The sequence below is a fragment of the Lepidochelys kempii genome, chromosome 5, assembly GCF_965140285.1.
Source record: "Lepidochelys kempii isolate rLepKem1 chromosome 5, rLepKem1.hap1, whole genome shotgun sequence".
Taxonomy (NCBI): Eukaryota; Metazoa; Chordata; order Testudines; family Cheloniidae; genus Lepidochelys; species Lepidochelys kempii.
In genome coordinates, this window is record NC_136384.1 from 44,384,684 (window position 1) to 44,498,246 (window position 113,563).

Consider the following 113,563-nt stretch of genomic DNA (forward strand, 5'->3'; position numbering starts at 1 on the left):
ATTGCAAGTGAAATATTATTGTTTGAAGTTTCATCCCTGAACATCTTAACCAGCTCTCTTCTCTAGCCATTCTCTTCCTGTTAAAACGGTATAATCCAGTCATTTTTAGATGCCTAGATTCCTTTCTCCTTAGCAGGGTAACTAATTATGGAATTTCATGCAATTGATATATGTAAGTTCTGTGGCATTGAATAGAAAATTGTGGAATATCTCAGCATTGTGCAAAGAGCCATTTCATAGTCAATTGAAAAGGCGGGAGGAGGAGCAGCTGAATGAGCTGGTAATGAACTCTTCAGTGCCTTGTTTATCATGAAGACTCTTTGGATTAGGTGTGAAGAAGCTCACAATGTTGTTCAGGAGCAGCTGAACAGTATCTTTCCATCAACTTAAAACGTAACATGTCTAGACAAAAAAGCATGGCTTTCTATTGTGGCTAGGTAATGGAGCCTACCCTAAATCTGTCATCTAGTTCAAAAAACTTACCCATAGACTAGATGTAGTATATTATGTCTCTTGTCATAACGGATTTACCATTGTGCAGCACAGTACTAAGGAAAATGTCCCTGTAATCCATATTAACAGTCTGGGGCTTTGCAAGATAAGGCAAAATGTGTACATTTAAGTGAAAAATATTTACTTTAGCCAATATATACATAACAGAAGAAAAGCCTTACTCACTGTTCTCTTAGCAGAAGCCTGGTAATAAAATAATCCACAGTAGTTAAGAGGGCATCTGTTTCTTACTGTGTGTGTTGGAGACAGACTTCCTTAAAGTTATTAATTTATTTCCCTGTGCCATGCTTTTCCTTTTCCTTTATTAAAAACACTTACATGTGTCCTTCAAAATCAGCAATCACATAATGCAATGGTTAACTTAATGTAACTGAGTAGTTCTTTCATCATTTAGTCCACATATTTGCTCAATATTTTTATTGTGACACAAAGCTTGTTCTGTATCAGGGGGTAGCCATGTTAGTCTATATCCACAGAAACATTCCTGATGTCCAATGTGTGTCCATTTATTCTTTTCTGTAGGGACTGTCTGGTTTGGCCAATGTACACGGCAGAGGGGCATTGCTGGCACATGATGGCATATATAACATTGGTAGACATGCAGGTGAATGAGCCTCTGATGGCGTGGCTGATGTGGTTGGGTCCTCTGATAGTATCACTAGAGTAGATATGGGGACAGAGTAGGCAACGAGGTTTGCTACAGGGATTGGTTCCTGGGTTAGTGTGTCTGTGGTGTGGTGTGTAGTTGCTGGTGAGTATTTGCTTCAGCTTGGGGGGCTGTCTGTTAGTGAGGACACAAATCGGACATCAGGAATGGTAACATACAAAAGCCAGTAGGAGAACACTTCAATCTTCCTGGTCATTCTATAGAAGATTTAAAAGTAGCTATACTTGGACAAAAAAAGATTTCAAAGAAACAACAGAACTAAAATTCATTTGCAAATTTAACACCATTAATTTGGGCTTGAATAGGGACTGGGAGTGGCTGGCTCATTACAAAAGCAGCTTTGCCTCTCCTGGAATTGACACCGCCTCATCTATTATTGGAGTGGACTACATCCACCCTGATGGAATTGGCCCTGCCAACACTGGTTTTCCACTTGTGAGGTAACTCCCTTCCCTTCATGTGTCATCATATAATGCCTGCATCTGTAATTTTCACTCCATGCATCTGAAGAAGTGACGTTTTACTCACGAAATCTTATGCCCAATTAAATCTGTTAGCCCTGGTCTACACTAGGACTTTAGGTCGAATTTAGCAGCGTTAAATCGATGTAAACCTGCACCGGTCCACGCAATGAAGCCCTTTATTTCGACTTAAAGGGCTCTTAAAATCGATTTCCTTACTCCACCCCTGACAAGTGGATTAGCGCTTAAATCGACGTTGCCGGCTCGAATTTGGGGTACTGTGGACACAATTCGATGGTATTGGCCTCCGGGAGCTATCCCAGAATGCTCCATTATGACCACTCTGGACAGCACTCTCAACTCAGATGCACTGGCCAGGTAGACAGGAAAAGAACCGCGAACTTTTGAATCTCATTTCCTGTTTGGCCAGCGTGGCAAGCTGCAGGTGACCATGCAGAGCTCATCAGCACAGGTGACCATGATGGAGTCCCAGAATCGCAAAAGAGCTCCAGCATGGACTGAACGGGAGGTACGGGATCTGATCGCTGTTTGGGGAGAGGAATCCATGCTATCAGAACTCCGTTCCAGTTTTCGAAATGCCAAAACCTTTGTCAAAATCTCCCAGGGCATGAAGGACAGAGGCCATAACAGGGACCCGAAGCAGTGCCGCGTGAAACTGAAGGAGCTGAGGCAAGCCTACCAGAAAACCAGAGAGGCGAACAGCCGCTCTGGGTCAGAGCCCCAAACATGCCGCTTCTATGATGAGCTGCATGCCATTTTAGGGGGTTCAGCCACCACTACCCCAGCCGTGTTGTTTGACTCCTTCAATGGAGATGGAGGCAATACGGAAGCAGGTTTTGGGGACGAAGAAGATGAGGAGGAGGAGGAGGTTGTAGATAGCTCACAGCAAGCAAGCGGAGAAACCAGTTTTCCCGACAGCCAGGAACTGTTTCTCACCCTAGACCTGGAGCGAGTATCCCCCGAACACACCCAAGGCTGCCTCCTGGACCCAGCAGGCGGAGAAGGGACCTCTGGTGAGTGTACCTTTTAAAATACTATACATGGTTTAAAAGCAAGCATGTGAAAGGATTACTTTGCCCTGGCATTTGCGGTTCTCCTAGATGTAGTCCTAAAGCCTTTGCAAAAGGTTTCTGGGGAGGGCAGCCTTATTGCGTCTTTCATGGTAGGACACTTTACCACTCCAGGCCAGTAACACATACTCGGGAATCATTGTAGAACAAAGCATTGCAGTGTATGTTTGCTGGCATTCAATCAACATCCGTTCTTTATCTCTCTGTGTTATCCTCAGGAGAGTGAGATATAATTCATGGTCACCTGGTTGAAATAGAGTGCTTTTCTTCAGGGACACTCACTATAGCCCATTCCTGCTGGGCTGTTTGCCTGTGGCTAAACAGAAATGTTCCCCGCTGTTAGCCACAGGGAGGGGGGAAGGTTGAGGGGGTAGTCACGCGGTGGGAGGAGGCAAAATGCGACCTTGTAACGAAAGCACATGTGCTATGTATGTAATGTTAACAGCAAGGTTTACCCTGAAAGAGTGTAGCGACTGTTTTATAAAATGTGTCTTTTTAAATACCGCTGTCCCTTTTTTTTTCTCCACCAGCTGCATGTGTTTCAATGATCACAGGATCTTCTCCTTCCCAGAGGCTAGTGAAGCTTAGAAAGAAAAAAAAAAAAAACGCACTCGCGATGAAATGTTCTCCGAGCTCATGCTGTCCTCCCACACTGACAGAGCACAGACGAATGCGTGGAGGCAAATAATGTCAGAGTGCAGGAAAGCACAAAATGACCGGGAGGAGAGGTGGCGGGCTGAAGAGAGTAAGTGGCGGGCTGAAGCTCAAATGTGGCGGCAGCGTGATGAGAGGAGGCAGGATTCAATGCTGAGGCTGCTGCAGGACCAAACCAGTATGCTCTAGTGTATGGTTGAGCTGCAGCAAAGGCAGCTGGAGCACAGACTGCCACTGCTGCCCCTCTGTAACCAACCGCCCTCCTCCCCAAGTTCCATAGCCTCCACACCCAGACGCCCAAGAACGCGGTGGGGGGGCCTCCGGCCAACCAGCCACTCCACCACAGAGGATTGCCCAAAAAAAAGAAGGCTGTCATTCAATAAATTTTAAAGTTGTAAACTTTTAAAGTGCTATGCTTAAAGTGCTGTGTGGCATTTTCCTTCCCTCCTCCACCACCCCTCCTAGGCTACCTTGGTAGTCATCCCCCTATTTGTGTGATGAATGAATAAAGAATGCATGAATGTGAAGCAACAATGACTTTATTGCCTCTGCAAGCGGTGATTGAAGGGAGGAGGAGCGGGTGGTTAGCTTACAGGGAAGTAGAGTGAACCAAGGGGCGGGGGGTTTCATCAAGGAGAAACAAACAACTTTCACACCGTAGCCTGGCCAGTCATGAAACTGGTTTTCAAAGCTTCTCTGATGCGTACCGCGCCCTCCTGTGCTCTTCTAACCGCCCTGGTGTCTGGCTGCGCGTAACCAGCAGCCAGGCGATTTGCCTCAACCTCCCACCCCGCCATAAACGTCTCCCCCTTACTCTCACAGATATTGTGGAGCACACAGCAAGCAGTAATAACAGTGGGAATATTGGTTTCGCTGAGGTCTAAGCGAGTCAGTAAACTGCGCCAGCGCGGCTTTAAACGTCCAAATGCACATTCTACCACCATTCTGCACTTGCTCAGCCTGTAGTTGAACAGCTCCTGACTACTGTCCAGGCTGCCTGTGTACGGCTTCATGAGCCATGGCATTAAGGGGTAGGCTACGTCCCCAAGGATACATATAGGCATTTCAACATCCCCAACAGTTATTTTCTGGTCTGGGAATAAAGTCCCTTCCTGCAGCTTTTGAAACAGACCAGAGTTCCTGAAGATGCGAGCATCATGCACCTTTCCCGGCCATCCCACGTTGATGTTGGTGAAACGTCCCTTGTGATCCACCAGAGCTTGCAGCACTATCGAAAAGTACCCCTTGTGGTTTATGTACTCGGCGGCTTGGTGCTCCGGTGCCAAGATAGGGATATGGGTTCCGTCTATGGCCCCACCACAGTTAGGGAATCTCATTGCAGCAAAGCCATCCACTATGACCTGCACATTTCCCAGGGTCACTACCCTTGATATCAGCAGATCTTTGATTGCGTGGGCTACTTGCATCACAGCAGCCCCCACAGTAGATTTGCCCACTCCAAATTGATTCCCAACTGACCGGTAGCTGTCTGGCTTTGCAAGCTTCCACAGGGCTATCGCCACTCGCTTCTCAACTGTGAGGGCTGCTCTCATCTTGGTATTCATGCGCCTCAGGGCAGGGGAAAGCAAGTCACAAAGTTCCATGAAAGTGCCCTTACGCATGCGAAAGTTTCGCAGCCACTGGGAATCGTCCCAGACCTGCAACACTATGCGGTCCCACCAGTCTGTGCTTGTTTCCCGAGCCCAGAATCGGCGTTCCACAGCATGAACCTGCCCCATTAGCACCATGATGCATGCATTGGCAGGGCCCATGCTTTCAGAGAAATCTGTGTCCATGTCCTGATCACTCACGGGACCGCGCTGACGTCGCCTCCTCGCCCGGTATCGCTTTGCCAGGTTCTGGTGCTGCATATACTGCTGGATAATGCGTGTGGTGGTTAATGTGCTCCTAATTGCCAAAGTGAGCTGAGCGGCCTCCATGCTTGCCTTGGTATGGCGTCCGCACAGAAAAAAGGCGCGGAACGATTGTCTGCCGTTGCTCTGACGGAGGGAGGGGCGACTGACGACACGGCTTACAGGGTTGGCTTCAGGGAGCTAAAATCAACAAAGGGGGTGTCTTTACATCAAGGAGTATTTCAGGCAGGACTTCACGGAGGGTTCCAATAAGAAATGGTGCACCTAAGTTATCGTTCTTATTGGAACAAGGAGGTTAGCCTGGCCTCTGATTGATACATGGCTAGATTTACCTCGCTGCACCTTCTCTGTGAGTGACTGCAGTGTGACCTAGAGGAATGAGTCCCCTAGACAGGGGAGGAGGCAAATGAGTACAAAACAAATCTGGTCTATTTCTTGTTTTGACCCACTCCATCTATCTTTTACATCTTTGGCTGGCAGCAGACGGTGCAGAAGGACTGCATGCCATCCACATCTCATGGCTGCTCAGCAGAAGATGGTACAGGACGACTGCTAGCCATCCTCATCTCTTGCCTGCCTGGCAGAAGATGGTACAATACGACTACTAGCAATCCTCATCTCTTGCCTGCCTGGCAGAAGATGGTACAGTATGACTGCTAGCAGTCCGTATCGCCTGCCCGCTCACCATAAGACGGTTCAATAGGGCTGACTGCAGGACTAAAGAGAATGACCTGGTCAAGTCACTCCAAATTTAGTCCCTGCGCCCATGTCTGCCCAGGCGCTCCCAGCCGACGTGGCCAGGAGCACCTCGGACACGACGAGGACGACTACCAGTCGTATTGCACCGTCTGCTGCCAGAAGGCAATGGGTTGCTGCTTCTGTGTAGCAAAGCCGTACCGCGTCTGCCAGCACCCAGGAGACATAGGGTGACGGTTACCTGAGCGGGCTCCATGCTTGCCGTGGTATGGCGTCTGCACAGGTAACTCACGAAAAAAGGCACGAAATGATTGTCTGCCCTTGCTTTCACGGAGGGAGGGAGGGAACGGGGGCCTGACGATACGTACCCAGAACCAACCGCGACAATGTTTTAGCCCCATCAGAGTGCTCCATTGTGACTGCTCTGGACAGCACTCTCAGATGCCCGATTGTTTGCCGTTGCTCTGACGGAGGGAGGGGTGACTGAGGACACGGCTTACAGGGTTGGCTTCAGGGAGCTAAAATCAACAAAGGGGGTGTCTCTACATCAAGGAGTATTTCAGGCAGGACTTCACGGAGGGTTCCAATAAGAAATGGTGCACCTAAGTTATCGTTCTTATTGGAACAAGAAGGTTAGCCTGGCCTCTGATTGATACATGGCTAGATTTACCTCGCTGCACCTTCTCTGTGAGTGACTGCAGTGTGACCTAGAAGAATGAGTCCCCTAGACGGGGAGGGGGGTAAGCAAATGAGTACAAAACAAATCTGGTCTATTTCTTGTTTTGATCCACTCCATCTATCTTTTACATCTTTGGCTGGCAGCAGACGGTGCAGAAGGACTGCATGCCATCCACATCTCATGGCTGCTCGGCAGAAGATGGTACAGTATGACTGCTAGCAGTCCGTATCGCCTGCCCGCTCACCATAAGACGGTTCAATAGGACTGACTGCAGGACTAAAGAGAATGACCTGGTCAAGTCACTCCAAATTTAGTCCCTGCACCCATGTCTGCCCAGGCGCTCCCAGCTGACGTGGCCAGGAGCACCTCGGACATGACGATGACGGCTACCAGTCGTACTGTACCGTCTGCTACCACAAGGCAAGGGGTTGCTGCTACTGTGTAGCAATGCCGTACTGCGTCTGCCAGCACCCAGGAGACATAGGGTGACGGTTACCTGAGCGGGCTCCATGCTTGCCGTGGTATGGCGTCTGCACAGGTAACTCAGGAAAAAAGGCGCAAAACGATTGTCTGCCCTTGCTTTCACGGAGGGAGGGAGGGAACGGGGGCCTGACGATATGTACCCAGAACCACCCGCGACAATGTTTTAGCCCCATCAGGCATTGGGATCTCAACCCAGAATTCCAATGGGCAGCGGAGACTGCGGGAACTGTGGGATAGCTACCCACAGTGCAACGCTCCGGAAGTCGACTCTAGCCTCGGTACTGTGGAAGCGCTCCGCCGAGTTAATGCACTTAATGCACTTAGAGCATTTTCTGTGGGGACACACACACTCGAATATATAAAACCGATTTCTAAAAAACCGACATCTATAAATTCGACCTTATTCCGTAGTGTAGACATACCCTTAGTCTTTAAGGTGCCACCAGAAAGCTTGTCCTGTTTATACAGTTTGGAGAAGGTACCTGAATTCTTATATTTTGATCTTAATTATGAAAGACGTGAACTAGTGTTTGTGGAATTTAGCATACAATGACATAGTAACTACTGTATCATATCAAACTGAACAATAATATTTAAAATATCATTTAGCAAACCAACTTATTTTGTGATAAGAATTTTTCTTGCCTTCTGTATTAATTTCCAGTATGTCTGTGTTAAACAAGGAAGTTCCATGCCATTCTCTTCTCTTCCAATAGTGCTGAATTAGAATAATTTCTACAGCAACTGGCCTGATTTTTTTTTTTTTTTAAATGTAGCTGTGGCCAGAAAAACCGTCTGTAAAAATGGCATCTTCCTTACTCAACAAATCTTACATGTGTGGATTCAGTTGTTTGCAACTTAAATAAGTTTTTACTTCTGTAAGCGCTACAGAACCAATACAGCCCTGGAAGTGTGATCAGGATGATCATCTGACTACATCAACAGAATTGCTAATGTTCTGATTGCGTTTATTTTATTGATGGTTGTGTGAGCTAGAAAGAAAACCACTAACTTGCAGATGCTACTGCAAATTCAACATGCAAAGGGGATTTTTTTTCTGCTTTGAGTTTTTTATTGTCCATTTTTTTTCTGGGCGGGCTCTGGCCAACTACGGAACTAGTAGACTTATGTGATCACAGCTATCAGGCAACTTAAACCTGATTATCAGAGGAGGAGAATAATGTGTTGACAAACTGTTGAACAAGTCTTTCAAACAATGTTTGGGACCACCTTCACACATCATGGTCAAGTTTGAGTTGCAGTATTGGTAGTTGAGGTGGCTGTAAACTGACCAACCTGAGTAGGAAGCCAATGGCATGTCCTGATAGGCAAAAAGGTGTGATACTTCAAGTTCTCAGCAATTGAAAAGACCTCTTAATGCATATTAAGGTCTTGTCTAGACATGCTAACATCACACCTTAAATTGTAGCCTAGATAAGGCCTAAGACCCAGGCTAGCACATTTAAAAGCATGTTCTGTGGTGGTGGTGTAGCCTAGGCTTACTCTAGCCTACAACCTTTCATACTTTCAAACATATTACCCTGCATCTTAATAAGCATTAAGAGGGCTCCTCAATTGTTTTAGGCCAACAATTGGAAACCACACTTTGTTTGTCCATGTGGATAGAGTCAGAGAGAGACATTCTGCCACTTCCATAGAAACCCTTTTCAGGCTATAACCATATTTTTAAGCAAAGGGTTCAGGTTTCACTGCACAATCGAGCAGAATTGGACTGTGAGACAGTTTTTCAGCTCTCACACAAGTTCCTGTTCTAGTAATTTGATTTGTGTACAGGTAGAGAGTGTTTTATTGTATGTTCTAAATCAGTTTAATCTCTGAAACTGCAGCTATCTCGTTTGTATTTTTTGAATGTTTATCATGCACTGCATCTTGCCTTCTGGAATTTTATTTTCATCTCATGGGATGTATAAATGGGCAGATTAAAAATTTTATAGAAGGTTCAGTTTTACCTTTTGCGACCTCGTGGTAGCCAGGCTCTCAGCCCCCACTGTCCTGCTGGTAATAGCTTATCTAAAGTGATCATCAGGTGGGCCATTTCCAGCACAAATCCAGGTTTTCTCACCCTCCACCCCCCCACACAAATTCACTCTCCTGCTGGTGATAGCCCATCCAAAGTGACTTTAGATAAGCTATTACCAGCAGGACAGTGGGGTGGGAGGAGGTATTGTTTCATATTCTCTGTGTATATATAAAGCCTGCTGCAGTTTCCACGATATGCATCTGAGGAAGTGAGCTGTAGCTCACGAAAGCTTATGCTCTAATAAATTGGTTAGTCTCTAAGGTGCCACAAGTACTCCTTTTCTTTTTGCGAATACAGTCTAACACGGCTGTTACTCTGAAGGGTGAAACAGCAACAGATGTACATAATATAACAGTGGCAAACAGTCCAACTGCTAAAGAGCAAGATAAACTGAAAACAGTGATGCATTACAGTATTACATGTATTGGGGTAGCATATCATCAAGCTATCGGTTTGCTTTCCCCTGCACTGGAATAGGGGGAAAGTGCAAGGGATGCTGCTGATGGTAGGCAGTTCCACAGCTCATTGACAGGCTCCCTCAGAGGTAGAGTTGTCCATAGGTTAAAGGCCATAGTAGTGTGGAAGCAAAACAAGCAGACTCCATAGCCCATCCAGCCCTCTGCCCCTTCTTAGACTACTTCTGGGGGCTGCTGCTCAGTCAGCCTTCCAGCACCTTTACCAATCCTGACTCAGCTATCTGCAGCCCATGGCATCTTCTCTCTCTCTCTCATCGGGCTCATCTCTCCTTCATCGCTGTTGCTTCACTCTTACTCCAAAGCTCCTGATCCAACTGACTCCCTCTATTTACATCAAAGCTCCGGAGCTGCTCTAGTTTTCCCACACTTCCTTCTCCACCCAACCCACCCTCCATTTCCCAACTGCAGTTTCCTTTAGGCCACCCACCATGTTCCCACTCCACAGCCAGACTCCCCCAGCACTGCAGTGATCTGTGACGTTACTCCTTGGCACACTGCAAGGACTGCTGCCCCTGGCTCCTCACTGGGCTGCTGCCCAGGCTCCCAGCTCCCTGCTCTGAGCCGGGTTGCTGCCCAGGCTCCTGGTGGGGAACAGTGAGCCAAGAGCCCAGGGAGGCATCCCAGCTCCCGGCAGGGAGCTGAAAGCCTCGTGGTAGCCAGGCTCTCAGCCCCCTCCCACCACTGCCCCCCTTAAGCTGGTGGAAGCACTTGTTAGGGGCTTTTCCCTTCACCCACTTACTTCCCTGGTCCTTCTCACATGAACAGAGAGCAGCAATACCCAAAGTCCAAAGCAATTCAATGTTTATTGGGGTGAACTTCCAGCAAGCATGATTCCAATTTCCTTCCTTAGTGTCCCCTTCCCAGCTCTGATACCACAGAGCCTTACCTGTGTCCCTGTTCCCATTTTCCCCTTAGCAAAACATGATTCCAATTTCCCTGTTCCCATTCCCCTCTTACTTCCTGATTGACTGCAGACTATATAGTAAAACTTGAGTTCTGCTTAGCTATACCTTAACCAATCATTTTACTGAAATTTAACTAACCCATCCTAACATATTGTAACATGATTAGCCAACCAATTATATCCCACCACCTTAATTAGTTTACACCCAGCAAAATTAATTATACAGCAGACAGAAATGATCACAGAACCAGACAGATTATACAGACAAACAATAGGGAAAAGGGGACTACAGTGATAGAACAACACAGAAATGAGGATTTCACATACCAGCTATTGATAAGTGAGTTCTTGCCAGACAGGATGCTATCAAACTAAGTTTCCTTTTACATCTTCTAGGTACTTCCTTTCTCTGGAGGCGATAGGCATTATCAGGACAGGATTGTATTTCTAACAGCCCAATAGCACCTTATTTCAATGTGACTAGTTTGGAATGTGAGGATGTGACCATTTGCTTCCCAGCTTATGGCTGCCTCTGCTTCTTAGCCAGAGGCCTTAGCCTAAGAACAGGGCCTCAGACTGTCACAGTGAGAAAAGGCCTTATACAGTCAGACAGTGATTTTGATTCTCTCTTGTATACCTCTATTATAATTAGCTAAATGATAAACATATACCTAAATTCTTAAAGTATAGGCCTTTGCAGACAGGCCTGAATATCTATACCCTTACAGCACTCCTGATGAGGATGTGCACCACCAGCAAAAGATGGCAATGTGGGCATGAAAAAACACAGTAATTACTGCGGTGGTTGTAAATCGACCTAACATAGGTCAACTTAAGTTTGAGTATAGACATGTCCTGAGAGTTACCACTCCCATTCTCAGACTTTCTCCCAGAAAGGTATGCCTTGTATTGCCAAGCCCTCTCCTGGAGAAGACAAGCTCATATAAAATCTACCGTTTTATTAATAGAACATGATATGCACAAATCCTATTACCGCAAATGGATTTTCCTAAACAATTCAGTCCAAACACACTGATTTAGATAAAATAGTAAAACAAGTTTATTAACTACAGAAAGATAGATTTTAAGTGACTCAAGTAATGAGGCAAAAAAGTCATAAGAAAATAAAAATAAAATGAAACTAATGTCTAACTCAGTGGTTCTCAAATTTTTGTACTGGTGACCCCTTTCACACAGCAAGCCTCTGAGTGCAATCCCCTTTATAAATTAAAAACACTTTTAAAATATTTAACATTATTATAAATGCTGGAGGCGAAGCAGGATTTGGGGGTAGAGGCTGACAGCTCGTGACCCCCCCCATGTAATAACCTTGTGACCCCCTGGGGGGTCATGACCCCCAGTTTGAGAACCCCTGGTCTAACTGAACAAGATAGAGTGAATTCAAAGCAAAGGTCTCTCTCACCAGTCTTACTGGTTTCAGTCCAGCAGGGTGCACCAGGGCTCAGGACATCTGCCCCGCGAGAAGCACTGTGGCTCCTGTGGGTTTGAAAATAATTACCAGAGCTTTGCTCTGGATGGCTCTGGCTACATTTAAGCCCTGCTTTTGTCTATGGAGAACCAGTGTGTGACTGCTCCCCAAATTTGAAATATGTCTCAATAACATCATACACTAGAATCTTATAACTTTACATACAATGTTGCCACGCATATTTTACCAGGATAATAATGATCATAATAATGATCAGTAACTTACAAATATTCAAATGATACCTCACAAGGCATACTACCTACATGATTTATTGTAGTCCTATAAAAAGGAGTACAGACTGGCACACTCCCCATCCCACTTTCACTCCACATAACCCTATCCCCCTACAATCCTGGATTTCTGCTCCAGGAGACATGCCCATGTCCTTCATACATCTGTTCCCAGCTTACCTGCTTCACCCAACATCTCAATGAGATGTCATCTTTCAAAAAATTAATTCAGACACAAAGAGGTCAATATTTATTTTACTTTATAATTCCTTATTTAGACTGACAGTGAATTCTGAATCCTGAAGTACAGACTGTGTTGGAATTTCCAATAATAGTGACTGACCCTCAGAACCAGCACGATCAGGAAACAAAGGTCGATAGGCACCATGCAGAATATTACATTAATGCTTCCCCAAGGCGAAGCTTGCTTTTAAGAATTCCGGGGTTAATGAATGTACACAGCCACTGAAACACTGTCAACCACGGATCTAGCCAAACTCCACGTCCCACCCCCCAGGCTCCAATCTACGCAGCCCCAAGTTCCTGAGATGAAATCATAAACGCAACAAGGCGTCACGTGGTACAACCAGCCCCCCTCCCCAGTTGCCCCGCCCCCTTTTCGAACGTCCAAAGGAATCAGCGCCTGGTCTCCACGGCGACGCATTCGGGGTGGAACGAGGAGCGGCCAATGGCAATCGAGAGAAGACGAAGGGGCAGCCAATGAACGGAGCCCGGTGCGTGGTTTAAACCTGCGGCGGTAGGTACTGCGGGATCGTGCATTTGAGAGCTGAGCTGCTGTCAGGACAACAAGCGGCAGCGGAGGAGCCAGGGTTCGGGGCTCTGTGGTGTAGAAGGCGCGGGGGGCCATGGCGCTGCGGATTAGCAGGGTAAGTGGTGGGAAGAAGGGGTCATGGGCCCCGCCTGGCTTCCCCGTGGAGGGGAATGGGTGGCTGCGGCCCTTCCTTCTCCGGGGTGGGGGGCAGATAGCGATCGTATAAGCGGGGACCTATCCGCCTCCACGCGGGGTGTTGCTACAGCTTCTTCCCCTGGCCCGCTGCAGGGAACAACTCCAACCCCCCGCAGTTTGCTCGCCTGGAGCAGGCTCGGGTAAGCCTGGCTAATGGCTTGGCTCAGCGGCGAGCCCATCGCCTGGGAGGACCTGGGGGCAGTGCTGCGCCCGAGGAAGCTGCCGCCCAGAAGGTTGCGTAGAGGTCCCCATAGTGTCCCCTCCCCGCCCAGGCCTGCCGCGCTGACCGGTGCTTTTCTCCGCAGAATACCAGAGTCAACGCCGAGAACCAAGTGAAGAGCAATGTGGCCGCCACCAAGCGGGGAGCGGCTGCTGCCAAGCCCGGCCTCAGGCCGAGAACTGCCCTGGGCGACATCGGCAACAAAGTGGGCGAGCAGCCGCCCAAAGCGCTTGCCAAAAAGGTAAGGCCCGGAGCCTGTCCCCAACGCAGCCCTGAGCAGCCCGAGCCTGGCCCGCTCACGGCCCCCTTCTCTCTCCTCAGGAAGCGAAGCCCCCCAGCGCTGCGGTGAAGCCCCTTGCCAGGAAAGCGATCAGAGCCGCGGAGACGGTGATCCAGCCGGCTAAGGAGCAGAAGCCAATCACCGAGCCTGCTAAGGTATCCGTGCGGTGCCAGTCCCCTGGGCATGCAGCCCCTGCTCTGAGCTAGCCACAACCAGCAGGGCTCGTGGTGAGCCTGGAGGAGGAACACGCTTCTTCACACTCCACACGTACCATGACCTCACTGACTCCTGCGTGGCTTGGAGCCTCTGCCTGTGGAGCCTGCTTCTCCCATCACCTACAAGCTCCGTTCCCTCCCCCGGGGGAAGGATAAAAGCAGTGGTGAAGTCAAGTAGCAGTCTGTGAGTGGATTATTTAGCTAACCCATCAGTAGCAGATAAATAAGGTCTCTATATGGCCCCACTAGTGCAGTACCTGAGAACCTGCCTACGCTTGAAAGGCTACAGGTGCACCTGTAGCCCTTCAGTGTAGACTCCACCATGAGAGGGGTTCTCCCATTGGTGCAGGCAAGCCACCTCCCTGTGCACCCATAGCTTCTACTGAAGACTCGATCTTAAACTTTCTCCCCAGTTGGAGTCACCATCCCCAAGCCCAATGGAGACCTCTGGATGTGTGCCAGCAGAGGAGGTGCTGTGCCAGGCTTTTTCTGACGTCTTGCTTGAAGTGAAAGATGTAGATGCAGACGATGGGGCTGACCCAAATCTCTGCAGTGAATATGTAAAGGACATCTATGGCTATCTAAGAGACCTTGAGGTTGGTACAAAGAACCATATCTGCTGCCATTCTACTTTACCCTGACTCTAGTATGTCTCCATATCTTTGGTGCAATTACGATTTGGGAAACGGGACATCTATTCCTTAACTTGTCTTATGGTACTCCTAAAGTGCGGGAATCTCGGCAAGCATTTCTCTTAATCTAACAACCTAGAGAGACAAGGTGGGTGAGGTAATATCTTTTATTGGACCAATTTCTGTTGGTGAGAAGCTTTTGAGCCACACAGAGCTCTGCTCTCTCACCAACAGAATTTGGTCCAATAAAAGATTCCTTCACCCACTAGGTCTCTCTCATATCCTGTGACCAACATGGCTACAAATACACTGCATATAAGAGCACTAACAGACTCTGAAAACATTAGTGATCAGCAGAACTAGCCTGCTAAAACTATCAGCACTGACATTTACTCTACTAAGGCAAAGTAGCAACAATTGCCATGTACTGTGGCCTTCTTTGGCCAAGAGATATTTGAAGTGAGACTCTGCACTTTTTTGGCCAAGACTAGCAACCCCTACAGTTTTCTAAAGGGTCTACAGTAGTGCCAATGCTCCTCACATGCAGGAATTGCTATTGTAACAAACATTCCTTTTTCCATGCAGAAGCAACAAGCTGTCAGACCAAAATACCTGGCAGGCCAGGAAGTTACTGGAAACATGCGGGCTATCCTAATTGACTGGCTTGTGCAGGTTCAGATGAAATTCAGACTACTTTCAGAGACTATGTACATGACTGCTGCCATCATTGATCGCTTTCTGCAGGTAAGGGCATGACGTGGAACCCTGTTCCTTTGACATGATTCTGTTGATCTCTAGCATATAGTGGATAAGAGTGACATTTGAACACAGCCCAAGCTGAAAGTTACTTAATGTTGCTATGCAGTCACTATGAAAAGCAATCAGCCTTTCCTATAATCCTTTTGAAATTAAAATTCAGACTTCAGGATCGTTAAACATGACTAATTGGATTACTTAATATAACTAGTTTTAAGCACTACATTTGTGGACCTAACTTTGTACTTGATGTGAATCATTGTGGCTTTAGTGTGCTAATGACAATCCTCCTTGCAGCTAATCTAGAAGCTTCTTAATTGTTTTCCTGTAACTCCTTCATAAATTGCTGTAGCACACTAAAACTCACACTACCTCCTAACAGGCCAGGAACTTCAGTGTGGTCATGACAGTGATGGGCAGTAAACTAAATGTAGTATAAAGACTCTTGTGTTAAACCTGACTTCATCAGCATGTAGCCAGCTGTCCTGTGACAAATATGCTTATTGGCTTTTGAAATTCCTGTCTTAAACACTTCCTTACTATAGGACAACAGTGTGCCCAAGAAGATGTTGCAGCTGGTTGGTGTCACGGCCATGTTTATTGCCAGCAAGTATGAGGAAATGTATCCTCCTGAAATTGGGGACTTTGCCTTTGTAACAGACCACACTTACACCAAGTACCAGATCAAACAAATGGAAAGGAAGATTCTACAAGCTCTAGACTTTGCCTTGGGCCGCCCTCTGCCACTGCACTTTCTAAGGAGGGCATCAAAGATTGGAGAGGTAAAATTCATGAGGCTCTAGAAGCCTCTCTTAAAGGAACTTATCACTTCTGCAAGTTGATCTGAAGGTATTCATAAATGGACAAAATTCCATCCATGCAGCTTCTCCAAAATGAAAGTTTCTGGTCCTGGCTGGTAGCTAGCTGCCACTTTAGAGCTATGCACAAAGACAGCTGATATTCAGGGGAATGGAGTTGCTTGCAGACCTGACTAAGCTGCTCCTAGTACAGGCAAAAAGGAGAAGCCACAATTGGCAGAAACAGGTGCACTAATAATGGGACAAGACTTGCATAAGCTATGCAACAAGAGCTGTGGGGCTAGGGACAGTCTGTTTTCTACACCCCCTAGAATAGAAGTAGAATGGGTTTGGTTCTCTTCCCCCACCCCCCCCAGGGGGGGGGCTTCCTGCAGGACAACTAATGCTTGATTCTTGTTCTAGGTGGACCTAGAACAGCACACTCTAGCCAAATATCTGATGGAATTATCCCTGGTGGATTATGAAATGGTACACTACCCTCCATCCCAGATTGCTGCAGCTGCTTTTTGCTTGGCTCTAAAGGTTCTTAATGGTGGCGAGTGGGTAAGTCCAGCTTGGTGCTTGCCAGTTTGAGACTAAACTGATCAAGTGGGTACAACTAACGTACAAGGGGTACCCCACTGAATTCTGCAGCAAACTACACTAAACTCCAGCCTATATTAGTGGCTAGGGTGCATGGTTCCATTTCCCAAAATGGGAACTCTGGACTTAGTACCAAGCAAGTTCCACCTAAAATAAGATGTGCTTGTGGAAAGCATGACATCCTTCCAACTCTGGAAAGGGAACATGGGATGTAGGTCGTGCTGCTTGAAGTAAGGAGCATATCTTTGCCTCTAGGTGGTGGTTAACAGAATTGGTGTAAACTACTGAATAACTCTAGTTTCCTTGTCTTAGACACTAACTTTAGAACACTACATGTCGTACACTGAGAGTACTCTTCACCCCGTCATGCAACATATGGCAAAGAATGTGATCCTAGTGAATCAGGGCCTTACAAAGCACATGGTAAGGAACTTATTTTCCTCTACGGGATGGGTATGGTAAAGGTGGGAACCAAGTAATACAGAACACTTGGTGCAGCACAACTCTTAACTCAACAAACTGCTCACTGTTAGACTTGACTGCTAATGAAGTTTAACCAATAAATAGACACTCTGGTCTACCTGTGTAGTATAGACAGTCTCTGGTGTGAGCTCATGGAAAAGGTTGCTTAAATGTGGGTTTTGGATATTCATAGACCTGCCATTGGACGAGCTGACTAATTTTCAGCTCTTGTCCAATGTCTAGTTGGAAACTGACCCCTCCCCCTCCCCCCCAAACATCTGGGATTATAATATGCAAGACTTAACCTCCTTTTCATCTCATTTCAGACAGTCAAGAATAAATATGCCAGCAGCAAAAATGCTAAGATTAGCACTCTTCCACTGCTGAACTCTGCAGTCATACAGGATCTGGCTAAGCCTGTGTCAAAAGTGGTATAACTTTTTTTATATAAAACTAGCAAAATTTAGTCTAAAGTTGGCACCATGTGCCATTGTATGTTTGTGTGTGTGTGTGTATATATATATATATATATATAATCTTGTCCTTGACCTAAAGCTTTTAATAAAGCATTTTATGCTTCTTACTTGGTTTCCTATCGTTAAGTCTAAGTTATAATCACTTTCCAGTGAGAAACCTTAAAACCTGGGAAGCTGCTTGCTTATTCTCACCCACCTTGTCACTCTAAGTTTACCTGGAGTGCTCACAGGGGTAGGGGTTGTCTCAGCTTAAAAAAAAAAAAACAACTCTTTTTTGCACTAAGAGCAGGATCAGTGGGCCCTATAATGCCAGAGAAAATCTCAGTAGCAAGAGACCATCCTGACATCTACCAACTGTATTTGCCAGAGCAAGGGCAGTTTTCCCATCATAGCTGCAGAAATGTGTTTATTGCACTGTAAAAATGTAGTGCAGCTTTGCTAACATCAAGCTATAGGTTCATCCTTAAGAACACAGAGCATATAACTTACCACTACCTCTTGCTACAGGTGTCCAGCTTTTCTAGTCATCTCCCCTCTAACCTAAAATGCCATGGGTGTCTTAGCCTGGAGAACGGATGGCCTGGCTAGGCGACCCATACACTGCATCAATGTAAAAGTTTAATCTCTCCAGAGGAGATGCAGTATTGGCAGGTGCCTGTCTCAGTCTCTCTCTCAAAGAGATGACATAGGAGTAGCAGGCATAATCTTAGAATATTAAAAGTGCTCTCATGATTACCATAAATCCATTCAGTGTTGTAATGGATGTATGATGACTAGTAAACTACCTTTTGTGGCGAACTTGTACTGTCAATTAGTTCACTACTATACTTGCACTTGGCTCACCAATCCCAAAGGATTAGACACATCCTGAGGTCAATATGAATCTCTGATATTACCTACATATCCTCCTGTCTGCCAATCCTTGATAACTAAATCTTAGATTTAGCATTAAAAGGAAAGAGCTACACATGGTTAAAAGATCAATATACATACAAGTGATTCTGTGTTCATAGTTCAGGATCAGAGCCGTGCTAGATTCAACTGCTGGCTTGTAAAAGGTATCTCTCAAATGATGTCATCAGATCAGAATGAAAAGGCAGCTTAGATGTAAAGTTAAAGTCCGTCCTTGCATTTTTTTCCAGGGTATTCCAAATACATGTTGGATGGAACTCTTCCAAATAGTTTTTACCTGTTCAAAGTTTAAGCAGACTAGAGATGAAAGGATCAGGCCCCAGGTTTCATTTTTATACCTGAAGCAGCTGTTATGCATTTTTGAGCACATCATATGACTGAGGATTCTTTAAGCACACACCGTCCCATCACTTTAAAGCTAACATTCTGTTTACTAGGCATACATAGGTAAGCTGTTACCCTGATTAACATATGGCAATTAACCATAAGATCAAAGGTGTAAAATATTGTAGGAAACTAATACCTACATTGTCTTCCGTTTATCTCTGTTATAATGGAGGACTGGTTAACTGGACAGTCACATACATAATTAAGACATGAAAGGAAATTAGCATCCACAACAGTGGTTCTCAAACTTTTGTTGTGGTGACCCCTTTTACAGAGCAAGCCTCTCACTGTGACCCTCATGCTTAAATATATTTTTTTTTAAAGTGGTTTCTACTTTAGAACACCATTATAAATGCTGGAGGCAAAGCAGGGTTTGAAGTGGAGGCCGACAGCTTGTGACCCTGAGGGGTCCCAACCTCTCAGTTTGAGAACTCCTGATCTATAAGCTATTTGGTTATTCTTTTAAACTTCTCACAGAATATAGGTAAACACAAACATACTTAGCATCTACCCTTCATTTCTATTAATTAATTTGTAGTAACTGAGTGAGTGCTAGTCTAGTACATCTCTGAAATTCACAAATTGTCTTGATATAAGTGCAATACCTCTTGTTTACGGTTCATACACTAGTTGGCTGGTCTGTCAGTGTCACAGAATTGGACTTTATGAAGTGGTAATGTTCCAATTCTTTTTATATATAAATTAAATATGAAACAAATTTAGTAACCTGTTCAATGAGATCTTATAAAACAGGGTGGGGGGAGAATTACTTACATGTACTGTTTCCTTAAAAGGGGTGTGTGTGTGTGTAAGCACATCACTCTCAGACCTCAGGCTGGTCTTGCACAAACTTCCAAGAAAACCAGGCCTGCTGACAGGAGAGAAAGGGGGCAATGGCCTAGGGGCCCCCAACCATCACTGCTGGCAGCAGAGCTAAGGCAGGCTTCCTTCCCACCCTTGCTCCACACTGCTCCCAGAAGCAACTGGCATAGACCTGGAGAGGGGGTCTCCGTGTGCTGTGTCCCCACCCACCCCAAGCACCAACTCTGCAGCTCCCATTGGCAGGGAGCTGCAAGGCAAGTGCCTGTAAGCAGCAGCACACAGAGACCTCCTAGGCCCCCTGCCAAGGAGCTGCTGTCAGAGAGGTGTGCCGGGAGTCATCTGAGGTAAGCGCTGACCCCCTCCTGTACCTCTGCCCCAGCCTAGAGCCCAAACTCCTTCCCTGAGCCCTCCCACATCCAAACCCCTCGGAGAGCCCAACCCTGCACCCTCTTCTGTACCCAAACTCCCTCCCAGAGCCCACACCCCCTCCCGCACTGCTGCCCCACCCTGGTGAGAGTGGGGGGTGGGGGGGAGAGCAAGCAACGGAGGGTGGGGGGATGGAGTGAGCAGGGGCAGGGCCTCGGGGGAGGGGCCTAGTCTCAGAAGGAGCTGCGCTAGGGCAAGGGTCTTTGGGTTTGCATCATGATTAGGCAGTTGGCAACCCTACGGGGCGGGCATGTGGAAGCCCTGGCTGTGCTGGAAGAGCGCACCCAGCAGCTCAGCCCGCTGGGCACCAGCCAGCGCAGGGGCAGCACCCCCCAAATGTCAGGTGGACTGTGTCCACACGGCTTGTGCATGCGTGGGGGCCCACTGACTGTTCTGCCCTCAGGCCTGGAATTTCTGTCGGTGGGCCTGTTCAAAATCACTACACTTAGATGTAATGTTGCAAGTGCACTTAAAAACCAGGAACAAGCATGAAACAGTGCTACACCTCCGTGCTTGAAAAGTGAAGGCAAAGGAGTATTTCTGTTAAAATCCTCTTGGCTAGAGCAGCAGAATGTCAGGACGGGGCTGAACTGTGAAATGAGCTGGGTATGAAAGTTGATAAAGGAAAGGACATGGGCGGGCCAGGTCACACAGCAGCTCCGTGCCTGGCTGGAGTCTAGTGTGAGGGGCAAAAACACTTGCGGGTGAAGTATGCAACGCATTGCTCAGATTAGCCATGGTGTGGTGCGGGGTCAGAGCACAATAGTGCCCCACCCTGCCCCGGGCACCATCTACCCCTAGACAGCTGCCTTGTCCACCAACTCCAGCTCATGCTGCGTCTGCTTGAGCCATCCTCCCTTTCGGCTGGGCATGCTGCTGGAGCCATGAACCCTCTCCCGCCTCCCTCCCGGTTGTGTCAGCTGGAGCCGTTCCCCTCCCCCGCCCCGGCTATGCTGGAGCTATGAACTCTCCCCCCTCCCCGGGGCTGTGTCTGCTGGAGCCATCCTCCCGCCCCCCGCTGGGTATGGGGGAGCTATGAACCCTCTCCCCCCTCCCGGCTGGCTCAGCTGGAGCCACGCTCCCCGCAACCACCCTGCGGGCTCCCTCGCTCCTTCCCGCGGGCACTGTCCTCTCATCAGGCCTGAGAGGAGAATGCCGAATTACGAGCCCGGGAAGCGACCGGAAGGATTGCTGGTACCCAGCCAGGAGTAGCCGCTGGCCGCGCTCATCGATGGCGCTAGTGACGTGCGGCGGCGGGCGGTTTGAAGGCGCAACCCGGCGGCGGTTGAGCCGCTGTCGGGCGTTGTTGCCGCCGCCTGGATGGAGCCGCTACAGCGAGTGGAGGCCGCGTCCAAAGCCCTGGGGAAGCTGGCGGCCCACAGCGCTGCCGCCGGTGGATCCGTGGAGACCGGGGCGGCCTCGAGGCTGGGGGCTGAGGCTGGCGAGAAGCTGGACCTGGTGACCCTGTTCCGGTCAGTACTGCGGCTCGGGGCCGGAGCTGGCCGCGCCTGCGCTGCGGGAGTCTCCAGCGGCCCCAAAGCGTCGGTCGAACCCGCGGATCTCCGCGCCGGGCGGGGCCTGCGGCCCCCTCCGCCGAGCCTCTCGCTCAGAGCCGGACGCGGGGACCTGGACTGAAATGACCCCCGGGCCAGGCTCAGCCCAGCCCTTTCTCTGTGACGCCCGGCTCCTGCCCTGGCACTCTCCGTCCCGGGCCCTGGCGTGTACGGGAGGGGAGCCGAGGGCGGGCCGAGCCCCCATCCCATGGGCCTACGTGACCTAGGGATGCAGCCCGCCCAGATCTGAACCTCTCCGGGTTGCTGAAGCGTCCAGTAGTAACCATGTCTGGTGACTGATATTGCACTAGCAAAGCCTTGGGGCCCCCTCCCGAAAGAGCCAGGGCTAAGCCTGGAGCCCTTCAATTCTATGCTCAGTAAAACTTCGCCATGACATTGTAATATGGAGGTCTGTGTAGCTGAGGTTATGTCTGAGTAAAGGGACTGTTGTCCCCTTAAATAATTTGGGCGGGGTTTGTTGGCTAGTTCCCACTATCAAAAGGAAGGGGAAGGGTCATTGGGAAATCAGAAGCCTGAGACTAATGGTCCCCAGGGGCAATGGGGAGAGGCCAGTGCTCCAGGTCAGGGCAGGCAGGCTAATGAGGAAGTCAGGAGGTTGGGAGGGAGGCATGCTCCATGTGAGCTGGAATTGCCTGGGTCATACAGAGTGGGCCTGAGCTGAGCTGGGGAGCAGAGCTGTGCTAGTCAGAGAAGCAGCCCTGGGATCAGGCCAGTGCTGGGAGCAGAACCACAGAAGCAGCCCAGAGAGTAGTCCTGTGCTGGGAGCAGAGCTGCAGCAACCAGAGCTAGAGGGGCCAGAAAAAGCAGCTCAGGGAGCTGGAGCCAGAGCACCAGCAGTGCTGAGGTAGAGTGGAGCTGGGGCTGGAGCAGTCCGGAGCCAGGTGTAGTGAGTAGCTGGGGAGATGGTTCCTATCTTGGTTAATTCTCCACTAGGATTTTTACATGGATATCTATCCTGATGAAAACACACACTCTTTCTTCCTTCCCTCCCTCCCCCTTCAGTGAAGATGTCACCTTAGTCCATTGAGGTCATTGTTATCACAGTGACTGTGCTATTATAATTCATTGTTGGTTTGAGGATGCCTTTAGAATAACAGATACTGTTAAAAAACAAAAAAAAAACCCAGAACTTGCAAATATTTTGCTGGGTATGCTGCAAAATACTCTTTTGATAGTGTTGTTGGAGAGGGCTGAGGGTATACTTCTCACAATAACAAATGGATGGAAAGGAGTTTTTTTAGATGTCTGACTTTCTTTTGAAGTGTCTGGGATTTTATTTGTTGTATTTATGATGATTGGGGGTGTCTAGAGCTTTAGATTAGATGTCTTTATTGTTTTAAATCTAAAAAAATAAAATGATAAAATACTTTATTTTACTTTTCTTGTTTCCTCTTATAGACTAAGAGAACAAATAAAACAGCAACTTATGGAATATAATACAACAGTTCATTCAGGTAAGTCTTTGTCTTTCTTTGATTCCTGTCCATTAGCTCCACAGCAACAATGGAGCCAAAGTCTTCCACAGCTTTCTGTTTTGTATCACTTTCCTGGCTTCATTCATCTTTAAACCTTTTTCTCTCTGTCATTCTTCACCGTGTCTATCCAATGCAAGTAAGTGTACATGCTGTCATAACAGAAAATAATGTACCTGCACGCTCTATCTTAATTTGACTGATATTGCAGTAAAGTAATAAAAGATGAGAAACCAATAATAAATGTAAACATTTTAAAGTGTTTCTTATTTTACAAACAAGATGCTTGTTCAGATTTTTGTTAAATACCTTATTCTTGCACTGAACATCCAACCTCTTTGTTTGCAAAGTTATAATCGTGTGACAATGGTGTGGTTTTGGAATTTCAAATTAGACCCTTTTCAATATCATCACAAAGTTAAAACTATAATAAAGACTTCCAAAAATCTGTTCAACTGACATCTCACATGTTCTGTGTAAACAGATTTTTTTTTTTTCAGTCTCGCTAACTTAAAAATATTATTTATTTCCAGGTGAAGAAAGCATTCCAGACCAAGCCATAGAAGAAAAGCTATTTGAGGCGTATGTCTTCTGATAACTATTTTTAACTTTTAAAATAGGAGTAAGGGGAAAGCTGTCATAGGTTCTATTCTTACTGTTCTCCTTTTAATAAGAATGTTGGATTAATTATCAGAGCTTTAATTTCCCTTGTGGAGTGCAGAGGGGGAAGCAGAGAAATTTTATTCCGCCCCTCAAATATTTTTTCATATGATGTGGACTCTGCTCTCTCAGACCCTTAGTCTTCAGAGTGTTGGCTGGGATTTAGGTACAAATATCCAAGTGCTAAACTAAATTCCACTTTTAAATGAGAATAGAATCTTATGTAGAATCATAGTATTTTGCCTATGTTAGGCATTCAGATAGCAAGTTGCATTTAGGGTCCAAAACTACATTGGACTTTCAAGTTACTGGTTCCTCTTATTAATTATGCTTTTATAATAAAGATGCTTTAAAAAAGGGAATGTACTCTTGTAACTGGTTGTAGTGATCAGAATATTTCTAATATTCTCTTTAAGAGTTCAGATAGATAAGCATCAGAAGCAGAAACTAAAATACAGATGCTATTTTCAAACAAATATTTCTAATGATTCAAACGGTGGGAGATACAGAATTCTCTAAATAATGTGTTCTTACTTTTCTTTCTGGTCTTTAAAATGCTGATTATGAATAGAAAAGTGAAGGCATTCCCCTTCCTGATTTTTCTCCATCCCCAAATCTGTTCATAGTAGGATTTTTGTTCTGTTAGATATTTTTAAGCAACCATAATCAGAGGAGAATCATGATCGCAGTTTTTGGCACTAGTTCTGAGTGCTGTTTTGAATTACTGAGGGACAGCAGGAGCTTCTAGTATTATGGCCTACAGGAAAAAAACTAACACATTCTTGTGGTGATGCTAGTTAGTTCTGCAATGTAAATATCCTTACATAGGAAAAAGTCAATAATATTATTTAGGTTGCAAAACTGGACACAAAGTTAGGAATTGCCAGATTCATGATTGCTCATGCAATCTTAATTCAGCCCTTTTGTGCATCCAGTTTGTGTGTGGAATGAGACAGAGGTCCTATGCAAAAAATAGATTGTGATTGTGTAATTAAGATCATAATGCGTATACTCAATGTGGTTGAATTAAGGCTGCATGGACAATTATACATCTGGCACTTCCTTTAAATTTCAAGTGCTTGATTTTTGTAGGCTAAATAACGTTCTTTTAACTTGGGGATTTGGGTTTGTTTCATGTGTAATTTCCTCAACAAAACTGTTAGTTTCACAGTTAGGATTTAGTACATGTGTCTCATCAGGAGGATTTAAACCCTCAGCTTTCAATACTGTAGCACCAACTTCTACAATTTGGGCTACAAGACTAACTCTGATAGTGGAGGGCTGGCACCATGTGCTGAATCCAGGGAGTGACTGAGGGGAACTAGGTCTGACTCACTCCCTCTGCCACTTGGGAGCTGAGGGAGCTTCTGTTCCGTCTGGTGCCTCCAGAGTAGGGATGAGGATCTTTGACAGGATGCTGGGGTCAGGAGAGTAGTGGGGAGATTCTTTCCCTCTCCCTGCTCTGGTATAGCTTCTCCGAAGTATTCCTAGTGGACAGGCTGCTGTTGCTGCTTTGGTGGCAGCGGGACTAGGCTCTTTAGAATGTTCATTGGGTTTGCAGGCTACATCTTCCTGAGTAGCCTAATTACACTTTAAAAAGCAGTTAAATCTGAATGGAATTTCATGGGACAAATAAAAGGTACTTCTATAGACTAGAGGATTTTTCCCTGCCGAGTATTAAAGATCTGCTGCAGAAATGGAGGTGATGATCGTTCTTAAAGAAAAGGTCACAAGAATACTTCATCATAGAGAGTTTAGACAAGCAGGGGTTGCTATCAGCTTCCTCTATGTTTAGTTGTGGGGGGGGGGTTCAATCTGTGAGTTGGTGGGTCTTAGTGGTTCTCTTTAACTTTTGTTCCTCCAAATTATTATACAAATATTCTTTCTGCCATAGCACTGGAAACCAAGTTGATATAAAAGCACAGCAAAACGCATGTACTGTGATACCAGTGGCACAATGATACCATAATCAGGAATCCTCTGCGTTTTAAAGGGGAAGTTCATCAATAATATATTGGAAAAGTGTCTTACTCCAAAAGAAGACAGTGTAACCATGTTTTATTTAAAATGTGTAGTTTTTGTTTGTCTATAGAATTCTAAAGTCGTCTTCTATTGCATTTGTTTTTAGTGCCACAGAAGATCTGGAAAGAGAAATGGAACAAGCGAAAGTCTCCTTTCAAAACAAAACACTGGTGTTACAAAGGTAAAGCTCTCCTTAAAGTTTTATTCTGAAATTTTGTTTAAATAGTAACAGAACTACATAAGACTTTATTAATGTTGAAGCAAGAAGTTAGAGTTGCAAATAACATCAAAATGTTAGAATGGTGGTGTCACGTTTTGCGGTGCAATCCACACTAGTGAGGTTGTGTCAGTACCTGCCCTGTAACTCTGGGGTGCCTTAAATGCTCTGCTGCTGTGGCTCACAGCCCAAACACCAACAGTCAGCAAACAAGTATACAATGTCGGTTCAGCATTCTGACTCCACCAGCTGACCTAGAACACAACAGCCCCACCCTGGTCTCCACCAGCCTTGGTTCAAGGTAAATTTCTTACCAATCTTTTTCTTTCTAGCCATGACAGACTTTCAGTCAGGACATTCCACAGAAGTACAAGATGCTGGTTTCCCTTGTCTTCCTAGGTGAAAGATCTTTGCCTAAGCAGGTTTTTCCACTTATATTCCGTTCCCAGAGACTTCAATTACCTTGGCTGCAGGAACTCTGACCCCTTGTGTGTCCTGTCTTCTCTCTACTTATATCTGCCCAAACTCAGTTTTTTCCCCAGACTCGGATGACTACATGGTATTATTCCTTTCCTGTGGACTTCCCATTCCCTTGCTGATTTGTATGTAAATAGGGTTTCCATTGTTTTTGGCCATACCTTGCTTAATTGCACTGGAGACAGGTAGATAGTTCCTTTTCTTCCTGTCTGGGGGAAAACCTGTTTCTCCCTGTGGTTGGTCACAGACTTTAAAGTATAATATCATTAAGTATCCATAATTCCTCATATAGTGTTAATATCTTTGTGAAATGTATGTATTAATCACAAGTGTTAGCTTTCATAAAAGACTTTACTTGATATACTTTTATAATACAGTAATGTGTATAGTCAGTCGATTCAATTGCTTATCATTTGAGGTTCATGCTCCTGCAAGAGGCTGTCTCCACTCACACTAGCTGATGGCTTTGTTTACCTTTTATGAAAATATAACTTCATTGTCTCTGCCTGATGACCAGGCTGGTCAGACAAACACATATTCCTTTGTCTAAGGCAGACTGGGCTTAGGCATTGCTTGCCAAACACCTTTTAAGAACATAATTCTAGCACATATCCATAACTTTGTACACACCCTCATACATACATCATGCAAGAATATTAATGATCAGTGAGTTACTAGTTTTCCAATGATATGTTAGATGCCACCTTGTATATAAATCATGGGTATATATCATGACAACAGTGTGTTAGGTGTAGTGAGTATGCCAGGCTTGACAAGAGCTGCTGACACAGCATAATGAACCACCAGTGGGCCTCTGTCACGGGTGACCAAAAAGAATGTAGACAAATATACCTTGTAAAGGGACATGAAAAGGATAAAAACAAATAATACTCCAAACGTAAGTCATGGAAGTGCCCCAATGCTGAAAAGATGCATTTTCTCATCTATATTCAAATAAAGTCTTACTAAAGCTAATAGGACTGTTAATGTGAGAAGTTACTTATGTGCATAAGTCTTTGCAGGCATAGGCTCATAAACTGTACATTTCTAACACTTCAGTTGAAGAAGTAATCTCTGAATTTCCTGCACCGTAAATACAATGAGAGAAACAGGAAGCAGGAATTAAGAAAATAAAGCTTGCTTTTTCCAGCTTGGGTACCTAGGCATTGATCTTCTTTAAGCTATTTATTAGGAAGCTCATAATACAATAGATCAATGAAATTAACATCAATAAAATATGGTACCAGTTCTGGAGTACAGGTTCACAAAATAAAATAATAAATCCAAATTCCTTCCTCTCTCTCTCATTATCAGCTTTTTAGGTATATAATTGAAAGGTCAGAACTGAATAAAAAGGCATTTGTTATTTAATTATCTGTTTTTAAAATCTTTGGTTTTCTATTATAGATTTTAAATGACAGTCATTATTAATCTTTGAGAAAGAAACTAGATTTGACTAAAATTTATGAGAGAGAGAGAGAAGAGTCTTTTGGGGGAGGGAGGGGCGATGAAAGTGGCAACACTGGCAAAAATGTTGCCTTAGTCTAAGGGCTTGTCTACACACAGAATGCTACAGTGGCACAGCTGTTCTGCTGTAGCAGTTCAGCAATTCTTCCATTGACCTAGCACTGTCTACATGAGGATTTATGTCATCTTAACTACACCACTCAGGGGTGTGGATTTTTCAAACTCCTGACTAGCGTAGTTCAAACTGACCTAATTTTCTATTGCAAACCAGGCCTAATTTCCACTAGATATGTCTTCCCTCCTCTCCCCTGTCTAATATTCTACCAAATCTCCAGTGAGATCTCAGTGGCTTCTGTGCTCAGGGAGTTTCTGAATGACAGCTTTCTTCAGATCCTAAATACTGCAATGCTTCGCAATGTCCCACAACTGGCTAATCCACAATTCAACTCCAGAGAGGAGAGCTGCTATTGTCAGATTGTCTAGTTCTTCCTAACAGAACCCAGCTCCAGGGAGGAGAGCTGCGGGAGACCTGGCTAAGGAGAAAGTGTGGAACTAACTAATACAGCCCAGTTCCAAAGAGGAGAGCTGGGGATTCCTGCTTAAGGAAGTACTGAAAAGAGGTAACCCTCAAAGGAACCGGGAAGCATTCCTGGCCCACACGTGGTTTTCAGGCACAGGAAAGAAGAGTCTCCAGAAGGAAGGAGACAGAGACTGTTAGTTGGGCTTAACCTAAGGCAATGAATGTCCCTAGGTATATGTGAGTGAGCTTCTACCTGTGCTTTTGGCTGTCAGTAAATGAGACTCTTAAAAGGAGATGGAGGGGCACTGTTGTTTATGGCCCAGGGAAGGGAAGTGAGGAAGGGTTGACCTGTGGTACCATGCCTGACTGAAAGGGGGTGACCTCCATGCCATCTCACAGACCATCAAATTGTTCACTCTGCTTGTATGTTAGATCCTTCCCCCAAAGTCTTTGTCTGTCTGGTCTATTTAGACTGTAAACTCTTCTGGGTTAGAGTCCATTATTCTACATACAAGGGCTAGCACGATGGGACCCTGATCTGTTAAGCTCCCTAGGTGCTATCCTAATACAAATAATTAACAACTGTTAATAATTAACAACAAATTCATTGGAACATAGGGACAGATTATTTTTATATAAAAATGCAGCATGCGTGGAAAGCAGTAGCTCTCCTGCATTGGTGTTTGATTCCCTCATAGAGATCCACGTCCCTGCACACCACCTTCTCTCTCTCCCCCCCTACCCCCTCATTCATAGTCTTGGATTAAGGAGGATTACTGAAGTAATTGAAAGAATTAAAGAGTGGTTGGGGGACATTCTCACTTTAACACACACAGAACCTGGAGGGAGCATATTATGTTTTTTTTAATGCCATTTATAAGAGAATCCTCAGATACAATACATTTTGGGTATCATCATGTATTTTACATATACACCAAATACATGAGAGGAGAACAGATGCTCAGAACTCAGCTTTTCTTTCAGATTTATCTAAGGTTTTGTTTTTTCTTTGGCTTTCGCATCAACCAGAATTTTTCCTCTTTTCCCACCATGTGTAGGATCCAGCTTATGGATGCCCTCAGAACCAAACTGAGACACAATGATAGCGACTCAAAGTAAGGTGCTTTTTTGTGTGCAGTGGGTGGGTGGGGAGGTGGACCTGACACTCCAGGATAGAGAGCCTGCCAAACTACCTATGTTACTTTTAATATGCTTTCCCCTTTCTGTTTGTAGCACAGTTCTGCTGGGTAGCTAGAAAGTGGTACTAAGGGATGCTGTCTGAACAATTGGCTTGGGCACCCTTCCTTCCCATTCTAGGAAATAATAATGCTCCACCTCCCATGATGCCTTCACCGCTAGCCTGAAGGCAAAAGTTCTAGGTTACTTCTTAACCTAGATTTTCTTTTGCATGATGCTACCGCCACTATCACCTTGATGCCTAGCAAGTTGTGTACCTTTTGCACAGCGCTAGAAGTGTTGAAAATTAAAGCCTGTCAGCCTGATGATCTGATGAGGGTGCAAAGAGAATATTTAATTGATTTATTGAACTGTATTTAGCATAATATACCTAGGGAATAAATGTTTACATTTTCAAGTGTTAAGCACATTATGCTTTTAATGATGCTAAAGGAACAGTCTTTCCCTAATTCAAATCATTATGGTTAAAATGTTCATAGTGTTAACTTATGGTTTGGTAATTAATTATTTGTTCCCTCATTAGGTTGATCTTGGAAACTATAAAACACATAATAATGCTTAGTACTGCAATACTTGAATCTCAGCAGGCAAGTATCTTTGGTATTACTAATTATTGAATCATTTTCAGACTTTAGTGGGTTGCCAAAAAAATTTTTTTTTTTTTAATTTAGTTCTGAAATGTGGTCTGATTCTTTTAGGAGAAAACTCTAACTTGGTCTAGACTGTTGACATCTTAGGTTTGAGATTTATGTTGCTATTGAACCTATTATGATGGGGATAATAGATGCTGTAGATTTGTGTTTGGGACTGCCTTATCTGCTGGAAATTAGTCTACAGCAATTGAATCAACAGCTATAGAGAGGAAGGGACATTAGCCAGAACTGCTGTGAGGAGCCTGAAACACGACGCATTAAAATCAACTCTAGAAAAGGAAGTTTTTTATGTTTTCAAGGCATTGTGTGTTCCATATTTACAGTTTTGATGTAGTCTCTATCAAATTTAGTCTATAATTAAAAAGACTGCTAGTCTGTGGATTCACAGACTTTACGGCCAGAATGGATGACTGATTTATCTAGTCTAACCTGCATAACGATCACAGAATTTCACCCAATAATTCCTGCTATAGTCCCAATAACTTGTGGTTGAACTGGAGCGTCATTTAGAAAGACATTCAGTCATTGTTTAAAGACTGCAAGTTTTCCAGACAGGTCATTCATGGAGCTCTTTTCTCTATCCTCAAATTTTAAAACTTCTTTCTCAGTATGTGGACACCAAAGCTGGATGTAGTATTCCAGTAGTGGCTTCATCAATGCCTTTTATAGAGCTAATGCATGCTTACTTTTACTTGAGATTTCCATGTTTATATATCCAAGAATCAGGCTAGCCCTTCTAGCTACAGCTTTACATTGGGAGTTCAGTTGGCTTTCTACCATGTCCCCTTATTCTTTTTCATAGTTGCTGCTTTCCAGGATAATTCCTTGTCCTGCAACTGTGACCAGCATTCCTAGATATATAACTTTTGCAATTGGTTGTATTAAAGTGCATATTGTTTGACTGCACTCAATTTACCAAGTGATCCAGATTGCTCTGAGTAAATCTGTGTTTTACCCTGTTCATGACTCCACCAATCTTTGTGTCATCTGCAAAGCAGTGATGTGATATATATTCTTACAGATCATTAATCAAATACTGAAGAGCATTGGGACAAGAATCCTCCAGAACTTCACTAGAAACCTCTCATTAATGGAGAATCCTCAAGAATTACATTTTTGAGATCTGTCCAAATATGTGCCTTACTGACTTTGTGTAGTGCTATTTATTTTAATCAGAGTATTGTGTAGTAGTAAGTCAAATGCAGAACTGATCTTGAGATCTGAAAGTCAAGCTGGATTTTTCCTGGTTCATGCATCATCACCTTTAACAAATATTCTGCAAGCCAAATTGTGCCCTCAGTTACAACTGTACAGGTCTGTTGTCCTCAGTGATCTTGTACAGATGTGATGTAAGGCAGAATTTGAAAACTGGAAATTCACAAGCAGTCCTGCATTTGGAACTTAATGATACACAAACCAAAAAAACATAGTTCTCATTGACAGTAATAAAATTATTTAAAAAATGATTTTTTCACTAAAATAAACAGGTGACTGAATATACAAAGAGAGAGTCTGCTCAGTAAAGTCCCTTTTTACATAGAACTGCACTTTACCTCATTTTATTCTATTTAATTTATTTTGTGTATAAGATTAGTACCTATTAAACATAGTACTACAGATGGACAATATATTAATATCAATTTGTCGAATCCTTTTTCTTTAACACAGCAAGCACGTGAGTTGGAAGAAAAACTGAATGAGATTAAAAAAAGGAGATTTGGTAAGTGTATATAACTTGTTAGCAAGCATATATTGTCTTGCTACCTTCTGTATCTTTCAGATTGTAATCTCAAACTTTTGTGACAGGCTTTAAAAAGTGTCTGCTGACAACTGCATTATCTTATATAACTAAAATTCTAGATGTAAAACTTTCTAAAAATTAAGTATGATGGGTACATGAAAGTGAGCTGGTATGTTGAATGTCTGCAGGCAAACAGGACAAGTACTATGTTTTAGAACAAGGAGACTGAAGAACTTCAAAAGAATGCAGTCTAATTCCACTGTTTCCTACTAAACCTCATTTAGAGTGCTTTAGTACAACAAAACCCTATCTTACAATACCTCTTCACATACCATTTTATCATATTGTACCTTTGTGTAATGTTTTGGCAGAAAAAGAAAAGTGTGATTCATAAAGATCTCTTCGTAAAGAATAATAATTTTTGGGGGGCCAGGGGAGGAGGGAATGGTTGTAACATGCCTACATGACTTGGCCAGGGGTTGGATTTGGACTTCTTTAAAACCATTCTTCAAACCTAAATTAATATATTATATGCAGATCTTTACAGATATCTGTACCAGCCTTTTGAATGGCATAGTTAGTTAAAACTACTGACAAAACAATCAGCTTTGTTCTTTTACTGTCAATTTAACATAGGGAAAGCGTGAGTCTATGTTTAGAAATCCAGGGCACCCAAAATTTTCTTCTAACAATCTCTTTACCGGATCATAAAAATTAGAAAGAGCAAAATATATTAGGTAAGATGGAACATCATTCTGTCAGTCCAGGAATTGTTCTCTACAGTATGTTTGCTAGGATTTTATCCTGTCTAGTCTAATCTTTCTTTTTCTGTGAATTGAATTAGCACTAAAGCAAGCTGGAGAACACAAACTGCTACAGATACACACTCTGAAGAAAAAACAAAAAGAGGAACTAGAGGGTATGGAAGTGGGTGAAATGTTAAAGAGAATATGTAGAAACTTGCAAAAAGAAACACAGATGACTACGTTAATTCAAAATATCTTCCAGGTAACTTAATCTGTTGCTTTGAAAACAGGACAAATTTGTAAGTCTCATTTCTATCGTATCTCAACCAAACACAATTTATGAACTTTTAGTAGACATTCAACTATTTTTTGGTGATGGCTATTTACTTGAGAGAAATACATTATAGAATCTTTAAAAATGTCTCTGATTAACTTACTCTTTTAAAATTGTAATTTTTATAAATGCAAACTAGCCTGTATGTAAATACCATGATTATGGTACTTCAAAAACTGAGAATCTGAAACTGTCTTAAACTCTTTTTGAAATGATGTTTACTAGATTTTTATCCATTTGTTATACCTTTTTAAGGTACTTAAATGATATGATAGATCTTCTAGTTGAATGTCCATTAAATCCCAATTAGGAATGAACACGGGATTAAAAGTCTAGAGTGGAAGAAGGGGGAGAAGCATGTTTTGAAGGTTTTGGATATTAAGAGGAGAAGGGCTGCTGGCTGTATCATCTTCTGTAAAGATGAGTGGCACTGGGGAAAATTTCAAAGGGAGCCCCATACATTACTGTGTTGAGTGATCCTATGTTTACCAGAGGTTGGTGTGGATATTAGCATTGCATTAGTAACTCCATAGTTAAGTATGAGAAGGTACTTCCATTCTAAGGGACTGATCTAGAACCCACTGAAGTCAAGATGGAGATTGCCATTGTCTTCAGTAGGCTTTGGATCAGGCCATAAGTAAGGCTAAGATTATGTCACAGAGGTCGCAGAAGTCATGGAATCTGTGACTTCCAGCAACCTCCGTGATAGTGAGGGCCCCACAGCTGACCAGTGACTGCCGGCTGCATGAGAGGCCGCCCCCTACCCCGCAGCTCCCAGCTGGTGGCGGCAAAGGGACCCTGGAGCTGCTCAAGGCTGGCAGCCCCCCTTCCCCCCCCGCAGCTTCCCAGCCCTGCAGGGCAGTGGGGGACCCCCAGCTCCAGCCCTGCAGGACAGCGGGGGGACCCCTCTCAGCTGCTGCCAGTAAGGGGGGTGAGGGTGCTGGATCCACCTCCCTCCTCGTTTTGTCATGGCTATTTTTAGTAAAAGTTAGGGACAGGTCACGGGCAATAAACAAAAAATCACGGAAGCTGTGACCTGTCCCTGACTTTTACTAAAAATATCCATGACAAAATCGTAGCTTTAGCCATAAGTACCTATTTTCTCTTGTTCTTTGAGTGGCTTTGCGTATTCCCACTTGGGGTACTGTGCCACCTTGTGGTGCCTTGCAGTAGCACCTACTAGCAGTGTCAGCTGGAGCCGTGGTTCTTAACCTGGGGTCTGCAGACTGTGTCTAATGGGTCCACTTAGACTGAAAACTGACTGAACAGAATTCAATTATATTTACAGACAATAGAATTCCAAAGGGGTCTACACTTCCACTTGAAATGTTTTAGGGGTCTGCAAATGAAAAAAGGTTGAAAACCACTGAGCTAGAGCACTCTTTTTTTGTGTCCTGATCCTCCCCTCAGCATCACTGATGTACTGAGGTCAAGGCTTTACAGGGGCAGAGCATTCTCCCCACATCAGTTCCTTCCAACTGCATGCCACAGACTGATGTGAACCTCTTCATTCTCACCGGAGCATCTTTTCTCAATAGTTAGTGTGAGCTGTTAATTTAGTCAGTTAGTGATTCTTTTTCAGTTCCATGTCATGGTGGAACTAAAGAAACAGAAGAAGCTGGGATTTAAGGCGTGCTCTTTTGCCGAGCCATCTTTCCAGCATCCAGCCATGTGCGGTGTCTGAAGTGCCTGGGTAATTCATCATCTTCTGGGTGTTTAATCTGCCAGACCTTTACTCTGAGAGCCCATAAGGATAGGGAGACCCACCTTTTAGCTCCTTCTGAAGGAATGCCTTGAGGCCAGGCCCTCTGGATCCAAACAGTCCTTTGAGCCAACAGTCATCCAAAAAAGGCAAATTTTGGCCCCTGTGGCCCCTCAGCAGCAAAGGATTAAAGGTTTTCAAGGGGCTGCATCCCCAGTCGGGATTGAATCTCTTCCCTGTGGCTCCCTCATTTAAACCTCTGAGGCTACATGTGGCCAAACACAGGGCCATGTGGCCAAACACTACTGCCCTTGTTCCAGAGGAGAGGTCAAGAGACAGTTCGGCCACCTTCATCAATGCCATACCTCACGCCTTACAGCTTTCCAATCCTGGCAGAACTCCTGTGACTGCAGGACCATGATCAACTTTGATGTCCACTTCCAGATCTAAGAAGACAGACTTCGTTGCGGCCTCAGAATTAGGAGTCATCAGTGCCTTTGGTGTCGACTGTTCTGGTACCAAAGAAAAGGAAGTATGAGGACAAAGTGACCACTGTTAGCAGTGCTGGTTCCTGTGCATGGGAGCTACTGGATCTGTCCAATTCATACAAGAGTGCTACAGCCCCAAAACACAAACCAGTTCCCCTTCACTGTCAGTATCATGGGAGATGGACTTGAGTCCAGCACCAGATCTGATATTGTCTCAATCTTCAGATCTGCTGTCTGTTCCCATGTCGTCAGTTCCAGAGAATTCTATCATTATGGGAGACCAGGTTCACTTCTTGACATCACTACACATGTCAGATCCAAGTGTGAACGTAACTGGGCTTGTGTTCTAAGAGAAGGCCCATTTCCCGAACTCGGATCCTCTTCCACATTCCACATCAGGAAGAAGATACTAGAAGGTGTGTGGGGACCATTTCACAGATCCTCCTGTTCTCCCTCTTCCAAGGACCACTGCAGGTTCTCCACAAAAAGCCAATTCCCCATATTGGTCCTGCTGGATCTGCTGTTGTCCCTGGTTCACTCTCTCTGATCCAGACCCAGGTTTTTACTGAGGGAGATACAGGAAGAATGCAGAGACTGACAGTGTGATTGGGACCTGCCTTTGGTCCTCCCCGGCTAGCATATTCCCACATCCTAGTTGCTAGGGAGGCTGGCAGCCCTGGGGACTATGATTGTACTGGGGGCCACCTCAGGAATGTCTGAGCTATTCTCCATATGGATGGAGAGGTAATGTCTCATCTGCGAAGGATCCAGAAGCCCAGAGGTACTTTTATCCGACTCTTCTGGATCCACTGATGATACAGGCAGTGATTCCTGAAGTTTTGTCCAAGGGAGAAGAGTAGGAGGAGGTAGCTCCCCTCTTTTAACAGAAGCAGATGGACACGGATTATGAACCAAATCTATCACCTGACAAACATGTGGGGGTGGCTTCAGCCTCCTCTCCAGTTGAGGATACTATGCAGTTCCACAATCTGGTGGACAGCATGGTTTCCATCTTGAATCTACCTGTGGTATCTTTGGAAGAGACTTTCTGCCTGGTATTCAGTGTCTATGGTGCTACAGCTAAGAGTAGGATATCCCTACCCATCCTGGATGGACTGCTACAGCCAGCCAGATCCATTTGGTCCACTGCTGCATCATCAGCCCATCTCCAAAAAGCCAGATAAACTGTACCAGGTACCTTCTGAAGGTTTTTCTTATTTTCATGCCCATCCTATATTCTGTTCCCTGGTGATGGCTGCTGCCAGCAATAGATCAAGAACTGAGCAGAAGCATTCCATACCAGCTGATAAAGAGGGCAAAAAGATCAAGTCGTTGGGGAGAAAAGTGTTCTTCCTCGTCCCTCAGTATTACGGTGATGAATTATCAAGCAACCATGGCCCATTACCAATTCCATTTATTGGGTGGGAAATGACTATTTTTATTTGACCTGCCGAATGACAGAAAAAGGTTGGCTAGTGCCCTCCTAGTAGAGGGTCAGAGTGTAGCTAAACTTTCCATTTGAGCTGCCTTTGATGTTTCAGACTCTGTTGCAAGCGCATTGGTGTCTGCTGTGACCATTAGGAGGCATGCATGGCACCATTCCTCATCCTTAACTATGGACACTAGACTTAAGCTGGAGGGGAAGGTCTGTTTAGTGAAAAGACAGATGAGTTACTGAAAAACTGAAGGATATGAGATCGATGGCTCGTTATCTGGGTCTGATTCCCTCTCCTAGAAGGAAGCCCTCCTCTCCCCCTTTCAGGTACGAGAGGTAATCCTGTCCACAGTCTTCATTGTCCTATTTTTTTAACAGATTGGACATCCGCAATACCAGCAGCAGGCAGTTTCTCAGTCAATATGAAAAAAGGCCTTTCAAACCAAGGTCTAAACCTAAACAAGCCACTGCATCAGCATCCTCATCACAAAGCCTCAAGCCCCAGTTCTGACAAGATATGCAAGAGTCAAAAAACCAGTCAACTAAGACCAATCTATTCCTTAATTTGGGAACAGACTAACCTACTTCATCAATGTATGGAGGCAAATTGCCTTGGACCAGTGGGTCCTAGAGATTATTGAAACAGGCTATGCCAAACAGTCCAAAGGTTGCCTCCCTGCAATTTTCCCTGTCCTTCCCTCTTCAGGAATCCCCACTCTCAAGGTGATTCTTATTGCAGAAGTAGAAACATTTCTTCTGATAGAAGCAGTCAAGGATGCTTTCAAATACCTGAGAGGCCAGGATTTGCAGAAGAAGGCTGAGGGATTTTGACTGTTATTCGATTGATGGGCCTTGAACATGTACATATGGAAGTTTTGGTTCCATATGTTGACTCTGGCCACCATAGTCCCATCACTGTTGGTCATGGATTGGTTCACAATTCTCTATCTAAAAGATGCATATTTTCATACTTCATTTTGTCAGAATCATTGCAAGTACCTTTGATTTATGGTGGCTAGTTGCCACTTCCAGTATAAGGTGCTCCCAGATGTCCTTTTTACAGCACCCAGACTTTTTACAAAGTGTCTCTCTGTGTTGGCAGCTCATCTGAGGAGTCAAGGTACTTTTGTTTACCCTATTTAGACGAATGGCTACTGAAGTTCTCTTTGCACAAGGATCTGTTAAGCCTTATTGTCTTCATGACCAATCTGTTTTCAGACCTTGGGCAACTGAGAGAGAGCCCAAAGTCAGTCCTCTGCCTTTCACAAAGGATTCTCTTTATAGGTGCCATGCTGCAGAAGGGAGACCTTTTTCTGCCAGAGGACAGATTTATTGACAAAATCAGAGGTTGTCTAACTCATCATTAAAAGTTAATTTGCCAGCCATCTCCATGTATTACACTCTAGTTGATCGTAGATTGTTGTTTGTTCATTTGTTGGGTTAAAACATTTATGAAATGTGTATCCCTCTGTTAGAGACCTTGCCCCTTCTTGAGACCTCAAGTTGAGGTTGGCCATACTGGTAAAATTGCCCTTTGAACCTTTACCACAGGGGTCGGCAACCTATGACACGCGTGCCAAAGACAGCACGCGAGTCGATTTTTAATGGCATGCTGCTGCCTGCCGGGTCCCAGCCGCCGGCCCCGCTCAGCCTGCTGCCGAACCCAGGCTGGGACCCCAGCAGGCAGCAGCGTGCTATTAAAAATCCTGCCCTCCCCGGCCTGCTCTTCTCCGTGCCCCCACCCCCAGCGGGGGCAGGGTGAAGAAGCTTGGTTCTGCCGGCTGCTGCTGCAGGGTAGGCAAGTTCCCCCTCCCCCACCTCTTCCCCCAGTGTATTGCGTTCCTGCCCCTCCTCTCCGTCCCTGCTGCCGATCAGCTGATGGCCCTTGCGAGGGAAGGGGAGAAGCGGAATTGGGGAGGAGGCGGAGAAGAGGTGGGGACGGGGCCTTGGGGAAGGGGGTTGAAATCAGGGCATATCCCCTCCAGCCCCCTGCCCTGAGCTGCCCTGCGCAGGGGGATGGGAGCACCCCCAGCCCCCTCCCCTGACCCCTACACCCTACCACACACACCCCAGCCCCCTGCTCTGACCCCTGCACCCCCCTCACACACACCCAGCCCTCTGCCCTGCACGACCCCGGCCCTGATTCCAGCACCCTCACACATACCCAGCCCCCCCACACCCCCTGCCCTGACTCCTGCACCCCCCCCCACCCCCCCGCATTCCCACCTGCACCCCTCGCACCAAATGGAAGCTGCCAGGTAAGCACTCCACACCAAAACCTCCTGCCCCAACCCTGAGCCCCCTCCCTCATTCTAGCTCCTGATCAGATCCTACACCCCAACTCCCAGCCTGCTCCTTCACCCCCAGCCCTGTGCTCAGTGCACTCCCACCCTCAGCTCAGTGCAGAGAGAGAGGAAGAGAATGGGCTAGAACGAGGGAAAAGGTAGGTTCCCACTCTATGTAGGCAGGGCCGGGATCCCAGACTGGCAGTGGGCTGAGTGGGGCTGGCAGCCAGGAGCCGGCAGCTGGAACCCCAGACCAGCAGCGGGCTGAGCAACTCAGCCCACTGCCGGCCCCACTCAGCCCACTGCCGGTCTGGGGTCCTGGCTGCTGGCCCCTTGCCAGCCGGGGTCCCGGCCGCAGGCCTCACTCAGCCTGCTGCTGGCCTAGGTGAACAGAACCCCAGGCTGGCAGCGGGCTGAGTAGGCCAGCGGCCTAAGACCAGCATTTTAATTTAATGTTAAATTAAGCTTCTTAAACGTTATGAAAACCTTGTTTACTTTACATACAATAGTTTAGTTATATAATATATAGACTTATAGAAAGACTTCTAAAAAATGTTAAAATGTATTGCTGGCACGTGAAATCTTAAATTAAAGTGAATAAATGAAGACTCGGCACACCACTTCTGAAAGGTTGCCGACCCCTGCTCTACCATTTATCTATCAAAAGGGCTTTCGTTATTGCCATCTCATCAGCCAGGAGAGTGAATTGAATGCAGTTCTGGCTAATCTGCCTTTCACTTCTTTTTATACGGACAAGGTAATTCTCGGACCTGATCCCAGATTTTTACCTGAGGTAGTGTCTGATTTCCATATCAATTAGACCATTCATTTGTTGTTTTCCCCCCTAAGCCACACTAATAAGGGGGAATCTGTCCTACACGCTTTGGATGCCTGATGAGCCCTCACCTATTATCTGGACAGGACTAAATTTTGTAAATCTTCTAGATTCTTATGCCAAGAACCACATGAGAGATGCGGTTTCTTCCCAGACTTTCTCGATGGATTAAACAATTTATTGCTGAATACTACATGTTGGCAAAAGCTCTGGTACCTGCTGCTATTTGATTGCATTCCACTAGAGTCATGACTACTTCCTTGGCTTGTCTTATGCAGGTGCCAGTTGCTGAAATTTGCAAAGCTGCAACCTCGACTTCAGTTCACACATTCACTAAGCACTGTGCCTTGAATTCGGCTTCTAGGGCGGATACCAGATTTGGCAAAGTGGTGCTTCGGTCTCTATTCAGCTAGGACTCTCTGTGCCTAGTCTTATGAGTCTGTCCCATAAATGGAAATGTGCAGAGCTAGGCAAAGAAGTAATGAAGGTTCTTCAAGTGATTGCACATGTCCATTCCACTGTAGGTGTTTGTGCCCTCCAGTGCATGGCTGTTGGAGAGATTTTACCCTTAGCAGTACCTGTCAGGGTGGCTCCAGCACATGCTGCTGTCTCAGGCACGCTGAGCAGGCATAAAGGACCAAGCTGCCACTGACCCTCCTCAATTCCTTCCTACTACTCATGACAGTTGTTGGAGCTCCCTATCCTTGCCTACACAAGTCTTTAATCTACACTAATTATACACAGGTTTCAGAGTAACAGCCGTGTTAGTCTGTATTCGCAAAAAGAAAAGGAGTACTTGTGGCACCTTAGAGACTAACCAATTTATTTGAGCATGAGCTTTCGTGAGCGGTGGGGGGGTGGAGGGTGAGAGAACCTGGATTTGTGCTGGAAATGGCCCAACCTGATGATCACTTTAGATAAGCTATTACCAGCAGGACAGTGGGGTGGGAGGAGGTATTGTTTCATATTCTCTGTGTGTATATAAAGTCTGCTGCAGTTTCCACGGTATGCATCTGATGAAGTGAGCTGTAGCTCACGAAAGCTCATGCTCAAATAAATTGGTTAGTCTCTAAGGTGCCACAAGTACTCCTTTTCTTTTTAATTATACACAGGTACTATTTACAGATTTTGACTAGAGTGGAGGGTGGGTGGGTTGGTTGTTTTGTTTTCTGTAGTTCCAGCACCCAGTTTAGATACTGGAGATATGCTGTACTCTCTGGGTTTCAAGCCTTGCCACTCTTGTGATAAGGCAATGCCTAATAGTGACCCTCACCCCAGCTCTCTTAAGTGTTTGAGGGAGGCTCATGTGAATGACATGTGTGACATCTGTAAGGGCTTTAAGCCCTATTCCATCTGCTGATGGAGTTGGCGCCATGTCCTCCATCTGAGCCATCTACCTCAGTTCGGGTACCAAGCACCTCCGTGTCAGTGCGCATCACATGTTTGCCTCTTACTATGTAATCTCTCAGCAACCTAGAGACTATGCTAAATTTGGATGAGTGGTCCTTCCGCCCCTCTTCAAATAGACTCTAAACTCATCTCCAGATGGGACTGCTTTTGAGTCACCTACAGTGAAAGGGACATAGGCAATCACTCGAAGAAAAACTGTTACTAACCTTTCTGTAATTTGTTCTTTGAGCTGTGTTGCACGTGTCCATTCCACAATCCACCCTCTGTCACCTCTCTAATGGAGCTGGTCTGGTAGGAAGGAACTGAGGGGGTTGGGGTAGCTCAGCCTTTTATGCCTGGGCAGTGTGTAAGAGACAGCAGAGGGTGCTCAGGCCTCCCCATCAGGTACCACTAAGGGTAAAAACTCTCCAGCTGTGCACTCGAGCACACAAACACCTACAGTGGAACACCTCTCAAAGAACAACAGTTACAGAAAGATTAGTAACCATTTTTTACTTGTAACCAGAGTTTGAGATGGCTCTGCATGTTCACACTTCCCACCCAGCTTACATCGCTGTTGGAGTCCTTGTTTTGTTCTGTCTCTGGCTTTGTGGTGGAAGGAACTGAGGTGGGAAGGGAGCTCAGACCCCTATCTAGCCTTGCCCTCAGTACATCAGTGACACCAGGGGGCGGGGGGGAATGAGAGTTCTCGAGCTGACACTGCTAGAAGGTTCTACCACAAAATGGTGCAGTACTCCTAAGTGTGAATATACTGAGCTAGGTACAAGTTACAAGTAAGTAGCCTTCATTTTTGTAAGCACTTGAATATTTCTTGAGGGGAGCTATCCTTTGAGTTGAAATTAATACTTCCTGTTAGCAGCGCCAAAATCATATGCATGGTGTTAAAACAACACATTTTCTGTGTTTTGAGTTACTAAAATTACATGAACTGATAAATCTTTATGTACTGATTCAAACTTTAAAAAAAAGCAATAACTTAGGTAACTTCTTAATAAGTGACCATTAAAATAGTGCTTTAACATTTTAGGGTGTTGTTTTTTTTTTAACTGGTTTTCCTATGGCATTTAAACTAATGATAACTGTCTTATTACAGAGCATCATTATTGGAAGTAAAGTCAACTGGGCAGAGGATCCAGTTTTAAAGGCAATTGTTCTACAGCTTGAGAAAAATGTGAACTGTATCTGAATAAGCCACAAGAATTTTTTTAAAGCTATAGTTTTTATATAATATGCATCAATAAACCGGAGTTCAACTAGACTGACGCAAGTAATGGTAACAATAGCAAGACAACGTAAGAGACATTGAAAACAGGACCTTTCTACAAGTGCATTTCCTCTGCTATGGTGGTTCATATGTGCAATTACATAGTTGTTGGTGCAAAACTGAATCATTATTTTAAGGGCTTAGATTGTAACATTACAGTCTGATCTGAGGTAAGTACATAGCTGCTCAACCCCAGGAGCTGTCCAGGGAAAGGACTGCAGCTGTCTAAGTCCTGTCTGTCCCTCCACACCAAGGAGCACAATGATCTGCTACTGGCTGGCACATTGAAGGGTGGAACCAAGGTTCTGCTCTCTTCCCCCCCATCTTCCTGCCTGGGAGTGGGAGTAGCAGTCCCCCCTGGTGCTGTTCCTCCTTGAAGTGTGACTCTCACTGTGGGATAGCCTGTACAGGAGAGTAAAGGGGCACCTCACTCCCCTTATTCCCCTGCATCCTTTCCTAAGGACATGTCCCAGTACTGCACATTGTGAAAATTGTATTCATACAAAGGTTGTGTAGTAGTTATTTACAAAGGCTACCATTGATAACCAAGGTAGCACTATGGCCAAAAGTGTTGTGTATGATTTAAAACTTTAAAAAGTTGTGCTCATTTTATTTTTTATGACTTCAAAATTACTCTAAATGATGATCAAAACCAATTTAGTCTGTGCTATATCTGCTACTATAGCTCTCTAACACCAGCTTCAATAAAAATTGTCTGTCCTGAATCACAATAGCCAACAGAGAAAATGGCGGTTGTGCAGAAGGCATGTGGAATTTTTATATAGGCCAGTGCCTGAGTTTCTGAGTTGAGGACAAAACTCTTAAGATGAGAATGTGACTTCTGTTTTTGTTAAGCTTCAAAATGCAAAAATAGATTAAACTATATACTGTAGTTTTTAAGTCTATTTCTTAGTAATAACCTCAATAAAATGACTTGTGCTGACTGCTTCCCTTTGTCTTTTCATGAATCTTTCAGTTCTTCTGAATTGGTGATAATATAGTAAATGGTCTGTATATTTGAATGTTCCCATGTGAAGTAATATGTATGGATGACTTGGTGCTATTTTAGAGCTTACTGACTTCCTTCTGTTGACTCAGACAGGCATGTTAGTTTGTATTTAAGTGACTGCAGACAGAAAATTCAGTATCTTCCATTGTTACAGTTGTGTTGGTCCTAAAATATGAGAGAAAAGGTAATTAAGGAAATGTCTGTTCTTAGACCACTGTCTTCTGGTGAAAGATACCAGACCTGAAAAAGAGCTCAGTGTAGCTTGAAAGCCTGTACCTTCCACCAACAGAAGCTGGTCCAGTAAAAAAATATTACCTCAGTCACCAACCTTGTTTTTGTTGAGAGAAAAGGCTCTGGCTTATGGTTCTTTATTCTCCTATCACCTCCAGTCTTTCTCCTCTCTGTCCCCACACCTGTGCACTCCAAATTGGTATCTGCCTCCTCTGATTCAGCCCCTTCAAAGAGCACTATTGTAGAGTAGGGACAGCAGTAATATTCTCACCCTGCAAGAGCAAGGACCCCTCAGTGAAAACACTGTTGTCAGTGGTAATAGCCTCCTTAAATCAGAGAGAAAATGCAGCTGTCACCATTTTTGGCAACAGAACACCCTTCTTTGAAAGAAAGTTTAGTACCCCTGCTGTGGGCTGGGGCCTGTGAAAGGAAACTGGCCCAATGCTCGTGGTAATAAAGCTTCACTTCTCTCAGCCCTCTGGAAACACCTGCTTCACAGAAGAAGCCAACAACCCTCTGGCCATAGGCTCCTCTGGGGAAAAAAAATGCACAGGCCTTGTCATAAGAGGGAAGTGTTAGCTAAATTAAATCTGTCAAGCTTAAGATAAATTTATGTTCATGTTACTAAGGTACATGGCTAAAATTAAAATTTAAATAAGCGTTTTTTTACCCTAATGAGAATTGCACTGATTATCACCTCCCTTTAATAGTAGCAGGTGTGAAAAGTGGTAAAGCTCCAGGACCTCCATTTCCAGCTGAATTTTAGGAGGTATTAGTGGGTCCCTTGAGAGGAAAACTTCAATACCATTCTATTAGGGGAGGAACTTCCACAGCCTATGAAAGAAGCTACTGTGAGGGTCTTTGCCAGCTTTAGGGAGAACTACATCTTTATGCAGCTCCTGTTGACCCCATATCACTGTTGCATCATGACAAAGATTTTAGGAAAATTACTAGTTAGCCAATTGCAGTCAGTGTTCTCACCTTATATAAATCTAGATCAGACTGGATTTATTAAGGATAAACAAATGTAAGACAACATTTAGAAAGTACTTGCAATCATCCATAATGCCAGAACAAAAATAAATCTTTTGTTATGACTTGATGCAGAGAAAGCCTTTGATTGACTGGAGTGGAACTTTGTTTCAAGTCCTGTCCTATATGGATATTGGTCTCAGTTCCTTAAATGGATAACTGCTCTTTACACCACTCCAAAAGCAGCTGAGAGTTAATGGGGTTAAGTCTCCCCTGTTTGAATTACACAGAAGGACTAGGCGCGCTGTCTCCTTTACTTTTTGCACTGGTGCGAAGGAACAGTTAATGTGTCATAAGAATAAAACTTGCAGGAACACATCAGAAAATAGGTTTATATGCAGATGATGTAATATTGTTTATCTAATTTTCCCAAAAATTAGTTTTTAAAGAAATCCAGGATCTTGGGGAAATGTCTGGATTTAAAATGAATTATACCAAATCTGAAATGCTAGCTATAAGTTTTCCAGACTTTGAAAAGTCACTCTTCCAGAAAATATCTGGGTACAAAGAGGTAACCAACTTTATAAGATACCTGGGAATTCAAATCTCAAACAAACTCTAAGAGCTCTATGATTTAAATATCAAACCATGACTTCAGCAAATGAAAAAAGATCTGTAGGGTTGGGGGAAGTCTGCCAATTTCTCGGTCGGAAAGAATTGCTGCAGTCAAAATGAACATTTTGCTAGTATCTTTCTTGTTTCAAAATATTCCTGTAATCATTCCAGGTAAAACCCTAGCAGCAATACAGAGCATGTTGTTAGAATGTATATGGAATAAGAGAAGACCAAGAGTAAGTGCAGACATTTTGTACTATCCTATTAAACAGGATGGACTTGCTGTTCAAAATATTCTATGGTACTGTGAAAATCAGCCAGCCCAAAGCAGTAGTGGAGTGGTAGCACCCTGACACCGCCAAACACTGGGTCTTTATTGAACAAAAAAGTTGTTGCCAGCATAAACCTCACTAAACTACCCTGGATTAATTAAAACAAAAAACAAAAAAAAACCACCCTCCATAAATGTATACATATCTTTTAGCAAAGACTCTATGGTTTTGATATACAACATCTTGTCTCTTTTTTTTTTTCTTTCCCAATGACACTTATTACAAATAATCCAGATCTTAACCACGTGACAAACGAGAGCATTTTAAAGATTCAAAGAGCCATAGAATATATATGGTTGTCCAGCTCTTCAGTGAAGAAACTTTTCTAACTTAGTTAGAGATCAAAATTAACTGGCCCACTCTTGTGTAGCACCAGTACTTTTGAATCAGGCAGTATGTCTCTCATCTTTCTAGCAAAAAATTGTTTTATACAGAGAGAGAACTTTAACAGAAGTGATGGCATTATAACTTATTTGGTGTATAGTCTGCTCAAGCCAAGCTACAGCATTCTTATCAATTATTTATGTACTGAATTGATAATATTTACAACTTTTCTAACAAAAGTCCATGTACGACATACGGGGAAAAGGACCTGTAGAGATAAATTACTCCGGAGGCATGGAAAAGAGGGCCAGCAACCTTTGTTTGTAGCACAATAAAATACACTTTATTTAAGATACTTGTTCAATGGTACCTCTCACCAGTCAGGTTAAAATGTAGAGAAAGATTGAATAGGGATAAATGTTGGAGAAATTGTGGTGAAAGAGGAGATTTTATGCATGTATGGTGGACTTGTCCAGTCATTAAAGAACAATAGGATGCAATCTGTAACCAGCTATCACAATTTGGTGGATATATTACCCAATGATCCTTTGGTAAACTTCCTAGGGCTTCCTACTGCACATGATCACACAAAAGGAAATGAAGAATTGATCTTTTGTCTGCTAATAGCTGCTCAGCTATTGATAGCATCTCATTTGAAAAATAAAAATAGTCCAACTAAAGAGGAATGGTTCAAAAATATGGGAGATTGTGGTTATGGAAATATTAACATGCCAATTATGTACCCAGGAAAATAGAGGACAAATAGATACTTAGGTATTTGATTACTTTGTATTCAATATTCCAAATACATTCACCTGCAAAAACACCAGCACACCAGTCCAATTTTTGTATATTAACATTTTTGATAGACATGCCTAGTCTGTTAAATGTGTAATCATAGATTTCATTCAGTTTAATAAAATAACTAGAAATGACATGCCATGCCTGTTGTAATTATGCCCACTCTAATACGGTAACATCCTTTTGAATAGAGAGATTAGTACATTCCTGTATAATGTCTCCTTAAAAGCTCACTGTTACAATGATTTTTTTGTTTCTGATATTTATATGGCAAGGATTTGTGAACCTGTTAATATTTCCCAAATAAATAAATAGTAATAAAAATATGTAATAGTCTTTGGAGCTGAACAACATTGGTGCATATGTTACCTTAAAACTCCACAGAACTTCCCCTTTTCTTCAACTCCCAGTCATTGGAGCTCTTTCCTATCATCCTCACCTAGTAGATTTAAAACCAGAAGAGACCATTATGATCATCTAATCTGCCCACCTGTATTAAGACAGGCTGTAGAACTTCATCTAGTGATTCCTATATCAAGCCAAAAATTTATGATTGTACTAGTACACATCTTTTAGAAAGGCATCCACTCTTGATTTCAAAATCTCAAGTGATGGAGAATCCACCACATTCCTTAGTTGGTTAAATCATTTTTTAAAAAGTGCCTTATTTCTAGTCTGAATTTTCAACTTCCACATAATGGATCTTTGGTAGCCTCTCGCTGCTAGACTACTCTGTTTAGGGTGACCATATGTCTGTTTTGGCCGGGACAGTCCATTTTTTAAGCCCTGTCCCTGCTGTCCGGCAAGAACAAACTGGACAAATGCTAAAAAAAAGTGGGGTGCAACCCCTTGTGTGGTGTGGAGGAATGCATGGGGGAGGCATGATGGACAAGTTGCAATGCCAGCCCTGCGCAGAAGGGAGGGCTAGGGTGAATGGCTCAGGTGCCATTCCAGTCGCACACGGAGAGGGGGAGTCTTAGGCTGGCCCTGTGTACGGGGGGTAGAGTGGGGCTGTGGGCCTGCCCCACGGTGTTTCACTTTTTCCCTTTGGGAAAATATGGTCACCCTAACTCTGCTAGACTAATCAGCATTCTACTACCAGATAGCCTCTCCCTGAGTAGGCACATGATAAGGTTCCCTCTTAACCTTCTAATAATACTTCTGACAAGGAAGCCAGGCTTGCTGGGATGGAAGGTTCACAACTCTTTGGAGCAGTGTATTTAAAACACCTAGGTCGGGTCTAATAGTGAATGTACAGCCAAAGGTGCTGGATCTAAGGGTGTGGGGGGTGCTGCAGCACTCCCTGGTTTGAAGTGGTTTCCATCATCTACAGGGTTTAGTTTGGTTCAATGGCTCTCGGCACCCGCACTGTACAAATTGTTCCAGCATCTCTGTGTGCAGCATAGGATTGTACTCAGCGTAGCACTTTGCGAACTGAACTATTGCAGCCATAGCTGCCACAACTGTCGAAGAAAGCCCGGACAGGCTGGCCTTGGAGAGCAACCAATACTCACGAGGCAGCAGAGCCCCGCCCACAGAACCCGACTCCAGCCCCGCCCTCCAGGCGGTTCTGGCCCGGCCACGCCCCCTGCCGTGTCCCCGCCCCTCGCAGAGATCCTGGCTTCAGCCCCGCCCCCTGCCGCGTCCCCGCCTCTCGCGGTGGGCGCCGTGCGCGCGGGCAGGAGGTTGCAGTAACTGGCTGCGGGTCACTATGGGCAGCAAGATGGCGGCCGCCAGCAGGGTCGTTCAGGTAACGAGAGTTGTTTCCCCGCGAAGGGGGCGGGCCCGGCCCGGCGCTCTGCGTTCGGCCGCCTAGGGGGAGGTTGGTGGGATCTGCCCGCCTCTGGCGGCGGCTGGCGGCGCTGGAGCGGCCGCAGAGCGGGAGCGGCCGGGGCTGATGCCCTTGACCTGGAGGTGCCGTTAGGGAGCCGGGACGCCGGGGGAGGGCTCTGGGCAGCGGCGGGCCGATGTGTTTCTGGGCCCGAGTTCGGCGAGGGGGCGAGCGGGTCTGAGCTGCGGGGCGGGATTGCGAGGGCGCTGGGGGTCAGTGACAGCAGTGGGGGCCTCACCTGTCCGGGGGCGGAGCCCGGACTGCCGCAGCCCGGGGGCCCTGTCGGGCCTATCTTGGAGTCCAGGGGTGATCCTCACTTGCCATGCAGTACCTACAACCAGGCTCCCTTCAGAGCTGCTGCCACCATCCCGCACTGGCTTTGTCCTGTGACCACAGCTTGGCTCTGCATGAAGGTGCAAGTGCCGAGGCTCTGCTCCCACGACCCGTGGTTTTGAGGCCAGTTTAATTGTTGGGAATGGGCCACATCCACCCTAGTTGAATTGGCCTCATTAGCACTGAGTCCCCACTTGATAAGGCAACTTACATCTTTTCATGTGCTGTATATTTATACCTGCCTGCTCACTGACAGGTTTCAGAGCAGCAGCCGTGTTGGTCTGTATTCGCAAAAAGAAAAGGAGTACTTGTGGCACCGTAGAGACTAACAAATTTATTATCTGATGACGTGAACTGTAGCTCACAAAAGCTTATGCTCAAATAAATTTGTTAGTCTCTACGGTGCCACAAGTCCTCCTTTTCTTTTTGCCTGCTTACTGTATTTTCCAGTCCATGTATCTGATGAAGTGGGTTATAGCCCACAAAAGCTTATTCCCAAATACATTTTTTAGTCTCTAAGGTGCCACAAGGACTCCTTGTTGTTTTTATTCCAGTCCTTTCCATTCTGGTTTAGCCATGTGGGCAACAGCCTGCTCTGATTGTCTTCAGCTTCTGCTTAAAGGGGCACCATTTTGCAAATCACACCTCTGTCAGAAATATGCACCAGCTATTAGTACAAGTAACCGTTAAGATACATGAAAGGAATTTGAGAAAATTCTTCTTTTCTGTTTTTTCTAGTCTTGTTTCCTTTGTGCCTTTGACAGCATTTTGTGTGTAGTAGAATTTTCTTTTCTGCTTCCTGGACCAAGCAAACAGTGGCTCTACAGAATCCTGATGTCCTCACATCCCTTTCTTCCCTACCCCTGTTGACCAGTCACCTGGTCTGTTGGACCTAGTGCTCCATTGCCTGCTTCTCTTGTGGTATTATTCCTACTGGTATAGGGATGCCAGCAAATTGCATAACTTGCAGTAGCCCTCATGAGAATTATGCAGCCTCAAAATGACCTCATGAGAATTATGCAGCCTCAAAATGACACCTTCCCAGAAATGCTTATTTGCAACTCATAAATTGCTGTTCTTGGGAATGAGGGAAAACCTTCTCTTTTTTTTTTTAAGAAATACACTTTGAATGAAAAAATATCTTAATGCAGATGGGGGTTGAACTCCATACCTGCTAATGAATGGCTTGAGACTAATTAACTCTGTCTCTCCATCTGAGCTAATGTGAAAAGGCAGAAAGGAACCAAAGGTCCCATGATCATAGCACAAAAACCTTAGAATCCAATTTATACTGCAGTTATAGTTACTCCTCTATAAGCTATAGTTAGTTGTTTGGAAACTGAAAAAGCATTGCATTTGCTTTATAGTCTAGTACAACTCTGAATCTGAAATGTCACTTGGACAGTTGTTGCCTTGATTAAAAATAAAATATAAATTATTGTAAATCTCCCAAATCTGGTGTTAATGAAAGCACAACGCAACAGTTGTAAAAATAATTGCTTAGTGTGTAGCATTCTTGCCATGAAAATCTCATGAACTTTTACATTTTATTTACCCAAATTTATATTTTTTTCCCTGCCTCCTTCCACTGCTATGTCTTGTTTTAGGTAGTCAAGCCACATACACCCTTAATCAAGTTCCCGGACAGAAAAAATAGCCCCAAACCTAAAAGTAAGTATTTCATTTGTAAATAAAACTTATACCATATCATACTTATTTGCCTTAATGTTTACATAAGGACCATGACACATTGTTTCTTTTTGGCTTATATGACTCAGTTATTTCTGAGCATTGACCTAGTTTGGTGGCAGCTGCCTGATTTTACGTTTAATGCATAAAACTGAGATTACCTTATTTCCTCTGTTGCCCAGGCAGAGTTTTGAGGATCTCCATTTTTATCCTACTTTAATCTTATACCATGAGCTCATTTTGCAAACACTAATCTCCATTTAAGAGAGGCTGTGCTAAACTCACTTTTGAGCAGCATGGGTTTTCAGTGAAGTTTGCTGCAAAAAGACAGTCTTTTTTTTCCCTTGCTTTGTCTGCAATATTTAAATCCTGGTGGTACCTGTGAGGGCAGTTTACTCCCACTATGCATAAGGGTAAAAAGTTTATATTTTGAAAAACAGTACTTGATCTGACTTTACTGAATATGTGTATATTACTACATTGATGCTTACAGGATACCAGTCACTATCTATCATATGTAGACATCAAAGTTGTCATTTTGCTCCATTGAAATGGGATTTTGTGTATTGTTATGACTAACATTCCTCTCGACTCAATAAAGTATTTGAAACAAAAATAGGAGCTGTTTTTATGAAATTCTAGCCTAATACTTCACTTTTTGTTTGGAGGCTGTGATAATTCCTGGTTCATTCCTCTTTTAATTCAGTACCTGTGAGAACTTCTTAAATATTGGAGTCAAACCTGTTCAGCGCACCTAAAATTAAAGGATCCCTTCCTGTTGATGTCCCCAGAGCTCACCTACTCATTTTAAGGTTTTTCACTGGTGGTGGTAGAGGTAGATATAATGAACATTACAATACTATAGAATTTTGAAAAATGAGAACTTTAATTCTTGGAATCTAATGCCTTCAACCCTAGTGTTGGAAGCACTCCATAAAAACCTTTTTTAAATCTGATGACTGTACGAGAGATTGATCTTCAGTTTATGACCTTCCTGCAAAATATAGTTGGAAGCCACTTTAATTATGCAGCTGCATTTTTTTGTCACCTGTATTACTTTGAACTGATTTACATTTTTCACTTGAGTAGTTGCACTACATAGTTGCTAATAAACTACCCTTTCTCTTGAGTTCGAATACCAGTTAAATCACAATTGAGAATTGAGAGTTTAAGTTTTCCTGTTAATGCCACAAAATATCTATTGGTTGGCTTGATTTTGACCTGAGTTTGAATTCCCATTGAATACTTTTGTTAAAAAATGACGTGTATTGACAGAATTCTGTGCAATGTCTTGGTCAGTTTTTGCCCACACCATCTAATTTGTATCCAGTTTCAACACTCTTTACTCTGTTGAAAATCTTTTTCAATGATGGAATAAACAACTAATTTCTCGTCTCTTATTCTTCTAAATCTGATATGCAAGTTCTGATTAGAGCTGGCTGAAACTCTCAATTTTTGATTCATCAGAAATTTCAGCTTTTCAGAAGTTGGATTTGTTCTCATCACAACAAAACCAAATTTGCTGAAATATTCAGCAAACAAATCCAGGATTTCAATTTGGAGACACTGAAACATGGTGTTTGTGGAATGAAATATGGGAAACTAATCAGAATGCTATTTACTGAATGTCAGTTTAATTGAGCCCCTGCTGGAATTCCCAGGGTCTGTGGTCCAGCATGACTCTTTAGCTTCCCTGGAAAATTTTGGACTAGCTTTAGTTGTGACTGTTTCGTGTGTGTGTAGATATAGACCTTCTTACCTTGATCCATGCCTTTGTCACCTCAAAACTGCTCTGTACACTTTCAATCAATTCATCCTGCAGTGATTTAGAATATGACGGCCTGTATTTTACCATGACATGATGCTTTTGTGGCTGGCTGTCTACTTGACTGGTTGGCCTTTAGGGCTCTGTTCCGGGTTCCCTCCTCAGTCTCTGGGAAGCCTTACCTATACTGCAGGTATCAAGTATAGTTTCTTCACTGTCAACTCCTAAATATATCTCTCTGCTGCTATCACCCGCAGTGTTCAGTCCCACATCTCTTCCTCAATATCCTTGAATTAGATGAAAGTCCACATGGCTAAAATAGAAAAACTCATCTTCCTCTACTTCTTTCTCTGACCTTATCAGCAACTTCATCATCCATCTGGTCGCCTGGGTTGGCAAGCATAGTGTCGCATTTGACTCCTTGTACATTTTGACTCATTTAAGATTGCTAAATCCTGTTACTGCTTATTCTGCAACTATCTTGTCACTGCTGCTTAAATGTTGGTCTTAGGTCTGATCATTTCTCACCTGGGCAACTGCAGCCTCCTCATCTCTGGCTTCCTTGACTTTTGCATTACGCTTACTCTAGTCCACAAATTGAGGCTGGGATGTAGTAGGATGGGAAATACTGCTCCCTTGGGACTTCAGTTAGGAATCTTTACTTCCATAGGATAGTATAATTGTGTAGTCTACTGTGTTGTCAAGTCTAAATCATTTATGCTTCTAGTTCTGTTTTTTTGCCCAGAGGGATGAATGCTTTATAAATATAAACACATTGCCAGTAGAATAATTCATTATCTGTTTTGACCATCTAGCCCCCATCGAGTCCTTGTATTGCTGTGCAGTGCTGACTTATATCACATTCAGAATCTTCCATCCTTGCAGCTTCAAGGTCTTTCTGACACCTAGTTTCCTACTCCTCAGCTCATGACCCAAGTGCTTATTTAGACTTGATGCTGTTTTTTTTTACTTTTCCACAAGTTATTCCATGCCTTCTCTCAGTCTCCTATGCCTGGAACATCTTTCCTGATCCTGTGCATCTCAAATTCCTCAAAACTCACCCATTTTGGTCCATGTTCAGCAACTGACCTCCACCCCCTGTTTAGCCTCCCTGTGACCTTCATTTTGGATGTTACCTACAAACTATAGTATGTGAATTAATTAAAAATACAAACAAAACATAAAAAATGGGTATAATACAAACCACATTTTGTAATATTTCACAATTGCAACCTTCATCCAGTAGACCTGTCCTTTGTCTGTGGACAACTTGTATTGTAAACTACGTGAGTAGAAATATAATGACCAAGCCTTAAAGAATCCCACACGCGTATGGCTTTGTGTAAATACAAATACACTGTGGGGCACTGCATATTCTTAATCTGCGGTTACAGCTTCCCCGTGTAAGTATTTGTAACACTATGTACTGATTTAGCTACCGTTGCGACATCAGTAACTATCCCTTTCAATCTGTGCCTCCTCCAACTCTCAAAATTTGACTGTATCAGTGTTCTCATTGCTGTATTAGTCCCTAAAATTGAAAATAAAGGTATATGGTGAGAAGGAAGGGTTTTTAATTCATGCAAGTAGCTTTATAGTGAAAAATTCAACTGTATGACCAGTACTTTCTAACTTTTACTGACTGCACTAATGAATAACTATATTCAAGCTCTTTAAGGTATTAAAATATTCTCTGTACTTCTATACATGGTTTTGAAATCTGGGTTTCAGTGCAGGAATCTCTACAAGCAAGGGTACCACCACTCCATGCTTCAGCAGCACATATGTCTGTAGGAGACAGACCACAAGCCCTTCAAAACATTTCATCCATTAATAGAGTACAAGGCGCACCAGACACAACAGAATTAGTAAAAATATTACCTCAAAAGTACAGGAGAAAGCTGATATCAGATGAGGAGATGGAATACATTCAAGTAAGTTTTGTTATATTTGTTACTACACATGTCCTCTTTAGTTATTCACTATGTTGAAAACTTTGCAAAACAACTTCTGGACAACATGATAAATATCCTTGCTTTTAAACTCTTGTTAACTTTACACTTACATCAAGCATTACAACTTAGTTTGCAGTAAATGCAAACTAAGTATTCCTCAATACACAAGTTGGGTAGATAAGGTATCCCTATTTGGCAGTTCGGGATACTGACACAGAGAGGCTGTGACTTGCCCAAGGTCACACAGAAAGCCAGTGACAATCAGGATTAGAATTTGTTTTGAAATTCAAGACTACGATTAATCCATTAAACCATGTTGTTTCAATGTCATTGCCTATTGTATTTACAATTGTAGAATGTGCAATAAATAAATATACTAATTTTAATAGAAATACAATGTACAAAGGGTTGATCCTTTCAATTAGGAGTTTATTCAGAGGTAGTTTATGCCCAAAATATAGGTTGTGTGTTTAAAAATAAAAATTACAGAAACAAATATTCATGATTTATTTCACTGAAAACAAACTGAGTTTAAATGCTCCCTTATAGTGTTTGCAAACTAATATTGCAGCATTGTGCAAGTGCATGGGAGGCAGAAAATTTTATTGACTACAAAATGGCATTGTACCTGTAATTCGTTTAGTTTTGAGCACTTCATCACCAGATGGTGACAAATTGGGAGATTAGAGAATATTAAAAATATTAAAGAGCTGGGGGGATGGGTTTGAGGCAAGACTAAAAACTAAATCTGTTAGCTTGGTTAGGTGGTGATTAAGTCCACAAGTATTCAAAGGATATGAACATTGGTGACCGAGAGGAATTTTTATATAGGGTGGAAAGAGGGGATATAACTAGGAGTAATGGAATTAAAGAAGGTGTGAAACTTTCTGATGTTCAGCCTAAAAGTTACCCAAAAATGAGAGGTATTAAACTGTAAAAATCTAGTGGGGAAACAGTGGAAACATCATCTGCTGGACACCTTAGATTATTAAAACAAAGAATGTTTAAACTGGTAACTTGCTTTTTACTGCCTTTTTTGCACTTTTGAACTTGGACAAAGAAAATAACTAGTCAGTTTCTTTTTGCAGGCTTTTATTTACCAGTGTAATGCTGCAGTGTTCATTTTTACATGGACCTATACAAAAAGTTACATAAACATTCCTCAGATTTTGTGAGATTTTTTACAACATCTAAGACAAGTAGAAATGTTGTGTCCCTTCATGAAAGTAATAAATAAAAGGTAGAATTCTTAACTGTGCAATGACCCTGTATTGAAAACAGTACTTCCCTACTCAGTAACAAAGTGCAAACCAGCTTGTCAGCTTCCCTTTCCTTTAGTAGAAGACACGTAATTGTCTGTTTCTCTTTTACAGCGTGGAGGTCCAGAATAATTACAGAAGATACTTGTTCACTACTGTTGAATGAATTATTGTACTCACATTAAAGGCCTTCCTCACTCTATGAATGTTATAAACAGTTTAATAGCTTTAATAAAGACCCTGTATAAAGGGGTGAGAAAGATGAGACTTTAGATACTTGTCTTCTAATTTATGTTTCTGGGCCAGTTTTTCTGTTAAAGGCTGATTACGGTAATTGTCTGAATCCACTTTATAAACCTACACTATTAAAAAGTAACTTAAGCAATAAAATTGTCAAGAATATCTAGTTGTTGATCCACAAACAAAGGTCCAGATCTAGTGCAAAATCTCTCAGGCCCATAAGATGAGCATTGCTACTTTTTATTATAGGAACTCTGCAATCTTAATGTTCTTATTTTTCAACTTCAGACAGATTTTATCTAAAAACAAGCTTTGATTCTGGCATCCAGCTGCATGATGGCTGCTTGCCCTGACAGATTAAAAGCTTCTTGGGGTGGGAACAGAATTAAGATAGAGGTGATCAACTTATTCTTGGACTAATTTTAGTAATTAAAATTGTGTTTGGAACAGACTTAAACTCACCTGCCTACGGTTTTACAGAAAACTACCATTCTGAACTGATTGTTGCTTTCCTGAGCTTTAGGGATCAGGTACATCATGGGGCTGATGGGTTTGGCCTCAAGAAGAGAACTACAGGTCTGAGTCTAAGGAGTATACTATAAAATGTGTCCAAATTTTCCTGAAAATTATTCCACTTGAGAGCTGGAATATTATCCATAAAGTTCTGTTCTACAAACCAGTTTGAAGGCCCAAAAGCACACAATGAAGTGAATGGATTTAGGGGGGAAAAAACAAAAAAAAACCCTGTCTTCTGCCTTCCAAAACACCATCTTCCTCCAAAGTTCTGAAAATAAAGCCAAAAAAAAAAAATCACTTTGCATATTCAAAGTCAATTTTATCCCTCTACTTCCACTGCTGCTGGGTAATCCTATAGCAGGACCCTGGACTTCAGAAAAGTAGACTTTGATTCCCTCAGGGAACTGATGGGCAGGATCCCCTGGGAGGCTAATATGAGGAGGAAAGGAGTCCAGGAGAGCTGGCTGTATATTAAAGAAGCCTTATAGAGGGTGCAGGAACAAACCTTCCCCATGTGAAGAAAGAATAGCAGATATGGCAGGCTTGACTTGGCTTAACAGAAATCTTCGGTGAGCTTAAACACAAAAAGGTAGTTTACAAGAAGTGGAAACTTGGACAGATGACTAGGAAGGAGTATAAAAAATATTGCTAAACCACGCAGGGATGTAATCAGGAAGGCCAAAGCACAACTGAAGTTGCAACTAGCAAGGGATGCGAAGGGTAACAAGAAGGGTTTCTACAGGTATGTTAGCAACAAAAAGGTCAGGGAAAGTGTGGGACCCTTACTGAATGGGGGAGGTAATCTAGTGACAGATGATGTGGAAAAAGCTGAAGTACTCAATGCTTCTTTTTTTGCCTCGGTCTTCACAGACAAGGTCAGCTCCCAGACTGCTGCACTGGGCAGCACAGTATGGGGAGAAGGTGAGCAGTCCTCAGTGGTGAAAGAATAGGTTAAGGACTATCCATGGGGCCGGATGCAATGCATCCGAGGGTGCTGACGGAGTTGGCTGATGTGACTGCAGAGCCATTGGCCATTATCTTTGAAAGCTCAGGACGATCGGGGGAGCAACTGGAAAAAGGCAAATATAGTGTCCATCATTAAAAAAGGAAAGAAGGAGAATTCGGGGAACTACAGACTGGTCAGCCTAGTTGGCATCTGGTATCAAGCAGAGTGCCTCAGGGGTTGGTCCTAGGTCTGGTTTTGTTCAACATCTTCATTAATGATCTGGATTGCACCCTCAGCAAGTTTGTGAATGACACTAAGATGGGGGGAGAGGGTCCAGGTGACCTAGACAAATTGGAAGATTGGGCCAAAAGAAATCTGATGCAGGTCAACAACGACAAGTGCAGAGTCCTGCACTTAGGATGGAAGAATCCCATGCACTGCTACAGGCTGGGGACCGACTGACTAAGCGGAAGTTCAGCAGAAAAGGACCTGGGGATTACAGTGGATGAGAAGCTGGATATGAGTCAACAGTTGCCAAGAAGGCTAACGGCATATTGGGCTGCATTAGTAGGAGCATTGCCAGCAGATCGAGGGAAGTGATTATTCCCCTCTATTCAGCACTGGTGAGGCCGCTTCAGGCGTACTGTTTCCAGTTTTGGGCCCCCCACTACAGAAAGGATGTGGACAAATTGGAGGGAGTCCAACGGAGAGCAACAAAAATGATTAGGGGGCTGGAGCACATGACTTATGAAGAAAGGCTGAGGGAACTGGTCTTATTTAGTCTGCAGAAGAGTGAGGGGGGGATTTGATAGCAGCCTTCAACTACCTGAAGGGGGGTTCTAAAGAGGATGGACCTTGGCTGTTCTCAGTGGTGGCAGATGACAGAACAAGGAGCAATTGTTTCAAGTTGCAGTGGGGGAGGTCTAGGTTGGATATTAGGAAACACTACTTCACTAGGTGAAGCACTGGAAGGGGTTACCTAGGGAGGTGGTGGAAGCCCCATCCTTAGGTTTTTAAGACCTGGCTTTACAAAGCCCTGGCTGGGATGATTTAGTTGGGGATTGGTCCTGCTTTGAGCAGGGGGTTGGAGAAGATGACCTCCTGAGGTCTCTTCCAACCCTAATCTTCTCTGATTCTGTGCTCTTGAGGAATGCTTTTATCTCCATCTAGCCTTGAGCAAGAGATTGTGACTGTGTCAGATGCAGACCTTACCACTGTGATCCGTGCTTGTTGCGTCCAGCCCATATCACTGCAATGCACTTTTCAAAGGGCTCACCTCTCTAGAAATTGAAGGGAGTGCATTTTGCAGCAGCCTGCTGCAGCTGTGGCTCAGCGGCAACCTGTCAGCGGTTCTGGGTGAGCTGCAGCGAGCGTTGGTGGATGTCAGGGAGGAGTTTAAGGCGCTGCCTCGCATTCAGGCTCGAGCTCCCATCTTCCCAAAGTTTGGTGGCCCTGCCAGTGCCTCTCACGCAGGGGAATGGGCCCAGCCCCTTGCTACCTGCCTGGTGTGGTCGGACTGTATCCGGCCTAGCCTGCCCGGCTGGGGCTTCAGGCAACCTCCCCGGCTCGGCTCTAGGGGCGGTAGCGTGGTGCCCGCAGCCTCCGCACCCCGCCCTGCGCAGCGAGATGCTGCGCTCCCCTGCAGCAGCCCCAGCTCCGCCCTAGGAACCCTGAGCCGGGCTCCACGCGGCGCCTCCCGCGGCAGGCGCCTGACGGGGCAGACTCGGCAGGGGCGATGAGCGTGCGTCGCTTAGTGACTGTTGCTAGAGCGGGACGCTGGCGTCGTGCGCAGGACGCCGCAGCCCCTGGTAAAGCGCATGCGCAGGGAGCTCGGGGAAGGGGCCGGGTTCCGTGTGCAGGGCCGGAAGCAGCGGGCGTCTCAGGTAGTGACGGTTTTAAATCCCCCTGGCCCGGCCGGTGATGGATGCGCGGGCCCGAGCTAAGCGCTACGAGAAGCTCGACTTCCTGGGCGAGGGGCAGGTGAGGTCTGCGCTGTGAGTCGGGGCGGAGGCGCCCGGCCCGGCCCGGCCCGTGGGGTCTCGGCTGGGGGCGGAGGCGCCCGGCCCGTGGGGTCTCGGCTGGGGGCGGAGGCGCCCGGCCCGTGGGGTCTCGGCTGGGGGCGGAGGCGCCCGGCCCGGCCCGTGGGGTCTCGGCTGGGGGCGGAGGCGCCCGGCCCGGCCCGGCCCGGCCCGGCCCGTGGGGTCTCGGCTGGGGGCGGAGGCGCCCGGCCCGGCCCGGCCCGGCCCGTGGGGTCTCGGCTGGGGGCGGAGGCGCCCGGCCCGGCCCGGCCCGGCCCGTGGGGTCTCGGCTGGGGGCGGAGGCGCCCGGCCCGGCCCGGCCCGGCCCGTGGGGTCTCGGCTGGGGGCGGAGGCGCCCGGCCCGGCCCGGCCCGGCCCGTGGGGTCTCGGCTGGGGGCGGAGGCGCCCGGCCCGGCCCGGCCCGTGGGGTCTCGGCTGGGGGCGGAGGCGCCCGGCCCGGCCCGGCCCGTGGGGTCTCGGCTGGGGGCGGAGGCGCCCGGCCCGGCCCGGCCCGTGGGGTCTCGGCTGGGGGCGGAGGCGCCCGGCCCGGCCCGGCCCGTGGGGTCTCGGCTGGGGGCGGAGGCGCCCGGCCCGGCCCGGCCCGTGGGGTCTCGGCTGGGGGCGGAGGCGCCCGGCCCGGCCCGGCCCGTGGGGTCTCGGCTGGGGGCGGAGGCGCCCGGCCCGGCCCGGCCCGTGGGGTCTCGGCTGGGGGCGGAGGCGCCCGGCCCGGCCCGGCCCGGCCCGGCCCGGCCCGTGGGGTCTCGGCTGGGGGCGGAGGCGCCCGGCCCGGCCCGGCCCGGCCCGGCCCGTGGGGTCTCGGCTGGGGGCGGAGGCGCCCGGCCCGGCCCGGCCCGGCCCGGCCCGTGGGGTCTCGGCTGGGGGCGGAGGCGCCCGGCCCGGCCCGGCCCGGCCCGGCCCGTGGGGTCTCGGCTGGGGGCGGAGGCGCCCGGCCCGGCCCGGCCCGGCCCGTGGGGTCTCGGCTGGGGGCGGAGGCGCCCGGCCCGGCCCGGCCCGGCCCGTGGGGTCTCGGCTGGGGGCGGAGGCGCCCGGCCCGGCCCGGCCCGTGGGGTCTCGGCTGGGGGCGGAGGCGCCCGGCCCGGCCCGGCCCGTGGGGTCTCGGCTGGGGGCGGAGGCGCCCGGCCCGGCCCGGCCCGTGGGGTCTCGGCTGGGGGCGGAGGCGCCCGGCCCGGCCCGGCCCGTGGGGTCTCGGCTGGGGGCGGAGGCGCCCGGCCCGGCCCGGCCCGTGGGGTCTCGGCTGGGGGCGGAGGCGCCCGGCCCGGCCCGGCCCGTGGGGTCTCGGCTGGGGGCGGAGGCGCCCGGCCCGGCCCGGCCCGTGGGGTCTCGGCTGGGGGCGGAGGCGCCCGGCCCGGCCCGGCCCGGCCCGGCCCGGCCCGTGGGGTCTCGGCTGGGGGCGGAGGCGCCCGGCCCGGCCCGGCCCGGCCCGGCCCGGCCCGTGGGGTCTCGGCTGGGGGCGGAGGCGCCCGGCCCGGCCCGGCCCGGCCCGGCCCGTGGGGTCTCGGCTGGGGGCGGAGGCGCCCGGCCCGGCCCGGCCCGGCCCGTGGGGTCTCGGCTGGGGGCGGAGGCGCCCGGCCCGGCCCGGCCCGGCCCGTGGGGTCTCGGCTGGGGGCGGAGGCGCCCGGCCCGGCCCGGCCCGGCCCGTGGGGTCTCGGCTGGGGGCGGAGGCGCCCGGCCCGGCCCGGCCCGGCCCGTGGGGTCTCGGCTGGGGGCGGAGGCGCCCGGCCCGGCCCGGCCCGGCCCGTGGGGTCTCGGCTGGGGGCGGAGGCGCCCGGCCCGGCCCGGCCCGGCCCGTGGGGTCTCGGCTGGGGGCGGAGGCGCCCGGCCCGGCCCGGCCCGGCCCGTGGGGTCTCGGCTGGGGGCGGAGGCGCCCGGCCCGGCCCGGCCCGGCCCGTGGGGTCTCGGCTGGGGGCGGAGGCGCCCGGCCCGGCCCGGCCCGGCCCGTGGGGTCTCGGCTGGGGGCGGAGGCGCCCGGCCCGGCCCGGCCCGGCCCGTGGGGTCTCGGCTGGGGGCGGAGGCGCCCGGCCCGGCCCGGCCCGGCCCGTGGGGTCTCGGCTGGGGGCGGAGGCGCCCGGCCCGGCCCGGCCCGGCCCGTGGGGTCTCGGCTGGGGGCGGAGGCGCCCGGCCCGGCCCGGCCCGGCCCGTGGGGTCTCGGCTGGGGGCGGAGGCGCCCGGCCCGGCCCGGCCCGGCCCGTGGGGTCTCGGCTGGGGGCGGAGGCGCCCGGCCCGGCCCGGCCCGGCCCGTGGGGTCTCGGCTGGGGGCGGAGGCGCCCGGCCCGGCCCGGCCCGGCCCGTGGGGTCTCGGCTGGGGGCGGAGGCGCCCGGCCCGTGGGGTCTCGGCTGGGGGCGGAGGCGCCCGGCCCGTGGGGTCTCGGCTGGGGGCGGAGGCGCCCGGCCCGTGGGGTCTCGGCTGGGGGCGGAGGCGCCCGGCCCGTGGGGTCTCGGCTGGGGGCGGAGGCGCCCGGCCCGTGGGGTCTCGGCTGGGGGCGGAGGCGCCCGGCCCGTGGGGTCTCGGCTGGGGGCGGAGGCGCCCGGCCCGTGGGGTCTCGGCTGGGGGCGGAGGCGCCCGGCCCGGCCCGGCCCGTGGGGTCTCTCTCATATCCTGGGAGTAACAAGGCGAGTGGCATAAGGCCCCCTGCTACATATTATTTATACATTTGCGTTGAGCTTAAGAAATGATGATATATAGCAGTAAATTGTGCTTTCATTTAGATTTAGCTCTTTTAGTGTGTTGAGGTAGAGGTAGTATTTGCTGCTTTGGTTGTGGTGGCATTAGAATTTGAATATTTTCTGTATATTTATTAATAAGAGGAAAGCATCCCTGTTCTGCTCTTTTCCTGTGCACATGGAGTATGTTTGCAGAACTGCAGATGTAGGGTTTCTGTTGTGGGGCTTATCCCAGTTAATGTCATTTGTTAAGTTGGGCCCCACAATTTCACTCCCATACGTAGAATGGGTTGGATTGTGTTGTTGAATAGTTTTTAGCGGTTATTTTATTGGGGGGGAGGGGAGAGTGGGGTTAAGTGTTTCTATCACAGTGGAAGTCTGGAAGGTTATTTCTTTAATTCTGATAGCCCATCTGAAACTTTGATGTATTTATTATAAGGTTTAGGTATCTATAATTTTGTCTGTTCAGTCATCAAGTCTCTCAGAGAAAAATGTCCACTGTTCTGGCTGTTTACGGACTTTTCTTTTAAAAAATGGATTCTTTCCCTGCCCTGTCAAGGTTGACCTGTATTATAGTAGGTTTCTAAGAAGGAGTAAGATTCTTTGCAAATCATCTTGAGTAGATGACAGTAGAACTAGGTTCCCAGCAGTCATCTTATGAGTCCATTACTGGGAGTTCTGAATTTGGGAATTGTTCCACTAGAGTTGATAGGTCATTGATGTATGGATTGAAGAGAGTTGGTCTGATTATATTCATGGACTCTTTCTTTATAGGTCTAGGAAGTGTTCTATTTTGGGTGAGTGGACTTTGGTTATGTTGGTTTGGTTTAAATTCTTACCAGTTTTGCCACAAGAAACTGGTATCTATTGCATCTTCAATTTATGCTGTGGTGGAGGGGTGGAGCCCTGGGCTAGCCTATGCAATAGAGGAGTGCTGTGCAGAGTGAGGATGGTGGCCCTTTAAGGTCTGTACTCTGGTTAGCAATGGAATTGAGAAGGATGCTGATAAGAGATGGCCTTGCACTGTGTACCTGCCACAAGATCAGGAAGGGGCAGTAATGGCAAATAGACACAGGGGGTTAGATCCCCCACAGTGTGTAATCCTATCCTAGATGGATCATATGAGAGATACCTGAGGGATGTTTTTCTCATTCCTTGGCAACACTTGTCATGCCAGTAAAGTCACAATTAGGGGCTATCATCACTTCTGTTTGTAATTGGAATATGGGTTCAGTGTTTGTGCCATAAGGATGGGGAGGCATCTCTTTTGGGTAGTTTGGGACAGGGTATGAGTATCATACTTGAGAGTTTTATCCTTTTCCTCTGGTCTGGAGGCTTTTTTCTGATTTCTGGTACATTCATCTAGGAATATAAGCATACCTTGTCCATTTAATCTAGTATCTAGTCTGGCAGAGGCCAATACCAGGTGCTTCAAAGGAAGGTACAAGAAACTCTGTAAAGCAGTGCTACTCAAAGTGGTGGTCCGTGGACCCGGTGCCGGTCCGCAAGCCATCGGCTGCTGGTCTGCGCACACATTAGGGGGAAAAAAATGGCCGGTCCCCACATCAGATAGCTTGAGAAGCACTGCTGTAAAGGACAAATACAGAATAACCAGCCCATAGGGGAAGCTTCTGTCTTTCATTATGTAGTTGGCTTTTGCACTGAACTTTGAGAGTTCTTATCCCTTTTATATCAGGATAAATATCTTTTGATGTTTCCATTATCCATGTAAATATATTAATTCTATTTTAAATCCTGTTAATTTTGGCCTGAGATCTCTTGTGACAGCGAGTTCTACATATTAATTACACACGGATAAAAAGAACCCTTTTTAAAACGGATTTAAATATGTTGTCTCAGTTATATTGAATGTCCCCTTTTTATATCATGAGCACATATTGGAGCCCCGACTTCCGTTCTCTCTCTCCTCCAGTCTTTTGTTAAACCTCCATCATATCTGCTCTTATTGGTCTTCTCTCCCTTTTTTTTCAGTCTGTTAAGTGGGAGTCTCTCCATGAATCTAATCGCTTTCATTGCCAATTTCTGAACCCTTTCTCATAGATCTCTTAATATCGAGTGACCTGAACAGAACCAGTGTTCCAAGTAAAGGCGTTCTGTTGGCTTGTATAATATTATATTAAAAATATTTTCAGGATATTCTATCCCATACTTTAAGACCCTACCATTTTGTTTTTTGACCACTTCTGTGCATTGATCTGGCTGACACCTGTGGCTTTTCTTGAGCAGTTACAATTAATTTAGAACTCAGCTTTGTGAATGCATAGTTACTCCTTCCAATGTGACTAGCCTTACTTTCCTCAGCAGTGAATTCCATTCATCCTTATGATACCTATTCACCTAACTTTGTTAGGTCAGTTAATTAGGTTTATTAGAGCCCAAGTCTTCTCTAGTCTTGATTAACCTAAATAAGCTGGTCATGTTCATAAACCTTGTCACTTTACTCTTTTTTTTTTTTTTTTTTTTGGTTCAGATCGCTAACAAATCTATTAAACAGAACCTTGAGTCGATCCACTGATATCCGTGGTATCTTTATACAACACACACAATGGAGAGTCATATAGGCTTCTGTCTGTGGGTGGGCAATTCCAGTCTCTCCATTTATTGTAGCTGGTATCTGCCAGAACGCTGGTTCCTGCTTTTACTCCATTACTGGGAGAAAGGCTTCTGCAGAGGAAAGAGCTATGCCATGTTTGCCCCAAGTATGGCAAGATCTATTTTGATAACTCATTGGATTTTCTAGAGCTGAAGGCCCTCCACCCAAAATATCCTTTTCCCCCCAAACCTTCAAGCTTCACATGAGAGACTATTAGCACTATGCCCTAGGTGGTGGTAACTGAAGGCAAGGTAGTTTTGAGATGGAAAAGGTTTAACTCGCAGAGCACTCTAGAGATAAGGATCAGCACCTTGAACTGGATCCAGAACTCTGGGGGGGGAATGGGACATCACTGAGAGCAGAACAGTGAACATATCTACTCAGTGTGCACTGGTGGCCAAAAACCTAAACAATATTAGGATGCATAAGGAATGAGATGGAAAGTTATAAAATGCCATTGTAATATTTTCTGTATTAATCAGTGGTTTGCTCTCACCTAGAATAATGTATTCCCCTTTGTTATTTCTCAGAAAACTTCAGTCTTCTGCTTGGATTAGAACTAGCAAGAAATCTCCACACAAGACACCTCTCTAGGTAAAACTAGCAAAGGGCTCATCAAATATTGCCTAACCAAGACGCTTGAAAGCATCTAGCTAGTAGTCAAAGACCACAACTCATGTAAAAAAGAAGCTGATATAACCTCTTATTTTGCCAATAGTGGTAACTGTGGAATTCACTCAGGTGGTCATTGGGGGAATCACAGCCTTTACGTAGTAACTAAACATTTACTATTTATTCAGTGCCTTAATTGACACATTCATTATCACTCCATGAGGATCTGCTCCCTGTAGGAGGCTGCTATTCCTGCCCTGTATTTTTTTCTTCTCCATCCCCCTTCCTCTGCTTCTTTTCTCTCGTCTGCCTTTGGGCCAGTCTTCACTCCCACTCCCTTTCCCATTCTAGCTGCTAAAGTGATCAGTGGTGAAATAGTTAATGTTGACGCTGAAGTCTCACTGGTATTTAGAGTTGACACACCAATGGTGAGGGAGAGAGAGGGGGAGTTCATCTTTCTCAGTTACTGTTTTGGGCTGTCTGCAAACTCAGGCAGAGACCACAATACTGGTTATGGTCATGTTTGGAAGGCTTTCTTTGCTCCCTATGAGAGGTAGAAAGTTTTTAAGTGTGAAAGCTTTGTTTCTGCACAATATGAGTGTTGTTTGGATCACACAAACACATCATAAAGGCTAGATCTGACCTGCTAGCCATATGTTGGACACCCCTGAATTAGATAAGAATGTGCACAATTGTTATAGCTACTGCTAAAGAGTCTTCATAAAACTTCATGCTTCTGTGCTTAAGCCAATCTCTAATAGCAGTTAGAGCACAGTCACGAGGGGTAGGGTTTTTTATGTTGGCCACTGCTGAAGATGGGGTACTGGACTTTAGGTTTGATCGAATATGGCAATTTCTTTGTCTCTTAAGAACACTAAATTATTCCTTACCTGTTATATGGTTAATATTATTGTAAACAAGGACTACTGTTTTTTCTTGTCTTAGTTTGCCACTGTTTATAAAGCAAGGGATAAGAACACCAATCAAATTGTTGCTATTAAAAAGGTGAGTGTTTTGTGTGCTGTTATGTACGTACTCCGCAATCAGGTATCTAGTTGCTGTTGAACAGTTTCAAGAGCTTTATCCATTTAAAGAGAAGCTGTGATTATTTATTCCTATGGCACCAACAGTGTGTTGGTTGGCCAATTGGTTGACCAGTCTGAATCAGCCACCTCAAATGTTCTTTCATAATGTAAAATGGTGGCTTCAACACCATTACATTTCTAGGTTTGTGATTGGTCTCCCAGCTCAGAAGCTGGAATTTTAAATATTGCAGACAATATTTTGGAGGGCTGTTAGTTTTTTATTGCATGTTTGGGTTTTATTTTTTTAAAGTAATTCCAAACATAATGTTAAACTTTGGGTCTTCCACAGACTTGAGTATCCTCTTCAAAAGATGACTGTCTAATGTTTGTCCCCCTCAGATAAACCTTTTTAGATGGTCTGGCTATTGGTGCTGGGGAAATCTTGCTTTTGACTGTCATTTCTGTAATTTAGCCTTTGGAGTAAAATGTTTAGTGTGATTGCTCTTTTCTGATTTGAAACAACACAACCTGATGAGGTTACAATAAATTGTAATATTGAATATAAATGTTTTAGATATGCTTTGAGGGACTCTTACTAGGATGGAATTACCATAACGAAGAAGCAAGTATCCCTCAGCTTTGCCTGATAAGCCAAGTTGAGCCATTTCAATAATGCAGTCAGATTAAGTATTCATATTATACTACTACTGCTCCCATAAGGCTGTTGCTGTTTAAAATTGCCATCGAGAACAAACTTGTTTGCACTGAAGAATTGCTGTAAGATCACGCAAGGTTTTGTGGGTTAAAAAATAACTTCAGGACCGAAAAATGTTTGGCATGGGATAAATCTGGTAAAATCAGAATAGCCTGTAAATTTGAGGTGGCTTGCAACAACCATGTGGATGCCAGTCTTAATAAAATTCGTACTTCGAATGATTCACTTTCTTGGGAGAAGCCCATTACTGGTGTAATATGGCTTTGCAGGCCCAGACTGGGGTTCCAGTTACAAAACTCTTTGGTAAGATTGCATTATGTTTGGCTTTGGGAAACCTAAACACCTGTTCCTTTTGTAAATGCCAAAGCTGCAAATTCACTTTTAAAAATAAACTACTTAGCTATTTAAGATCTTTTGTTAACACTAAAACTCACTTTATCTTTGAGAAACTTATTGAGGTCTTCAGGTGTTGAGGACTGTGATTCTAATTACAGATAATACAGCACTTACTGTTTCTTTAGATTAAACTTGGACATAGATCAGAAGCTAAAGATGGTAAGTACTTAAAATACTTATACACCATATCATGTTTTGTCTTTTTGCCTTTAGTGTGTTACTGTGAACTTCCTACTGTTGCTGTAGAGCAGTGAATTAGTTATGTCATCTGTCCTAGCTGGAAAAGTTGATAGCTATATTGACTGAATTATTCCTACTTCTTTGATGTAGCTTTTCCACAAAAACCATACCCCAACACATACTGGGGGATGGAAAGAGAAACAAATATAAAACTCCTTTATACTTTGCAGTGTTGAACATGATATAAAATCCTAGTGTCAAAACAATTGATTTCCATTATCTAAGATGAGAAGTAGATGTAAATGAAATATAAATAGTGGCAAATATATTGAATTTTAAAACTTTTCAGTTTTTAATAACCTTTGGCTAGTCACATAGATAAATTAGTTTACAACATTGAGTTTACTGTGCCTTTAACTTCTTTCTCGTTTGATTTCCTGCCCACATTTCTGTTTTTTCATAGTGCTGTTGATGTGCATGGCACACTAGATTGGTAAGAAGCTAGTCCTTTTGTATTTCTTTTCACACTGGTATCTCCTGGTTTAGTATCATTCATGTATCTTAATCCCAGTTAGCAGAAAGAAGATGATTGTAGGAAGAATTAGGCTTCAAGTATGTGTCCGTGTGGATCTCATTGTAGGTGCATACGTGCCTCATGCATGCAAGATCAGATTTTTTTGAATAGTGGTGTCTAGCAGGGCTTGTCATGCACACTATGCCTCCTTGTGCTCTCATGCAAGCGCATAAAAAGTAGGGCAGGCACAACCCTCCCTAAGATCACTCTGATTGTATGTGGCAGCAAGATGGAACTCAGTGTGTCCAACCCACTATTCTCTTCAGAGACCCTAAACAGGTTTTTTAAACTGTTTTGGGGAAGAAATTTATCTTCACACTTTCATGCAAATGATGTTCCCAAAAAGAGAGATGAAATCAACTGACCCCACTTTTCTCTGGGGTGAGGTACTTTGTGCCAGTTACACTTTCATGATGGATCCAAAACCTTAGGATTTCAGCTCTGGCAGCCTGCGACAGGCACAGATGATGCCCCTTCTGTCTAAGGGAGAGCCACATCCCAGGCAGGTGCTCTGTGTGCAAGTCTTTCTGTGCCATGATCCAGTGCAGGGGCACTTGGCTCAAGCTGCATCTCCCTGAGCAGTCCACGCTGGTTACTTCAGACCAAGAGATGATGGTTACAGCCAGAGTGGGGCTAGATAAAGCAACATTCGCCAGCACTCCATTGAGCACTACTCACATTTTATGGTCGGGGGTGGAAAGAACGCAAAAAGAGCAGTGTTAGTACTGATGATCTGACCACCTTAACATTGAAGTCCCCAGTGCAGGAGACCTCAGCACTTACAATGCTGGCACCAGTGACTTTGGTTCTTGTGCAGTTACCTTGACGCCTCAGACAATACAATAACGCCTATGCCTGCTCATAAACGGGATTCCAACTTGCATAGTTGTACTGAGCATAAGCATAGCCCTGAGACCAAAGAGAGGTCCCAGTTAGAGCACATGGAACGTCAGTCCTCCAAGAACACAGTCCCTAAGCAGCTGGGCAGAGCAAGAGACCTGACACTGATCCCGTTTTTATGTTGGATCATATTAAAGAAGTTTCTGTATTAAAATCACAAATGAGTTTGATTCCCCATAGTTTAAATTCTAGGGTATTACTAATTAAAAGGTCTCTTGGCTTTTGGTACTGTTTCTCTCCCTCTGTGTGAAACTTGCAAGCTGCTAATTCTGTTAGTACCTTCTAAGACAGAGTGTTCTCAAAGCAATTCTTTGTAACAACTACTACTCACACAGAGAGACTCAAAGCAATACTCTGTAACAACAGAAACAGCACCCAGAGACTCCCCGCCCTTTTGTTTTATTCATCTCACTTTGTTAACAATTGTGATTAAAATAGAGACAGAGGATGTATGTGGATGGATGCTTGGTGTGGATAATAACTGAATGATCAAAGAGGTGCCAGCCTAAGAATCCAGTGTCCATCGGCTGAAGAAGGCGTCAAGTGGAAATAACCAGAGGACCCCCAGAGCGCAGACTGGAATCCACCCAACAGCCTCAAGAATGGGAGAACCAAAGAACAAGATAACATCTGGCAGCACGGAGCCATCAGAAATGTGCCATCTGCTGATTGATTTAGCAACAGCATGATGAAGCAATTCCTATAAAAACAAACTTTAGAAAGTGAGAACTTTGGGGTCTGATTCTGCAAACCAACTTCCAGGAGCATCAGATGAGCATCTGACAAGGCCCTGCTCCCTCCTCATGTCCAGGCCACCTGGCCAGTGGCTTGGCATGAGCAACTCTAAGGCTGGTAACTATGATGATAACCTTCAGAACCCGTGTGTGTGTGTATGTATGAATGAATGTGTGAATAAATATGAAATTGAATGGAATGTTATAGCTATAACTAACTGCTTACTATGACTCTTTCTGTATTCACAATAAATGTGGCATTTTGCCTTTTCCCCTTTAATAGGATCCTGCTGGTTTTTGTTTTATTGATATAACTACTGTTACTTGTGATGGGGCTGAGCAAGGACCTAATGCTTTCTGTAGATGCACCCATATATCGTCCGCAAATCTTCCTAGTACTGAAGAGGTGGACTGGACTAGGACCGGTGCCTTGCCAGCCCCCTTTGAAGGGGATATACACACCTTGCCATTGCCTGTATATTCTTGTCAGCATTGAGCAGAGATCCTTTGCCCCTGCCAATGGAGAATGATCCTAAAGAGGGCACAAGGAAGCCCTCATTCAGAGCACCGAGTGCTGTGCCAAATGGCGTGGGAGTGACACTGGGTCAGCGAACACAGCTGGTACCCATGTAGTGTTCCATCTTGGCCATATTGGTCTTACTGGGGCCTGTCCTCCCACACCAGATGATCAGAAGGTTGTGGTGCCACCTCCTGTTGCAGAACTGAATTGGTGGAAGGAACCCAGGAACATTCATGGAGTGGTACCATCAAGTACTGGTTGGGAAGCCCACCTGAACAATCTACAAATTCAAGAGATTTTTGTCCTCCGAAGACATGGGGTTCCACATCAAGCCATCAGGTTAGCCTGTAATCCCACAGTGGATATCTTGTAGGACGACAGCTCTGCAATATGCTACATAAACAAAGGAAGAGAGAGATGCTCATTTCGTCTCTGCCTGGAAGCCATCAAGCTCTGGACATGGTGCCACCAATACTGGAGAACGTCAATGTCTCCATCTCCCAGGTGTCGGCATCAACCTGGCAGACTTCCGAAGCAGGCAGACAATTACCACCGTGCCACGTGCTAGAACTTTTGTCCAGAGTGGGCATGAGATTGGGGTTGCTAGCAGGTGCCTTCTTTCTGCAGTGGTCCCAAGGCCTATCTTTTGCCTTTCCACCAATTCCCCTGACCCTCAGGATGACTTCCAAAATCAAAAGGGACAAAGCCACGATTATTCTCATAGCTCCCTGCTGACCGAGGCAGTCTTGGCTGCTACAAATGTCCATCCTGCCTCTGATCCAGCTCCCAGACTGCCTAGACCTCCTCTTACAAGACCATGACAAGATACTCCATCCAGACCTGAAGCCCCTGCATCTGTTCTATGGCTATTGGCTAACTAAGTACCACAGATATAGAATGCTTCCTACGGGTCCAGGAAATCCTGATACATACCAGGAAAACATCTACCACAATATATTCATCTAATTGGAAGAGCTTCTCAATGTGAGCATTGGTCCAGGCCTCAGTACTGAACATTCTCTGACTTGTTGCATTTAAAATAGGCTGGCCTTTTGTTAATTTCTTGGGGTCCACCGTACATCCACCTATTCAGTGGTGCTGGCCTTTTCTCACCCCGCAATATCTAAATTTTTCAAAGGGTTGTTGCACACTTACCCACTGTTGAGAGAACAGAATCCTGCCTGAGACCTCAGTTTAGTCTGTCTGAGTCTCATGGAGACCTTGTTCCAACCTCTCACAGAATGCAGCTTACACCACCTACCTCTGAAGATGGTCTTCCTAGTGACTATTGCCTCAGTCAGGAGATTGAGTAAGCTTCAGTCACTTATGTCCAAACCTCCCCATACCACATTACATAAGCACAAAGTGATGTTGCAGCTTCACTCGAAGTTGATTCCTAAGAGTGTCTCAGAATTTTATCGAAGCCAGTCAATCAGACTTCCTTTGTTTTTTTTCAAAGCCACACTCAGCACTGGGAGTGTGTGCATGTCCATGACTTGGCTTCATTATATTGACAGCACCAAACCATGCACTTCATCTTTCTAGCCATAGGTGGGCACTTTAAAGGTCAACCTGTCTCTTCGCAAAGAATATTGAAATGGATAACACAATATATCTTGCTGTGTTACTTGCTGGCTGGTGTATCTCTCTCATCAAACATCATGACTTGCTCCACCAGAACACAAGCAATATCCTCCACTTGCTTTAGGAATGTTCCAATACTGCTGCCTTAGACTTCTAATGTGGAGTAACCCACTAACATTTGTCAAACGCTGTCTTGGACTTAGCTACCAGGTCAGCTGCCAAGCTTGGGAGAGCAGTATTTCAATCCCTGTTTTACTGATATAGCTGCAACTTATTCCCACCATCCTGAAGAGGATACTACTTGACTGTCACATACAGTGGGATCGACACTAACATGTACTTGAAGGAAGAATGATTACATACACTACAATAACTCTCTGGTTCTTTGATATCTTATCGGTGTGGATCGGACAGGTTACATGAGGCACAGAGTGCATATGCTGCCATGATGGACATTGCTATTCAAAAGAATCTTCTCTCTCATGGATGATGCACATGATCCCACTGTGGTTCTACCACAGTTACTGCTGGGTAAGTAACCATTTTTTAAAAAGCCTTAAAATTGTTTGATAGGTCAAGATTTGGTATACTCTTCTAGGTCTATGCCAAAACTTCTCTATTTTGCCAAAAGGGGGCATACACTGCTATAGAAACAATCACATCCTAAGGTGTGAGAATTTCCACCTACTTGTAGATGTGAAGTATTTACTGTTGTCTGCTATGACAATGATGCATACCCAACTTTGAATTACAGTGATGTACTTAGTTGCAATTCTACAAACTTAATGCATTTTTTTTCTTGTTCTGTAGTCTAGATCATAATTTCTCAAACAATCATAAATGACCAACATTTAAAAGAAACTGAATTAGAAATTCTTATTGGTAGCTAAATTGAAGTTTTTATTTGCTGCTCCTGCCTTTGATGTGATATTTCTTTCAACGTAGGAATCAACAGAACAGCCCTGAGGGAGATAAAATTGTTACAGGAGCTAAGCCATCCAAATATCATTGGTGTAAGTATAAAATGAGTACTACTTGTGGCATCTGCAGTATGTCAGTCCCTGAATGCTGTAGATATAAAACAGTATATCCACAAAGACTTACTGCTGTGATCATGGAGATCTTTATCTTAATTCTTATACTGGTCATCTTGCAAGTTGGCAAACCATGTTAACCAATAAAATATTAACTTTAATAAAAAGGCAGGTCTCAAAATCCACATGCATTTTTGCTAAGGGTTAGTTGGAAACTTTTGCTGTTTAGGTGGGGGTAGAGTTGCAAATCCTGAAAAATTCAAATTTAAAAATAAAATTGATTGTGAATCAATGCAGTGTGGCATTTCCCTGACTTTTTGCATGTTGTCTTGCCTCTGTTGCTACTCCACTTTCCTAAGCAACAGCCTGGTGAAACTGACAAAGTCTGTTCAGTTTCACTGATGCTATTTAAAATCCAGTGGGCAGCAGTAATACTTGTAGTTCAGAGCATGCATTTTTTTAGTTTTTTGACTTTCAGCTTCAGATAAATGTTTGTAAAGGTAAGTACTAGTGATGGGTGATTCTCTAAACGGTTGGTTCAGATAGACGTACAAAAGTTCAGGTGCTTTATTTAAATATTTTCCATGGAAGTGTACTGTTCTTGCTGGATCTCAAGCCCATTGTTACAGCGTTTCCATACTTGTAGCTGAAACCAGGAGGTGCTGAAACACATGAATTAAAAAGCAGTTAACTTGACTGCAAACATTTAAAAAAGGCTTTAGCTTGTATGTTCTCTAACTCATTTCAGCATCTTTACTAGGATGGGCAAAACTGTTTGAGTCTTTGACAGATAACTTGCAAACTTAGACGTTCTTAATTGTCCACTTATGAACTGAAGTCCTAAATGCTGAATTATGGCCAAGAACAGTTTGCCAAAACCATACAAAACTGAATCCATGCAAGCAGGGACCACGGGTGGCTGATAATAGTGGGGGGCGGGGGCAGAGGGGGGCATGCTCAGTACAAGCCAAGCAGCAAATGGGGAGGGGGGGGAAGGAGGCATGTGACCCTCCCCTTATGCCTCCCCTCTACACTCAAGAATAAGTAAAGCATTTTTGAAAGAGCAAGAACAAGGAAGAGACTCCATCATGCTCTTGTCTGCTCTGTTAATTTTTGATATAACTCCCACTGTAGTTCAGGCTGTGAAGGTAATCCTATTTTATAGGAATGTCTAACTCTGTTGTTAAAATATTCTTGGTAAAATGTAGTAATTCATTGATATATCTTACTTTCCACAACCAACTCTCTGTACAGCTTTTCGTGAGTGATGTACCCAAATACTTGGATGCTAACATTGAACCTGTATTGTTAAATTTATTCACCTAAATTTGGGGTTTTGCTGATTATGTACTATATGTAGCCTATCACTTTTTAAACAAACTTTACATTTGTGGATAATCCTAGCACTATACCCAGACATTCAAACACTCTTTTCTTAACCTGTGTATTATATATATTTTTTTAACATCTTTAATAAATTTTAATTCTGTACAACTAGTACACCTTCCATTCAGGATCTGTTTTTTACAAAGACAAATTTAAGCCCCTTAATTTCCTTGTGAAGTGGGTTGGATTGGTCATTTCTACTTTACAGATGGGGAAACTAAGACAGCGTTTGTAATTTTCTTGTGGACACATAGCAAGAAAGAGAGAGCCTGAATGTCAGATTTCCCCATACTGCCCTCTAATCGCTACAGCATGTTCTCTTCCCTGTATGTGCAACCCTGCTCCCCCATCCTGAAAACCCTCACAACACATACTGAAGTGTCACAGCATTAAAATATTAAAAGTACTCTGCAGTCAAATATATTTTTCATTTTGTGGTGTATTTTGGTTTTCCAGCTTCTTGATGCATTTGGACACAAATCCAATATTAGTCTGGTCTTTGATTTTATGGAAACAGATCTAGAGGTAAGACTGCTTTAGCTGTTGCCTTCTTTTGATTCAATACTTGGAATGTTTTAATTTTCAATATTGTGTACAAAACCATTGAAATACTGGAAACCATGATAATGTATTCCTTTTTCATATTGATATGCAGATAGTATCTCCAAGTAAATGCATTCTGAAAATACTTATATCAAGAAAGATTAGTGATTTGTATTTGTAAGACATCAGAATCTGTAACATGAATTAGACAAATACAACTTTGTCAGTTCAGGTCATATCTTTTTAAAATCCTGTTTTATAGTATATTAACATTCATGCATTCTTAATTAGGATGCAATGCTTTACTTTTTAATACTGCTCTAGACTGTCAGTAGGCTTTTGTCAAGAAATAGTTTATTAATCTCATATTTGTGTAGTATTAACGTTTTGAGACCCCAGTCATAGACCAGGACCTCGTTGTGCTAGACAATGTACAATCAGTTACTGAATTTTGTAATTAGTAGTAATAGGCATGCAATCCTGTTTGAATCTGTTCTGTTAACCTGTGAATTGGGTGCATTCCAAGAAATATAGATCATATATTATCCATGGATAGTTTTCTGTTTTGCTGATGCTTGATCCCTATTGGAGTCTACATGAGTAAATCTTCTCAGGGGATTTGATATCACATGTTTTGAAGAATGCATCAAAATAAATACTGTAGTAGGCAAGAGTGCATGTTAAGTCAATGATGGTTGTGCATGTGCAGTGACTGTCCATGCTTTATAGGGAAAAGAGCTTAATTTAATGGCAGTAATATGTTATATATAATGCAGTGAGCAGCAAGAAGAGCATATACAAACATTAAAAGACTAGTTGTCTGTTTCACTAATATCTGTAATGCCTGTCATAAAGGAAGATCTGCTTCAACTAGAGGAATACAAGATCAAAACAAAGTTAATATATTACTAAACAAAATGAGTTTTTTGCTAATAGCAATGTTTACCTTTTCCTTGATGATGTTGTGCTCCAAATACTCATAGGAAATCAAGCTGAGACTTGTAAAATATCAACTATTAGTTTTGATCTATGTATTTTCCTAATATGTTTACTTAGTTTTGAATTTTATAGATAAGTAAAGTTAAATCTATTTGTCTAGTGACAAACTAGGACAAGGGAAAACAAAGCATTCATTTGTATTTTGGTAACATCCAGAAGACCCAGCTGGGATCAGGATCTGTAGTGATTAGCACTGTACGACATATAAGAACATAAGAATGGCCATACTGGGTCAGACCAAAGGTTCATCCAGCCCAGTATCCTGTCTACCGACAGTGGCCAATGCCAGATGCCCCAGAGGGAGTGAACCTAACAGGTAATGATCAAGTGATCTCTCTCCTGCCATCCATCTCCACCCTCTGATGAACAGAGGCTAGGGACACCATTCCTTACCCATCCTGGCTAATAGCTATTAATGGACTTAACCTCCATGACTTTATCCAGTTCTCTTTTAAACCCTGTTATAGTCCTAGCCTTCACAACCTCCTCAGGCAAGGAGATCCACAGGTTGATTGTGCGCTGAGTGAAGAAGAACTTCCTTTTATTCGTATTAAACCTGCTGCCCGTTAATTTCATTTGGTGGCCCCTAGTTCTTATATTATTGGAACAAGTAAATAACTTTTTTCCTTATTCACTTTCTCCACACCACTCATGATTTTATAGACCTCAATCATATCCCCCCTAATCTCCTATTTTCCAAGATGAAAAGTCCTATCCTCTTTAATCTCTCCTCATATGGGACCCATTCCAAACCCCTAATCATTTTAGTTGCCCTTTTCTGAACCTTTTCTAATGCCGGTATATCTTTTTTGAGATGAGGGGACCACATCTGTATGCAGTGTTCAAGATGTGGGTGTACCATGGATTTATATAAGGGCAATAAGATATCCTCCATCTTATTCTCTATCCCTTTTTTAATGATTCCTAACATCCCGTTTGCTTTTTTGACTGCTGCTGCACACTGCGTGGATGTCTTCAGAGAACTATCCATGATGACTAAGATCTGTCTCCTGGTTAGTTGTAGCTAAATTAGCCCCCATCATATTGTGTAGTTGGGGTTATTTTTTTCCAATGTGCATTACTTCACATTTATCCTCATTAAATTTCATTTACCAAGTTTTCATATAGAAAACTTAGTGCAGTCTAAGAACTATTTTAGATATTTTACAAATTTCAACTTGAATTTTTAAGCATGTTGGGAAATGGAAGCTACTGTAGGAGTGCAAAGCATTATTCGTAGAAAACAAGTGGAGGGAGCAGTGTGTAGAGGCAGAGAGAATGTTTTAAAAAATAGGATGGAGCAAGTTCATGAAAGCTATACAAAAAAGTGGAGGCCATTTTTACTTGGATTCTGAAACAAGTGGATTTGTTAAAATGGTAGTCAATAGGTCATACCTACATGTATGTGCAGAGAGCTCTTGTACTCTGCCAAGGCTAGAGTCCTGGAGCTATATTGAAGGAAGGTAAAATAGTTCAGGCAGAGCACACACAAGTATAAATGAGGATTTATGTGAGGGACTTACCGCAATAGCATATGCGGTATATTTTGTTGAGGTGGTAGAGTTAAGCATATTCCTTTTGCTTAAGAGAGGCACTTTAGCTCTTGAAATAACTAGCTGGAAGAAGTTGAGATTTCAGATCAAGCTTATGTGGTCATGCGGGTAGAGAAAACATGGAGTCAATATAAACTTAACACAAATATGGTATCCGGAATAGCTATGGTCTCCATTTCAATTTCCATTCTCCAGTGTAGTTAGCTATAACTTTTTCTAGAGAAACTTAAGAATTTCAACTACTTTTTACATAACTCAGTGGCATAGAGTCTTATTAGCAATTGCACCATGTAACATTCAACTTTGCTTAAAGGAAAATAGTAACATTAAGCAAAAAGAATTGTAATATAATTAAACATAGTTAGATTTTTGGTAGAGAGTTTCATAACGTGCTTTTTCCCAGGTTATAATAAAGGATAGTAGTCTTGTGCTGACACAATCTCACATCAAAGCATATATGCTGATGACACTTCAAGGACTGGAATATTTACATCAGCACTGGATTCTACACAGGGTAAGTAAGAATATTTTAAAAGGAACAAAGTCCCTTTCAGTAAAAGAGTTGCTAAAGGAAACTTTACACCCTGTAACAAAATGGTGACACTTTTTGGTAGAGCTTAGTTGATCCAAAAGTAATCTCTCTCTCTGTAAAGTCCATGTAGCATAGTTTTATAAAAGGGCGGGGGGCATGGGCGGGCGCTGAGGGGAGAAGAAAAACTTTAGTGTTTTTTATTATGGAGACACAATTCCAATGCCTGCAGCCCAATAGCTGAGAAACCCTACAATAACAATCCACTGTACAGTTAGGAAAGTATTCCTATTTACTTATGAAAGTCTTCCATTTCAAAATTGCAGTAGAGTACTGTATAATGGTACTTTAAATCTTTTGATTGCAACTCTTATCTTGGCTGTTCTGAACTGGAAAGTACCAACTTATTGTGATGAAATAAATGACTGAATGGAGTTTAAAAAAGGCTGGTTTCAAGTGTGTAGTAGAAGGCTGCTAAATTCCTAGTTAATATATTTTAAAAATCAATTCTAATAAAACTAGTGTACTGCACTTCAGGGAGCAAATGCATCTCTAAAACTTTTGTGGTAACTGTCAGTGTAATGCCACAAAACTAAACTGCTGCTCTTTGGCAGCAAAGATATGGCCACACTTAAATCAGCTTTTTAAAGGTGTTTGGAAAATCTGCAGCTCAAGTAGCAGAAGCACTACAGCCAAAGACACTCATAGATGTAATGCAAAGTTTATTTTTGCAAAAGGGGCTTTCTATAAAGATAGAAGCTTGTCTCTTAGAATAACTTTAATAAAAGAGTGCCGGGGAGCTCCTTATTAGTCATGCTTTTATTGATACAGTAAATTTTATTGTCTTTGTCCCTTTCTTGACAGGATCTCAAACCAAACAATTTGTTACTAGATGAAAATGGGGTTCTAAAATTGGCTGACTTTGGCTTGGCAAAATCTTTTGGAAGCCCAAATAGAGTCTATACACACCAGGTAGTAACAAGGTAAGAAATAAAGCACTCTGCTTGGCTGTTGGATAGATGGGTATCTTGTAAAATCAGTTCTGTGCACAAGCCCAAGAGCTAACTTTATAAGAATGTGGCAATGGGAACCTGAATAACTGCTATAAAAGCTGACCTCAGTGCTTTGCAAGGTTATCTAATTGCTTTTGAGAACTGCCAGTAAAAAGGATTTTTGTATCTGTGTTGGTCCCAGGATATTAGAGAGACAAGGTGGGTGAAGTAATATCTTTTATTGGACCAAATTCTCTTGATGAGAGAGACAAGATTTTGAGCTTACACTGAGCTCTTCTTCAGGTCACATGTGTAAGCTTGAAAGCTTGTCTTTCCAGGAGAGTTTGGTCCAATAAAAAAATATTACCTCACCCACTGTCTGTGTAAAAACTATTATGGAATACACGCCTATACAAGATCTTCTGTAACTCTAGTGTAGTCTTTTCTTCAGAAACACAAGGAATATGTACACTAGTCTTTAAGTCTGGTTGTAGTTAACTTCTGAAACAATGAGGCTTATGCTCTTTATTTTTTATATATTAATCAGACTATTTGCCCTAAATGTAGTATTCCTAACCACTCACTCATGTGCCTCTTAAGGTAACTAAATGGTCTTAATTGACAACAGATGGATCTGTTGGTTTTTTAAATATTTAATATACACGTCTAAAAACAGAGTGGGGGTGCAAGGCACAACTGAACTGCCAGAATATTTTTTTCGTTTGTCTACACTAATATGAATAGTTGGGATTTATTTTAAATGTCTTTTTCTAATGGAAGAAATGGAAGCTAGATTTGTTATAGATGTTTGATTAATGGAAGAAATGAGATAATGGTTCCAAATGTTGGCTATTATGCCATCTACGAAGTTGTTGTTGAATACTAGTGTATTCATCACTGCAAGCGGAATCTAATTAAGATGTTATCCTCATGTGTCAGGTAAACTGAATTGTTTTAGGCAGGGATACTAGCTACTTTGCGTTACTATTAACTGCCAGGATTCATTCTACACAAGAATCTCAGCACTTAGATTATCAGTGGCTGTCTCTGTCACTTTTGAGGTCTGGATATTGGCAGGAATTTTGATGCCTACTTGTTTTGTTTCCTGACAAATAACCTTGATCGTTTTTTCGTTTATTCAGACTGCCAGTTATCCTCTGTCTTTTGAGTTTGCACTCCAATTGTTTGCTAAGTGCAAATATGAACTGCAATTTCACTTCATTTTGGGGAGGTGTGTACAGCTTTGGGATGTTGAACCACATCCTTAAAGGGAAAAAAGGTCTCTCCAAGATGTAGATCTTTTCAGGAATTAAATTGATGATAAATATCTAGGGAGTGAGCAATAAACATTCTCTAACACTTCTGCTCAGTTAAATACTTTATTTATTTGCATTACTGTATTATACAAATTATCCTTGCTTGAAAGTGTTCCTGCTTGCTTTTCAGGTGGTATCGAGCACCTGAGCTACTGTTTGGTGCTAGAATGTATGGTGTAGGTGTAGATATGTGGGCTGTTGGCTGTATCTTAGCAGAACTGCTTCTTAGGGTAAGCCTCAAACACAAATATTTCTGTTAATCTATAATATAATGTAGCTCTTGTACATAGGTTCTTATGTACTACTTTAGTATTTTAACCTTTGACATTTATAACCCCATACTATCTATTTTAATTAATCATGATCAGAAATCTGATATCTCATCTCAATCACTTTTATTAGCAAAGTCATGCATTGCTTGTATATCACTAGTGACTCTCAATCCATATGCACTGAAGTTCAAAGTCTAGGAATGTTAAAAGTATGTACTAACTTTCCATGTGTTGTCCTTCCCCTACTACCCATGGATCGGCAGAACAAAGTTTAATGTCAACATCTAACTTTAAATGTGGTGGTTCTCAGATTTTGTGCATGGATCATAGCTCTTCCTTGCGCTTTGCTTTTTTTTTTTTTTTTTGCTAGTGACTAACTCATTTAAGTGTGCCCCTTACAATACAGTTCCTTAGGAAAAAAGGTGGAGGAGGAGAATAAACTTCTTTCCTCTTTTGTTCAAAAAGCTAAACTCTCTTTAAAGTAGGATAAGCTTGAGAGAAATGATGTTGATGGAAAGGGTAGTGTCCTATTGGACCATCTAATCCAATCCTGCAATGTAGGATACTGCACTACAGCATACTTGCTGTTACTTTGTCTAGTTTTAGACAATTTTAAGAACTTTTATCCAAAATGTCTCTTAAACAGAAAACACTGAGAGGAAAATATAAACTAAATGTCACAAAAACATTGGGTGTCTCTTTGCCTTGATTTTTTTAATGAATATCTTAGTACACTGACTTTTCCGTTTTGATTTCAGTTACCCTCACTGTCATCTATTAATGTGTTAAGCGTGAAGAATTAGATAATATTAATAGTCACCTTATTCTTCAACTTCTGTCGCAGAACTCTATCTTCTGCCTTTGGCCTAATTCAGTCTGCCATGTACTTACAATACACAATTTCCTCCTCTGCTTCCAACGTAGTTTAAACTTGACAAACACTGGTTAGGCAATTTCTAACCCAGTGAATCAGTACCCCGTTAGTTTTGCTTGAGTGGAGATCATTTAATTCCTAGTATTGTCATCACAAGATTCATTTGGAAATTCTGAATACGAAACCTAGATAGTCTCCAATATCAGTCTTCCTCTTTCTTCCCTAGTTGTGGGCATTGGAAAGATCACAAAGTGACTGAGGAAAAAATTAAAACATGCACCTATACAGATTTAGGTTGCTTAACATGGTATGTTTAAATCTTTAGTAGGTTAAAAAGAGGCATACCTTTGTACAATCTCACTTACGTAATGGTTGTTTAGCTTCATAATAGAAAATCTAGTGATGAGGTTAATGATGTCATGCATAAATGTAAACGACATTTGAAACCTATTTTGACATTATGGTGAAGCCCCAAGCATTCCATCAGTGCCCGTCTACAGTCAGTTAGTATCCAAAGCTATGTTACTGTAACAGTAGAATACTTTCACAAAGGGAAAAATCAAAGTTGTTCCCTGGGAGTCCAAGTTCAGAAGTTGATTTAAACCTTTAAATTAAAATGGCTGTTGCATTTGCCTTCTTACAGGTTCCTTTTTTGCCAGGAGACTCTGATCTTGATCAGCTGACAAAAATATTTGAAACGCTGGGGACTCCAACAGAAGACCAGTGGCCTGTAAGTCCTTTAGTTAACAAACCTATCTCAGCATTCTCTTTTTATATTACTGTCAACTGCTTGAATTACATTTAAAGATGTACCAAAATATTTGGTAATTACTTTAAAAAGATTAACCAATTTATTTGAGCATGAGCTTTCGTGAGCTACAGCTCACTTCATCGGATGCATGCCGTGGAAACTGCAGCAGACTTTATGTATACACAGAGAATATGAAAAAATACCTCCTCCCACCCCACTGTCCAGCTGGTAATAGCTTATCTAAAGTGATCATCAGGTGGGCCATTTCCAGCACAAATCCAGGTTTTCTCACCCTCCACCCCCCCACACAAATTCACTCTCCTGCTGGTGATAGCCCATCCAAAGTGACAACTCTTTACACAATGTGCATGATAATAAAGTTGGGCCATTTCCTGCACAAATCCAGGTTCTCTCACCCCCTCAACCCCCTCCCAAAAACCACACACACAAACTCACTATCCTGCTGGTAATAGCTCATCCAAAGTGACCATTCTCCCTACAATGTGCATAATTAAGGTGGGCCATTTCCAGCACAAATCCAGGTTCTCTCACATCCCCCCCACCCCCATACACACACAAACTCACTCTCCTGCTGGTAATAGCTCATCCAAACTGACCACTCTCCAAGTTTAAATCCAAGTTAAACCAGAACATCGGGGGGGTAGGAAAAAACAAGAGGAAATAGGCCTATAAATAAAATAAATAATAAATGGCCCAACTTTATTATCATGCACATTGTGTAAAGAGTTGTCACTTTGGATGGGCTATCACCAGCAGGAGAGTGAATTTGTGGGGGGGGGGTGGAGGGTGAGAAAACCTGGATTTGTGCTGGAAATGGCCCACCTGATGATCACTTTAGATAAGCTATTACCAGCTGGACAGTGGGGTGGGAGGAGGTATTTTTTCATATTCTCTGTGTGTATATATAAAGTCTGCTGCAGTTTCCACGGCATGCATCCGATGAAGTGAGCTGTAGCTCACGAAAGCTCATGCTCAAATAAATTGGTTAGTCTCTAAGGTGCCACAAGTACTCCTTTTCTTTTTGCGAATACAGACTAACACGGCTGTTACTCTGAAACCTTTAAAAAGATTGTTAGCGGAATTTACAAAACAAAGTGCAGAGGACAGTTAGTTGGGGTTTCCAAATTGCTATTTGGATTAGACACCTGCTAATATAATAGCATGTGGCAATTTAAGAGTGAAACTAGAACTTCTCATGATACTTTCATCATATGATGATAGCCATGGGACACATGGAAGAGTGATAATTTAATGCTTTTTCATTTAATCTTGTTTGATGTAGTCAGGTAGTTTGTAGGCATTTGCAAATGCATTTTGATTCAAAACAGTTATATGCTGTCATACCATAATTCAAAAGGAAGTGTTTAAAGATTCTTGCAATATTTTATCATGTTCTTGGTGCTTAATGAAAATTTTATCCTTGAAGAAACCCTTGTTGGTAGGATACTTGGCCAAAAGAGAGGATATATTCTGAAATTAATTCACAAATCTTCAAAATTAAGAACCTTCATTCCCTCACTTCTGTAAACTATACAAGAGAGATGTAATTCATTCATTCATCATGTTTACTGCCACTTTAACATGCTGTGGTGTGCTTGGTTAAAACTTACTGCAGTATAAATGATGTTGCTAGAAATATTTAGTATCATTTGGCTATTAAATTTATCAATGTAACTTTGTATGATATTGGGGGAAGAAGAGAGGTGACTTGCAAACTGGATGAAAACAACAGTAAGATATGCATTATTGCAACTTGAACAGGTGTTAATCTGTTTGGCTCAATTCTTTTTTCAAAATTATTCAGTTTCCCACTCCAGAAGCAGTTGCAGAGTATTACTTATGCGGAACATAGTCTCCCATGTTGTTGATGCAAATGACTTCCATGTTAGAGAGGCCAACTTAAATTGCTTTTGTCTGAAAATCTTGTGTGTGTTACTGCAAATCACTCCTAAGATTACAATAATGAGAGACTAGAGAGGAAATTTTTTTCAATTTTGTTAGTGCATTTGATCCTCTTAGGGAATAATCATTTTTGTTGTTTCCCTTCTATAGTCATTAACTTTCCCGCTTTGTGGAGCTCTTTACACTGCATAATAGGAAAAATCCTTTAGAAAGGGGAGTATGATTGTAAAACCACAACATTGATAAGTTTGTTACCTGAAACTAATGTAATACTTTTTATTAAACTGACTCAATTTCAGATTGATAGTATGCTTTAAAAGTTGACTATTACTTCTGATCTATAAGCTGCACTGTGGCAGTTCCTTCAGTTGGGGGTATAAGCTTTTCTTTATTTGTTGTTTTAAAATTTAATTCCCATTTTGTTTTCATAGGGCATGTCAAGTCTTCCAGATTATGTAACATTTAAAAGTTTCCCTGGAATGCCACTTCAACATATCTTCAGTGCAGCTGGTGATGACTTGCTAGATCTTCTCCAAGGTCTATTCATATTTAATCCTTGTACTAGGGTCACAGCTACACAGGTATGGTAGACTGTTTTTATTGTATGTTATAGATGGTGTACATTCTAACATCTCTTGTTAACATCAGTTAAATATCTCTTGGATGTGAGGAGTGATAGTTTAGGTTTGAGATAAAATGTCCTCTTACTTATTTGTATTATAGTACATAGGAGCCCCTGCCATGGATGAGAACCCCATCTTGCTCTGATCATATAATTACTATAAAACCTTCTCATGCTATGGAGACTTTCAAAGGTATAAATGGCAGTTCGAAGTTAATGTCTGTCTGCCACTTGTCTTTGAAAATCTTACCCTACAGATCTAGGTTGAAGTTATGAGGATGAAAGATTTGGGGCTCATAGGCTTTTTTGACACTTTAATTACATCCTAACTTTGCAACACTATTTTCATTACCACTACCATAGCTCCTAGGAGCCCTAGTCATGGGGCAGGATCCTATTGTGGGCACTGTACGAAGAACATAAAGATGGCTCCTTCCCCAAATGCGCAGTCTAAGTATAAGACAAGACAATAGATACAGACAAATGAGGGAGCACAAGGAAACAGTGATTCCGTATGGGTCTGCTTGATAGTCTGTGGTATCAGTACACTGTTCAGCTACCTGGTGAACTTTGAGCTTTACATGTCTTCATATAGGACCTTCCATCCCTTATTTTATAAATGTTTAAATCATAAATTCATATTAATATTCCATTTTTCTCAGTTTCTGTTGCAACTCTTGACCCTCCTTGGTTTTTACAGTGGGAGCCTTATCCCAGAATTTTCATCTCAAATCTCAGGTTTCAGAGTAGCAGCCGTGTTAGTCTGTATTCGCAAAAAGAAAAGGAGGACTTGTGGCACCTTAGAGACTAACACATTTAATGGAGCATAAGCTTTCGTGAGCATCCAATGAAGTGAGCTGTAGCTCACGAAAGCTTATGCTCCATTAAATGTGTTAGTCTCTAAGGTGCCACAAGTCCTCCTTTTCTTTTTGCATCTCAAATCTGTTGCTGAAAGTCTGTGACAACTTTTCTTTGTCACTTTGTGGGGGGATGGATCCATATATTCAGTACTGATGAGTCCTTTAGCCTCCATGCTATAGGAGGCAGTCAGATGTTTTGATTGGCTGGGCTGACTCTCCAGGTAACTGCTCTCACTGGGAAGTAGTGACTCAAAGATTTGGAGGCTTTTGGTGGATAAACAGATGACTATAAGCTCCCAGTGTGACACCGTGGCCAAAAGAGCTAATGTGATCCTGGGGGGATACATAAACAGAGGAATGAGGCATAGAAGTAGAGAGGTTATTTTACTGCTGTATTTGGCACTGGTGTGACCTCTGCTGGAATACTGTGTACAGTTATGGTGCCCACAATTTGAGAAAGGATGTTGATGAATTGGAGAGGGTTTAGAGACAAGATTAGAGAACATGCTTTATAGCAGAAGTTCTCAACCTTTTTCTTTCTGAAGCCCACTTGTGTCACAATAATGGGTTTTCTGCATATAAAATCCAGGGCTAGTGTTAAGGGGTAGCAACAGGGCAATTGCTTGGGACCTCATGCCACAGGAGCCCCCACAAAGCTACATTGCTCAGGCTTCAGCTTCAGCTTCAAGTGGCAGGGCTCAGAGCCTGGGCTTCAACCCCATGCAGCAGGGCTTCGGCTTTCTGTCCTGGGCCCCAGTGAGTCTAATGCTCGTCCTGCTTGGTGGCCCCCTGAAACCTGCTTGCGGCTCCCCTGTGGGCTTTGGACCCCTGGTTGAGAACCACTGCTTTATAGTGATAGACTCAAGGCGCTTGTCAAGGTTCCTTCCCCACTCTGAACTCTAGGGTACAGATGTGGGGACCTGCATGAAAGACCCCCTAAGCTTATTCTTACCAGCTTAGGTTAAAACTTCCCCAAGGTACAAACTTCTACCTTTTTGTCCTTGGACCTTATGCTGCCACCACCAAGTGTGCTAAACAAAGAACAGGAAAGAGCCCACTTGGAGACGTCTTCCCCCCCAACCCCTACACCCCCTTTCCTGGGGAAGGCTTGATAAAAATCCTCATCAATTTGCATAGGTGAACACAGACCCAAACCCTTGGATCTTAAGAACAACGAAAAAGCAATCGGGTTCTTAAAAGAAGAATTTTAATTAAAGAAAAAGTGAAAAGAATCACCTCTGTAATCAGGATGGTGAATACTTTACAGGGTAATTAGGTTCAAAACCTAGAGATTCCTTCGAGGCAAAACCTTAAGTTACAAAAAGACACACAAACAGGAATCTACATCCCATTCAGCACAACTTATTTACCAGCCATTTAAACAAAACCAAAATCTAACCCATATCTAGCTAGATTACTTACTAAGTTCTAAGACTCCGTTCCTTTTCTGTTCCTGGCAAAAGCATCTCACACACAGACAGACCCTTTGTTTCCCCCGCCTCCAGCTTTGAAAGTATCTTGTCTCCTCATTGGTCATTTTGGTCAGGTGCCAGCGAGATTATCTTAGCTTCTTAACCCTTTACAGGTAAAAGGACTTTGCCTCTGGCCAGGAGGGATTTGATAGCACTGTATGTAGAAAGGTGGTTACCCTTTCCTGTTTATGACAGAGCTCAATCTATTTATCTTCTCAAAGAGAAGATTAAGAGGTGACTTGATTAGCTATAAGTAGCTATACGGGGAAGAAATATTTAATAATGAGCTCTTCAGTCTAGAAGAGAAAGTATAACACCATCCAATGGGTGGAAGTTGAAGCTAGACAATTTCAGACTGGAAATTTTTAACAGAGTAATTAACCATTGGAACTCAACAGTTTACCAAGGGTTTTGGTGGATTGTCCATTACTGACAATTATTAAATCAAGATTGGATGCTTTTCTAAAAGACCTGCTCTAGGAATTATTTTGGGCAAGTTCTATGGCCTGGGCTGTACAGGAGGCCAGACTAGATCACAATGGTCCTTTCTGGCCTTGAAATGTAAAAAGCCCCTCCAGAATTTTCTCTGCCTCCAAAGACGCAGCATGCTAGGAGTAAGGGCCTTTGTAGGCTGTCCAAAACCTGATGAATTTTTTTCTTTTCCTCCTTTTTTTTTCCCCTAGCTGCTTTTTTTCCTGAGCCAATCTACTCTTTTCGTGTATGGAGTTGCTGAAAATATTTTCCAATGGGCTCTAAAACTGATCTTTGCAATCCCTCCCTGGCCACCCTGTTTAAGATGGGATGGTAAACCTAGTAAAGACAAGTATCAGGGGGTAGCTGTGTTAGTTTGTATCCACAAAAACAACAAGGAGTCTGGTGGCACCTTAAAGACTAGCAGATTTATTTGGGTATAAGCGTACGTGGGTAAAACACCACTTCAGATGCATGGAGTGAAAATGACAGGTTCAGGTATTATATGACGACACATGTGAGGTAACTCCCTTCCCTTCAAGTGGAGAACCAGTGTTGACAGGGCCAATTTGATCAGGGTGGATGTAGTCTACTCCCAATAATAGATGAGGAGGTGTCAATTCTAGGAGAGGCAAAGCTGCTTTTGTAATGAGCCAGCCACTCCCAGTCCATATTCAAGCCCAAATTAATGGTGTTAAATTTGCAAATGAATTTTAGTTCTGCTGTTTTTTCTTTGAAGTCTGTTTCTGAAGTTTTTTTGTTCAAGTATAGCTACCTTTAAATCTGTTATAGAATGTCCAGGAAGATTGAAGTGTTCTCCCACTGGCTTTTGTATGTTACCATTCCTGATGTCCGATTTGTGTCCATTTATTCTTTTACATAGGGACTGTCTGGTTTGGCCAATGTACATGGCAGAGGGGCATTGCTGGCACATGATGGCATATATAACATTAGTTCTAGTGAAGACAGCATCTGACTTAAAAGTCCCCCCCCACCCCCCCAAAAGTGTTCACTGACAGAAGGGTGGAATGAGCTCTCTGCAGAGACTATGAAGAATTCTCAGCAACCCATAGAATAGGGTTGATAATGGTCAGGTTTTTTGGGTGTGGTTTTTTGGGGTATTTTTTTTGCCAAAGCATAAGCTTTGGTTTTTTATATTCTGAGTTCATGCTCTCTGACATTCCAAAAAAGGGGAAAAGGGCCAAGGAGTTGGGATCATCCTTAGAGAATTTCCCTTACATCTGCTCTACTTTGACACCTCCCTTGATGATGCTTTCAGGTCATCCAGCAGATAGAGGACTCTAGCATAGTGGCAAGAAGGCTTCTATGACTGACTGGGTGTGGAAGGTGGATATTTCCTCAAGACAGGTTTTTGCTACCAGAAACCTATGTTTGGGGGTGGGGCAATATAAAAAGGTAGATCTAAAGCACAGGACAAAACCAAAAAACCTTTGTTAATGATAACGCTCAGTACAAATTTTAAACCATTTTAGGCATCCCTTTTGGGGTTATGGAGCTTCATATAGATAATGGTAGGACAGATGACAGATTCTTTAAGAATAGATGGGAGAATACCAGGCCTATTAAATGCAGAGGTGACTCATTCTCTGTGAATGTCTCTAAGAGCAATCAGTGACTACCTCCCTCCAATATTCCGCAGGGGGGAGTGGGAGCTTGGTTGTTTCGGGGGTTTTGGTGGGGTTTTTTGGTTCCCACCTGGTTTGCTGCCACCACCATGGACAAATGATTGACACACACCATTTCCAAATATGGTGCTACAGAATTCTAAAAGACCCCTCTCCTCCCCTAGCTGCCCAGCCCATCCCAGAGGAAGGCTATGCTCAGGCAAATCGACAATCTTCTCCATATCAGGGTGAATGAGCCTGTCCGAGACCAGGATCAGTATCGGGGCTTATAGTCCATACTGTTCCTGGTTGTGAGGCAATCATGGAGGACAGGGCTGTCCTGGATTTAAAGACTCAATAAGCTGATCCACTTCCACAAGTTCAAAATGGACACTGCTCCTGTCTGTCATGGTAGCTACCACAACAGGGATTTCCTAATCTTTTTTTTGACCTCACGGAAGCATATCTTCACGTTTCCATCATTACACAGACGGTACTTGAGGTTTGCATACAGCACTCTGTACATGCAGTATAAAGCCCATTTTTGGCACTGCCACTGCCCCCAGGGTAGTCACAGATACTAGGGGCATCTCTGAACAGTATCTGTATCTTTTTCTCAATGGCATTCTGATGAGAGACTTCCAGAAGAAGGAGGCTCTTAAGTACACCCAAATGAACGGGGCAGAAACATGGATTTATAATGCATATGGAGAAAAGCTAGCTTGACCCTACCCAGACAATGGAACACCTGGGAGTTTGGCTGAACACCACACCTCACAGGACATTCCTCCCCAAAAACGGGCAAGTACAGATTCTGGAGAAAACATACAAAATCCTTCACAGTCAACACTACTGTATGAAGATCTTCTAGGCACGTTCATTTCATGCCTATACCTACTGTTATGGGCAAAACTTCATTTCTGGTGCTTGCAGTACTGCCTACTCTGCTTTCCTGCTCACATTCAGAATTTCAACTCTCACTATAAGACTTCTCTCCACATTAAAAGGTCCCTCGGATGGCAGTTACAATAAGATTCACAGACTGTGTCTGCTTGGCAGAACCACAGAGACTCCATAATGATGGATGCCAGCTCGGAAGGGTATGGAGCTGACGCATCTCCACACATGGTACAAAGTCAGGGTCACTGACAGAATCTCACTACACCATAAACAGTTTTGGAATTGCAGGTGATTCACCTAGCCCTTCAGGCATTCCCCCCCACCTTAAACTCAAGACACATACTTGTATTCATAGTCGGCATGACTGCCATAGCATATGTAAACAGATGGGGCACCTGGTTGAGCCTGCTAAAAGCAGAAGCCACATCTTTCTTTGGATGGACTGAGAGAAACATTTTGTCACTTTGAGCCGCATATCAAAGGGCAGCTGAATGCCAGTGATTGGCTCAGCTGCAAAAGCTCGGAGCAGGGGAAATTGTGTCTTAATTGTGTCTCCACCAGAGGTGTTCAACCCCATAGCCCAGACCTTTGGAAAACTAACATGGAAGCTCCTAGACATCCAGTTCCAATGCCAAAAACAACTCCTATGTCAGGAAGTGAGATCGTCAAGCCAGGGGAATCAATGACTTCTCCCAGGTATGGCCAACAGCTCTGCTATGTGCATTCCATTTTTTTCCCATAACATGCACCATCTAACAGACAACCAGCTGAAATTCTGATTGCACCCCACTGGCCTGAACTTCCCTGGTTTTCATACATCATGGAGATGTTTGAGACCCCTCCATCAACATTACAATGCACCCAGGATCTACTATCATAGGAACCTCTGCTCCATCACATCACAGCATCTCTGAAGCTGGCAGCCTGATTATTGAGAGGTCACTTTAAAAATAAATGAACACAACCCCCTACCCACAAACTAGTAAATTCCAGTGATGTGTTCTCAATCCTACTCAAGTCCAGAGTTTTCAGCCAATTCTTGGTATACAGTAACACAGAAGATTTTACTCATGATGCATGTTGAGATACATGGCAGGATCAGCATCTATATTTAGAGAACAGTCTCTTAGTAAAACATACGCTTTGTTCGTTCTCATACAAGTTTAGGCGACAGAAAGCTTTGAGTTCCTCTACCACAAAATATATATATTTTGAAGCGAATGGGGGAAGATTTTAAAACTAAGAGGTAAACTCCTCCATTCAAGATTAAAGCCAATAAGATAATGCAGCCTCATTGGCTGATGGTTCCCTGCATATGTTTACTAAATTCTAGAAGATTGGTAGACTTCGATCAGATGAAATCCAGATTTCGACAGGAGTTCTGCGTGCTATAGCCTACCCTTAGCCCAGCCAACAGTTGATAATGAGGGCAGGACTACTGCTACAGAAATCCCACCACTGCTGAATTTATGGATCCATCCCCTGAAATGAGAGTGAGAAATTTTCTCATTCTCATCTGGAAATTTTCATTCTGGGTAGGTGATATGGGTTCATAAATTCATCCCATCTCTGTGTTTGTCTACCTCTGGAAGGTGATTGGTCAATTGTGCGCTTGATCCCTCTTTAGGAAAGAGTGGATGGATAACCATGCTCTTAAAAGTAACCCTCTGGGTTGTCAGTTTTTTGTTTTTTCCCCCAGATTGTACAGTTCTTAGTTGTTTGACATATTTTCTGCTATTGTTAATATGTGAATGAGTATTTTTATTCATTTCCTTCTTCTCCTTCTGAACTGTGGTTTATAGAAGCTGTGGAATTGAAATCTGCTTTAAAGTAGAAGGGTGAGGAGGGTAGAATTTAACTTCCATAAAATGTGTCAATTTTACATATCTGCTTCCTGTGTGTTCAGTTCCTCTGTGTACTCAGTAACAAGCTTTTCCTATTGGCATTGCAGAACCCAGAGCGATTAGGGAAGAGTAGAACAGAACCCAATTTACTTTGTAAATCAACATAAGGATGGTGTTCCAGAAATCTGGCTTCAATTCCTGGCTCTGCCAGAGGTGTCACTGGTGATCTTGGAAAAGTCAATCTCTGTGCCCCTTTCCTTTTCTATCTTGTCTATTCAGATTGTAAGCTCTTCAGAGCTGGAACAGTCTTAGTGTACATGTACAGCATCTGCCACAATGGGGCCAGGATCTTGGTTGGGGAGTCTAGGCACCTACTGTAATACAGATGATAGATAAATTATTTCAACTGGTAAATTGAACAAACTGTATGGAAGTTGCTAAGAGAATCTGAAATCTTGGATTTTGTAGCTACTCTTGAGTCTTCAGTCTTAGAACCCCCAGAAATGTCTTAAGTTATAAGCAAGGAGATTAAGAAAAGGAAAGAATATAGCTTCAAATCAATTTTGTGCACACTATTAACTTGACCAGCTTTCTCCCCTTTTTATCTTTAAGGCATTGAAACAGAAGTATTTTAGTAATCGACCAGGACCAACACCAGGAATTCAATTGCCAAGACCAAACTGTCCTGCAGAAGCCTTAAAGGAACAACAAAATTCACTTTTAAATTTAAAAAGGAAGAGAACAGAAGGAATAGATCAAGGTAATTTTTCTTCTAAATCTTTGCATTTTTATATTTTTAATTTTAAACTGAAGATGCATGATAAGTATATATGATACTGTCCCAATGTTTAAGGAAATGTGGCCTATATATAGTCCTCCATCTTATCAAATGAAATATTGCTCTCTAAATGGGCCAAATCTGAGCCCAAAACACCAACCTAAGCCCCTTGGTGACTTGTAGTATTCTTTTTACAAGAGGTGTACATTGTTAAAAGAAATCTTGTATTCCATGTAGATTCTAAGGTGTAGAAAAATTTCTGTATCAAGTTCTGTCAATATCCAAAACTATACTACAGTATTTAATACATCTTATCCTATGACTATTACCTGACTGAGAAGTTCTCTTAGATCCTTATGTAAACGGCATTACTTAAATTTTAATTGAGACATTTGATTGAATTCATTGGAAATTCTGAGCATTTTAGGACTGGTGTACATTAAATGTTTACTTCTCTGGTCTGCACATTCTTAATTTTATAGCCAGACTTCATCCGACTACTGGTCTCTACATGTTTTCATATGTAGAATGTACCTGCTCAGAGATCCTGAGCTTTGAGAACCTTTTGGACAGCAGTGCCCTCTGGAGCTGCACAAACAAAGCCTTATAGTACCAGATGTTTTGAATCAAGACCATAAAGGATGATATGGCCTCTACCACTTCCTTTTTTTTCCCCCCTCCTGGCTGAGAATCTGTGGACCTTGTTCCTGTGTCTCCAAACTCTCTCTGTATTTTTCTTAAATTGTGCACCTTTTAGTCATTTTGAATCAGACCTCTGAAGTTTTGGATATGGTAGATTTAAGCACATTCCCATTGTTTGCCCTGCTTAGGGGAAGATAAGATCTATACTGCAATTTTAGAGCCCTGCACCCTTAGTCCCACAAGCCTTAGTCAGCTGAATAGGCCAGCCCGGGGTTTTTACTACAGTGTAGACATACCCTAAGTGATAGTGTAGGCAAGATCTAAGTCCTTCTATGGCTTTTCTCTGACTTTTAACAAAGGGTAGGAAAGCAGTCTAATAACTTGGCCTATTCTACACTACAGATACAACTAATGATTGTAAATTCTTCAGAACAGTGGTAGAGAAAATGTTTGTCTAAAACTCCTTGTGCAGTTTGGCATTAAATAAGTTGGTGAGCGTGGTTGTCAGTGACTTGTAGTGTGGATGGGACCAACCCATTTTTAAACAAAAAGCCTGAGCTTATTTATAGGATGGTAGGAGACAGTCATGTTTCAGTAGGTCACATTGGTAGTGTAGGTGGACCTCAGGAAAGAGGAATGGAGTAGTGCTGCTATCCTGCCAGTCTCTGGGGCAAAGCCTAAAATAAGTCTAGTAAAACCGCTAAGCAGACACTGAAAGCGTCTTCATTTCCTCCACTGTGCCAACATGTTGCAGTTACTGTGAAACTGGAAAAACTTACTATCTTCATTACAGTACCACCACCCAACCCATTGACACCTGCAGCTTTTTTTTTCCGCTAAGCTTAATTCTATTTTAAACCTGTAGCTTCTTATGTCAAATGGAAGGAAAAACATGTGGTGTCTAAAATGTTTCATGTCACACAGCCTTGCACAAAGATAGCTTGGAAACGTTTTAGGAGTACAAAACGCCTTTCTATAAATATAGCTTAATTTTATATTGCATGTCTCATGTAAACATATGAGAAACGTTCTGGACAACTTTTTTCATGCACGGTTATAGCTGCCCTTATATGAGCCTGCTCCAAGACTAGACAGGGCCTAAAGAGTAGTTAGGATATAGCTACAAGCCAAAGCTGTGGATGTTTATCCAAGCTAGCCTAGGGAGCAGTGCAGGCATCCGTGTGGGCTCAAGAACTGAGTGCAGAGGCTGGGTACATACGCAGCTCATGAGTCCCTACTGATGCCTGTGCTGTCTAGTGTTACCTGTGCGAGCTGGATTCAAGCTAGCTGTGATAAGCTAGCCTGTTCACAGCTTTTGCTGTTCAGACATACCCTACATAACTAGTAACACCTTGAGTTGGGGATTGGGACCTTTACCTCATTTATCAGTATTGATACAAATTCAGTTACTTACACTACAAAATTAATTTACCATTTTTCAGGATTACCAAAAAAATTGATTTTTTGATTACCGTGTATGACGATGATTAAATGGCCTGAAAGACCAAGACAATGGGAAAATGCTGCAACATTACCTGAACTTGGATGAAAACTGAATTTGTAATATATTTACATGTGTAAAATGTGAAACTTAATATTTCAGTGCTGAAACCATGTGGGGTGTTTCATTAAACCTATTCCTCTTTGAATAAATATATTTTTTAAAAAGAGCAAGATTCTTTGAACTGGTTTTCTGTGTAATTACTTTGAAATGTGCTTTTGTAGTAAGTATGGGAAGTCTCCTTTATCACCATCGGGCTTGGATACACTTGCAAGTTAAAGCGCATTAAAGCAGCCCTGGGTGCCCCAACTCACGACCTGTCCACACTGGCACATAGAGCGCCTGGACTCTGCAGCTGGAGCGCTCCTGGTAATCCACCTCCACCAGAAGCATAACACTTGGTGCGTCTCAGCTGAAACGCCCCAGCGTCAGTGTGAACGAGGTGTTGCATTACTGCGCTGTGATCGGCCCCCATAATCCCCTTAAGTCAAATGGCCACTCTTGTCATTGTTTGGAATTGGCTGCAGGAATGCGGATATGTCCTTTCAAAGCTCCATTTCTGACAGCCAGCATGCTTATCTGCTCTGGGACAAAGCAACCATTACTGTGGAATGCTGCTTGAGAGGCAGGGGGAGGGGAGGTCTGCTGCTGTCTGAACTTATAAGACCGTATGCTGACATGCTCCCCCCCCCCCAAAAAAAACCCACTCTGTCCTCCCACATATACACAACACACTCCCTGTCACACTACACCCCCCGCCTCCCCCTTTGAAAAGCATGTTACAGCCACTTGCATCCTGGGATAGCTACCACAATGCACTGCTCTCTGTGGCCATTGCAAGAGCGGCTAATGTGGCCACGCCAGTGCATTTGAATCTGCCAGTGTGGATGCACTGCGGCACTTTCCCTACTGTGCTCTCCAAGGGCTGGTTTAACTCCCAGCGCTCTACATCTGCAAGTGCAGCCATGCCCTTAGACTCTAACTTGAGATGCAGGCTTTGCTGAATGAAGTGCTATGCTGGTGCAAACCCTACTCTAGGAGAGAGGCCCAGGTGAGGAGCCTGTGTTCAGATGAATGTTTGTTAGCCCATATACAGTTTGTTCTTTTCTCCAGCCATCCATACTAGACATAAGGGGATGCCACAGTTTTAACTTTGTTCCAGTTAAATCTGCCAATGCAATAACAAATGGGTGAGCGCATGTTCTCGTAGCAGACATGTAGATGAAAAGTCTTCAAGGGCTATCCATGCCGAGTTGCAAACTACAAAGAAGTACTCCTCACTTTGATCCTCCAAAAGAACCAACTTACTGGAAAAAAGAAATACAAATATTTGGACTAGAATATGGAGATATTCTAATACTAAGGAGATGAAACAAGAAGGCCTTGCAGCCTACAGAGCTGCAGTACATTTAAAAAGGAATGGAGGGATGTCTGAAGAGTAATGTGGCAGACCTCCATATGATGCTTATGACTCATATTTGGACAATACAATGGTTATGTAACGGAGTACAGTATTCAGTCATCCCAAGAAAACACTAGGGGGGAAAATATCATTGTTTCCTATATTACTGTGTACTGACCACTAGTCATTTAAAATTAGCTTTAGATCTCCTCTAAGACTTAATGGACTCCATATGTAGATAGAAATTCATATTTAATAACATTTGGTTTGACAAATTCTGTTCAGAAGTTACTGTAGCCCAAGTGTTATACAAACCACGTCCAGATTATTTTGCACTGCATGACCAGGAGGAATTGCTGCAGGTGCACAAGAGCCAGAAGACATTGCCCAGAAGTCAATTTACTAAGAGGAAACATTCTCTGATGAAATAAGTAATGCCTCTTGACACTTGTATTGTTTGAGGAAAAGATTGATTAAATGGGGCCCTGTCAGTTGTGTTTTTTTAGTTACATAATGTAGGTAACAACCTTACTTCACTAAAGCACACTGAGGTTTCACATGAGCACCGGTGAGTCTGAGTCATGTTGCATGTAGCAGTAAGAGAATTATAATGCTGGAATATACAGCATCTTCTCCAGATTTCTTTGGGGGAGCAGAGAACTTTTCTTTCCCTCGGAAGCTTGGCAAGAAGGGCAACTGCCTACTAGAAGGAATCTGTGATGTGTATAAGCCAGAGGAGTGGGATTCATGAGGTAAAGGCACTTGGAGGACTCTTCTATCCTCACTACTGATCAGCTGGGGTAGGGGATGCCTGCTTCTGGCAGGAATCTTCACCTTCTCAAGGTCGGGCCTAGTTGCTGTGCCCCCATGGGAGGGTTCCCCTAATTTGTAGGTCAGTGGAATAGGATCTCCATCATTTCTCTTCCTCCTTTGGGTATATCTATGTATAGGGTAGAAGGTATGTTGGCTGCCATGTTTAACCCTAGTGCTGATGGGGCCTTTTGTAATTTTAACATTGGAGCTGGTCCAGGTGCATACTAGGTTCCCTGCTGGGTTTCACCCAACCAGCTGCACCCTCTTCTGTACGATTTTAAAACTCATTTGCTTTCATTTTAAAAGTTTTTTTTCCTAGTGTGGACAAAGCCCTTGAGCAACCCAGTCCTTCATGGTGAGAAGGATAGGGTAAGAATGAGTCCCTGCCCTGTTTTGGCGGGGGGGCGGGGAGAAGAAAGAGTTAACAGCTGTGGGCTGGGCCTTGTAGATGGTGTGAAGATTTCTGAAAAGGGAGGCTGCTTTTGAGCAGTAGACAAGGTAGAGAGAGAGAGCCTGGGTGTTGAATAGCTACACCTGCTACTCCTGGGGGGATTCTGCGAGCCTGCAGAAAATGTTCCCCCTCTTCCATCACACACACCCCCCCCCGCCCCAATTCCTGTGCTTTCCTGCAGAAAATGGGAGAGAAGCAAAGGGAAGCCATGCAGGGGGGTGGGGGAGGAACAGCCATGGTTGCAGTTTTGGGGGGGATTGCCCCCAAACAGAGGCAAGGCATGAGGGGCCCACAGGGTTACATGTCACTGCCCCCTTCATTTCTGCAAGCATAGAGCTGCCCAGCTGAAGGAGGCTGCCTCTGCCTCCTGGGTCTTAGTGCCAGTCATTCACTCCTTCTGTGTGCTGGGAGCCTTCCTATTTTCTGTCCAACAGAGACTGCCCAGGGTGGGGCTGGGTTAAGAGCGGGGGTTCAGGTGCTGGGTGGGGGAAGAGGCAGTGGGGAAGGAAGGGGGTGGAATAAGGCAGGGGAAGGGGAATGGATGGAGAAGAAAATGGGATAGGGGAATCACAGGGGGAAGCAGGATCCTAGCATGCAGCGTCCCCTCGGCAGCAGCTGAGGCTCCCCCATTAAGCCATCCCATCAAACCCTCACCCTAACAAGCCCTAGAACTGGACTCCCCCCAGCCCCCCATACTCAGACTGATCCCCAACCAGCTGCACCTGGACATCCACCCCATCAAGCCCTACTCCCCTGGCACTTAGACCCCTAATTGAGGCCCCTGGGTTCCCCTCCTGAGCCCCATCTTCCCACACCCAGAGCCCCCTGCAGAACGCCAACCAGCTTCACCTGGATCCCCTGTAGGGTCCCTTTTGTACCTGGAACCCCCAATGAGCCCCTGTGCATCCAGATCTCCCACAGAGCTGCCCACACCCAGATTGCCCCACACAGAAACCTCTCACACCACACCTGGATCCCCCTACACTAAGCCCCTCCACAGTGGGATCCTGCTGGGCTGAGGCTGCTCACATCTGGTGCGCATAGCACAGAGAGGCAGGGCCCTAGGGTGTTTCTGGGGCAGGCCCAGCCCTTGCATTATGTCAGGGTCACTGCTGAGTCCCTGATCCGGGGCAGGTGGGGGCTTCAGGGTGATCTCCCACCTCAATGCAGTCAGTGGCCTGTGCTCCCCACTGCTATACTAGAGCCACATTTATTTATTGACACATAAAATTTGCAGAATTGTGCAGCATTTTAAAATATTGTGTGCATAATTTTTATTTTTTTGGTGCAGAATTCTCTTAGGAGTAATCTGCTAAATATCTGCATGTGAATTAAAGCAAATATTTGGCCAACTGAATATCTGAATGTCCTATTCATGCTGGAACATCCTTGACTCTGCTGAACTAAGCAAGGACCCAAATACCAGCTGCTGGCTTAAGTGGTTCAGAATGCAGTTGTGACACCCTGGCACCCCAATATTAATCACGGTCATATAATTAGGATATGTTTTGCACAAAGTATGCTTTATGAGGTATCATTCTAAAAGTCTTGATCTGCTAGACAATATCTCATTGGATTGTATGTGCTATCATCATATGTGAAGTTACGAAGTTTGGCTATGTACCTTGTGAGGTTGAAAACGCCCACAAACAGCCTTTCAGGTATGACAGTAAAAAAACCAAACAATGCTAATGGCTGATTGAGGAAATGCACGCAAGCACAAGGATTACCCCAGGAACTGTGTACAATAGCAACCTCTCAGAGCTAGCACTACACAATGGGAACTGTTTGACCCAGCTTCACAGCAAAAGAGCTTTCCAGCAAGTGAGAAAAAGATATTAAAGGGGGACAATGACTTCATAATGGTACTTCACTCTCCCTACAACACACCTGGAATCACCGAAGGAAGTAGGACTGAACTGTGGGAAGTGATGGTCCCAGGCTAAGGGATTGCTAGCGTGTGTATGAAAACCTGGAAAACTGAAAAGCTGAAAAGCCAAGGCAGCTGGTGCCTTAAGAATCTGCCAGCCTGTTTATCACTCAGGGTGAGAATTGGCTAATTCATATCCTACCTATCTAGTGTGTTAAACTCAGTTTGCGGTTTTGTTTATTTACTAGGTAATCTACTTCGATCTGTTTGCTATCACTTATAATCACTTAAAATCTATCCTTTTGTAGTTAATGAACTTATTTTATATTTTAATCGAAATCGGTGTGCATTTAACTGAAGTGTATAGGGAAAATCTCAGCTTGGTTACCACAAGTGTGCATGGTCTTCTTCACATTGTGGGAGAGGCAGACCAGGTGTTAAACCCATATACTGGCCAGATTTGACCAGGGCAAATGCTGGCCAGTATATGAGTTGCTCTGGGGTCCTAAGCTGGGAAGCTGGATGTATCCCTGCCTGTGTGATTGTGAAAGTGCAAGCTTGGAGGGCTTTTGCAACTTGTCACAGCAGCACAGTGTGAGAGGGAGCCTATGCTGGTGGGTCAGAGGGCTCAGAGGTACCCCAGTTCCAGGTGGCACCCTGGGAGGAACCCATCCTAGCAGTACCACCAGTGATCCTGTTGAGGACTCCAGAGAAGCAGACTGATCTCTCACATTGTGAAGGAGTCCCTGGAGTATATGCTCATCAGAACTTCTGAAGGAAGGTCAATTCCCACTGTGGAAGTTTGCCCTCACCCCTGGCAGGGTCAGCTTGTGGGATAGGGAATGAGATCCCTCAAAGGGCCAGCTTGATGGAAATGGGAAGACAAAGCTGTAGAGGTAAGGGTTAAATGCATAACCTGGCAATAAAATAGTGTTTCAAAATAAGGTAATTGAAATGGAGGCTGGAATGAATGAGAGCATGACTCTTCAAACCCCTACTGCAATACAAACTAACTTCCTTCCAGAAACTCTTGCACTGCTCAGTAAATAACTGATAAATAAGCTGATTTCCCTATTGTAGTGCTAGATATCAAATTATCATAATTAACATAGTTACTCTCTTTTCTTCCTTTCTGTACTTCTCACCACACAGAGCGTGATATTTTTTTAAGTTGAGTAACTCTGTAGATCCCATAACATTCAGCAAATAGGAGCAGCTCTGCAAATCAGGACACTTTTTAGGTGCCAAAGTTTGAATATCTGTGTGTGTAGTTGCTACACTGCCATGCCTTTTCAGACCGTCAATTTTGGAGACTAGTATCATGTGACTTGTCTCCGTTTCTTTTTGTGACTGAACAAAGTCCATGATTAAACTATATTGCCTAATAAAAACTGGTGTGAAATTATGAAGAACAGCCTCAACAGATATTCTGCAAAAGACACGAGCGCTTGTATTTACCCTCTTTCTTATTTACCTTTGATCCTTCTTGCCATCGAAAGGTGTTCCATTGCTGAGGTAAAACACTGAAATGAGGCAGTGTTTATAACTCATGCAAATAATGTGCCTTGGCCCGTGCCCGTGGAGTGTCTCAGGAAAAGCTGCACCATGCATGTGATATTGGAATGGGGGTGTGGAGAAACCTGAGCTCCCATGCACATGTAAGGTAGCCAGTGGAAAGTGCTCAGGACTGCAAACCTAGAGATCATGAGTTTTGGCCACCACTCCTCCTCCTGATAATATTCCTGCTCCCTTTAAAACCCTTCTAATAAGGTAAAGTTTCAGACCTTGAAAGCAATTATTATTCACCATGTTCACAGAGAAGATAACAGAGCCTGCACAAGGTCACTTCAAACAGAACCAAAATAATTAACATAGCAGAACCAAGTCTTATCTACTCTGCCAGTGTCTTTCAGAAGGAATATTTTGAATAATGTGCTTCTGTAACCTATGCTAACACAGTGTGACTGTCACCCTCTAGCACCTCAACCATATATAGCAGTCTGAGTGCTACCACTTCTGTGCTTAGAGTGTTGCAATTTTAGCTAAAGGGGAGGGACTTTCACTTTTCCAGCCACAGGTCTCAGGTTCTGATCTCAGATAACTCAAACACATGGGCAGGGAAAAGGAGTTACCTTTGGTGGTGCTATCTATGGCCACTAGATTACAATCTACCCATGGAGGCAGGAAAACCAGACTCCTAAAGCCTAGCGTTCTACTGCTCTCCCACAGGTACTTGTCTAACCCACTGACGTGTGGTGTTTCCCTGTGTGGCCTTGTCCACATAATATGCTTTTCCCACTAACAGTTACTCCAGTATCTAGTGTGGAAGTTTCTGTGCTATTGGTTCACACCCTGCTTCTGATTCATATGGGGTGCAAGAATTAGTCTTGCCAATCCCAACTGTTCAAAAATCATGAGATAGGCTTTGAAGAGAGTGTGTAACGATAACAGGTGTCAGAGGAGCAGCCGTGGTAGTCTGTATCCGCAAAAAGCAAAGGAGGACTTGTGGCACCTGAGAGCCTAACACATTTATCTGAGCATAAGCTTTCATGAGCTACAGCTTATGCGCAAATAAATTTGTGAGTCTCTCAGGTGCCACAAGTCCTCCTTTGCTTTTTGTGAATAATAGAATTGGGGTTCTTTGTATTTGCTTTCTGCTTTTGAGCCTTTAGGGTTCACTGGGGTCACATTTTGAAGCTTTCTCCACAGCCACAAGGGCTAGAAACTTTCTTTAAGCATGAAGGCTGAAATCACCTATCCACTTGACTCCAGGAACTGGGGCTTTAAGGAAAACAATAATTACCATAAAGAAAAGGAGTACTTGTGGCACCTTAGAGACTAACCAATTTATTTGAGCTCAAATAAATTGGTTAGTCTCTAAGGTGCCACAAGTACTCCTTTTCTTTTTGCGAATACAGACTAACACGGCTGTTACTCTGAAACCTGTCCAGAGAGTAGAAGATCTGCTGGCATAAATTCCTAAAGGTCAAAAAGTGAGTTAATAAATTTACCTTTCTAGAAAGCAAGCCTCATTCTCAGTGTAAGTTTAGCACTATGTGGGAATGGTGCTCATTGCTGCTAATGACCCACTAAGCCTTTTCACTTGTAGCTCACTACTTCAACTGTTGCCCATCTCAGCAGGGATTCAAAGTTGTCCTTATCTAATGGAAGACTGGTAACCCCCCTAGGAGATGAGTTTGAGGATAGTTGCAGCTCCCACATTGTCTCTCACCTATGCATTGGGGGAGGGCAGAGAAAGTTAAATAAAAAGACAGACCAAAAAGCACAACTGAATCTTGGGAGGAAAATCTCATGATTTTGGGAGTTATTGAGTGTCTGACTCATGACTGTGTTGCCGGCACCCAGTGCCGAGAGGCTGAACAACAGCTTGAGTTGGTTCGTTACCCGGTGTGCTGCACCCAATAATCACAACGGGGTGGAGAAGCAGAAAAGTTTATTTGAAGCTTCAAAAAGGTACAGGGAGATTTGAATCTCAAATCCTGTACAACAGAGCAGGAAGTTACACAGGCTTTTATACATCCTTTTCCCCAGCATACTTATCCAATAGCAAGCTGCTCCAAGTATCCATATAGCCAGCCAATCCAGTTCCCAGCTAGTTCCCTGATTCTCTGTATCATTTGTTAAACTATACATAAAGCTGCTTTATTCAGCATTGTTCTTCCATATCTCCCCTGTTTGGCCTTGCTTAGTTTCAGGCAGTCTGACTCTGAAACATACTGTTGCAGATTCTCAGCATAACTGCTGTGTGTGCCTCCAGGCGGGGGGGCCAAGGACACTTGGGCCTAGCATGCAGAGCTGCTGCGAGTGCCTCCAGGCAGGAGGGGGGGGGCAAGGACACCGGGGCCTAGTGCGAGGGGGCTTCATCGACACTCGTGGTCTTCCATCCCCTCGAGTTACCTAGTGGCCATGCCCCAGTGTTCCCAACTACTGCCTTTTGAGCTGTAGCTCACGAAAGCTTATGCACAAATAAATTGGTTAGTCTCTAAGGTGCCACAAGTACTCCTGTTCTTTTTTTTTTATATTGTGAAGAGAATAGCCATGCCCTTGAGGGGCTGTAGCTTAAGGGATCATCAAATGTGGCTGTTCATCTAAAACATATAAAAATGCCAGATGTCAGATCTGCTCTAGGAATTATTTTGGGGAAGTTCTATGGCCTGTGCCATACAAGGGGTCAGACTAGGTGATCACAGTGGTACTTCCTGGCCTTAGAATCTATGACCGGGTTATTTTGTGAGTTTTATTCCTCATTAATTGTAGTGGGGCTCTGCAGAGAAAGAACTTGTCATAAACCAAGATTTTGGTGGACAACAATTATCATGTAGAAGGGGTTATGTGAGATCCAACATGAGGTTAGCAGAATGGATTTGTTCCTTTGTTTTCAGAGTAGTAAATCTCCCCACTGTATTTTCCACTGCATGCATCCGATGAAGTGAGCTGTAGCTCACGAAAGCTTATGCTCAAATAAATTGGTTAGTCTCTAGTCTCTAGTCTTTAGTCTAAGGTGCCACTAGTACTCCTTTTCTTTCTCCTTTGTTTTGTGCATCTTGTGTAATAAATTGCATTTGAAAGAAATTTCTCCTCCCTGCTGGGAGGCCAACACCCCTTTCTTTGCAAACTTAATGGCTCCAGTCCTGAGATAATTGACTCTTATCTGTACTTGAATTTGAGTAGTTTACATGCATTGTACTGTAGTATTATCCCTTGTGTAATAAGCCTTTTCTCTCCCAGTCAATTGCAGGTTTCCCCTGGAGAGAATGAAATGGAAAAACCCAAGAACAAAAACACCACACCCACATACCTTTTGGTCACAAAGGAGCAAAGTGATTAATGTGATTTCTTTGAATCCTCTTGCTTCACCTTTGTATTTAATTCCCATGGTATTCTCCTCCTGACTGAACTAGCTTGTTCTTCCTGAATGACTTTGATAAAAAGGAACAAGGAATGGTCTGAAGAGCTAGCTTTGGAGTTAAAATGATGGATTTACTCCAAGTCTGTAAGGGCAGCAGGCACTGCACTGGGCAACCAGGGGAGTTCCCTGATTCACTGCCTCCCGCAGTAGAACTCCTGGGAATTAAATCATCTCCTCGTTAGCAGAAAAACAAAGGCACTAAGGCGGTGTGTGATGGCAGAAATGCCATCGGTCTTGTCTCAAAAGTGAGTCAGTCTCTGCTGGGTAGGAAGGCACTTTGCTGGTGTGGAGAGCTGCAACTTTCATTGCTCACTAACCACTCTGGATCATTTCTGGCACCCTGCTAGATGGACACTCTCTGGTTAATATCATAGAATCATAGAATCATAGAATATCAGGGTTGGAAGGGATGCCAGAAGGTCATCTAGTCCAACCCCCTGCTCGAAGCAGGACCAATTCCCAGTTAAATCATCCCAGCCAGGGCTTTGTCAAGCCTGACTTTAAAAACCTCTAAGGAAGGAGATTCTACCACCTCCCTAGGTAACGCATTCCAGTGTTTCACCACCCTCTTGGCCCTGGTCTACACTAGGACTTTAGGTCGAATTTAGCAACGTTAAATCGATTTAAACCTGCACCCGTCCACACAGTGAAGCCCTTTATTTCGACTTAAAGGGCTCTTAAAATCGATTTCCTTACTCCACCCCTGACAAGTGGATTAGCGCTTAAATCGACGTTCCCAGCTCGAATTTGGGGTACTGTGGACACAATTCGATGGTATTGGCCTCCGGGAGCTATCCCAGAGTGCTCCATTCTGACCGCTCTGGACAGCACTCTCAACTCAGATGCACTGGCCAGGTAGACAGGAAAAGAACCGCGAACTTTTGAATCTCATTTCCTGTTTGGCCAGCGTGGCAAGCTGCAGGTGACCATGCAAAGCTCATCAGCACAGGTGACCATGATGGAGTCCCAGAATCGCAAAAGAGCTCCAGCATGGACTGAACGGGAGGTACGGGATCTGATCGCTGTTTGGGGAGAGGAATCCATGCTATCAGAACTCCGTTCCAGTTTTCGAAATGCCAAAACCTTTGTCAAAATCTCCCAGGGCATGAAGGACAGAGGCCATAACAGGGACCCGAAGCAGTGCCGCGTGAAACTGAAGGAGCTGAGGCAAGCCTACCAGAAAACCAGAGAGGCGAACAGCCGCTCTGGGTCAGAGCCCCAAACATGCCGCTTCTATGATGAGCTGCATGCCATTTTAGGGGGTTCAGCCACCACTACCCCAGCCGTGTTGTTTGACTCCTTCAATGGAGATGGAGGCAATACGGAAGCAGGTTTTGGGGACGAAGAAGATGATGATGAGGAGGAGGTTGTAGATAGCTCACAGCAAGCAAGCGGAGAAACCGGTTTTCCCGACAGCCAGGAACTGTTTCTCACCCTAGACCTGGAGCCAGTACCCCCCGAACCCACCCAAGGCTGCCTCCTGGACCCAGCAGGCGGAGAAGGGACCTCTGGTGAGTGTACCTTTTAAAATGCTATACATGGTTTAAAAGCAAGCATGTGAAAGGATTACTTTGCCCTGGCATTTGCGGTTCTCCTAGATGTAGTCCTAAAGCCTTTGCAAAAGGTTTCTGGGGAGGGCAGCCTTATTTCGTCCTTCATGGTAGGACACTTTATCACTCCAGGCCAGTAACACATACTCGGGAATCACTGTAGAACAAAGCATTGCAGTGTATGTTTGCTGGCATTCAACCAAAATCCGTTCTTTCTCTCTCTGTGTTATCCTCAGGAGAGTGAGATATAATTCATGGTCACCTGGTTGAAATAGGGTGCTTTTCTTCAGGGACACTCAGTATAGCCCATTCCTGCTGGGCTGTTTGCCTGTGGCTGAACAGAAATGTTCCCCGCTGTTAGCCACAGGGAGGGGGGAAGGTTGAGGGGGTAGTCACGCGGTGGGAGGAGGCAAAATGCGACCTTGTAACGAAAGCACATGTGCTATGTATGTAATGTTAACAGCAAGGTTTACCCTGAAAGAGTGTAGCGACTGTTTTATAAAATGTGTCTTTTTAAATACCGCTGTCCCTTTTTTTCTCTCCACCAGCTGCATGTGTTTCAATGATCACAGGATCTTCTCCTTCCCAGAGGCTAGTGAAGCTTAGAAAGAAAAAAAAACGCACTCGCGATGAAATGTTCTCCGAGCTCATGCTGTCCTCCCACACTGACAGAGCACAGACGAATGCGTGGAGGCAAATAATGTCAGAGTGCAGGAAAGCACAAAATGACCGGGAGGAGAGGTGGCGGGCTGAAGAGAGTAAGTGGCGGGCTGAAGAGAGTAAGTGGCGGGCTGAAGACAGGGCTGAAGCTCAAATGTGGCGGCAGCATGATGAGAGGAGGCAGGATTCAATGCTGAGGCTGCTGCAGGACCAAACCAGAATGCTCCAGTGTATGGTTGAGCTGCAGCAAAGGCAGCTGGAGCACAGACTGCCACTGCTGCCCCTTTGTAACCAACCGCCCTCCTCCCCAAGTTCCATAGCCTCCACACCCAGACGCCCAAGAACGCGGTGGGGGGGCCTCCGGCCAACCAGCCACTCCACAACAGAGGATTGCCCAAAAAAAAGAAGGCTGTCATTCAATAAATTTTAAAGTTGGAAACTTTTGAAGTGCTGTGCTTAAAGTGCTGTGTGGCATTTTCCTTCCCTCCTCCACCACCCCTCCTGGGATACCTTGGTAGTCATCTCCCTATTTGTGTGATGAATGAATAACGAATGCATGACTGTGAAGCAGCAATGACTTTATTGCCTCTGCAAGCGGTGATCGAAGGGAGGAGGGGAGGGTGGTTAGCTTACAGGGAAGTAGAGTGAACCAAGGGGCGGGGGGTTTCATCAAGGAGAAACAAACAGAACTTTCACACTGTAGCCTGGCCAGTCATGAAACTGGTTTTCAAATCTTCTCTGATGCGTACCGCGCCCTCCTGTGCTCTTCTAAACGCCCTGGTGTCGGGCTGCGTGTAACCAGCAGCTAGGCGATTTGCCTCAACCTCCCACCCCGCCATAAACGTCTCCCCCTTACTCTCACAGATATTGTGGAGCACACAGCAAGCAGTAATAACAGTGGGAATATTGGTTTCGCTGAGGTCTAAGCGAGTCAGTAAACTGCGCCAGCGCGCCTTTAAACGTCCAAATGCACATTCTACCACCATTCTGCACTTGCTCAGCCTGTAGTTGAACAGCTCCTGACCACTGTCCAGGCTGCCTGTGTACGGCTTCATGAGCCATGGCATTAAGGGGTAGGCTGGGTCCCCAAGGATACATATAGGCATTTCAACATCCCCAACAGTTATTTTCTGGTCTGGGAAGAAAGTCCCTTCCTGCAGCTTTTGAAACAGACCAGAGTTCCTGAAGATGCGAGCGTCATGCACCTTTCCCGGCCATCCCACGTTGATGTTGGTGAAACGTCCCTTGTGATCCACCAGAGCTTGCAGCACTATCGAAAAGTACCCCTTGGGGTTTATGTACTCGGCGGCTTGGTGCTCTGGTGCCAAGATAGGGATATGGGTTCCGTCTATAGCCCCACCACAGTTAGGGAATCCCATTGCAGCAAAGCCATCCACTATGACCTGCACATTTCCCAGGGTCACTACCCTTGATATCAGCAGATCTTTGATTGCGTGAGCTACTTGCATCACAGCAGCCCCCACAGTAGATTTGCCCACTCCAAATTGATTCCCAACTGACCGGTAGCTGTCTGGCGTTGCAAGCTTCCACAGGGCTATCGCCACTCGCTTCTCAACTGTGAGGGCTGCTCTCATCCTGGTATTCATGCGCTTCAGGGCAGGGGAAAGCAAGTCACAAAGTTCCATGAAAGTGCCCTTACGCATGCGAAAGTTTCGCAGCCACTGGGAATCGTCCCAGACCTGCAACACTATGCGGTCCCACCAGTCTGTGCTTGTTTCCCGAGCCCAGAATCGGCGTTCCACAGCATGAACCTGCCCCATTAGCACCATGATGCATGCATTGGCAGGGCCCATGCTTTCAGAGAAATCTGTGTCCATGTCCTGATCACTCACGGGACCGCGCTGACGTCGCCTCCTCGCCCGGTATCGCGTTGCCATGTTCTGGTGCTGCATATACTGCTGGATAATGCGTGTGGTGGTTGATGTGCTCCTAATTGCCAAAATGAGCTCAGCGGCCTCCATGCTTGCCTTGGTATGGCGTCCGCACAGAAAAAAGGCGCGGAACGATTGTCTGCTGTTGCTCTGACGGAGGGAGGGGCGACTGACGACACGGCTTACAGGGTTGGCTTCAGGGAGCTAAAATCAACAAAGGGTGTGCCTGTACATCAAGGAGTATTTCAGGCAGGACTGCACGGAGGGTTCCAATAAGAAATGGTGCACCAAAGTTATCGTTGTTATTGGAACAAGGAGGTTAGCCTGGCCTCTGATTGATACATGGCTAGATTAACCTCGCTGCGCCTTCTCTGTGACTGACTGCAGTGTGATCTAGACAGGGGAGGAGGAAAATGAGTACAAAACAAATCTGGTCTATTTCTTGTTCTGACCCACTCCATCTATCCTTTACATCTTTGGCTGGCAGCAGACAAAAAAGGCGCGAAATGATTGTCTGCCCTTGCTTTCACGGGGGGAGGGAGGGTGGGAACGGGGTCCTGACAATATGTACCCAGAACCACCCGCGACAATGTTTTAGCCCCATCAGGCATTGGGATATCAACCCAGAATTCCAATGGGCAGCGGAGACTGCGGGAACTGTGGGATAGCTACCCACAGTGCAACGCTCCGGAAGTCAACGCTTGCCTCGGTACTGTGGAAGCGCTCCGCCGAGTTAATGCACTTAATGCACTTAGAGCATTTTCTGTGGGGACACACACACTCGAATATATAAAACCGATTTCAAAAAAACCGACTTCTATAAATTCGACCTAATTTCGTAGTGTAGACATACCCTTAGTGAAAAAGTTTTTCCTAATATCCAATCTAAACCTCCCCCACTGCAACTTGAGACCATTACTCCTCGTTCTGTCATCTGCTACCATTGAGAACAGTCTAGAGCCATCCTCTTTGGAACCCCCTTCCAGGTAGTTGAAAGCAGCTATCAAATCCCCCCTCATTCTTCTCGTCTGCAGGCTAAACAATCCCAGCTCCCTCAGCCTCTCCTCATATTTTTGCCTACTCTCCTCCACTTGTTCCATAGTCTGAAAAGAGTTGGACTACAGCGTTTTAAAAGAGTCGGACTACAGCGTTACCAGTTTGGATTATAGTAAATCTTCCTAAACCACCTGAATGTTCTACAAAAAGAAAAGAAGGACTTGTGGCACCTTAGAGACTAACAAATTTGTTAGAGCATAAGCTTTTGTGAGCTACAGCTCACTTCATCGGATGCATAGAATGGAGCATATACTAAGAAGATATTTATATATATATATATATATGGTGGAGTAAGAGGCTAATTAATTAAGATGAGCTATTATCAGTAGGAGGAAAAAAAACTTTTGTAGTGATAATCAAGATGGCCCATTTAGACAGTTGACAAGTAAGTGTGAGGATACTTAAAATGAGCCCTACTTTAGATGGGAGATCAGCATTAACACTATCTTGTAACCCTCCTCATAACAGATTTGATCTTTACTAAGCCCTGGTCTACACTGGAGGGGCGGGGTCGATCTAAGTTACTCAACTTCAGCTACGTGAATAATGTAGCTGAAGTCGACGTACTTACATCGACTTGCTGTGGTGTCTTCACCGTGGTGAGTTGACTGCTGCTGCTCCCCCGTCGACTCTGCCTGTGCCTCTCGCAGCGCTGGAGTACAGGACGCGATAAATCAATCCCCGCTGGATTGATCGCTGCCCGCCAATCCAGCAGGTAGTGAAGACATACCCTAAGATAGATTAGGCCAAAAAGGGACCCCAGACATGCATGCAGTGAATGCACTCAATTCTTCATGTGCTAAGCTTTTATTTTTCAAACGTAACATTTCTGCTTTTCCTGGCTGGTAAAGATCCAGTGTAAACCAGCAACAGGCAGAGTCAATAACAGCCCACTCTGGTTGTGCAGCAGTTTCTGTTAGTCAATATGAGCAGATCACGTACAATAATCACTGTCGGCCATTGCTCAGGAGAGCCCTTGTTTTCCTTGGGATGCCTACTTCATCTGTTCATTTGCTCTCTGGTCTGTGATAGCTGCTCCACCATTCAGACAGGCTAGAAGGTGATAAATACATTCAAGAATCTGTGAAGGCTATTTGGTGAGAATGTCAGCTTTCATTTTTGTTTAAATGAAAAGTCCCCAATCCTACTAAGTAGGGTTGCCAGGTATCTGGTTTTCAACCGGAATGCCGGTCGAAAAGGGACCCTGGTGGTGCCAGTCAGCTCTGCTGACCAGGCTGTTAAAAGTCCAGTTGGTGGTGCAGCAGGGCTAAGGCAGGTTCTCTGCCTGCCCTGGCTCCGCGCGGCTCCCAGAAGCAGCCCGCATGTCCCTGCAGCCCCTAGGCCAGCGGTTCTGAAACTGTGGATCGGAACCCCAAAGTGGGACACAACCCCATTTTAATGGGTCACCAGGGCTGGTGTTAGTCTTGCTGGGGCCCAGGGCTGAAGCCAAAGTCTGAGCCCCGCCACACAGGGCTGAAGCCAAAGCCCAAGGGCTTCATGCTTGGGTGGCAGGGGTCAGGCTTTGGCTTCAGCCCTGGACAGTGGGGCTCAGGCTACAACTCCTCCGCCCTGGGCTGAAGCCCTCAAGCTTTGGCTTTGCCCCCACCCCTCCCGGGTGGCGAGGCTCAGGCTTTGGCTTTGATCCTGCTGCATGGAGCAGTGGGACTCAGGCTTTGGTCCCTCTTGCTGGGGGTCATGTAGTAATTTTTGTTGTCAGAAGGGGATCGCAGTGCAATGAAGTTTGAGAAACCCTGCCCTAGTGCAGGGGCAATTAGGGAAGATCCGCACATTGCCTCCACCCTGACCGCCGGCTCCACAGCTCCCATTGGCTGGGAATCACGGCCAATGAAAGCCGCATCGGCAGCACCTGTGGGTGCGGGCAGCTGGCAGCACACACCGCACACAGCTGTCTGGCTGCCCCTGCGTCTAGGAGCCAGACATGCTGGCTGCTTCCAGGAGCTGTGCAGAGCCAGGGCAGGCAGGGAGCCTGCCTTAGCCCCTCTGCACCATGGATCGGGAGCTGCCTGAGGTAAGTGCTGCCTGGTGGGAGCCTGCACCCCGAATCCCCACCTGCACCCCAACCCCCTCCTGGAGCCCGTATCCCAACACGAGCCCTGAGCCCCCTCCCACACCCAAACTCCTTCCCAGAGCCTGCACCCCCTCCCATGCCCCAACCACCTGACCCAGCCTTGAGCCCCCTCCTGCACCCCAAACCCCTCATCTCCAGCCCCACCCCAAAGCCCACACCCCCAGCTGGAGCCTACACCCCTGCCCCAGCCCTAAGCCTGCTCCCGCACTCTGAACCCCTCAGCTCGAGCCTGGAACCCCCTCCTGTTGCCAAAAATGGAGGGGGTTGGCATTTTGGGCTGTATAAGTAGGAGCATTGCCAGCAGATCAAAGGACGTGATCACTCCCCTCTATTCAGCACTGGTGAGGCCACATCTGGAGTACTGTGTCCAGTTTGCAGCCCCTCACTACAGGACAGATGTGGAAAAATTGGAGGAAGTACAGCAGAGAGCAACAAAAATTATTAGGGGGCTAGAGCACATGATTTATGAGGAGACGCTGAGGGAACTGGGATTATTTAGTCTGCAGAGGAGAAGAATGAGAGGGGTTTGATAGCTGCTTTCAACTACCCAAAGGGGGGTTCCAAAGAGGATGGATCTAGACCATTCTCAGTGGTGGCAGATGACAGAACAAGGAGCAATGATCTCAAGTTGCAGTGGGGAGGTTTAGGTTGCATATTAGGAAAATCTTTTTCACTAGGAGGGTAGTGAAGCACTGGAATGGGTTACCTAGGGAGGTGGTGGAATCTTCTTCCTTAGAGGATTTTAAGGTCAGGCTTGACAAAGCCCTGGCTGGGATGATTTAGCAGGGGGTCGGACTAGATGACCTCCTGAGGTCCTTTCCAACCCTGATATTCTGTGATTCTATGATCTATGATTCCTGCACCCCAAAATTCCTCATCCTGGCCCCACCCCAGAGTCCACACCCACAGATGGAGCCCTCACCCCCTCCCGCCCCCCAACCCCCTGCCCCATCCCAGAGCCCCCTCCTACACCCTGAGCCCCTCATTTCTGGCCCCTCCCCGGAGCCCACACCACCAGCCAGAGCTCTCACCGCCTTCTGCACCCCAACCCCCTGCTCCAGCCCAGTGAAAGAGAGTGAGGGTAGGGGAAAGCAAGGGGGTGTGTGGAATGAGTGCATGCAGGGCCTTGGAGAAGGGATGGGGCCTCGGGGTGGGGCCATGGTGTTTGGTTTTATGCAATTAGAAAGGCCTTGGCAATGCTACTACCAACCCCCATCCCTGGTTGCAGATAAAAGTTTGAAAATGTGACTCCTAAAGGCTTAAAACCCAGAAGGCAAATAAAAAAGAACCCAACCTTCTTTTTAAATCTCATAATTCCTGGAGCCTGACTCATGATTTTAACAGGTAGGCCTGAATCCGATGAGAACAAACAGAACTTGACAAGCCCTGGATAAGAGAACAGCCTGAAACTGTTTGTGTTGTTGGTGAGTACTGGAGTGGCATAGGAGCTGACGGTTTGATTGTCCTCTGAATGAGCCAGGCCCCAGCTATAGGACTCCACTAGAGAGCCGAATCTTTAGGACAGCACCAACCTGCTATGTAACTACCAACAAAGCAGGGCCTGCTCAAAATGCACTGGTGGAGTTAATATTTTTGTCCCGTGACCATGGCTGTGCTGAACCAGGCTATTACTCTGCCACCATTCCTGGTATGACTCCTTGAACCAGTGGCTTTTAGATTTCTAGAGGCCTTCTGGAATCCGCCAATAGCCTCAGAGGTTTGTGGGAGACGTAGTCCACCATTCCCAGGGAAATTCCCTGAGTCACCACATGCTGATGCATATCCAGTTGGTTACACCAACTGTCTCTAGAGTAGACAAGTCCTATGTGACCCCCAGGGGAGGTTCCACCAGATGCCCGGTTGCAGGGTTTGGCAGGGG

At 44.7% G+C, this 113,563-nt stretch overlaps 5 protein-coding genes and 1 long non-coding RNA gene across 6 annotated transcripts; all 6 read left to right on the top strand.

Annotated features, from left to right (window-relative positions):
• Nucleotides 1-2,428: 2,428 nt before the first annotated feature.
• LOC140912040 (uncharacterized) lies at nt 2,429-3,807 on the top strand. The gene is made up of 2 exons (XR_012159210.2): nt 2,429-2,675; nt 3,263-3,807. It is a non-coding gene; the product is annotated as an uncharacterized LOC140912040 (long non-coding RNA).
• A 9,235-nt stretch (nt 3,808-13,042) lies between these two features.
• CCNB1 (cyclin B1) lies at nt 13,043-17,719 on the top strand. The gene is made up of 9 exons (XM_073346197.1): nt 13,043-13,145; nt 13,531-13,686; nt 13,767-13,880; nt 14,354-14,536; nt 15,158-15,316; nt 15,874-16,110; nt 16,549-16,689; nt 17,041-17,151; nt 17,517-17,719. The coding sequence occupies exons 1-9, from the start codon at nt 13,125-13,127 to the stop codon at nt 17,625-17,627; spliced, it is 1,233 nt and encodes a 410-aa protein (XP_073202298.1). The 5' UTR covers nt 13,043-13,124; the 3' UTR covers nt 17,628-17,719.
• Nucleotides 17,720-21,422: 3,703 nt separating this feature from the next.
• On the top strand, nt 21,423-43,660 carry CENPH (centromere protein H). Its single transcript, XM_073344114.2, has 9 exons — nt 21,423-21,685; nt 23,186-23,241; nt 23,793-23,841; nt 26,048-26,122; nt 29,681-29,737; nt 30,343-30,406; nt 32,141-32,192; nt 33,058-33,221; nt 42,542-43,660. Exons 1-9 carry the CDS (start codon nt 21,534-21,536, stop codon nt 42,632-42,634), a joined length of 762 nt encoding a protein of 253 aa, XP_073200215.1. The 5' UTR covers nt 21,423-21,533; the 3' UTR covers nt 42,635-43,660.
• A 4,959-nt stretch (nt 43,661-48,619) lies between these two features.
• On the top strand, nt 48,620-56,100 carry KGD4 (alpha-ketoglutarate dehydrogenase subunit 4). The gene is made up of 4 exons (XM_073344116.2): nt 48,620-48,746; nt 50,768-50,831; nt 54,346-54,548; nt 55,943-56,100. Exons 1-4 carry the CDS (start codon nt 48,708-48,710, stop codon nt 55,958-55,960), a joined length of 324 nt encoding a protein of 107 aa, XP_073200217.1. The 5' UTR covers nt 48,620-48,707; the 3' UTR covers nt 55,961-56,100.
• Nucleotides 56,101-59,347: 3,247 nt separating this feature from the next.
• Nucleotides 59,348-95,140, top strand: CDK7 (cyclin dependent kinase 7). The gene is given in 13 exon segments (XM_073344115.1): nt 59,348-59,442; nt 59,444-59,510; nt 66,402-66,461; nt 67,718-67,751; nt 73,030-73,097; nt 74,961-75,029; nt 78,003-78,113; nt 78,993-79,111; nt 80,567-80,666; nt 82,226-82,312; nt 84,688-84,837; nt 92,663-92,810; nt 94,913-95,140. Coding segments are annotated over 13 exon segments (1,134 nt in total). The 3' UTR covers nt 94,939-95,140.
• A 10,236-nt stretch (nt 95,141-105,376) lies between these two features.
• LOC144930585 (uncharacterized) lies at nt 105,377-107,129 on the top strand. The gene is made up of 2 exons (XM_078853016.1): nt 105,377-105,948; nt 106,536-107,129. The coding sequence occupies exons 1-2, from the start codon at nt 105,393-105,395 to the stop codon at nt 107,075-107,077; spliced, it is 1,098 nt and encodes a 365-aa protein (XP_078709142.1). The 5' UTR covers nt 105,377-105,392; the 3' UTR covers nt 107,078-107,129.
• Nucleotides 107,130-113,563: the final 6,434 nt, after the last annotated feature.

Bases quoted from the DNA above. Each gene is read 5' to 3' on its own strand.
- CCNB1 (XM_073346197.1), top strand. From the start codon at position 13,125: ATGGCGCTGCGGATTAGCAGG. The intron at 13,687-13,766 runs GTAAGGCCCGGA...CTCTCTCCTCAG, and splicing joins CCAAAGCGCTTGCCAAAAAG to GAAGCGAAGCCCCCCAGCGC. The intron at 14,537-15,157 runs GTTGGTACAAAG...TTTTCCATGCAG, and splicing joins GCTATCTAAGAGACCTTGAG to AAGCAACAAGCTGTCAGACC.
- CENPH (XM_073344114.2), top strand. From the start codon at position 21,534: ATGGAGCCGCTACAGCGAGTGGAGGCCGCGTCCAAAGCCCTGGGGAAG. The intron at 23,842-26,047 runs GTATGTCTTCTG...ATTTGTTTTTAG, and splicing joins GAAGAAAAGCTATTTGAGGC to TGCCACAGAAGATCTGGAAA. The intron at 26,123-29,680 runs GTAAAGCTCTCC...CACCATGTGTAG, and splicing joins AAAACACTGGTGTTACAAAG to GATCCAGCTTATGGATGCCC.
- KGD4 (XM_073344116.2), top strand. From the start codon at position 48,708: ATGGGCAGCAAGATGGCGGCCGCCAGCAGGGTCGTTCAG. The intron at 48,747-50,767 runs GTAACGAGAGTT...GTCTTGTTTTAG, and splicing joins CCGCCAGCAGGGTCGTTCAG to GTAGTCAAGCCACATACACC. The intron at 50,832-54,345 runs GTAAGTATTTCA...TCTGGGTTTCAG, and splicing joins AAATAGCCCCAAACCTAAAA to TGCAGGAATCTCTACAAGCA.
- LOC144930585 (XM_078853016.1), top strand. From the start codon at position 105,393: ATGATGGAGTCCCAGAATCGCAAAAGAGCTCCAGCATGGACTGAACGG. The intron at 105,949-106,535 runs GTGAGTGTACCT...TCTCTCCACCAG, and splicing joins AGGCGGAGAAGGGACCTCTG to CTGCATGTGTTTCAATGATC.